The sequence below is a fragment of the Pipistrellus kuhlii genome, unplaced genomic scaffold, assembly GCF_014108245.1.
Source record: "Pipistrellus kuhlii isolate mPipKuh1 unplaced genomic scaffold, mPipKuh1.p scaffold_m20_p_7, whole genome shotgun sequence".
Lineage (NCBI taxonomy): Eukaryota > Metazoa > Chordata > Mammalia > Chiroptera > Vespertilionidae > Pipistrellus > Pipistrellus kuhlii.
The window spans coordinates 30,950,043-31,083,183 of record NW_023425573.1 but is presented as its reverse complement, the minus strand read 5'-3'; the positions used below and the strand labels follow the sequence as shown (position 1 = coordinate 31,083,183).

At 54.6% G+C, this 133,141-nt stretch overlaps 6 protein-coding genes and 1 pseudogene across 14 annotated transcripts; 2 read left to right on the top strand and 5 right to left on the bottom strand.

Annotated features, from left to right (window-relative positions):
* Window positions 1-6,098: 6,098 nt before the first annotated feature.
* LOC118709258 lies at window positions 6,099-7,156 on the top strand (annotated as a pseudogene).
* A 15,953-nt stretch (window positions 7,157-23,109) lies between these two features.
* On the bottom strand, window positions 23,110-26,588 carry RTP5 (receptor transporter protein 5 (putative)). The gene is made up of 2 exons (XM_036422139.2): window positions 26,360-26,588; window positions 23,110-24,734 (listed from the first exon to the last, which is right to left on the bottom strand). The coding sequence occupies exons 1-2, from the start codon at window positions 26,509-26,511 to the stop codon at window positions 23,441-23,443; spliced, it is 1,446 nt and encodes a 481-aa protein (XP_036278032.2). The 5' UTR covers window positions 26,512-26,588; the 3' UTR covers window positions 23,110-23,440.
* A 6,214-nt stretch (window positions 26,589-32,802) lies between these two features.
* Window positions 32,803-46,362, top strand: PDCD1 (programmed cell death 1). 2 transcript variants are annotated; one of them, XM_036420913.2, is made up of 5 exons: window positions 32,803-32,932; window positions 43,504-43,866; window positions 44,201-44,344; window positions 45,775-45,809; window positions 46,108-46,362. In XM_036420913.2, the coding sequence occupies exons 1-5, from the start codon at window positions 32,857-32,859 to the stop codon at window positions 46,333-46,335; spliced, it is 846 nt and encodes a 281-aa protein (XP_036276806.1). In that variant the 5' UTR covers window positions 32,803-32,856; the 3' UTR covers window positions 46,336-46,362. The 2 variants fall into 2 exon arrangements, with proteins under 2 accessions (XP_036276806.1, XP_036276804.1); XM_036420911.2 differs by having other exon boundaries at window positions 46,105-46,362.
* A 9,838-nt stretch (window positions 46,363-56,200) lies between these two features.
* On the bottom strand, window positions 56,201-61,337 carry NEU4 (neuraminidase 4). Of its 2 annotated transcripts, none has more exons than XM_036420907.2 (4): window positions 61,251-61,337; window positions 58,904-59,107; window positions 58,522-58,777; window positions 56,201-57,562 (listed from the first exon to the last, which is right to left on the bottom strand). In XM_036420907.2, the coding sequence occupies exons 2-4, from the start codon at window positions 59,102-59,104 to the stop codon at window positions 56,568-56,570; spliced, it is 1,452 nt and encodes a 483-aa protein (XP_036276800.1). In that variant the 5' UTR covers window positions 59,105-59,107; window positions 61,251-61,337; the 3' UTR covers window positions 56,201-56,567. The 2 variants fall into 2 exon arrangements, with proteins under 2 accessions (XP_036276800.1, XP_045431525.1); XM_045575569.1 differs by lacking the exon at window positions 61,251-61,337 and adding an exon at window positions 59,654-59,988.
* A 3,881-nt stretch (window positions 61,338-65,218) lies between these two features.
* Window positions 65,219-75,127, bottom strand: GAL3ST2 (galactose-3-O-sulfotransferase 2). 3 transcript variants are annotated; one of them, XM_036420910.2, is made up of 4 exons: window positions 74,920-75,127; window positions 68,845-68,934; window positions 67,769-68,033; window positions 65,219-66,167 (listed from the first exon to the last, which is right to left on the bottom strand). In XM_036420910.2, exons 1-4 carry the CDS (start codon window positions 74,949-74,951, stop codon window positions 65,337-65,339), a joined length of 1,218 nt encoding a protein of 405 aa, XP_036276803.1. In that variant the 5' UTR covers window positions 74,952-75,127; the 3' UTR covers window positions 65,219-65,336. The 3 variants fall into 3 exon arrangements, with proteins under 3 accessions (XP_036276803.1, XP_036276801.1, XP_036276802.1); XM_036420908.2 differs by having other exon boundaries at window positions 65,237-66,167; window positions 67,744-68,033; window positions 74,920-75,070; XM_036420909.2 differs by having other exon boundaries at window positions 65,238-66,120; window positions 74,920-75,069.
* Window positions 75,128-83,865: 8,738 nt separating this feature from the next.
* D2HGDH (D-2-hydroxyglutarate dehydrogenase) lies at window positions 83,866-112,450 on the bottom strand. 4 transcript variants are annotated; one of them, XM_036420904.2, is made up of 10 exons: window positions 112,300-112,450; window positions 110,618-110,985; window positions 105,228-105,285; window positions 103,863-104,002; window positions 102,834-103,027; window positions 100,590-100,758; window positions 98,319-98,462; window positions 95,142-95,284; window positions 92,446-92,611; window positions 83,866-84,975 (listed from the first exon to the last, which is right to left on the bottom strand). In XM_036420904.2, exons 1-10 carry the CDS (start codon window positions 112,335-112,337, stop codon window positions 84,716-84,718), a joined length of 1,680 nt encoding a protein of 559 aa, XP_036276797.1. In that variant the 5' UTR covers window positions 112,338-112,450; the 3' UTR covers window positions 83,866-84,715. The 4 variants fall into 4 exon arrangements, with proteins under 4 accessions (XP_036276797.1, XP_036276795.1, XP_045431690.1 ...); XM_036420902.2 differs by lacking the exon at window positions 112,300-112,450 and adding an exon at window positions 111,943-112,183; XM_036420905.2 differs by lacking the exons at window positions 83,866-84,975; window positions 112,300-112,450 and adding exons at window positions 91,454-91,500; window positions 111,943-112,181.
* A 1,491-nt stretch (window positions 112,451-113,941) lies between these two features.
* ING5 (inhibitor of growth family member 5) lies at window positions 113,942-132,767 on the bottom strand. Of its 2 annotated transcripts, none has more exons than XM_036420915.2 (8): window positions 132,637-132,767; window positions 129,326-129,397; window positions 127,441-127,607; window positions 125,414-125,525; window positions 125,155-125,248; window positions 120,267-120,402; window positions 119,960-120,071; window positions 113,942-117,291 (listed from the first exon to the last, which is right to left on the bottom strand). In XM_036420915.2, the coding sequence occupies exons 1-7, from the start codon at window positions 132,671-132,673 to the stop codon at window positions 119,988-119,990; spliced, it is 702 nt and encodes a 233-aa protein (XP_036276808.1). In that variant the 5' UTR covers window positions 132,674-132,767; the 3' UTR covers window positions 113,942-117,291; window positions 119,960-119,987. The 2 variants fall into 2 exon arrangements, with proteins under 2 accessions (XP_036276808.1, XP_036276807.1); XM_036420914.2 differs by having other exon boundaries at window positions 119,960-120,021.
* Between the last annotated feature and the right edge of the window lie 374 nt (window positions 132,768-133,141).

The following is a 133,141-nucleotide window of genomic DNA, read 5'->3' as shown; positions in this document are numbered from 1 at the left end:
TCTCCGCATTCTTCATAACCAGACTGATGCTTTTGAGTGTGAGGTCACGTTACTCCTCTGCTCAGAACCCTCCAGTGGCTCCGTTTCCCTCAGAGTAAAAGCTAAAATTCCCGCCCTGGTCCATAAGCTTCCTGCCTCCTCTCCCCACCTCTTTACCTCATCTATTACTTTCTCCCCTGCTTTGCCACACCATGTCCTGTTTTTCAAATACACTAGATACATTCAGTTCTCAGGGCTTTTGCATTTGCATTTTGCATTTGTCTGGAAAGCTCTAACCTTAATATCTGTATGACTCAAACTCTCTATTTTTATTTCTCAAATGTCACATTCTCAGTGGAGCCTTCCTGGGCTACCATATTTAAAATTGCAATCTCTTTAAAAAAAAAAAAAAAAAGTATAAAAAACCCCCCACAAAATTGCAATCTCCCCTCTAATTTGGCATTCTCTATGCACTACCCTTACCCAGAAGTTTTGACTTCAGGTTAAAGACAATAGTACATTATTAAATGTTGTTTTTTTAATTTTTATTGATTTTCCACAGAGAGGAAGAGAGAGATACATCAACCAGCTGCCTCCTGCACACCCCCAACTGGGGATGTGTCCGCAACCAATGTACATGCTCTTGACCGGAATCCAATCTGGGACCTTTCAGTCCGCAGGCCGACACTCTAGCCACTGAGCCAAACCGGTTTCGGCTAAAATGTTTTTTAAGTGTTTTTCCCTAAGCCTTAGTGCAAGGATAGGGCCTATCCTTTTTCTGGTTTTATTTTTCTCCTTAGCTTTATAGTTTTCTAATATACTGTGCAACTTATTTATTTTATTGTTTAAAATATATTTTGTTGATTTTTTACAGAGAGGAAGGGAGAGGGATAGAGTGGTAGAAACATGGATGAGAGAAAAACATCGATCAACTGCCTCCTGCACAGCTCCTAATGGGGATGTGCCTGCAACCAAGGTACATGCCCTTGATCAGAATCGAACCTGGGACCTTTCAGTCTGCAGGTTGATGTTCTATTCACTGAGCCAAACAGGTTAGGGCTGTTTATTTTATTTTTAATAGAGTTCTTTAGTGTTGTGTAAACTATCACCAAGCCCCCCAACCTCTGCAGGGGTGTCAGGGATCTCAGGCCACCAAAGGACCCCCTTTTGTCCCCTCCTATCCCTATCCCCCCCCCCCAGACTTGGAGGGTCAGAGGAGGGGCATGAGAGCCAATGAGACCTCCCAGTTTGGGGTGAGGGGAGGAAGTGAGGTTCAGGAGGTCCAAGGTGGGCTCTTGATGGGGATAGAAGGACAGGCAGGGGATGACACGGCTCCTGGTCCTCCATTCCTTGCCTCCTCCAGCCTCAACTCTGGGGTGTGGGTGAGGAAGGGGGCTCAAGTGAAGGACCCAGCCAGCTGGTACTTCAGAGTCAGTGAGCCAGGCCTCCTGGGTGCACAGTCTCCCTCAGTTGGCGGGCAAGATATGTACACATATAATACCTTAATAAATAAATAAATAAATAAATAAACTCAAGGTTTTTTGTTTTTGTGGGGTTTTTTTTGTTTTGTTTTGTTTTGTCTAATAAGCAAATAATATGACAGATTAGCAACAGAAATTAACCAAATTTAAGGCATACATGTATGAGAATCTCACATACATGAGAGAATCAGAGATCCCACATGCTGGAGAGGTTCAAAGACAGAAAACATGGGTATACAAGCATTCTGAACTAGGAATGGTATTAGGTGCCCTGGGGCGTTCAAGGAATCCTTGCAAAGTGATATGAGCAGATACACTAGTAGCTTAGTAGATAGGGGCTGTTCCTTAGATGTACACTAGATGGCAATAGAGAAGAGTATTTGGGCAGGAAGGAAAGGGGGAGGAGTCAAAGGTTCTTTCTGAGTTTTTTTTCTTTTTCTTTTTCTTTTTTTAATGTATTTTATTGATTTTTTACAGAGAGGAAAGGAGAGGGAGAGATAGTTAGAAACATCGATCATCCGCCTCCTGCACACCCCCTACTGGGGATGTGCCCACAACCAAGGTGTATGCTCTTGACCGGAATTGCAGGCCAATGCTCTATTCACTGAGCCAAACCGGTCAGGGCCTGTGTCTTTTTTCTTGATAAACAGCTTAAAATCAATATTCAAAAGGGCAGCATCCGGGTGGCAGAATTTTGATCCCTTGATAAGGAATTGTGAATTGTCTGATAGCAGTATTTTTTAGATTGGTAAATTTATGAACCAATTCATTTCTAGAAATATACTTTCTCATAGTACAGGTTTTTTTTTAATGTTCCACAGAACACAATTGCTAATAGTCACAAATGTCTTTAGTTCCTATGAAGCAAAGCATAAGTAAACCTATGTTCAGTAACCGTAATCCTTACCCAAGCTCTCATTATATTAACACATAATAAACTTAAAAACAACAACAACAACACAATTTCCCACACCAAGCAATTCCTCTGCTCGTCCTGGTAGACTAACACTCTTTCTGCCTCATCTTTTCCCCAAGGATTGTGTAGGTGCCTCCTGATCCTGTGGAGTCACCTCCTGAGTGTCTGCTAAAGTGGGAGAATTGCCCACAGGTCTTTCCTTGCAGGTTAACCCATGACCCATCAAAAGTCGTGTGGAGCTAGACCAGTTTGGCTCAGTGGATAGAGCGTCGGTCTGCGAACTGAAGGGTCCCAGGTTTGATTCCAGTCAAGGGTATGTACCTTGGTTGCGGGCACATCCCCGGGGGGAGGTATGCAGGAGGCAGCTGATCAATGATTCTCTCTCATCGATGTTTCTAGCTCTCTGTCCTTCTCTCTTCTTCTCTGTAAAAAATCAATAAAATAAAATATATTTTAGAAAAAGTCATGTGGAGCCCACATAGGTCATGGTTAGACTATCATCCTAAAGGGTCACATGTTCGATTCCTGGACAGGGGCACAGGCCTGGGTTGCAGGTTTGATTCCCTGAACCCGGTCAAGGCATGGGCAGGAGGCAGCCAATCTTTGTGTCTCTCCCACATCGATGTTTCTCTCTCTCACTCTCCACCCCCCTCCCTTCAAGAGAGAAATTGAGAAAGTATCCTCAGGTGAGGATTAATAATGTCAACAAAAATCTGTGAAGAGAGGGAATAAATAATTTGTCTCCAGTTCTCTCCTTGCTCCTTAGCCCAGCACCTGCTTTGCCCCTCACATACCGGCTCAAGTCAGAATGGAAATTTGCCCCTAGATCTATGTCCTCCAGACGCCTCTCTCCTCTGGTTAGAATCAGGGTAGAAAATCCGCCTCCAGCGCTCTCCTCATTGCTTATCCCAGAGCCCCTATGCAGCTCACATAGCAGACAACAGATGTGGATGCTAAGAAAAAAGATATCTACTATGAAGGGCTCCTGGTGGATAATTGGGCTCAGATTTTTTAAAAAACAGACCCTTATGTTCATTTCTACACGGGGACTTCTCATACAAACCTCAGGTCAGGTAGTGACCTGCAAACTTCCACACTGAACTGACTGATAAAGACCTTGAGACTGAGCAAAGAAGAAATGGCAGGGTCAGACTGAAGCATATGGATTAGAGCATATTTTTTCTCTCAACATCCTTCTAAAAGAGAAAAGTTTACCTTCTTCCTTCCTCCTCTCTCTCATTTTCATTTTTTGGATTTGTAGAAATTTTTTGTTCTTCAGTGTATACAAATCGGTTGTAACCAGGTTGTTTTGATATTTAAATTCCTCAGAGTGGGAGCCCCTCAATCAGTCTTTTTGCACCTTGTTTTCTGGTATGTTAACTCTCCTTGTACCTCCTTTTATCAGTTCTTTCTCCAAAGAACTAGTTGTTCCTTTTACTGGGAAATTACATTAGGAACCAAGAATTGTCTGATTCTCTGGGATAGGGAAGAAATTATTCTACTTATATGTATTCTTCATTTGTCATTTACTTGCCAGCCTTCTTTCCTGATGTTTTATAGTATCCAAGGAAAGGCTACATGTCGGGCCCTTCTGAATATCATGTTTTTAATAAGGCTGTTATACTGTTTTAGTATGCAGTTAGCCCAAGAATATTGTGGGACAGGGCTGGACTAGTAAATACAGCTTTAAAAAAATGATACATGTTTGTTATTTATTTCACAAGGCATTTCTGTGGGTCGGGACCTGGGTGTCTCTGGTTCAGGGTTTCTTCAGAGGCTGCAGCCCAGCTGTGTGCCAATCTGAGGTCACTTCTGAAAGCTCACTGTTCCCTTCAGAACTCACTGTGTAGTTGCTGGAAGCTCAGTCCCTCACCACGTGGGCCTTGGACTTGACAGGCTGCTTGAACGTCCTCATGGCAAGACAGCTTGCCCTCCCAGAGGCAGTGCCACAGGGAATCCAAGACAGAAGTCTCGGCTTCTTGTCACCTAACTTCAAAAGTGGCATCCATCCCTTTGGCACATTCCATTCATTAGGCGTGAATCCCCGGGCGGGCAGCCCGCACACAAGGGAGGGTCACAAAGGACATGGGCATCAGGAGGTGGTCACCAGGGTCATCTCAGAGGCTGACTACCACACACGTTTTAAAAGAGGCTTGTTCATGCTGGGACCGGTTTGGCTCAGTGGATAGAGCGTCGGCCTGCGGACTGAAAGGTCCCGGGTTCGATTCCGGTCAAGGGCATGTACCTTGGTTGCAGGCGCATCCCCAGTAGGAGGTGTGCAAGAGGCAGCTGATCGATGATTCTCGCTCATCAATGTCTCTAACTCTCTATTCCTCTCTTCCTCTCTGTGAAAAATCAATAAAATATATTTAAAAAATAAAAATAAATAAAAATAAAAATAAAAAATAAATAAAAGAGGCTTGTTCATTTCCAAGAAAACTCGGGCATAGTAATTCAGATTGCATTGATTTATAGTCGATATTTTTTAAATTTTCAGTTTGTATTTTTTGTTTTGTTTGTTTATAATCCTTACCCGAGGATTTGTTGAGAGAGAGAAAGAGAAACATCCATCAATCGGTTACCTCCTGTACGTGCCCCAACTGGGATGGAACCTACAACCTTTTGGTGTATGGGATGCTCCAACCACCTAGCCAGGGCCACCTCACCAGGGCCAATTGGTTTTCATAATAATGATCTGTATCCTCACTAATTTTAAGAATTTTTAAATGAATTATATTTTATATGTACACAATCACATCAGTGAGAAATGCTATGTTTCTTTTCAAATCCTCATACATTTTTTTCTTATCTATGACACCATTAATAAACATTAACTATTTACCATTAAAATGATGTTTGCTGCAGGAGTTTCCTTTTGTTTCTATAGTTTGCTAAAAGTTTTTACCATAAATGGAGTTTGCCTTTTCCACATCCATTCACCTGATGGGTTTTCTCCTTCATGCTGGTAAACCACCGTTTTATCCTCTGTGTCGTGATGCATTACCTTTGTATATAATTTGGTCGATTTCTGATTTAGAATTTTTTTATTGCTATCAGAGGGGAAGAGGTAATGCTTTCCTTTATTTAAAAGCCTTTGTCATGTTTTGATTTCAATATTATGCCAGACTCAAGTTGGTTGAAATAATATAATCAACTGAATTAGAGAATTGATATGCCAGAGGTTAAAAAGTTCTTTTTTTATTTATTTAATAAATCTTTATTGTTCAGATTATTACAATTGTTTCTCCTCTCCCCCCCCCCCCCCCATAGCTCTCCTCCACTTGGTCCCCACTCCACCCTGACGGCACCCCACAGCAAATGGACAGCCGCTCAGACCGCTGGTCCCAGACATCAGAAAGCAGCGGCTGATGGAAGACACGGAAGACTGGTGGCCACAGTAATAATTCTTGCAGGAAGAGCTCCATATGGATGCTAAACGCCAGAAGAAGCAGGTATTTGCATCTCCAACAGGAAAAAATAGTCATTACAGTGGAGCTGAGAGGTAATCAAGATCGATATCACCGTCAGAGAGATGGATGGACCTTCGGTAGCCCTAATGTGATGACCTGAGAAGGACAAACATTGAGTCCACGTTCTTGGGGAGGGCAAGCATAGCACCCATCTAATCTTGAGAAAACATCACACAAACCCAGTTAACAAACATTCTTCAAGATGCCTGACCTGTACCCCCCAAAGCATCAAAGTCTTAAGGCCGGGGAAGGATGGGGGCGTCTCGGATGGTGCGGGCTGAGGAGACAGTTCTGGGCAGTGTGGGACCCGGTTGGATCCTGGACAGAGAAAGGGTGTCAGTGAGAAGCTGGTGAAGCTGAATGAAGACTGTGGCTGAGTCGAGAGCATTAAGCAGCGTTAACTCTTCAGCTTTGATAACGCTGGTGACACGAGATGTCAGACCTGGGGGTGCTGGTGATGTGAGACGTTGGTGCTGCGGTTCCCGGTGAAAAGCTGTGAGAACCTCTCTTCTCTTTGGCTTATCTGACATAAACCTAAACTCACTTCAGCAGAACACGGTGCTGATCCCAAGGCGGCTCCTCGGAGCCTGCCCTCGAGCAGTGCTCCGTCAGGGCAGAACAGGGCAGGCACCGAGGATTCCTTCAAGGTGGTGCTGGAGGAACCAGCCCCTTGGGGCTTCCAGCTGCAGGGGGGCAAGGACTTCATTGTGCCCCTCTCCATCTCGCAGCTCAGATCCGAGCCTGTGGGGAGCGCCTCAGCCTGGGTCTCAGCAGGGCCCAACGGTTCAGAAAAAACGTTGGAAGGCCTTGGCCCCTGCCTCGGACCCCCCACGTAAACCTTTGCACCCAGCACTTCCCTTCGGGGCGCCCCTGCTGGCTGACGGCACCCCACAGCAAATGGACAGCCGCTCAGACCGCTGGTCCCAGACATCAGAAAGCAGCGGCTGATGGAAGACACGGAAGACTGGTGGCCACGGCCCAGGACGGGCCAATCCCGTTCCTTCTGCATTCTTGCCCACTTCCTGGGCATCGAGTTCATGCAAGACCCAGATGAGGAGCACCTGCAGAGCCCACGCTGCACCCGCCTCCGTGACTGGCATCACCAGTGCTCTGCCCACGTGCTCAATGTGCAGTCATAGCCCGGCACTGGCTGGCCAGCTGTCCTCTCTGCTCTCTCTCCCTCCTGCCCAGGACTTCCCTAGTACCTCCTGCTTTTGCCTCCCTGGCCCACCTCCTTTCTGCTCCTGGACTGAGCCTCCCACTGGCCTAGCCTGGCTGCCCGCCTGGCATAGGGCCCTGCTTCATCGGCCACTGCCTTCCCTCGTTGCCCTCTGGTACTACTGTCCACCAGATCTGGGCTGGGCTGGGCATGGAAATAAACACTCCATCCTCCTTTTAAATAAAAAAAAAACAAACACACAATAAAATCACTTCAAATAGCGAGTTCAAAAAGTATCACAATATAATGGAACACGGATTATAAAATACCAAAATGCTCATAAAAATTTTTTAGTAGCTTAAGTAGTAGGAATTAATACATGTCTCAAATACATGTCACACTTTTTCACACTGAAATTTAGGGACGTTAGGAAAATCTGTGTGGCTATGCAGACTATTTCAGGCACCTCCTGAGCTGGAGCACACTGGTGGTGGGTCCTGCTGCGCCCTCCACACCCCTGAACCTGGAACTGAGACCCAGGGGGGCTTCCCGTTCCAGACCGGGGACTCGGGGCGGAGCCCTGGAGGGGGGCACTGGCCTCTGGGCTTTGGCTCGGTTTGTTGTTCTGATCCGTCAGCGAGGCCTGTGGGTGCCCGGGCCCCACGCGCAGCCTCCTTTGGCCGACAGACAGACTGCTGGGCTCCTCCCAGAATCCCATATTCAGCGTCACATTTGGAGACCGAGACAGTGTGCACATTGGGCTCAGCTGAAGAGGAGAAAACGGGGCTGGTTGCTGAGAAGCCGGGCCTGGAAACTCCGCAGAATTCGGGGGAGGATTTCACAGGGAGCTGTCCATCCTGTTTGCGGAGCCAGGCTCCAGAAATGTCACCTCCCCAAAACAGCTCTCAGTGTCCAAAAAATTAGAGTTTCCACGACAAAAAAACAATCTGCTCAACCGGGCATCTGTACATTTCAGTTCACTGGGTGCTTTAAGAATGAAAGGAATTTAAAAACATAAACAGCAGTTTATTAGTGTTTGTGTCTTACCCTCTCTGCTTGCATATAACATTTGTCAGAATAAACAGTAAAAGGAAAGATTAAATATATTTTTTAACACAGATGTCTGTGTTTTCAACACTTGCTGTGGGGACGTTTTGATGAGTTGTGTTCTCTACAGAATGTTCCCTTGGCGTGCCCGGCTTTCTGAATCAATCAATTTCTGTCTCTCTCTCTCTCTCTCTCTCTCTCTCTCTCTCTCTCTCTCTCTCTCTCTCTCTCTTTCTGAAAGAACTTGACCCCACCCTAACCGGTTTGGCTCAGTGGATAGAGCATAGGCCTGTGTACTCAAGGGCCCCAGGTTCGACTCCAGTCAAAGGCATGTACCTTGGTTGCGGGCACATCCCCAGAGTGGGGTGTACAGGAGGTAGCTGATTGATGTTTCTCAATGTTTCTAACTCTCATCTTTCCTCTCTGTAAAAAAATTAATAAAAAATATATATTTTTTAAAAGCCCTTCAACCCAAACATCCATTTCTGCCATTAAATGTAAACCGTTCTGCTCCTCTGGGCGGAAGCTGCAGTCATTGACTTGACCGAGACCTTAGGTGGGTATTTACAAGTCAGTGTGCAGAGGTCCAAGCCAGCGATGAAAGAGATGAACAACAGGTGGCAGCTGTTTGAACAGTCAGATGTCAAGCCGTAAAGGCCTTGGCGCCCACCCGGTGTGACTCAGTGGCTGAGCATCAACCTATGAACCAGAAGGTCATGGCTCCGGGTCAGGGCACATGCCCGGATCCCCAGGGTGGGGCGTGCGGGAGGCAGCTGATCAATGATTCTTCTCATCATTGATGTGTTTCTCTCTCCCTTTCCCTTCCTCTCTGACATTAATTAAAATACATGGATTTAAAAAGGCCTTGGTGACAAGCAGGTTACAGCAGCTATGAAAACATTAAGATGAAATGAGCAAAGGAACGCAGCTGCTGGAGGCGGGAGGGCGGCTTTTTGAGCCAGTGACCCTGCCTGGGCTAAGAAACCCGTCCAGCCTACAGCACTCGCCTGGGGGCCCTCAGCACAGGAGCCCTACCTGCGATCTGGGGTCAGCTGATGAGGGACATTGCTCCTCAGAGGTCCAAGGTCAGGGGGGCCCATTGACGAGGCGTTCTTCAGTCGCAAGGGTAGTGGCACATGAGGACAGGACACCGCGCTTTAACAATAGTCCTGCATCAAGCAGAGAGGTCCTTCCAGCCAGACACACACGCCAGGTCCAGGACCTCAAGCCAGGGACCCGCTGCCTCCCCGTCACCCTGTCCCTTTAAATCAAGCAAATCTTAATTTTATGTTACTCTATTAAAAAAAAAAAAAAAATCTTCAGGTGGCCCAAATCGGTTTGGCTCAGTGGTAGAGCGTCGGTCTGCAGACTGAAAGGTCCCGGGTTCGATTCCGGTCAAGGGCATGTGCCTTGGTTGTGGGCACATCCCCAGTAGGGAGTGTGCAAGAGGCAGCTGATCAATGATTCTCTCTCATCGATGTTTCTAACTCTCTATCCCTCTCTCTTCCTCTCTGTAAAAAATCAATAAAATATATTAAATTAAAAAAAATCTTCACGTGGACAGAAGATAATAATCTATGTCTCAACAACTTATTCCTCTCGGGTTAAAGCACAGTCACCCCTACCCCCCGGTGGATGATGCTGCTGCAGGCCCCTCCTTCCCGGCTGGCATCCCCACAGGGACTAATAGAGCAGCTGGCACTGTGCACAGAGCCTTAAAAATACCTCCACCCGCTGAGCTGAATTCCACCTGTAGGACTCGCTACCAGAGAAGTCAATAGCCTGGAATACAAGAAGAGGACGAAGTACAAATACATTGCAGAGTTATAAATAGGGGCGAGAAATTGGAATCAGTCTAAATACCCAGTCATGTTAGGTGAATACTAAAGGGTGCACATGTCAAATTCGGGGCAGGTTTGAGAGTGTAGGAAGAGTTGAGAGCAGCAGGGCAGACGAGCTGAGCTTCTGGGAAATCAGATGAAAACGACGGGTCTGTTCTTGGAGGGAGGGTTGGCGAATGGAAGAAGAGAGACTCAGAGCGAAATGAGGAACGCGCACATTTGGGGGTCAAAGTTTGAGATGAGCTTGGATAAATTCTCCTCCTCATGCTTCTTAGCATATTCTAAAATTTGTATAGTACAGCTCCATTCCCAAAGGCATCATTTTATTTAGGTTTTCCCCACTTTTTTTTTTAATATATATATTTTATTGATTTTACACAGAGAGGAATTGAGAGGGACAGAAAGTTAGAAACGTCGATGAGAGAGAAACATCCACCAGCTGCCTCCTGCACACCCCCCACTGGGGATGTGCCCGCAACCAAGGTACATGCCCTTGATCGGAATCGAACCCGGGACCTTTCAGTCTGCAGGCCGAAGCTCTATCCACTGAGCCAAACCAGTCCCGGCACCCCACTTCTTAAGTTATTCTTATCACAAGAAAATAATGTATATACCTGTTTAAGCAAGCCCCCCGCCCACCCAGATTTCTGGCCTCCACTCCCCGGAGTGACTGCCGTCCAAGGTTTCAGAGAGTCGGTCACAGAATTCTCCATGCAAATGTGCCAATAGCCACGTGCTAAACAGTCCATACCTGCTCCTCATCCAGACCCCTCACTGTCACCAGGGAAGGACCCGAGGTCTCGCCTGTAAGCCAGGGCTGGGCTCAGGGTGCGCTGTGGGTGACGGTGGCCAGTGCAGGCCCAGGCCAGGAGGGGCACAGCGAGCACACAGCACGTACACAAACGTCCTGCCGGCTCCGCGGTGGCCGCAGGGCAGGGGCCGTGGGTGCAGACGTCCCCACGCCTCTGCGGTGGCCCTGCAGGCTCTGCAGGCGCTGCCCTCAGCCCCTTCGCTCCCCCTCCCAGAGGGTCCTCAGGGGCTAAGGCCCTGGGGCGTTGCCCTGAGGGCAACAGGGGTTCCGCTCTAAGACGCTGCAGGTCGCCATCCTTTCCCAGAGACGGCCAGAGGAGATGGTGGGACCACACCGTAACCCCCACGGTGGGATGGCCTGGGGGGGAAGGGGGCCGGTCCATAGGGGTGGGTGGAGGGAAGAGGGGACAGGATGCTCCTGGGGCTCCAGCCAAACTCCAGGAGGTCACCCCTAAGCTCTTTAAAACGCACAAAGGGCCCCGCTGGGGTGGCTCAGGGGTTGAGTAGTGGCCTATGAACCAGGAGGTCACGATTTGATTCCTGGTGAGAGCTCATGCCCAGGTTGCCAGCTCAATTCCAGTGTGAGGTGTACAGGAGGCAGCCGATCGATGATTCTCTCTCATTATTGATGTTTCTATTTCTCTCTCCTCTCCCTTCCTCTCTGAAATCAGTAAGAATATATTTATAAAACAACAACAGCGAACGTACAAAGATGCAAAGATACACAGGGAGGCGGTCACCGCGTTGGGGGCCACAGGCTCCTGCTCACCCTGCTCCTGCCCTGGGGGACCCTGCTCTTCCACAGGGTCTGAGAGGACACGTGGGCACTGTCACCACACTCACACCACAGACTCCCCGGCAGACTGGCGCTGAGAGACCTGCACCTGCCCAGCCGACACCCAGTTCCTGTGACAGGTGAGAGCCTTCTCCCCGCAGGACAGTCAGCCAGTCACACTGGGACCGGAGGGGAGGGGCGGGGAGGGGCTACAGGAGGTGAAAGCAGAAGCCCCGCCACACGCTGGCTCCTGCCACTGACATCACCACACGACCACGGAGGGTCGCAGCCCAAGGCCCACAGCGGTGACCCCCGGCCCCGAAGCGGCATTCCATGGGACAAGTCCTGGGGCGGGGGCGGGCTGGGGTGGATGTGAGAGAGGGACAAGCAGGACCTCGCCGAGCATGTCAGAAAGACCTGAGCAGGGCCTGGGTCCCAGGAGGAAACCACAGACTTCCTGCTGTAACAGCTCCTCCAGGACAGACCGTCTGTTCATGACAAGGCCCCCGCCCCCCCCCCCCCCCCCCCACACACACACTGTCCAATGCGCTTTTACTGAGACTCCATTTTGGCTGGTGTCTCTGCATTGTGTCTACAAGAACCAGAGGCCTCACCCCGGGAGGCTGTGATGGTGCCGGGAGGCCAGTGCCCTGTGCCGGGCAGTGTGTGTGCGGGGAAAGGTCATGATGGAGCTGAGAAGCCGCAGCCTCTGGCGCTCGGACGCAGGTCCCCAGGAAACAGCGCAGCGGAGACCCAGGGCCCCGCCTGGGAGCCCCTGAGCACAGCCTGGGGAGGAGGGGGAGCCTGGGCCACAGCCTCTGGGCCCCTCAGGCCTCCCCACCCCTGAAGGCCAGTTAGCGTCCTGGGTCCCCTGTGCGGGTGGCTAATGCCCAGAGGGCGTGGGGGTGCCAGTTCTCTGGTTTAAAGGGGAACCGGCTGCTCTTGAGGGTTCAGAGTGCAGAGCAGCTTCCTGGCCTCCGCCCAGCACCTGCTGGCGGAGGTGATCCCAGCGTGTCCTTGCTCAGAAAGCTGCTGGCCACCCACAGGCCACACGCTCCCCAAGGCTACTCCCCGCCGAGCATTCTCCAACCTCAAGGCGTGGGCAACATGTGTTGGGACCCTTCTCTAACTAGTGACAGTATCACCTCGTTTACAAATGCATCAGCACGGGATTGCTGCCCCTCCCAGGGGCCCAGGTGCGGGGGTCCCATGCCCCAGGGGAGGCTGCGGCCTGGGCTGTGGCCAGCCTGCAGAGTCCAGCGCCAAGGCCTCCTCGGGCCGCAGTGTGCGCCTGCAGGTGCGAGAGAAGCGCCGAGCGGGGCTCTGCGTCAGCCGGTGGGGATCTCCCTACGCCGGATCTCCCTACGCCGGTGCGTCTCTGTTTCCTGAACAAGCCCTGGGCCTCCGGCCCCGGTGCAGACCGCACTGCCCCACCGACGGCGGGATTGGCGGTGCGCACCCGACCCCGCTGGCGGGATTGGCGGTGCGCACCCCGTCCCCGCTGGCGGGATTGGCGGTGCGCACCCGTCCCCGCTGGCGGGATTGGCGGTGCGCACCCCGTCCCCGCTGGCGGGATTGGCGGTGCGCACCCCGTCCCCGCTGGCGGGATTGGCGGTGCGCACCCGTCCCCGATGGCAGGATTGGCGGTGCGCACCCGACCCCGCTGGCGGGATTGATGGTGCGCACCCCGTCCCCGCTGGCGGGATTGGCGGTGCACACCCCGTCCCCGTCCCCGGATTCTGCGCCTGCACGTGTGGCTGCAGCCCCTGTGAGGGCACTGTCTCCACCGAACACCGGACCCGTCCGAGGGGCCAGGGAGACTCCGAGGGAGGGGCCGAGGTGTGCGGTGGGGGGTGGGGGTGGCAGGAGGCGGGCCCAGGAGCCGGTCAGGACCCCGGCTGCGGCCCTGGAGCCCCGGCAGAAGAGGCGGGGGTCCAGTTTTCAGCTCTGAGGACACTCGGCCTTGGCTGCCTTGTTGGACTCGGGGTCGGGGCAGGAGAAGTCTGCCCGGAAGGTGACAGACGAGGTTCCTGTGGGGCCGGTGGAGCTCCTGGTTCGAACGCGGGATTCGGGAAGCTCGGGGGACCTCGGAGTTAAAAGGCGTTCTCCCCAGGTCCCTCTTTCGCCCCGGTTTTCAGGGTCCACAAGTGACACACGCTCAGTGTAAACTCCCACGAGAGGCTTACAAAGGAGGAACAGCTGCCTGCAGTTGTGCTGCCTTCCCAGAAGCTTACCCCGTGTATTCCTCGCAGACCCTCCCTCAGACACCCTCCGCCTGCATGCCGGCATCAGGGGTTGGACACACGCTGCTTTTCAAAAACCTCAGCTACGAGGCTTCTTGGGGTTAGCCAGGGAGAGAAGGCAGTCTTGCCTGGCCCGTGTGGCTCAGTGGTTGGGCGTCTACCCAGGAACCAAGAGTTCGAGGGTCGGTTCCCATCGGCACTTGCCGGGGCTGTGGGCTCGATCCCCAGAAGGAGGCAGCAACTGATGATGTTTCTCTCACCACCGATGTTTCTGTCTCTCTATCCCTCTCTCTCCAAAGCATCCATAAAAAGTATTGAGAGAGAGAGAGGGAAGGAGGGAGAGATAGAGAGAGAGAGAGAGAGAGAGAGAGAGAGAGAGAGAGAGAGAGAGAGAGAGAGAGAGAGAGAGAGAGAGGGAGAGAGGGAGAGAGAGGGCTCTGTCCCATCCAGCGATCTCTCGGAGAGCCGCCGGCTCCGGACGAGGCGAGGGACGCGCCCAGCGGTGCGCGGGAGGGACCCGCGGGAGGGACGCGCCCAGCAGTGCGCGGGAGCAGACGGCTCCGGGGCCGCGCCAGGCTGAAGGCGGGTCGTCTTTCCGGCGCCGAGCTGATGCCAGGGCGGCCACCGGGCTCTATAAGAGGAAGTGACCGGAGCCACCCAGCAGCTGGGACGGAGACGCACCCGAGGGCGCCCGCCGCCAGGAGGCCCCCGGTTTGGGTGGGAAGCGGCTGAAACGTAAGCTCTGCCCGAGGGGAACCCCTTCCCCTGGCAGGTTTGTGAGGGAATGCTGTGGCGGAGAAGCCTGGGCGCTCACCTGTCCGGGCTCCCTGCTGCGGCTGTCTCCTCGCTGACACCCCCACCCCCTCCCCCACCCCCACCCCCACCCCCCGCGCTCGGTCCCCTCGCCTGTGGGCTCCCGCCCAGGGGCTCCGGGCTGCCCGGGGGCTGAGCCAGGAGCAGCGGGTCTCGGCTCCGTTCCACTCGGTTTCAATGAACCCATTTCTCCGGGGCGGGGGTCCTGCCCAGACCCAAGAGTGGGTCCGAGAGTCCCCCCACCTTCCCTCCCAGCCGCGGAGCAAAGCCCGCAGGCAGCACCGTCCCAGCCGCTCTCCCTCCTCCAATCCGCTCAGCACAGATGTGTGTTCAGCGCCTCCCGGGGGCTGGGAGGAGGGATGGCCACACCTGGCCGTCGCACCTGCGTCCAGCGCTGAGGATCGCGGCCACCGCGACGCCGGCTAATCACACAGCTCATTTCCAAATGCTCCCGGCCCGCTCAGCACGGCCCGGCCGGTCCCACCCTTCCCCGTGCCTCCCCAAACGGGCGACTGCCCCCACCGGGAAACTGCCCCTGCGCTTCCCATGCTCAGCAGACAGGCCGGAGGCAGTCCGAGAGCAGCAGGGAAGCGCCCAGCCTGCCCCCGAGCCCTGAAGGTCGGAGGTCACGCCCAGGGCGGGGCTCAGGCGGCTGCAGACAGCAGGCACCTCCTTCACTCGGAGAACCCAGGGCCTCAGGCTCTGGACGGATGGCGGCCCTGGGTGTGTCCCCCCCACCCCCATCACCTCTTCCAAGAGCACAGGGGGTGTCCACAGGGGCCAGGCCAGGCAGGTGCCCACGCGGGGCCCGATGCAGCACCAACAGGGATACGTTCTCTACAGAGCAGCTGCCAGAGCAGGCCCTTCAGTACAGACGGTCTTGTAGGTTCTGCGTTTGTGTTCTCTCAGGTCATCTCGTGCAAAAAGACAGGTGGGAGGTGATGGTCAGTCAGTCAGCCTCGCTTTACCACATTCTATCAAATACACAGCTGGGGGCCAGCGTGCCGGACACAGGGCAGGCCGACGTTGGGGGCTGAGCCTGCATCCTTACTGTTCACCGGCTGGCTCTCCTGGCTCCCCTGTGCTCTCAGAACACAGCACAAACCGCTGAGTCTTGTAAATGTCGCCTCTTCCAGAAAATGAGTAAAAGCTGCCCTTCGAAGTACCGGGGACGGGCGGCCTCTGGCGCAGAGGAGCTGAAGGTGTTCTGGGAGGAGAAGATCCAGCGCCAGGCGAGGCAGCGGCAGAGAGAGGAGGAGCGGGTGCGCGGGAGTGCCCTGGGCAGGTGTGTGTGGGGGAGGGTGCGGGGGGCGGCGCTGGGTCCACAGCAGAGCTGGCCCCGTGGGCTCAGGCTCAGAGCTAGGCACTCAGCCTCCCGCCCCCGCCCAGCAACAGCACTGCACTCCCAGATCTGTCAGACATGACCTCAGCTTCTAACCACAATACTGCGTAAGTGGGAGAGAGGAACACCCAGGGTGCCATCCCCCTTCCCTCCATCCCATACTCCATCCCCCATCCCCCACTCCATCCATCCATCCCACACTCCATCCCTCATCCCTCCATCCCCCATCCCTCCAACCCTTCATCCCTCATTCCTCCATCCCTCCATCCCTCCATCCCCCCATCCCCCATTCCTCCATCCCTCATCCCTCCATCCCTCCATCCCACACTCCATCCCTCATCCCTCCATCCCTCCATCCCCATCCCTCCATCCCTCCATCCCTCCATCCCTCCATCCCACACTCCATCCCCATCCCTCCATCCCCCCATCCTCCATCACTCTGTCCCTCCATCCCACACTCCATCCCCCATCCCTCCATCCCTCCATCCCCCCATCCCTCCCTTCCTCCATCCCCCCATCCCCCCATCCCTCCCTTCCTCCATCCCCCCATCCCCCCATCCCTCCATCCCACACTCCATACCCCATTCCTCCATCCCACACTCTATCCCTCCATCTCACACTCAACACCCCACCCCTCCATCCCACATGCCACACCCCATCCCTTCTTCCTACACTCCATCCCCCATCCCTCCATCCCTCCATCCCTCCATCCCACACTCCACACCCCACCCCTCCATCCCACACGCCACACCCCAACCCTATGCTCTCGCACTCCTGAGTATGTGTGGGATTGTCATGCAGGCGTGTCCTGCTTCACCTGATATTATCACAATCACTCCCACTGAGTGTGTCCATCCCACCCCTCCCCGCACACTCGCGGGCCCACAGATCCAAAGCAATCCCTTTCTCTCTGCAGCCAAGTCCTCGACCTTGCTGCCCAGGGGCCTCCCAAGCAGAGCCAGGGTGTCTGATCTCAGGGACAGCTAAGAGGGCAGATTAGCACATAGTTCACACCTCGACCAGGCCTCCCATGGCCAGGATACCAAAGCGCCACCTCCTCTCCCTCAAATAGCACCAGGGCCTGCCCTGGGAGCAGGCCGGAGGGAGGATCCTGGTGGCCGCGGACAGAGCTGGACTGACCTTTTCGCTGCCACGGGCCCACCCGCCCGGCTGTGGTCCCCTGGCCGTGGGTGGCTCTGCCCTCAGGACATGTGCCCTGGTTAGGCACAGGCAGGGGCCGTGTGCCGTCCCCTCCACTGGGGCGGCCCCCACCCCAGCTCTCAGGGGGCCTCCCCCTGACGCTCCTCCCAGCTGGGGCTCCTCCTGGGTCTCAGGGCCTTGTCCCCGGCCCCTTCGGCCATCGGGCCCTGGAGCCTTTGGGTCTTCTGCCTCGGGGTGCAGGCCCGGGAGTGGGTGGGCTCTGGGTCCAACAGTGAGGGCGCATCAGCACCAGCTGATATGTCACCAGCGTCCTGGGCTAACGGGGGTGGTGCTGTGCCTCTCCGGAAAGATGTGGCTGGTTACCAGGACCACAGACCGCAGCCAGCCCAGGCCTGTCCCCTAGCCGTCCTCACAGCACCAGCGGCTCCCAGGAGCCTGGTGCAGGGGCAGGAGCGTGACAGTGGTGCGGGCCTGTCACACGTGGGCACTGCTGTCCTGGTCTAACCACCTGCTGCTCGGAGGTGCCTTCCTCGCTCAGGCCCTTGGGTGCCGGGACACGTGTCTGGGTGCATGCCTTCACCCTAGAGGTCGGCCTGAGCCGAGCACACATCTCTCCCCCACGAAAGCCAGACCACACACTCCCTCAGGCCGAAGGCACCAGGTGGTCGTTGTCTGTGGGCCACCCTGTGCTTTGTGCTGTGGTGACCGCAGGGTGCTGCCTCCCTAGGCGGCCGGCGGGGCAGGCAGGTGGGTGCAGGGGAGGGAGGCCCAGGCCCGTCCTCATCCGCCATGACCCGGGCCGCACCAAGCAGAGAGTTTAGGATGTGGCTCAGTCTCTCTGGGACTCGGAAGTTTCCAGAAGCTACTTGCTGGGGCAAAGTGCTTTCCCTCTGGGTCTAGGGCCTGAGACAGACCCTCCGTGACAGGCATGGCCCTGAGCCTGGAGTGGCCGCCCGCCCGAGGTGGGGGGGGTGGGGAGACACAGCCCAGGGAGGGGCAGCTGTGCTCACAGGGGCTGGCCGCCGGTCCGGGAGGTGACTCACAGTGAAACTCCGCCTCCCAGGCTCCGGGGAGAATGGGCGCAGAAGCTGGAGCTGCGGCACAGGGCGCTGCAGGCTCCCCAGGAGGCCGCCCCGCCGTCCTCCGGAGACAAGACTGCAGCCTGAGTCCCATGTGCAGGGGAGACACACAGCAGCCACGTGAGTGCCCCCGAGAGGGTCCCCCCACGAGGGGCACCACCCACGGCGCCCACAGCCAAGCTCCCGCGGGCCCACCCGCTGCTCCGCTCCGGCCGCCGGCCGTGGAGCGCCGCTGGTCTTGCTTTTCCAGCACAGAGCAGGTGCCCAATAAAACCTACGGTCACCGGGACGCGTGTCTGTGAAAACTGCCTGCCTGTCTCTAAAATGCACACATCTTGCCGAAACCGGTTTGGCTCAGTGGGTAGAGCGTCGGCCTGCGGACTGAAAGGTCCCGGTTTCGATTCCGGTCAAGGGCACCTACTGGGGATGTGCCGGAGGCAGCTGGTCGATGTCTCCCTCTCTCATCGATGTTTCTAACTATCTCTCTTTCTCTCTATAAAAAAATCAATAAAATATATTTATTAAAACACACACACACACACACATAAAAAACCTATGATCACCGGAACAAGTGTCTGTGAAAACTGCCTGCCTGTCTCTAAAATGCACACATCTTGCCAAAACCAGTTTGGCTCAGTGGATAGAGCGTCGGTCTGCGGACTGGAATGTCCCAGGTTTGATTCCAGTCAAGGGCATGTACATTGGTTGCGGGCACATCCCCGGTAGGGGATGTGCAGGAGGCAGCTGGTCGATGTTTCTCTCTCATCGACATTTCTAGCTCTCTATCCCTCTCCCTTCCTCTCTGTGGAAAATCAATAAATTTTTTAAAAAAATGCACACATCTTAAAAGCTGGCCAACATGTTTTCAACTTGCAGCAGCCATAGGAAGAACCTCAGCTGCCCCACAAGGCTTTCTGACTCCTAGCTGCAAATTTTATCTCCCCTTCGGTCAAAACCGGTCCATAAATCTCCGCCCCGCGGGCATGCATGCCCGACGTGAGGTCACGTGAAGCTCTGTGCTTTTCCAGAATGCCCCATGCGCACCGCTGGAAAAGCTCAGGGTTGCAGAGCACGCCTTCCCTGAGGCCATGAGGCGTTAGGTCAGGACTTCATCCCGGCTGGAGCCCCACCTGCAGTGGTGACTGCCCTGGACAAGCAGGAGGCCAAGTGTCCAGCAGGGGCTGGGCTGCCACAGCACCTGGCTCCCACATGCCCCCGGTGGGGGGGACCCAGGCTCCAGCAGTCACAACCCTCCCGGGTTCTCCCAAACTCCACAGCCCATGTTCTCGCCGGCACAGACCCAGCTGTGGTCACTGGGTCCGCTCTAAAGACGCGGAAGCTGCTGGTTTGGGGCCGGAGCCTGGCTTGTGGCTCCCTCTGGCCTCATGTCGTCTCTCCAGGTTTAGCTGCTGGTTGGTTTGGGTTCTGTTTTGTGTTGACCTTCCATCAAGTTGACAAAGGGCTTTGCCTGCCCTGTGGACTCTCCAGGGAGTTGCTCAGAGAAAAGGCTCGGAGAGCAGCCGCCAGGGACCTTCTGTGCCCGACAGATTCCTCGGAGGACATTTCCAGGGCTGACCTCACAGCGGAAAGTTCGGAAAGAACAAGTGGCTCTGGCCGGTGGCTCACTGGTTAGAGCACCGGCCTGCAGACTGACAGGTGGCAGGTTCAATTCCCGGTCAAGGGCTCATACCTCGGTTGCAGGTTTGATCCCCTATCCTGGACAGGACACATGTGGGAATCAGCTAGTCGATCTCTCTCTCTCTCTCTCTCTCTCTCTCTCTCTCTCTCTCTTTCACTCTTCCCTCCCTTTCACTCTCTCTCTAAAGATCAATGGAAAAAATATCCTCGGGTAAGGATTAAAAAAAGAAAGGCAGTGGAGAACGTTACGAGGCAGATCGACAAGCGCGCTCCGCGGTCATCACCGGGCCATCTGTCCATTCGTGACTCAGGAGATTCCATTGACAAACAGCCGGGGGAGCTGGCGGTCCCCACACACAGTCTGGGAACAGGAGCCACTCACTAAGACGGGTCAAGGCCCGGGCTGCTGGAGGTAATTTTATGAGAGGATATGCTTAGATCATCTGTGCTGTCAACACCAGTAAACGGAGGCGTCAGCCTAGCCCCTCCTGGCTGGGAGGGCACGTTCATGTCCCCGCGAGGCTGTGCAGAACCCTCAGGAGCAGCCGCACCCTCCTGGCCACCTGTGACCACCCGGTGACCCCTCACACCCCAGTAATGGCAGGAGCCAGACTCCCAGCAACGCAGACAACTGACCAGCCTGGTCTTTGCTCTCTGTGTCATTGATCTCGTCCTCGGGCAAAGCTGGGCCAGACTCAGAAGCTGGGAGGCACTAGGTGAGGAGGGAGGGGAGGAAGATATGCTGGGAGGTGAGCAGGCGAGCCTGGGCGTGAGGAGAGCGGGACTCGATCCGAAGGCCCCCATGGGGCTCAGCTGGGAACTCCCTCCTGCTTGGGCCCTTGGTAACTTGCCACAGGCTGGGTTGTGGAGGTGCCCCTGAGATCCAGCTCCAGGGGCTGAGTTCTCAGAACACGTATGCTTTCTGTTAGGGAGGAGGAAACGAGAGAGAGGGAGAGGGGGGGGACCTAAGAATGTGAGGACAGGCTCGGCCACGAAGCCTGGAGAAAGGGGGACATTCGGGGGCAATAGGGTCCGAAGTGCATTTCAGAAGATCCAGTAATGGCATTATTCTTGTGTGCGGAGGGAAGGAGGGCAAAGCCGATAAAATTAGAGGATTTAGTAGACAAACAGCAACATCATTGATGGAACATTCCCCCCAAATTGCAGGACTCGCACTTTTTAAGCATTTAAGGAACATGTCCCAAAGCCACTATAAAGACCTTTCAAAAAGGAAGGTATTCAAGTGGCCGATGAGCCCATGAAAGGGTTTGCCGCCGTGAGTCATTAAGGATTAAGTCAAATGCAGATTAAGGCCCCTGCACATCCGAGAGGCCACAGGTGCAGGGACGGGCACACGCCTGGATTGCGGGTTCGGTCCCCAGTGGGGAGGGGGATGGGGTGCAGGGGGCAGCTGATCAACGATTCTCTCTCATCATTGATGTTTCTATCTCTCCCTTCCTCTCTGAAATAAGTAAAAATATGTGTGTGTGTTTTAAATGGAGTCAGGAACAAGAACCACCCTGTCGTCAGGGCGGTGGCTACATGCAGTGTCGGACAGGGTAGCCTCTGTGAGTTTATTAAGGAGCCGTTTCAAATGCATCCCAAAGCGGATAACACGGCTTCTCTTGACGGTGTCCTGGCTGGACCAGGCTCCTTTCAAACTAAGCAGACATTAGCAGACACGAGGAACCTCAGCCACCGTCCGCGTCCCGGGAAATTCCAGCTCAGAGGAGAGCGGGACGGGGCCTGGGAGCAGGACAACGAACAGGAGGTGAAGCTCAGTCAAGGGCCAGGTGGGCGAAGTCCCAGCCATGGGGACCTGAGGCCCCCAGGCCCTGGGAGAACATAGAGGTGGTCAGGAGCCTCACCCATCCCCCTGGGGCTCCCCAGGCCCGGACTCTCAGGAAGGGGAGCCACGGCCCGACCCCCCATCATCTCAGCTGTCTGCCTGGAGGGTGAGACCGGCGTCCAAGGGTCAAACAGCCCGAAACGACAGAGACCTGGACGTGACACCTGCTTCCAGACCGGGAGGGGGCACGGGCGTCCTCCAGTGCGGTGAATGGGGCACAGGTCTGCCCTCCTCCCAGCCCACCTCGATACCAACGTGCGAAGCCCGAGGCCGGGCCCAGAAGCCGCCAGAGTCGGTGCACTTGGGGGGCCTTTGCCCTCCAGGAATCGCTGAGGCCTGTGCAGGGGCTCACGTACTGGCCCCGGGTGGATTCAGGCCGGATTCAGGTGCAGACGCTGGTGCTGGCTCGGGGGTGGCTCTGTGTGGCTGGCCTGCACCTCAGCCCCCAGCTGCCCTCGGCGCTGTGAGGAGTGTCCCTGTGCCTGAGGAGCTGTGGTTATGAAGGTGCGTACAGATCAGAATAGCTGATGTGCCCAAGAATGGGTCCACCACAGATCAAATGGGCATATTGCATGTGCTCTCATTTTTATTTACTATTTTTAAATATATTTTATTGATTTTTTTTACAGAGAGGAAGAGAGAGGGATAGAGAGTTAGAAACATCAATGAGAGAGAATCATCGATCAGCTCCCTCTTGCACACTCCCTACTGGGGATGTGCCTGCAACCAAGGTACATGCCCTTGACCGGAATCGAACCTGGGACCTTTCAGTCCGCAGGCCGACGCTCTATGCACTGAGCCAAACCGGTTTTGGCTGTGCTCTCATTTTTATTAGTGAATTTTAATTCTAGTAAATTAATTATTAATGATTTAAACAAAATTTAATTATTCTTAAGACGAATGTTAGAGACACTGCTAAGGGGTGGGGTTGGTTGGCTTTTAACTAAACCAGCTGATTAAACAGTTTAACAACGGCGACTGCCTCCCCGCTCCCCCAACGCAGGGCGGCGATGCGGCCGGCGGCCACACGGGGGCGCCGCAGGACAGCACGGGCGGCCAGCCGGTGGGGGAAGGCGGGCTGGAGGAGCGACGAGTCGGGGTCCTGCTTCCCACCCCTCACCCCATCCAGGGGGCCTTCCGGTGGGCAGGGTGGGCTGGGGGCGGATTGGCCTAGGGGAGCCCCCTAATCCGAGGAGACCCCAGGCTGGTGATCCCCCGCCCTAGCAGTCCCGGTGTTAACCCTTTGAAGGCGTCCTGGCAGGGCAGGGTCTCTGCGCAGGGGGTGTGCCATTAGTGTGGGGTGGACGGGACTCCTCCCACCTGCCCACCAGTCCCCCACCGGTCCCACCAGTTCGACGTGGCCCCGGGACCGTGCACAGCAAAGGGGAGTCCCACAGGAGCTGTGCCTGGGCCCCAGCCCCACCCCGCCCGGGGGGAGTGCCAGGGGCCCCTGGCCACCGCGCTCCCATTCACCACCTTCTCTCAGGCGCTGGCTTTAATGTGTACGGTCTTCTCTTTTTGACTTTTATTGTAATGGCGTGTAACACACACACACACACACACACATGTCTGCACACACAGGAACAGCTGGGGATCACACAGGGGCATGATCACACGTGGGCATCACACGTGGGCATCACGGAACCACTGCTTGAGTCACGTCAAGAGAGAGAACACAGAAGCAAGAGGTCCAGGGAGCAGCTGTGCGCACTGGGAGGCCTCAGCTCGGGTCGGGGGTGGGGGTGGGGGTGGGGGGGGAGCAGCGGGGGCTGGTGGGGAGCAGCATTTTGCTTTGGGTCTGGGCAGCCCTGCGGAGGGAGAGACGCTGTGGGGACGATCAAGACGAGCACAGGTACAAGGTCCAGAGGACGAAGAAGATCATGCACATCCAGACCCAGACATCCTCGTAGGGATCCAAACCCTGCCAGCACCAGTTGTCCTCCACCTCCAAGAAGTCCTCCTCCGGGCGGGGCTGGGACCGAGGCCTCCGGGCCCGGCGGCGCCGGTGCCTGTCGCAGTGCCTGCTCCTGCGGCAGCCGCTGCCTGGCGGGCCCCCGAGCTGCATGGTGCTGAAGACGGAGGAGGGGATGATGAGGGACCCCCGGCTGCCCGAGGACGCGGGGCTGAGGGCAGGGTCCGAGCCGCGCTCTGCCCCGCCCTGGCTCTGGTCGGAGACGACGAAGGGGAAGGTCAGGGAGCTGTGGAGGTCGAGGAGGGGGCTGGGGCCCCGGGTGACGTTGGCCAGGGACAAGGGGAAGGTGATGGAGCCCTCGCCCTTCTCCGTGAGGCCCAGGACGTAGGGCACGGGCAGGGTGGCGTCTCCGGCGGGCGCACCGTCGCTGCTGGGATCGGCGTCTGGGCCCGGGGCTTGGCCCAAACGGGAGCCAAAGCCCTTGAAGATGAAGCCTTTGACCTGGAAGGACTTGATGTTCTTGAGCAGGTGGCCTTTGCCATGGAGGATGGGGGTCTTGATGTTGACCAGGATGCTCACGCTGGTGGGCACGGCCCCGAGGCTGGCAGGCTGGTCGGCGGGGCCGCCGCCGCCGATGATCATGAGCCCCTGGGGACCGGCCTCGCCGGGGGGGCCCTCCCCAGGGCCAGCGGTGCCCTGGTCCTTCCCCGCACCGACCAGGGTGAAGGGGACCGTGACGATGTCCGCGTCCTCGCTGAAGAAGCCGCTGCTCTCAGAGAGGGGCTCGGGCGCAGACGGGGGGATGAAGTCCCAGGCACGGCTGGCCACGGCGCCGCCCAGGGCTGGCATGGCCTGGACGGCGCTGGGGCTCCTGGTCGCGGGCTCCCAGGCGGGGTCCGGGGGCTTCTGGAAGAAGCAGACGCCCAGGTCGCAGGCCTCACAGTGGTCCCCGAAGCAGACCTCGGGGCACTGGTCGGAGCTGATGCTCTCCTGGTAGCACTGCTGCAGGACGAACAGGACCAGCTTGTTGAGGAAGAGCCGCACGTTCAGCAGGCTCACCTGGCAGGCGCCCCGGGCGTCCGGCGGGCACAGCTGGCACGCCTGGGCCCAGATCCGCATCTTCACCAGCCCCAGGCGGCGGTCCTTGTCCCATCGCACGTGGAATAGGATGTGCACGTGGGCAGAGGACCAGCCCCACTGGCAGCGGCTGCACTGGAGCCTGGGGGAGAGGGGGAGGGAGAGGCAGGAGTGAGAGGAGGGACAGGGACCTGCCCCTGTGCCCCACAGCCCTCAGCCCTGACGGCCCAGAGAGGGTCCCAGCGTGAGCTCCAGGAACCTGAGCCCATCTGCGCAGGGACAGGAGGCAGGGGCCTGGCCCCTGTCTGCAGCCCACGGTCTGAAAAGCAAGCCCCTTCCATCAGCTTGGCACCGCTGGGTGGCCAAGCCTGGCCTGACGGTGAGAGGCCACCTGCTGCTTTTCTGTCGCTGTGTGACCCGGGGCCTCATCGCCCTGAAGAAATGTTACCAAACGCCAGACAGCCCTGGGGTCCTGGCAAGGGCAGGAAGAGAGGGCGCCTGCGGGGTCTGGGCAGTGCGTCTGTGGAGGGAGGAGCCCACCTGGGAAGGAAGGGGGGGGATAAAGTCAGGGGCTGTGTGGGTGGTGGGGACAGTGCAGGAGGCAGAGAAGGGTGGGCAGAGGTTCTGGATGGTGGGGGGCACCCTGCACCCGTGTGACACTGGCTTTGAGCATGTGAGTAGGGGACCCGAATGGAAGAGGGGAAGCAGCTGCGTGGCTCCCTGGACGGTGAAGGGGCTGGTGAGTCCCTGGGGCTGGGCGGGGCGGGCCCTCGGGTCCCAGACAGGTGACCCGGTGAGGCACATGCGCGCAGGTGTGGGAACCCGCTCTCGTGCGAGGTCTTCTTGCATGTTCCCTCCGGGCATCGGCGGAACTTTCCGTGCCGGCGGCATTGCTCGGCACCTTTTCGAGAGCGGCCGGGGGCGCCCGCACGCGGAGAGTGTGCCAGCTGAGCGTCCTTCGCCTGCATTGGTTAGCGACACCTCCCGGGCTGCAGGCGGCCCGGGCCGGCTCAGAGCGCGGCCTGCGTGACCGCCCACCACCTGCCTGCTGGAAGCCGCTCTGCTCTCCACGCGGGCTGCGGGGGCAGCGCGTGTTTACAGGTGTCTCTCAGGCCCGGGGACGCCAGGTCCCGCCAACAGCTTGGCCTCCTCCGGGTGCCTGGCGAGGGGGATCCCGCAGGTCTGGGTCGGCCGCCGTGCGGACACAGCTGCCGTCATGGCCATGAAGGTGGAGGTTGGCGCAGTGACCCGTGACCACCGGGCTCCCGCCGCCCGCAGCCCAGGCTGGGCACGTGGGCTCCTTGTCTTGGGCTGCGCTGTGTCCGTGTCCTCCTCAGCTTCCTGGTGCCCCCGCCTGGATCACTGCGGAGCTGGGCGGTGGCCATGGCCCTGCCCCTCCCCTGCTCCTGTCAGCGCTGCCATGGAAACCAGGAGAGGCCTCGGGGAGCAGACAAAGCCCTCCTTGTCTGGGCGGCTGCGCCATCCCACCGGCCCCGGCCAGGACAGGGCACCCACCGGGCTCCGGGGTCCCCTCGGGCCAGGCAGGGCCTGAGGCTGCCACTGAAACAGACTGGGCAGGCACGGCCCCCCCTTCCAGGGAGCACAAGCACCCAGCCCACCACCTATGGGGGGACAGGACCAGGCCAGACACGCCCCTGTGCCCACGCCTCAGAAGCCAGGTCACACCCAGGCCGGCTCAGGACTCAGGGCCAGCCGAGGGCCGTGGCCCCTCCGGAAGCCGCAGGAGACCCCTCCCCTCCACCAAACCTGGAGAGCCCCCTCAGCCGGTACTCGTGACTGCCGCTGTCCAGCTGCCCCGAGGCCAGGTTCTCCTCCAGGACCAGCTCCCAGGTGTCCTCGGGCTTCCTCTTGGCCATCAGCTGGGCCAGGGTGCTGACCCACACGTCCATCCCGTCCATGCTGGCGCCGGCCCCGCAGTGCAGACTGCGGGCTGTGCCAGCTCCGGCTCCCAGGAAGCACCGCAGCCCCCCCTGCCCATCCAATAGCTGCCTTGACAACCGTCCAGTCTCCATGGCAACCGGCTCGGCTCAGACACACAGAGACAGGCCGCTTTCTTATCCTCCTGAGTATTTTTCATGACGCAAGCCAGCAATACATTTCTCATTTCTAGAAAGAAAAAAAAAAAGAAAAAAAAGGAAACAAAAAGGAAAAACAACCCAGTGCGAGGAGATTGCCCATCCCCCCTCACCGGAGCTCCCCCCCCCCCCCCCCCCCCGCGCTGACGTCCACGCGAGCTCCCAAGCACGTGTGCGTGCAGATATCCGTGTGTGTGCTTCACAGACGGGAAAAGCATACCCGACAGATCATGCTGTGCCTTGTGTTTCATGCACGCTGGACAGGGGCCCCTGCTCACAGCCCGGCTCTGCCGTAACCCGCCCTGCCCCGCCTCTACTCCTGCCGGTGCGGCTCTTTGTCATTATAGGCAAAGCTGCCAAGAACTTTCTAGAATATGTATCATTGCCAATTTTTCCAAACGTTTTATTGGCTGGAAATGTGCACCATTTACGTAAAAATGCCCAAACGCACCGGTGCCACTTCCGGGACCTGTATGAAGTGATGGTGAGCGCCTGGAAGCCAGCCCCCTGCCGCTGGGCCCGCTGGGGCCACCACTCGGCTGCCGCCCCAGACGCCCTTGTGCTTTCTGTGCGTGGGTGTCTGGCCTTGCCCGCCTTTTCGGTGTGGCTTCAGGAGCTCGGTGGTGTGCCAGGGACAGCGAGGAAAAGTGAGTCGAGGTCAGGCAGAGCGTGGAGGGGCTGGAAAACGCAAAGGAGAGCCAAAGGAAGGCAACTTTGGGGGCCATGGCTGAGGGCAGGGGCCACGTGGAGGCGGGGCTGACACGCTCCTAGCGAAGCCCCCTCGGTGCTGGAGGAGCTGCCAGGGCGGCTTTCTTCTGGGCAGCGGCCGGAGACATGGAACTGGCAGCCGGCCCGCCAGGAGGCAGGTTTCCTCTTGTGACTGCCGAGAGGGACCAGCCCCCAGGCCCACCGTCCTCAGTGCAGGGGGGCGGGGACGATGGAGGCACCCAGCAGCCACCGTAGACCACGGTTCACCTTGCAGCTGGGGGCCATGAGCTGAGGAAGCAGGAAGGTGAGACCCTGATCCTCGATGACAGTCGGAGTCACCATACTCCCTCCAGGCTGCCTTCCTCTGAGTTCATGAACAGGAGAGAGCCCTGGTATAAAAAGAGAGACATAACCAAAACCGGTTTGGCTCAGTGGATAGAGCATTGGCCTGAGGACTGAAGGGTCCCGGGTTCGATTCCGGTCAAAGGATATACCTTGGTTGAGGGCACAACCCCAGTGGGGGATGTGCAAGAGGCAGCTGATTGATGTTTCTCTCTCATCAGTGTTTCTAACTCTCTGTCCCTCTCTCTTCTTCTCTGTGAAAAATCAATAAAATATATTTTAAAATAATAATAAATAAACACATAAAAAGAGAGACATAAACTTCTAGCTCCAGTTTCCTAAGCACTGTTTTGGGAGAGTTTGGGAGGTGTTAGCCAACCAATCATAGCCACGTTAACTGGTATCCTGCAGTCCTGGATTTCTGAATGCTCACACACAGGCTTGCACATTAATATACCACGCAGCACCTACATGCCTGCACACAAACACATATACACGCATACCGCAAACACACGCATTTGGAAATTTAAACTGTTAATTCACATTTAAACTACTAACAGCATTCTAGAAAGTTCAGGAAATAAGGGGGGGAATGAGGATCTCTTGTGACCCCCACCACCTTAACAAACAGGCACGTGGCTGTCTTTATTCTTGTGCATGGTAGAGGGTGAAAAGTATTTAAAAAAAATTTTTTTTAATGTGGTTCTTGCCTTGGCTGGTGTGGCTCAGCTGGTTGGGGAATCATCCCAAGTACTTTACAAGACAAGTGTTCTAACCCCTGAGCTATGGAGCCTTACCCTATCCCAAATACTTTAATGGTTGCCAGTTGGATCCCCAATTGGGACATGAACAGAAGGCAACCAACTGATGTTCTCTCTCACATCAATGTCTCTCTCTCTCTCTCTCTCTCTCTCTCTCTCTCTCTCTCTCTCTCTCTCTCTCTCTCTCAAAAGAAAAAAATCAACAAGCATTTGATTCTTTAAAAATTAAAATTAAAATTAAATTTGGTTCCTGTTCATCTGGGTTGAAACTTAGGGGCCACCAACATGCTGGCTTCTCACTCTTCTCTCAAACCCCAAACTCATTGGAAACACGGCACTGTCGCCATCAGTTCAAAGGACCTGCCCCCAGAGACGAAAGATACAGATATTGTGGGTGAAGCCTTCTATAACTTCAAGACCAATGTCTTCTTCAAAAAGTGTGAAATTACGAATGGAGCTGATATGCCTTGGCTGATTTGGCCCAGTGGATAGAGCGTCAGCCTGTGAACTGAAGGAACCCCGGCTGTGGGCAGCGTTTTACAGCAAACGCCTTTACTTCCCAAAGTTTTATACGGGAGAGAGAAGAGAACTTTATACAGAAGAGAGAAATGAACTTTACTTGGAAAGTTCATTATCAAGCACGTGGGGAGGAAGGAGAAGGGAGCTGTCAGAGGGTGGTTTGAGATGTTCTGCAGTGGTAAGCTGGTGCTTCCTAAGCGGTGATGAAGAATTTCTAACCCTTAAAAACTGGTTCTTGAATTGTACCGACAAGTTAGGCACCTTCTTTTAACTTCTGGGAAATGCTTCAAAAACAGGCTAGAACAGAAAGTTTTTATTTGCAAACACTATTAACCATTTCCTGTTCCGACCTCAGAAGTCGCTGTGCCTCTGCCGGCCAGCTGCGGGCCCCGCCCTGCCAGGTGGGAACCGTGCTCAGGGACAGGGTCCTGACATCACCCCACCCGCGTCCTCACAAGCAGTTTCGGGATGATCCTCCTGCTTCCTGTGTTTCTCTGTGAATGGAAACTGCCTCCGGAGAGCTTGGGGGATCCCCTCTCCCCCACTTTCCATCTGTGCTGGCTCATGTTCCCCTCCGCCTGCTGCCGTGTGTGTGTGCGTGTGCGTGTGCGTGTGCGAGTGTGTGTGTGTGTGTGTGTGTGTGTGTGTGTGTGTGTGTGTGGCGTCACCTTGGGGCTGGCGCCTTGGAAACTCTAAAGCGCCCGCCCGTCCCCAGAGCCGGAGGCTGGGAGTCCCGCGGCCAGAGGAAGGGGTGCCGCCCTGCGGAGAGCCTGGGCCCCCTGCTTCCTGGACTCCGTCGGTGGGTCCCGCAGATGGCAGCCACAGCCGCCGGATAAAGCGGGCAGGAGCATGCAGCAGCAGCGCCCGCGGGGCCACTGCGGTGCTAAAGGCTGGCGTGACTCCGGCACCGCACACGCTGTGCCCGCAGCACCAGCGCGCGGCCCACGGGAAGGGCCGGCGGCCGCTCCGCTCCGCCGCGCCGCCTCTGCCCTCCGGGGAGGAGCGCGGAGGCGCGTGCTGGCGGATACAGTGCTCGAGGCCCCGGGGCCCATCCCGCAGGCCACTCCCAGTCATTCATTCCCGCGCCCCCAGAAACACCGAGCCCCCCGGGCGGAGGGCAGGGGCCCCGTGGGTACAGCAAACACACACACACCGACGACGCCCCTGGGCCGGGCCCTGAACAGACGGGCGGGCGTGCCGGTGCCGGCGTCTGGCTGCGAGATGGACGGGGCTCACGCCGAGGGGCGCTGAGGAGACTCGTACTTAATAAGGTTGGTTAATAAGTGGACCCAATAGGCAGGGTCCGCTCCGTCAGTTCTCACCCCCTCAGCAGCCCCGACGGCCAGGGGACACCACGCAGAGCTGGCCGCCCCGCCCGGACCTGCGTATTGGAGAGGCTGAGAGGCGAGGGAGAGGGGGGCCAGCCTGCTGTGACCCCAGATGCCACCTTCCACCCCTGAGGGTGAAGCCAGGGCGCGGGGCGGGGTGGGGAGGGCCAGCCAGCAGGGGACATGGGACCGGGGCTGATGGAGGCCCTGAGCTCCCCACCTTTCTCCAGCCAGTGCCCCTGTCCTGTTCCTAACGAGGATGGTGAGGGGGCAGAGTGATGGGGACAGCGTGTGTGAGGGCACAGTGGGCTCATGGGGTTTGCTGGGGGCACAGTGTGCTGATAAGCGGTGGGGGCTGATCTTGGCATGCATCACCCCGAGATGCCCTAGGCCTCCTGTCCCTGTCCTGCCTGTGCCATGCTCCCCCCCCCGCCCCGCCCCCAGTCATCCTGCTGGTCCTGCCACCCCAGGCGGGTGGGGTCTCCTTTCACAGTTTCTGGGTCCTCCCCCTGCCCGGACCCCCCCCCCCATCCTCTTGCCAACCCGAACCTCCAGTGCCCAGTGCCCCTTTCAGCCTCCCGTCTATGCCCCCCCAGCCCACTGTCCCATGAGGGGAGGAGTTATAGGGGGGAGGGAGGGATGAGTCAGGAGGAAGGAGGACTGGGCGGGGGAGGGGTCAGCAGGAGGCAGCAGAGTAAAGAGGGGGAGACAGGAGGGCGGGGAGGGGCGGACAAAGCAGAGAGCAGGGAGGTGGGCAGGAGGGACTCCGTCCCCCCCCCCCCCCCGGCTTTTGGCCCCTGTGGACACATGCCCAAGCTCCTGCAGATAAAGTCACAGGAGGGGGCTGCTGGCATGGCGAGGAGACCCTCCCAGGGCCCTCACACCCTCCCTCCCCCACAGCTCCTCAGCCCGGGCTCAGAGGACGGCTGGTCCCCAGCGCAGGGCCCGGCCTCTGGGGACAAACTGCAGAGCCCTGGACAGAGGCTGGCCGAGCTGAAGCAGCTGGCTGCCCGCGGTGGACGCCTGGTGACCCTTAGCCTGACGCGGCCCCACCCCCGGCCTCGCGGAGCCCTCCCACCCCGTGCCAGCCCTCCGAGGGGCCCGGGCAGCCTGGCGGGCAGAGACCTGGGCCCTCCAGCCTCCCACACGGGGAGCGGCCCTTTGTTCTGAACCGAAGCCGCCCGCTGGCGGCTCCCTCGCTCTGCCTGCAGACACCGGGCGTCTTTGATGCTGTTTCCACCGTTTCTGTTCTTTAATGTTTTCCCTTCACAACTGACAGCGCCGAGCGCTCCCTCGGCCCAGCTGCCAGGCGGTTTCTGGGTTTCTGTCTTGGTTATTTTAAGCTGCTGAGACCTACGCATTAATATCAGCAGTTTCGTTTCTCCTTGTTTTCCATTCATTACCATGAAAGGCTCAGAGCAAAGCTATTGTATCTCACAACCATCTGGCTGGGCAGCCGGGCCTCAGCCCCCCCCCCCCCCCCCCGGCCGGAACCCGTCTCCTGACGAATGGGGGGCCGGAGGGGGGGCGGCCTGCAGGGGCTGTGACCCGGGCAGGCCCGGAAGGCAGGTGGGCCTCGCAGGCGGAGCCCTGGACCCCGCACGCTGGGAGGCCGCTGACGGTGGAAAGATCTGGAAAGGGGGCCTCCCCAGCCTGGCTGGGGGCTTCTGAACCCTGGACTGAGGGGGTGGGGGGGTGCTAGGCAGCCGATGGCCCTCAGTAGGGCTGGCAGCAAGGCTGCCGGGGCCGTGGGGAGGATGAGGGGGAGGACATGGTCAGGGCCGCAGGTGGGCCTGGCAGAAACGTCCTGACCTAAGCCGGGTCAGGCAGACCCTCAGCTGCCCCTGCCGTCGGCCTTGCAGCCCGGGGAGGGGTGAAGGTCTCCAGGATCAGGAGGGCCAGACAACCCCTGGCTGCCCACTGTCCACTGCCCAGAGGGGTGGCTGGGGGGCCAGGAGAGGGTAGCAGAGGTCTGGCCAGGCAGAGTTGGTGAGTTCAAACACGAGGCCTCAGAGGAGGCAGAGGGGCTGTGGGCGTGGGGCCGAGCCCACCCTCCACGGCTGCCTCGGGAGCTCGCCCGGAGAGGGTGGCCAACTTCAGAAGGATGGCTGGGGAGGGGAGGAGAGGACATCCCCCATCCTGTGGAGAGGGAAAGAGGCAACCCCAGATAAAGAAACAAAATTTACCCTCGACAGAGAGACCCTGATGGGGAGAGGTACCCAGACACGCACAGATGGAGCCAGGCTCTGTCTCTCTGGGTCTCTGTCTCTGTCTTTCTCCCTCCCACCTCCTTCCCTATCCCCTACTCTCTCACACCTCTCTCTCCCTCCCTCTCTCTCTCTCTCCCCCCCTCCCCTCTCTCTCTGTCTCTCCACCTCTCCACCCCCAGCCCTCCCCCTGCCCGTGTGGAGGAGGAGGAAGAGGGGGCGGGGCGTGTGCTTTCAACCCCAGGGAACAGTTTCCTTTCCTCATCACTCTGCCGGAGCAGAGGGCGGCGGCTGTGCTGGGGCATGGGGGCCCCATGGGTGCCCTGGCCGCTCCTCTGGGCGCTGCTGCAGCTGGGCTGGCGGCCAGGATGGCTCCTGGGTGAGTGGATCGCAGTTGGGTGTCGGGGTCGGGGTGGGAACTGGCCCTCCGTCTGGGGCAGGTGGGGAGGAGGCTGAGTGGCAGAGTGCTGTGTGGCTTTGGGCGAGGGAAGTGCCCTCTCTGGGCTCAGCTGAGCAGGCAGGAGCATCCGGGCCTTCCTCTGTGGCCGGTGGGATGGCGAGCCTGTGCCCCTGGCTGTGGAATGGCCAGGCCGGGCGGGCCGGAGCCCCAAACCCGCGCCCGGCTGCCCCCGCGTGTGTCTCCTGGGATGGGCCAGCCTCCCGGGGGCTGCCTGGCTTGTGAGGCGAAGGGCTGGGTGGCCCAGAGACTTGCTCTCGTTTTATCCAAAGTAGCCGTGCGAGTGAAGATCGGTCCCCCAGCCCGCTCGGGGGCCGGGCGCCGCTGAGGGCTCTGGAGGAGATGCCCAGGTGAGAGCCTGGCACGACCTCAGCGCCCACGGCAGGTTCTGGTGAGGGGACCCCGGCTCTGACCCCGGGGTGAGCCGTCCACCAGACAGGCCCCGCGGGCCCGGGTCCGGGAGGGGCTCCCCGGCCGCCCCTGCCTCAGCCGGCCCAGCACGGGTGCTAACCGGGGGAGGTGGGTGCCCACCCGGGCTGGGCCTTTCCTCTGGACCTCGCTGGGGTGGGGACCGAGGGCCCTGGAAGGACCAAGACGAGGTGGGGGTTTCCGGACACCTGGGCGTCCTAGAGCCAAGGGCTCTCGGTCACTCTGCCCCTCCAGGCTCTGCTTGAGGGGGATGGGCAGGCCTTTTCCTAGGCGGGGCCTCGCCCTCCCAGAAGACCTCGGGGCCAGGGCAGAAGCTCAAAGTGGTCCCAGGGCCCATGGCCGGAAGGTGCCCCGTGAAAGGTGCCCGGTGAAAGGTGCCCCATGAAAGGTGCCCCGTGAAAGGTGCCCGGTGAAAGGTGCCCCGTGAAAGGTGCCCCGTGAAAGGTGCCCGGTGAAAGGTGCCCCGTGAAAGGTGCCCGGTGAAAGGTGCCCCGTGAAAGGTGCCCCGTGAAAGGTGCCCGGTGAAAGGTGCCCGGTGAAAGGTGCCCGGTTAAAGGTGCCCCGTGAAAGGTGCCCGGTGAAGGGCCTCGGGGGAGCCCAGGCACGGGAGCAGAAGGGGCGTGCGCCATCCGGGAGGAAGACCTGGGGCACCAAGGGGGCTGCGACCGCCCCGTGGCCCGGTCCTCAGCAGGACCCCGTCCCAAAGCAGGGAAAGGTGAGGATAAGGTTCCGCAGCCGACCCTCCGGTTTCAGGCAGGATGTTCAGATGCAGAGTGCCTCGGTTTCCCCAGGTGTGCCCAGGCTCCGCACGGAGCACAGCTCTGCGGTGCCACATGCCCTGGGCTCCTGCTCCGGCTCAGACCCGGGCGCCCCGGGCCACGGGGACCCTCTGTTCCACGCCGCCTTCGTCCTTCCTGCCGCGTTCGTTCCCTGCGTGTGTGGTTTCAGTCATTCCCATGGAAGCCCCCTGCTGTGCACACGTTCCCCCTGCGCTGTATCAACTGTCCCAAACCCAGCAGTAGGACCCCGCCCACCCGGGGCGAGTGCAGGAGAGAAAGGAGAGTGAGTGACACCCGTCCGCCAGCGTCCTCACCTCGGGCGTGCCCTCTGGAGCCAAGGTGTGAGCCTGCAATTTGGGGACAATCATGCCTGCCCCCGGAGGGCCCTGAGAGTTCAATCCCATCACCTATAAAAACTGCCTAGCACAGACCGTGACACCGGTCATTAAGCCAGATGATTGTGTTTGTTTTCCCAAATTACAGTTTTGAAAAATATTTAAAACTTACAGAATAGTTACAACACACAGCAGCGAGCGCCCTTCCCCCAGCGCTGCCAGCTGATAACACTGGCACTCCCGCTGTGTGTATCAGCGGCCGCGACCAATGCCACCCACCGGGCGGCTTCTCCACAGAAGCTCATGGTCCCACCACGCGGAGGCTGGACCATCGAGAGGCCAGGCCTCTCCAGCTCCTGGTGGTGGCCGTCATCACCCCATCTCTGCCTCTGCCTCCCCGTGGTCCCTCCGCTCTGGGTCCGTCCAGATGTCCCTCTTCTTACAAGGTCATGGTCGTGTTGAATGAGGGCCACCTCTGGACCTCACTGTGAACAATTACACGGGCAGCCACCCGTTTCCAAGAGAGGCCACACTGAGGGGCTGGGTCGGGCCTCGGCGTGTCAATCTGGGCTCACGTCCCATCTGTGCGTGTTGCCGAGGTTTGGGCTGGGCCACGGAGGTTGGTCGCTCTGATCATGCTGCAGACCTCCCTCCTCCCGGCACCGTAGCTTCGTGAGTCCCCAGTTCCGATGTCCCCACGTCCAGCGCTGGCTACTTGTTTGGCAGTCACGGCCCTCAGCTCCCTCTGTCTCTGCAGGCCCTGGGGTTCTTTTTCTTTTAAAATTCAAATCTCGAATTTTGTTTCACACATGGGAAGCCTTAGAACTGGGAATGTTTTATGGACGCATGAGTTCCAGGTGCCTAATGTAACGATCCCGTATCTGTCCACATTGCGAAGTGATGAGCCTGGTTAGCAGCGCCCACCAAACACAGTTACAGAATTCTTTTTTTCTTTTTTGTTTTTCAATATATTTTATTGATTTTTTACAGAGAGGAAGGGAGAGGGATAGAGAGTTAGGAACATCGATGAAAGAGAAACATCGATCAGCTGCCTCCTGCACACTCCCTACTGGGGATGTGCCCGCAACCAAAGTACATGCCCTTGACCAGAATTGAACCTGGGACAGCTTCAGTCCGCAGGCCAACGCTCTATCCACTGAGCCAAACCGGTTAGGGCAGAATTCTTTTTTCTTGTCATGAAAACCTTTACGCTTCACTTTCTTGGCTGCTTTCACATGTGCAGGGCTGTGCCTCAGTGTCCGTGGGCGTGGCTTCCAGGATGCCCAGGAATGTTGGCCAAGCCCCTTGCCTTGTGCAGATGTACTACAGTCTCGTTAGTAAAGGTGCTTCCTGCCTTTCTGCCGTTCAGCAATTCTGAACGTCCTTGTGTGTACTGAGACTGAACAAGAAAGTAATAGATTGTAAACGCTGAAGTCCAGGTCTCTGTCAGACCATGAACCTGTGGTGTCGGGCAGAAATTGGGTCAAGCCGAAACCGGTTTGGCTCAGTGGTAGAGCATTGGTCTGCGGACTGAAGGGTCCCGGGTTCAATTCCGGTAGGGGGCATGTACTTTGGTTGCGGGCACATCCCCGGTGGGGGGTGTGCAAGAGGCAGCTGGTCGATGTTTCTCTATCATCGACGTTTCTAGCTCTCTATCTCTCTGTAAAAAGTCAATAAAAATATGTTTAAAAAAAAAGAAAAAAAAAGAAATTGGGTCAAAACTTAAACTCACTGCCGCCGTGCCTGCCAGGACATCATGCTCCCCTGGCCCCTTCGCCCAGGGGATTGTCACTAAAGCTTGAACATCCTCTCTTGTGTTCTTTCCTTTCCTCTCGGCCACTCCCTGGAGCACTCTTACTGACTCACACCTAATACACACACCATCATATTTTCCTACCTCGTCTCAAGGTTTCCAAGAGCAGAAAAAGGCGTCAGAGATGGGCCAACCGTTGAGTGGGGACTGGGTGTCCGGGCAAGTGCCTGCTCTCATGGAAGGGGCAGCCCCGACTCGGCTCCAGACACGGGACCTGGCACCAGATTTTCTGACTTTTTTTACTTTTATTTTTTAATTTATTGATTGATTAAGATATCACATATTTGTCCTCAGCCCTCCCCCATTCCAATTCCCCACCCCTCCCCACTCATGCCCCAACCTCCTTATTGTCCTTGACCACTGGTTAGGCTCATCTGTATGCACACAAGTCCTTTGGTTGTCTCTCCCTTTTATCCCCACCCTCTCTTTGAGGTCCAACAGTCTGACTCATGGCTCCTTATCTCTGGGTCTGTTCTTGAGATTTTCTGACATTTAAGGAGAGGTCAGAAATTCAAGTTTTTATATGACATCTCGTATGTCTTATGTGCTCATTCTAGGCGTGTTTTTGTTTGTTTATTTGTTTTATTTTCAATTCTTTGTGAGGGAAAAGATAAACAACAACCACATATCTGTGGTCAAATGTACCTACCACAGCCATTTTGCAAGTTCTGGCCATGAGAAGAGATGACATGTAAATAAACAACCACAGCCAGCCCTCGGTGTCGGGGGCCGTGTACTGAGACCCAAGGATGCTCAGGGCCCTCATAGAAAGCGATGTGGCCTCTGCGTATACCATCGGCGGGTGCGCCTGCACAGCACTTGTTTTGCGTGGATTCAGCAAGTGCTCCAGGCACATTAGCACGTGGCAAATTCAAATTTTGCATGTTGGAATGTTCTGGGGTTTTTGGTTCTTTCGAATATTCTGATCCGAGATTGGTTGAGTCCATGGATGCGGAGCCCACGGGTGGGAAGGGCTGACGGTTGAATATCATGAAGTACAGTTGCCATGCCCCAGGACCTATTCCTCTTATAGCCGGACGTTTCTATCCCTCGATCCCCTTCACCCACCACCCCTCCTTCCCTCCCTCTGGCAACCACCTGTCTGTTCTCCGCATCCAGGAGCTCGATTTTTGTTTTGTTTGTTTTTGTTTTACATTCCACGTATACGTGAGGTTATATGGTATTTGTCTTTCTCTGTCTGTCTTATTTCTCTTAGCATAATGCCCACAAGGTCTATCCAGGTTGTCGAAATGGTAAGATTTTATTCTTTTTATTTATTTATTTATTTTATTGGTTTTGTACAGAGAGGAAGGGAGAGAGATAGAGAGCTAGAAACGTCGATGAGAGAGAGTCATCGATCAGCTGCCTCCTGCACACCCCCCACTAGGGATATGCCCGCAACCAAGGTACATGCCCTTGACCGGAATCGAACCCAGGACCTTTCGGTCCCCAAGCCGACGCTCTATCCATTAAGCCAAACCGGTTTCGGGTAAGATTTTATTCTTCTTTGTCGTTGCTGAGTAACATCCCATTGTATGTAAGCACATCTCCTTTTTTTTTTTTTTTTTAATATATTTTATTGATTTTTTACAGAGGGGAAGAGAGAGGGATAGAGAGCTAGAAACATCGATGAGAGAGAAACATCGACCAGCTGCCTCCTGCACACCCTCTACCGGGGAAGCACATCTCCTTTTTAATCCGCCCGTCTATCCCATCTATCAGTGGGCACTTGGTTGCGTCCGTAGCTTGGTCACCGTAAATAAGGCTCCAGGGAACATGGGGGGCACCTATCTTTTCTGTTAGTGTTTGGGTTTCTTCAGATCCATACCAGACGTGGACTTGCAGGGTCCTATGGTGATTCCATGTTTAAGTTTCTGAGGAGACTCTATCCTGGTTTCCGAAGTGGCTGCACCCGTGCACATCCCCACCAGCAGTGCTCGAGGGCTCGCTTTCTCCGCGGCCTCGCCAGCACCCGCCTGCCGATTTACCGAAAGCAGCCGTCCTCACAAGCGTGAGGCCGTGGCTCGCGGTGGTTCTGACTCCAGTTGCCCTGATGATTAATGAGGAAGAGCGTCCTTTCATAGGTCTGTCGGCCGTCTGTATGTCCTCCTTGAAAAATGCCTGTGGAGGGGCTTTGTCCGTCTTGTAATCAGATTGTTGGTGGGGGTGTTTTTGCTTTTGAGGCATATGGGCTTTTTAGTGTATTTTACATATTAACCCCTTATCCACTGTATGACTTACAGATATTTCAAATCTCTCTTCATTTTGTCTGGCGGCTTCTTTGCTGTGCAGCAGCTGTGTAGCTTGCTGTGGCCCCACTTGTCTATTTTTGCTTCTGTGGGCAGCCCTGGCATTCTCGAAGGCTCCCCCTGGGTGCGTCTGATGATTGGTCCTGGAAGATCACAAAGCTGTTGGTCCTGCTTAGGGCAGCCACCAGCGACCCCACTGGGGTCACAGCCTCTCTGGGCCCCCAGCAAAAGAGGGGAAGACAAGAGCCTCCCCTTTGTGATGAACAAAGACGCTCGGGGGACCCGTCTCATCCAGTCAGATTCCGTGAGAATAGAGAATTCATTCTCTTTCACGCCACAAAGAGCCAACAGAAAAGGGACTCAATTGGTAACAAACTAAGGTCAGGGGTGGGGCAGATGAGATCCAAAACCGCAGGGACACAGGGCTCCCTGCTCCACACAGAGCGGGGACGGTGTCCCGGACGGTCAGCAGTGTCCACGCCGGGCGCCGTGGGAAAGCCTGCTGGATGGAGGGGCCGGGCAGGAGGGGAGCGGCTCCGTGCACCGCGTGGGCCCGCGGGGGAGCTCTCGGTGGCCATGGCTGTGAGAGGGGGTCTGCGCGGAGGCCCTGGCCAGTTGGACCCCGGTGGAGGCATGGATTTGGGAAAGGGTCGGACAGTGACTTAGGATGGTGCCGTCCAGACGGGCCGCCCTGGCGTTTGTGAAGGGAGACGCGGCTGGCTGCAGTGGACAGTGGCAGGGACGCGGTGGTGGGCCCACGGAACCAGAACCAGCCCTGCGCTCTGGTGCTGCAGGGTCACCAGGGACTTCGCCGAGCCCTTATCTGCCTTGAACTGTCACTTCCAGGATGCTTCCTTTAAAGCAATGATTCTTGCCATGGCCGGTTTGGCTCAGTAGACAGTGTCTGCCTGCAGACTGAAGCGTCCAAGGTTTGATTCTGGTCAAGGGCATGTACATTGGTTGCGGGCACATCCCCAGTGGGGGGTGGGGGGGCGTGCAGGAGGCAGCTGGTTGATGTTTCTCTCTCGTTGATGTTTCTAACTCTCTATTCCTCTCCCTTCCTCTCTGTTAAAAAAAAAAAAAATCAATAAAATATATATTTTTTAAAATAAATAAAGCAGTGGTTCTCAATCTTCCTAATGCCGCGACCCTTTATACAGTTCCTCGTGGTGTGGTCTTAGGCTCCACAGCAGCGGTTCTCAACCTGTGGGTCTCGACCCCTTTCACAGGGGTCGCCTAAGACCATCGAAAAACACAGATATTTACGTCACGATTCATAGCAGTAGCAAAATTGCAGTCATGGAGTAGCACGAAAATAATGTTGCGGTTGGGGGGTCACCACAACACGAGGAACTGCATTGAAGGGCCGCGGCATTAGGAAGGTTGAGAACCAACTGCTTTCAGGAGACCTGCTTCCCGACAGCAGAGCTCTGCCTTCTGCCCCACCACAGCAGCTACTCGCTAGAGAATTGTAATGGCTGATGTGCAACATTCAAACTTTGCATTTCTTGCTTATCTGACAGTGCCGAGTGGTTGGTGTTAGCTGGGTGGCTCTGCTCCACACGTCTCTTTAGAAACCCAAGCTGGTGGGGCTTTCTTTCGTCACACGGGCCTTGCCCTCAGAGCCATCTCTCTTGGTCGGCCCAGAGGAGAGGCGCTGGGGAGGCCGGGAGAGCTGCGGCCGGGGCCAAAGTGCCGCTCGTCGCCGGCACGCCCCGTCCGCCCCGTTGTAGGACGCGAGCGGGTGCTGACTTCACGCAGGCAGGAGGCCCGCCTCTCCTGAGCCGCTGGAGACTCTTTGCCCCGCCAGCGGGAGGCGATCGCACTCCTGTTCCTCCTGAACTCTCCGTTCCAGATCCGTGTGCCTTTCCGGCCTCTCCTGAGCCGCTGGAGACTCTTTGCCCCGCCAGCGGGAGGCGATCGCACTCCTGTTCCTCCTGAACTCTCCGTTCCAGATCTGTGTGCCTTTCCGGCCTCTCATGAGCCGCTGCAGACTCTTTGCCCCGCCAGCGGGAGGCAATCGCACTTCTGTTCCTCCTGAACCCTCCGTTCCAGATCCGTGTGCCTTTCCGGCCTCTCCTGGGCCACGTCTGTACTCGGCCACCGCACTGTTTCTGTCACATCGTCTCGTCAGTCTAACGGCTCCAGTCACTTTCTTTCACACCAAAACCCCTCACCACAAGGCACGGTATTACCTCTTTCGCGAAGTCTTTTCTCGTTTTTTTCTCTCCTGAAAAAGAAACCAAAGGTAGACAATAAGTGTATTCTACTTTAAATCGTCTAAGATCAAATCGTAATTAGTGTAGGAGAAGGCCCAGAAATGAGAGAGAGAGAGAGAGAGAGGAGAGAGAGAGAGAGAGAGAGAGAGAGAGAGAGAGAGAGAGAGAGAGAGAGTCTTGCTTCCCAAATCAATGTGGGAAGCAGATGGGCTATAGTGCTGCCCAGGGGAACGGGGCTGGCTAGCATGCAGGCGTAGGACACAATCAAGAATGAGGGAGGCAATTGGCCCCCATCGGGGCAGGCAGGCCAGATCCCACCCATGCACTAATTCATACAACAGGCCTCTAGTATTTTAATAGTTGAGTATAAAGAAAAATAGGGCATGGAAAATGTTGGAAGGTGCCATTAAGGAAGAAAGAGAAATAGATATGGGAGCTAGGAAGACCCCAAACAATCTCCACAGACCTCACTTTTTTGTGTAGGGTATTCCTAGCTCTATCACTGTTAAAGGCTATGCCAAGGTTACTTACCTGTAGTATGTTCAAGGTTGATGATAATAAACTGGTAATTCACAGCCCAACTCCAACAATATCAAAACTACCAGAGGCAGGCACTAGTGGTCCTAAGTCAGAGCATCCCTAAGCTACATTGCAGAAACATCACCTGCTCCTGACACTATATTGGGCCCATGGCAACTAGAAACCCCAATAAGGCCAGGCCTATCACCCAACTGCCGGAACAGATCAGGCTTTTGTCCTCTTAATATCTTTATGTTCATGCTGACATAACTTCTGACCTGTGGTATCAGAATGGCACACTTGGTGACTGAATTCCACCCTTAGAATTTCTAATTACTACTGACCTTGCCCCAAATCAGAATATTGAGAAGCATTTTTCCAAATACATTCATCAGCTGGATCAGTAAATATCTGTATCTATCTTTTGGTTCATCAGTTTATGGTGCTCTTTATTATCCACGGATGAGTGAGGTCATGTGGTGTTTCTAATTATTTTCTTAAAATGTTAAGTATGAGTGAGCTTTAACCATTAAAATAGAACTTAAATTGAAAAAAGAAAAAAAAAAGAAAAAAAAGAATGAGGGAGGGGTTGTGTCTCCATCAGTGTTGGTGTCACCCCCTAGAGGACCCCACCTGCCACAGCCATCCGCAGTCCAGACTGCCCTTCTCCAGCCCCTGGCCTCCCTCACACCCAGGCCCCTCCCAGCCAGTGGGACATGCCCTCCCCCGAGCTGCCCCTCCATGGGGCCCAGGGGACCCCCTCTCCCCGGAACAGGATGTGCAGGTGTCTCGCTTCTGGGCCGCCCACACAGGAGGCGGCTCGAGGCTCTCGGACACGATAATGAGCCCCCGTGCTAGGTTACGCTCTCCCTCCCTCACATGCATTCATGCTCACGGCCACACTCTCCCCTGGCTCACGTCCAGCTGGCACTCGACGGGGTCATAGGGACAGTACCTGCATGCCTGAGACTGGCCATGTGCCCATCTTGACCAGGCACTGATGGCCAGGAGAGGTGCCCGGGAAGGGACATGGCAGGAGGTACAGGCTGGCTGGGCCCTGGGCTCTGCAAGCCAGTGTCCTCAGCGCAAACCGGACGGGAGCTGGAGAAGGTCCCGTGTCCCCGAGCAGGGCCACAGGAAGGCGAGGGCGCTTTCCACCTGGTCTCTGAATAGCTGTGATCTTGACCCTTGTGAGGTGCCCAGTGGGGACAGGCAGAGGGTGTCCTGGTCACACGTGCCCTGTAGCGGCCCAGGTTGAAGGGGAGCCGGTCCCAGCACCATCCCATCCTCCTCCGAGCCACGCAGGCTCATCGCGCAGGGCCGGGGGGGGCCTGAAGCAGCCAGCCCGGGCCAGCGTCCTGGAGTGTGGGGAGCCACACCCAGCAGGTATTCCCGTTCAGGATGGAGCCGAGTAGAAAGCGCGCGTGTGGCCGTGAGCGTGAATGCATGGAGGGCGGGAGGGCACCACCTGGCACGCGCGCTCATTCCCGCGTCGGAGAGCCTCGAGTCCCTCCTGTGTGCGCGCCCCGTCTGCCGGCACACCCTTGTTCGGGGAGTGCGGGCTGGAGCCCAGGGAGCTGGGACTCTATTTCCGTCCACCTCAGGGGCGATGGCCCAGCTGCACTGCAGTCCCCAGAGCCTTGGGAGGGGGCCTGGGGCCCCACACGGCCCAGGTCAGCAGTGCTCATGCGGGGTCCTTGCTCTGAGCTTGTCCTGAAACGGGGGAAAGGCTGGCCCCTGAGCCCCCTGGAGCTGGGCTTCCCATGGCGGTCCTCGTCAGCCCCGCCCAGCACCCAGGCCGCCCCCACCCCCTTACCCCCCTCCCCCGCACAGTGCAGACAGCTCAGAGGCCTGGGGCCTGAGTGCAGGAGGGAGGGGTGAAGGCCCTAAGCTGCTGCTCGGGAAGGAAAAGGGATGGGGGGCCCGGGGTCGGAGCCAGAGGCAGCCCAGCCCAGATCTCTGGATGCCGTCAATGGACACCATCCCACGATGGGGTTCCCTGGCGAGAGGCGAGCACCCCGTCCCCAGAGGCCTGCAAGGGGAAGCTGCAAGGCTCGCGGTGAAGGGGACTTTCCTGTCTGGCGGGAGGTGGGTCTCGGTGGGACGTGCCTTCCTCAAGTCCCGCTGGTCTCCCCCTCCCCCCCCCCCAGAGACGCCCGACAGGCCCTGGAGCCCCATCGCCTTCCAGCCGCGTCAGCTCACGGTGGCCGAGGGGGAGACGGCCACCTTCACCTGCAGCTTCTCCAACACGTCCGAGGGCTACGTGCTCAACATGTACCGCATGAGCCCCAGCAACCAGACGGACAAGCTGGCCGCCTTCCCCGAGGACAGGGGCCAGGAGGTCCGCAGGGACCGGCGCTTCCGCATCGCCCGGCTGCCCAGCGGGCGGGACTTCAGGATGAGCGTCCTCGCCGCCCGGCGCAACGACAGCGGCACCTACCTCTGCGGGGCCATCTACCTGCCCCCCAAGACGCACATCCACGAGAGCCCCCCCGCAGAGCTCACGGTGACAGGTGCAGGGCGGGGCCCGAGGGTGGGCGCGAGGGTGCAGACGGCGGGGAGGGCCCGGTAGGCAGAGGGAGCACGGGTTCCCCTCGCTTCACCCCGGACTCTGTCCCGCACCCAGGACCACCGGGCCCGGTGGCTTCGGGCCTCTGTGCTTGGAAGCACCTCAGACCCCATCTGTCCCGCTCTGGGTGCACCTCAGAATGAGGTTGTGCAGGCCTGGGTGAGGCTGGCCAGTGCAAGCCTAGGATTGAGTCCCCTCGGACTTGAAGGGGGCAGGGTAGGACCCGAAGTCCCTGTCTTGTGTCCCCACGCCTCAGCATCTGTCCTCTGTGTCTGCAGAGAGAGTCCTGGAGCTGCCCACTGCGAGCCCCAGCCCCCCACCCAGGCCGGCCGGTCGGCTACAGGGCCTGGTCATCGGTGTCACAAGCGTCCTGGTGGGCGTCCTGCTGCTTCTGCTGCTGACCTGGGTCCTGGCCACTCGAGGTAACGCCCCAGCCAGCCGCCCCGCCGTCCCAGCCAGGTGGAGCCCGAGGCACTGCCGCGGCCGGTCCTGGGACACCCCACCCCGGCCAGGCCCTCAGGAGGGGTCTGAGGGGCAGGCAGCTGCCCAGGTCACACAGGAGGCAACGAGAGGCCCCTGTGTGGCTGCCCAAGGCTGCCCTCAAGCCTCAGGCCACATCTCAGGCCACAAGCCACTGTGACGGTGCTTCTGACAGCCGCTGGGGCCCTGCGGTGACAGCCGCAGCCTCCTCCCCGCCCCCCAGGATGGGGGTGGTCACAGGCTGCCCAGGATGGGTAGACACTCTGGGGCCGGAAAAAGGGGCCGCTTCCCAGAGGGGGCCTAGCCCAGGGCTAGGTCGGCCCCTCCGCAGGCTCCGGTCACACTCTCCTAGGACGGGCTCCATGGGTGGCAACCGCAGGAGTTCCCACTCGAGGACGGACTCTGCTCTTGGCCCCTCTGACGGCTCCTCGCCGGCCCATGGCCTTCAGACCCTGCGATAACCGGGTGGCCACCCAGGGCTGAGCGTGTAGGAATCACATCCTGCACCATGTCAGCCCTGCCCGGCTCTCCTCTTACCCCTGGCCGGACCCCGGTGCAGGAGAGACCACTGTCCCTGCTGGGCGAGGGGAGACTGGCCCGGGCTCCGGACGCAGTCGCTGACCTGGACTGCGGCTCTGTGCCTCCTGCCCTGGGTGACGAGGGCAGCCCCGGCCTCCATGCCCCCCCACCCCCGGGGGCTTAGGAACGGCGGCCATGCTGCCCTGCCGGGCCAGGCCCTCCAGGGTTCATCTCTCAGGGGTCACATTTTCCGCCTCCAGACTTTTTTTTTTTAAATATGTTCTTATTGATTTTTTGAGAGAGAGAGGAAGGGAGAGGGAGAGAAGATAGCAACATGGATGACAGAGAAACACAGCCGCCTCCTGCACGCCCCCTGCTGGGGATTGAGCACACGACCCAAGCAGATGCTCTGACAGGCCTGGAACCGGGGACCCCTGGGTTCATGGGTCAAGGCTCAGCCACTGAGCCGTGCCCGCCAGGCCCCTTCAGGTAGTTCTGAGATGTGCTGTGTGCCCTGGGTGTGGTCCCTGGTGAAGTCGCATGTGGTGTGTGTGCACATCAGTCAGGGCGATGCTGCCATAGCACCGCCGGCTGTGTCTGCTGTGTGCTTGGTGGCCTGCAGTGGGCACCGGGCTCAGCCAGGTTTGCGACCCACAGGAGCACAGCGCCTGGAAGACAGGCGGGCGGTCCTGTGTGGCCTCACACCCAGCAGCTCACTTCCAGGCGGACCCTCGGAGAGGAGCAGGCAGGGGGGAGCTTAGGCTCTCCCCATGGCCAGAGTCTTCCCGCCCACTGCCTGCTGGGCCCCCGCCTTCCGGGGCCTCCTGGCCTGACTCCCTGTGTTTCTCTGCAGGGGGCTGTGCCTGCCGGAGGGAGGACCAGCCACAGGTGAGTTTCCTTCGCCTTCTGGTGATGCTGGGACATTTCAGGAAGGGGTGGGAGGAGGGATAGACTGGCAACGCCACAGATGAGTAGCCTCAGGGACAGCCACACCCATTCCCAACCATGTCACCTTGTTTGAACATGGGGACCCAAGCCCAAGCGCAGGTGTATACGCACGTGTGGGTCTGCCTTCACACTGTGTGTGTGTGTGTGTGTGTGTGTGTGTGTGTGTTCAGGCGTACTCTGCCTGCTCAGGCACGCACATAAGAGAGTGCTGACTCCTTTCTCCTTCTCCCCTAAGAAGGAGGGCCCCTCCGCAGGGCCTGTGTCAACTGTGGACTATGGAGAGCTGGACTTCCAGTGGCGGGAGAAGACCCCGGAGCCCCCCATCCCCTGTGTGCCTGAGCAGACAGAGTACGCCACCATCGTCTTCCCCGGCAGGCCCGGCTCTCCCCGCAGGGCCTCTGCCGACAGCCCGCAGGCGCCCCCGTCTCTGAGACTCGAGGACGGACACTGCTCTTGGCCGCTCTGACGGCTCTTCGCCGGCCCGAGGCCTTCAGACCCTGCGATAACGGGGTGGCCACTCTCCCCCTAAACCTTAGGGGACCTGGGCACAGGAGAGACCACTGTCCCTTCTGGGCGAGGAGAGGAGACTGGCCCAGGGCTCCAGGCGCAGACCTGCTGTCCGGAACTGCGGCTCGGGGCCTCCTGCACGCCGGCCCTGGTGTCAGAAGGGCTTCTGGTTGGAGACTGTCTTGGGCGGCCAGTGAGGTGCCTCCAGAGCGAGGAAATCCAGCACGCCCCTGAGGGGCACAGAGGGACGTGCAAGAGCCTGGCTCTCCCCAGGCCTGGAGAAGAGTCCCTGGCCCCCCAGGTGGGCACTCCCTGGAGTGGCCTCCTCCATGGCGCCCATTCACGGTGCTATTTAAAGGCGCCCTGGGGGCTCCTGCCTGGGGTGCTGGGTGGGCACCCTCCAGCCAGGCCTACACTCCTCACCCAGCACACACAGGGCGTCAGCTGTCCGGCAGAGTGCTCTGTGGGCACCCGTGTGGGGGCTCAGAAGCGTGTTCTTCGTGGGCTCCACACACTCTGAGAGGCCCTTTCCTTTCTATTTTATTATCTACACTAATAAAAGAGAAATGTCAAATTAACCATCACTCCGCTACGCCCACAAGCCATGCCCCCCAGCCAATCAGGAGCGAGTATGCAAATTAACCCAACCAAGCCGGCAGCCAGCCATGGAGCTGGAGCAAGCAGGAGGCTTGGGTTGTCCCGGCAATGGAGGAAGCCAAGCTGCCCTGGCTGGCCCTACAAAGTTTCAATTATCCAAGATAAATAAATCCCAGATACTTGCTTCCAGCCAGCCCTGGCCTTTGCTCAAGGAGGCACTGAAAAAATAAAGAAAAAAAAGGAGGGGCTGGGACCTTGGGTTGCCGGGGGGTGATCAGGCCAGGGTGAGATAACAGGGGCCATTAGGGGTGAGCAGGCCAGCAGGGGAGGCAGTTGGGGGTGAGCAGGCTGCTGGGGGGCATTTGGGGGCGAGCAGGACAGCAGGCAGAGTGGTTAGGGGCAAACAGGCAGGCAGGCAGGCAGGCAGGTGAACGGCTGGAGCTAGCAGTCCTGGATTGTGAGAGGGATGTCTGACTGCGGTTTAGGCCTAATCCCTGTAAACGAGCAGTGGGACATCCTTTGAGGGATCCCAGATTGGAGAGGGTGTAGGCCAGGCTGAGGAACCCCCCTTCCACTCCTGCAACTATGCATGAATTTTGTGCACCAGGCCACTAGTAATTAAATAATGACGGAAGCTCAAAGAAAGGCCCCAGTCTGTCCTGCTCACACGGTCATGGGGGGAGGGGGAGACCCTGCTGGTGTCAGGCAGATGGAGGGCTCTGGCCTCAATGCCACTGTTCAAGCCCCCTGAGGCCTCATCTCCGCTCCTGTGGCCCCTCCCACACTCACACGGCCTCTGACTTTAGGGGGCTGCCGGGCACCATCCCCCAGAAGCCCTTTCTGGGCTTCACACCCCAAGGTCCCACGGCACCCTGCCCCCAGACCACCTCAATCTGGCACAGGACATCCCTGAGAGATTGTGCCTATATCTGCCCTGCTGTAGCCCTCATGAGTCCCCCACACCTTGGGGTCCCTCCTGGGCAGGGGCAGTGCCCCAGGCCAGGGGGTGGGCTGCACCAGGCTATCAGCAAGCAGGCTCAGGGTGCAGCCTGCAAACAGAATGCCTGGCCCGCCCTCCAGAAAGGACAGGACACCCCCGTGCCAGTTCCCTGACTGCAATGACAGATGCCCCAGCCTGCCCCCTCCTGTGAGCCCCACCCAGGCCCGCCACCCCCCCAGCCCTCTGGGCTCACAGCCTGTGCCTGGCACCCTGGAGTCCTGTCCTGGGTGTGGTGAGGGGTGGAGCCACCCATCAGGAAGAGATAAGGGTGCTAGACAAGGTCACATGTCCGAGGGGACACAGCTGGGAAGTCTGCAGTGAGCATGAGCCTGAAAAACACAGTAGGTTCCAAGGGAAAATACAACAAGAACATCCAGGCAAGGAGCAGATACAAACCAGCATCCCGAAACAGAGCGCTGTCCCACATTCAAACACTGACCAGTTAGCTGCTAACTGTTAGCGGAAAACGTGATAGCGTTCCGTCTTCCACGGAACAAAGAAGACAAAATGCCTGCGGCATAAATTTACCAGGAAATGTGCAGACCTGCGGGAGAGCTGGGTGTGGGCCCGACAGGGACACGCACCCTGGCCAGGATGACGACACGCCACAGAGGTGCCAGCTCTTCCTGCGTGAATGTATAAACCTAACAGGATCCCAACGGAAACCCGCATGTCTGACATGGAAAATTCGGGTGGAAAAACGAACGCGTAACAGCCGAGAAAGCCGTGAAGAGAAATTGGCTTTGTCAAGTCTAAACTCACCCCAAGTAAAGCAGTGGGATTGGCTCATGAAGAGACAGGAATGAATGGGACCAGGGCAGAAGGCAGACTTTTTGATGAGTCGTGGAGGAACCATACGGCCTGGCTGGGAACGCATCCAGGGAGACGCACCTTATGCCGTTCACTTACAGAAATCACCGGGCAGCAGGGACGTGAGTGGGAGAGGAACCCTACAAGACAGGGGCACACGTGATGAACTATTCCTCACACTGGCTCAGAATCAAGGCGCCAGGAAAGAAGACAGAGCACGCTAGGGTGGCAGAACTATGCCAGGCCAACTGGGAAGGAATGTGCAATGTCACACAGAGACCTTTTAGAAATACAGAGAGCAGCCAAAACCAGTTTGGCTCAGCAGTAGAGCGTCGGTCTGCGGACTGAAAAGTCCTAGGTTCTATTCTGGTCAAGGGCATGTACCTTGGTTGCGGGCACATCCCCGGTAGGGGGTGTGCAAGAGGCAGCTGGTCGATGTTTCTCTCTCATCGACGTTTCTAGCTGTCTATCTCTCTCCCTTCCTCTCTGTAAAATATTATTAAAATATATTTTTAAAAAAGAAAGAAAGAAAGAAAGAAAGAAAGAAATACAGAGAGCAGCTCACAGGTGCAATGGGAAGGTGAGCCGGAAGTGTGACCAGATAGTACATACATGCACGCAGCATATGTACACACAGCATACCCAGGCTCATGGAGCATACACTCATACACACACACACACGAACATGCACACATTGTATTGTGAGTACATTGCTTAAACAATGAAAGCATGTTCTACTTTACTCATCATAAGAAAAGTGAGTGCTGGTTACATTGCACTTACCAACTGGCAAATTGAAACTGGGACCGGGCTGCCGGTGAGGACGCAGGAGGCGCCTCGAGAGTGGCCGTGGAAGCACAAACTGGAGGAGCCCCAGGTGACATCCGGCAGCTAACGAAGCATTTGCCCTCGGACCCATGGGGCCCACCTTGGAATACCTCCTGGGGCGACTGTGTGGCGAAAATATGACCCTCACTCAGGGTCAGCGTGCTGGGTCTGGGGTCACAGACTGCTGGGTGGGGGCAGGAGGGCAGCGGAAGCAGCTGGGTCTGGCTGGGACACTGGGAGACCACGGCTGTGGGGGCCAATGACACTGCGGGATTGGGGGATGGGGGGGGATTGTTCGGGAGGGAGCCAGGGGCAAGGAGCCCAGCTGGGGTCCTGGCAAAAGACCAGACACACCATTTAAGCATCAAAACCGCCAGCAGTAAAACTAAACGTCTAATTGATTAACACGTTTTGCATGTGTTTTATTTTTTTAATATATATTTTATTGATTTTTTTTTTTTTTTTTTTACAGAGAGGAAGAGAGAGGGATAGTAGAGAGTTAGAAACATTGATGGGAGAGAATCATCAGTCAGCTGCCTCTTGCCCCCCCCCCCCTTCCCTACCCGGGGATGTACCTGCCACCAAGGTACATGCCCTTGTCCGGAATCGAACCTGGGACCTTTCAGTCCACAGGCCGACGCTCTATCCACTGAGCCAAACCGGTTCCGGCTGCATGTGTTTTAAATAGCCTGAGATCGTATCGATACAAAAAAAAAAAAAAAAAAAAAAAAAAAAGAAAAAAGCGCGCGCAGAGGGGGAGGAAGAGCCCGGCCCGGCGCCCAGATAAGAAGTGGAAGCGGACACTCAGCACTTTGCGCGCCGCCTTCCCGTAAGGCGGCCGCCCGCCCGCCGCCACTCACTTTTTCCGCTCCCCGCTCTGCCGGCCTCCGTGTCGCGGCCGCGCTGGGGCACCTCGCCCACCGCCACCCACGCGCGCCGGCGGGTCTGTCCCCGCAGCGCCCCGGCGGCGCGCGGTGGGGGGCCGGGCGTGGCCGGCCGCGGGCCCGCCCCGCCTGGGCTTCCTGAGCGAGGCGGGCGGGCAGGGGGCCCGGAGCGGGAGGCGGGGGGCAGCCACCGCCCCCGGGCCCCACCAGGCTCCGGTCTGTGCCCCGACCTGCAACCCCTCGCCTGGAGGACACGCCCGCCAGCCCCTGGGCCCTCCCAGTCCCAGGTCCGCAGCGCAGGGAAGGGGCTGGACACCTTGGCTTAGGAGACCGGCGGGCCAGAAAAGGCAGGGTAGGCCTGTAGGACTCTGGCCAAGGCCTCCTGGAAGGGGGAAGGCTCAGATCTCAAAGGGAGCTCCCTCTCGGGGTCATGCAGGCAGGGCGGGCACCAGCCCTAGTGGGTCAGCGGCCCAGCGTGAATGGATCCATCCCCTTTGGTGTGGGTGAGGCTCCCTTCAGCCTTCAGCTCCCACATCTTGGGGTGCCCTGAGTTCACATGTCAGGGGCACCTCCAAGAGCCACTGAAGCAGAAGAATGAGGGGCCGAGCTGTCTGCCCTCAGGCAGGAAGAGACTCTGGGCAGAGGCGGCCACGTGTCCAGGATGTGGCCTTGAAGCCTCATGTCTGCCATGGGGTGGCCGCTCAGTCCACCCCAGGAGTCCATCCCAGCCTCCCCCACCCTTGGGCTCCTCCCAGCCAGAGGTCCTGGCCAGGCACATAGATCCTCAGGACTCGGCTCTTGCTGGTCTTCAGACAAAATGAAGCCAGCCTGGGGGTGCGGCCTGGGTGGCGGGAGCTGCCAGGGGCTCAAGTTCCCTGAGCCCCTTCCTTGGGCACAAATGAATGGTTGTGTTTGGGTTTGTTTTTTGTTATATCTTTATCCCATTTGAATTCCAAAAATAAATTGTTATATGGAATATTATTCAACTGTTAAAATAATTTTTAAAGTTTGTACATCAATGCACAGTAGCCAACAGATGGCAGCAGCCCCAATGTCCGTGGAGGGATGAAGGGACTGTCAAATTGGGTCCCTCCACACAGCCCAGTATGATGGAGCCTGAAAAGGGAGCTCAGTCTGGCACCTGCTCTGACATGGCAGGACCTTGAGGACTGACGCTCAGTGCAATAAGCCAGACACAGAAGGACAAACACTATGTGATTCCACTGATTTGAGGTTCCTGGAGGAGTCAGGTTCAACAGAGACAGAGAGTAAGGGGACGGGAGAGGGGAGAGGGGAGAATGAGTGTTTAATAGGGACAGAGGGCCAGTTTGGGAAGATGACCATGCCTGGGCTAGGAGGCCAGCCCCTGAGCCACAGGGCACCTGGACTGGATGCGGTGGTGGGATACGCATGGATGGCCTGCAGTTCGGAAAGGGATTGGTGTACAGAAGGGAACACAGGCGAGGGAGAGGGGGCAGGTGGAGACGTCCCTGAGTCAGTCAGGGTTCTCCAGAGGAACAGAACCTGTAGGATGTGTGTATAGAGATTTATGTTAAAGGAACTGGCTCATGCGATTGTGGCAAGCCAGCAGCTGGAGACCCAGGAAAGAGCTAATGTTGCAGCTTAAGTCCGAAGGCTGTCAGGAGGCAGAAGTCCCTCTTCCTCAGGGGACCTCAGTCTCTTCTCCTAAATCTCACATGATTGGATGAGGCCCACCACATCACGGAGGGCATTTGCTTTACACAACGTCTGCTGATTTACATGCTAAACTCATCATTTAAAAAAAGGGGAGGAGGGAGGGAAGAAAACCTTCACATCTAGACTGGCATTTGACCAAATATCTGGATACTGTGACTGGCCAAGTTGACTCATAAAATTAACCACACCATCTACAAGCCAAGATAAGCGTGGATAGCCAAGAATGAAACCCAGGCTTCCATATATCCCCAAACCCTCAGGCTCATGGGGCAGCTGGCCTCCCCACAGCCAGAGCAGGGCCGAGAGGTCCAGCTGGGCGGTCAGTTGCAGGACCACAGACTGAAGGATGTGACATCTTGGTTTCTTCCAAGTTTTGGCAATTATGAACACGCTGCTATAAACATCCGTGGGCAGGTTTCCATGTAAACACTAGCCTTCAACTTCTTTAGGTAAATGCCAAGGAGCCCAATGCTGGATCACAGGGTAGAATCTGTTTCGTTTTGTAAGAAACCACCAAACGGTCCCCCAAGTGGTGGCACCGCTGTGCATTTCCGCCAGCGTGAGCGAGAGCCCTGCTGCTCCCGGCATTTGATGCTGTCAGTGTTCCGGCAAAATGTTGGCCATTCTGATAGATGGGCAATGGCATCTCACTGCTGTTTTATTTTGCATTTCCCTGGTGTGGCACCCTTCTATATACTTACTTGCCATAATATGCAAGCAAGATTTAAAACAAAATGCTATGAAAACAAGCAACCCAGCTGAAAAAAAAAAAAGACCTGGATCCCTCACCAAAGAAGATACACAGATGGTCAAGCCACTGTGGAAGACCGTCTGGCAATTTCGTACAAAGTGAAACTATCCGATGCGAGTCTTGCAAGTATTTTCCTCCCGTCTGTGGCTTGTCTTTTCATTCTCTTAACGTGTTGTGTGTGTCAGCTTTTCTCATCGAATTGCCCTTCCATGGGTCGTGCTTTAGGCGTTGTGTCAGTGTACTTTGCGAACTTTACTTCTTCTTTTTTTAAATATATTTTATTGATTTCTTACAGAGAGGAAGGGAGAGGGATAGAGAGCTAGAAATATCGATGAGAGAGAAACACCGACCAGCTGCCTCTTGCACACCCCCTACCGGGGATGTGCCCGCAACCAATCTACATGCCCTTGACTGGAATCGAACCTGGGACCCTTCAGTCCGCAGACCGACGCTCTATCCACTGAGCCAAACCGGTTTTGGCTGAACTTTACTTCTTAAAGTGTACCAATTCCTTGGCTCTTTAATGGTTCTCTTCCCAGGAGCAGCGCCCACAGTGTCAGCCCCACGCTCTCCCCAGGGACACACGACACACGACACATGCTGGCCTATTCTTAGTGTTTGACAGGATTCGCTAGAAAAGCCAGACACCTGGAGTGTGCCTTGTGTGCAGACTTTAAATTACGGATTCCATTTCTTTACCAAGATCCTCCAGATTTTCCCTTTCATCTTGTGTCAGTTCCGATGTAATGTTTTTCCAAAACTTGTCCATTTTATCTAAATTTTCAACTTTAATAGCATAAAGTTGCTCCTCAAGTCCCCTCAAAATCTTTGAATGTCTGTAGGGTCCCGTATGTCCTTTCTCATTCCTGGCATTGGTTATTTGTGGGCATTCTGAGAGAGAGAGAGAGAGAGAGAGAGAGAGAGAGAGAGAGAGAGAGATCAGTTGCCTTCTGTACCATCCCTGATGGGGATCAAACTTGAAACCCAGGTATGTGCCCTAACTGGGGATTGAACCAGCAATCTTTCGGTGCATGGGAAGATGGTCAACCAACTAAGCCACTTTGGCTGGACAATTCTCATCCTTTCTTCATGACCAGCCTCTCAGGAGTTTGTTGATTTTATTAGCTCTTTTCAAAACCCAACCTTTGGCTTTCTTTCCTCTCTTGTGGGATTTTCATTGCTCTTTGTCATTTCTTCCTTCTGTGTTGTCTGGACCAAATACTCTGACCTTTTTCTCGAGAGAGCAGGACTGTCACCTTCCTTCTGCTCTAACATGTGCATTTCCCTCTAATTCTGGTTTCAGCATCATCCCACAAGTTTTATGCAGTGTTTGCATAATTAATTTCAAAAATCTCTTCTAATCTTCACCATGGCTTCCTTGAACTGTGAGTTATTTAGAATACTGTTTCTAAATTCTTGAACATATGAAGATGTTTAATTGCCCTTTGTTTAATTTCTGGCTCAATTTCACTGTGGTTTTCCAAGTCTTTGAAGTCTGTGGGGATTTGATTTTGTATCTTGGTGCGTTTGGAAAGAGGGCACCTCCTGCAGGTGCTTTGTGCCCCGTCTGCAGGTGTCAGTATGGTTTAGCTTGTTAGGCAAGTTGGCCACACCTGCCGTGAACCTACTGCTCTTATTGTCTGCTAGCTCCGTCGGTTACTGAGAGACTCGTGTCTAAAACTTGCTATTGTAATTGTGGGCCTATTTCCCCCCAACAGATCTGTCCATTTTTGTTTCGCTTTTCGAGGCATAATATTGGCTTCATACAAACTTAATACCGCTATAATTTTCTGTTGAGTCAAACGTTTGTAATTCTGAAACGTGTCCCTTTGTATGTTTGCCTGATAGAAACACAGCGCCACCAGTGTTCATCTGCATGTTTCCTGGGCTATTTTTTTCTTTTAGCCTCCAACCTTTCTCTTCACATCTTCTGCCTGCTGTCAGGGGGATATCTCTGGGTTTGGGGTGGGTTTACCGTTGTTTTGCTTTCTGCCACGCACATTTTGTCTGTTAATAGGAATGTTGGTCAGTTTACATTAATGTAATTCTGATATGTTTGCTCCTATGGGGACTGGCTGCCCTGAGTTCCCTAGGCAACTGTGGGCCCTGGGAGGCTCCAAAGCTTCCTAGATGCCCCACCTTTTGGGCAGGTTACCCAGCAGAGGCCTTGCTTGTAAAGAAATATGTCCAGGCTGGTGGGGGTAGCGGGAGGGCACAAAAGGTAGATGCCTGGAGTGTGACAGGAAAGCTATTGTAAAACACAGTCAAATCTTTTTAAAAGAAGAAAAAGTCAGAAACACCAAAAGGAACATCATGGTTATGGCTTGGGGTGGGGGTTGGGAGTGGGAGGTCATATGGGATATTTTTTTAAAAATGTTTTTTTTAATTGATTTGAGAGAGAGACAGAGAGAGAGAAAGAGAGAGAGAGAGAGAGAGAGAGAGAGAGAGAGAGAGAGAGAGATTTGTTATTCCACTTATTTATGCATTCATTGGTTAATTCTTGTACATGCCATAATCAGGGATCAAGCCCACACCTATGGCATATGGAGACAATAGTCTGGCCAACTGAGCTACCCAGCCAGGGCACATTTTTATTTTGTCTTTATAGTTTCCTACATCTCTAAAATTTTGTACAATTAACATATTTTGTTGTTGTTATTATTAATCCTCACCCAAGGATATTTTTCCACTTATTTTTAGAGAGCGTGGAAGGTAGGGGGAGAGATAGAGAGAAACATCGATGTGAGAGAGAGACGTATGGATTGGTTGCCTCCCACATATGCCCCAGGGGTGGGGATCGAGCCTGCAACGGAGGTACGTGCCCTTAACCGGAATTGAATCTGGGACCCTTCAGTCCGCAGGCCGACACTCTATCCACTGAGCAAACAGGCTAGGGCAAGCATATCTTATTTTTTAACCAAAAATGAAGAAGAAATAAAAAGGAGCTTCCATGAAGAAACAGGGGGCAGGTCCTGGGAGGTGACCCTGCTCGCTGCACTCCAATGGGAAATGCAGTCACGCAGGGCAGCCCATGTGCAGACCAGACACCTCTGGGGGCTGCCATACTGAGACCTGCTTTTCCTGCCCTCATCCTGCCCCACGGCTGACGCCCCGGGGCTCGGAGAGTTTGGCCAGTGGGGTGGGGATAGGGAGCCAACGATGCAGCAAGATTGGGCTGGTGGTCAGAGGCGTGAGCTAGAGAACTGGGTGCCCTCCCTAGGGCTTTGGCAGGGAAAGAACTCAAGAGAAACGTCTCTGGACATAAATGCACACCTTTATTTCCAGTCCGGAAACCAGAAAGCAGAGTGAGATTAAAGAGCCAGGCACCAGGACAGTGCAGCACCTTGTTCTAGTCTAAGGGTCCCCAGTCACCCTTACCCACAGCCCTACAAGGCTGAGAGCCCACCTCCTCTGGCTTCCAGCTGTGAGCTCCCTTCTCAAGGCCCAGGCCTGCTTAACATATTAAAACGGAACTTCTGTGTCATTGCACAGGGTCCTTCATGAAGGCCTACCCTCCCGGCGCTCCATAAAGAAGCCGAAGGTCTCCATCCAGAGCTCCATCCAGGCCCTTGCCCTCCCCACTCCTCCTGGGCGCACCGGGCCAGGCGGGGTCAGAGGGCCCTTCAGGAGGGCCAGCACTGCTCCCGGGGCTTGCCCCCCAGGCCAGGGGGCCCGGGCCCCGGAAGCACATTCTCTAGGACCTCACGCAGGGAGAACATGCAGAAGGAGATCTCCTCGTAGGACACCCTGACTCCGCTCTCATAAAGACAGGCGAAGGTCAGAGCGCCCTCAGGCGTGGGCCCGATGGACGCCAGGTCAGAGTAGCCGCTGGGGCCCTGGTAGATCACCCACGGCTCCGACCAGCTGTGGGGGTCCAGGGGGGACCTGCTCAGGTGGACACCCATATGGAGCCGTGCCCTGCGCCCCGCTGGGTGGGAATACAGCAGCCATGTGGGGCTCTGAGGCAGGGCAACAGGGAGCCTAGGGAGCTGCAGGGACCAGGCCCTCCTGTCCCCACCGGTCTCAGGCCCTGGGCTGGGGTCCCCTGATCCCTCTGTTCCGCCCCCACATCTCTCTGTCCCACCCAGCCCCCCACCCCTTAGGGTGTCTCCAGCCCCCTCCTCCGGGGATTCCTGGGCTCGAGGACAGAGATTTGGAGGAAAGGGAGTCTTCCTGGTGCCCACTGATGATCCCTCATCGCCAGGCCTATTAGAGGGTGGGGCTGGGAAGCCCAGGATGCTGCCCTGGCAACCCCGGGCAGTCTCGGCCAGGGTGGGCACCAGCTCTCCCGGCAGGAAGGAGGTGCCCTCGTCTGTGCTGAGGGCCTGCACACGACTGCCCAGGGGGCTCCGGGCATTGCAGTAGAGGACACTGCCCGCCTGCCCTCCGTCCACCACAGCCAGCTGGCACTCGCCCGAGCGCAGGTTGGGCAGGAGGCCGCCGTGGTGCCAGGTCTGGCCATGGTCGTCGCTGTAGAAGGTGAAGGCGTGGGGGCTGGTCCTACAGATCTTGCCGAAGCACTCCCGCCGGTCCACATGGTAGGTGTAGGCTGGCACCAGCAGGCGGCCCGAGCCCAGCTGGATGCCGTGGCCTGGGCCCACGGCAAATGTAGCCCAGTCTGCAGACGGGAGGGGCTGCTGGTTACCTCAGGAGCAGCAGCCACAGTGCCAGGTGGTGGGGAGGATGGGGGGCAGTGCCGGACTAAGGAGCAGTTTGTGAGGGAGCCACCCATTGACCGTGCCTCCGCCCTCCACCCCTTCAAGCCACCCTGATCCTCCGGGCTGGACAAGCCTCCCGAGAACACGAGCACGCGTGGGAGCCCAGGCAGGCCACTGGGCCAGGTTCCCAGCATGTGAGCCGGCGGCCAGTGCGAGCACTGTCCCCGCAGGGGCAGCTGAGGGATGGGGGGGGGCAGGCGTGAAGCTTCAGGACTGGGGAGCCCTCCAGCCTGGGCCAGGCCCCGGGGTGGGGCCCACACCAGCAGGCAGCCCTTTGACTAGTTCCAGCTCTCAGAGCCGCCCCCTGACAGGGTTGGGGTGGCCCCTGAGGCAGTGGTAAGGTCAACCTGCCTGCAACCACCCGCTGCTGAGGAGGAGGAGGAGGAGGAAGTGGTTAAGGAGGGAGGCCTTGGGGTTTGGGGGCTCAGATCAAGACACAGTTTCTGCCGAAACCGGTTTGGCTCAGTGGCTAGAGTGTCAGCCTGTGGACTGGAAGGTCCCAGGTTCAATTGCGGTCAAGGGCATGTACCTTGGGTGCGGGCACATCCCCGGCAGGGGATGAGCAGGAGGCAGCTGGTCAATGTTTCTCTCTCATTGACGTTTCTAGCTCTCTATCCCTCTCCCTTCCTCTCTGGGGAAAAATCTATAAAATATATTAAATAAATAAATAAATAAATAAATAATAAGACACAGCTCTTTCTGGCGTGACCAACACCCATTTGTGGACTCGGGTGGAGGATGGCAGAGCCTCCATGGTCCCTAGGCTGGGGGCGGGGCCGGGCAGCAGCGGGAAGAACAACCCCCCCCCCCCCCCCCCCGCCCAGGTGCAGGCCCCCAGGTGAGCCCCGGCCGCGCCTACCCCGCTCCGCGTCGCCCACCGCCTCCGCCGTGAGGTCCCGCGCGCGGCCCCAGGTGCGGCCGGCGTCCCGGCTGGCCACGCAGCAGAGGCGCGCGGCGTTCCTGCCCGTGGCGATCTGCGCGCCCTCGGGGGTCTGGCCGCGGACGGCCACGAAGAAGAGAAAGACGGTGCCGGTGCGCGCGTCGTGCACGGGGCAGGGGTTCATGGACCGGTGCTCCTCCAGGGCCGCCGTGTCCAGCACTTGGGCGGCGCCCCACTGCCGGGAGGGAGGAGGGGGGAGGGAGGGGCAGCCTCAGTGTCCTGTCCTTCCGCACCGGGCACCCCCTCCCGCCCCCCGTAAGGACACCCCCCCCCCCGCTCCGGCCCCCGCAAGGCCACTCACCTGCACGGAGCCCCCCGCCAGCGCGCCGCGCCTCTGCACCAGGCGGTGGGCGTGCGCGTCGCTGGGGCTGCGCCGCTGCTCCGCGAAGGCCAGCAGGCTGGGCCCGGGCGGCACGGGCAGCAGCGCGGGCACGCGGTAGGTCAGGCCGCTCCTCTCGCTCCGGAAGAGCACGGTCCGCGTGGGGACTCGGGGGGTCCCCATGCCCTGCGAGCCCAGGGCCAGCGGCTCAGCGGCCAAGGTCCAGGCACACCCCCCTCTCTGTCCGATGGCGGCGAGGGGCTTTGTAGGTGCAGACGCCTCCCTGCACCCACCTCCAACCGCTCTGGCCCGGGCTCCCGCCACCTCTTCGCCACCTCGTCTTCACGGCCACTGCACCCCCAAATTGGCCCCTTCCTGCTGTCAACATAGCCCACAGAGGGAAAGCAGGGAGCCTGGCCAGAGCCCCATCACCCTCCACACCCGTGTGCCTGGTCAGCACCACCCGCCCAGGAGGCCAGCCAAGTGCACCATCGGGACCCAACGTTTTGGACAAGGAGGGGTTTAGTGTCCCCAACTAGGGGCCCCCAACCTCGGGAGCATGCCCACAAACACAGAGAGGCCCAGAAAATGACACACCAGTCAGAAAAACAAACAAACAAACAACAACAAAAAACAGGGGGAGACTTAACACAGGAAGCAGAGACACATGCAGATTCACACACATCCGCTCGGACACCCGCACAGATACACGCGTGGGAGACAGACACCCACAGGCACATTCCACACACCGGAGGGAGGAGGGCACCCTAGCTGCTGCCACCGCTCTTCTCAGACCTGCAGGGTCACCAGGGGCAGGAGGTGGTGGGGAGTAGCCAGGAGAGGTGGGCATCACCTGCTGACCAAGGTGGCCCCCACAGGTCTGCAGAGAAGGGGCCTGAACTCCAGGCCTCAGAGGGACATCTGTGGGGTCAGGTGATCCCCCACCCTGCCCCTTGGGCTCCTGAGAGTGGCTGGGGGTCCTGGGAGGTCCAACAGAGCCACCGCTACCCACAGGGGCCCCCGATAACTCCCACACGTGCCTCAGAGACCTAGGAATGGTGTAGGCCAGAGGAGCAGTGAGAGGGACCCCAAGGAGGCCAGAGAGACCACCATCCTACAGTCCTGCCCCTGTCCCTCCCAGCAGAGAGGAGCTCCGGGAGATGGGAGGTTGGCAGGGGCAGGGGCGGGGAGGCGGGGCGGAGTAAGGGGGGGACTCTAGTCTGTGCACTGAGGCCCAGTGTATTGAACGTGAAAGCAGGAAGCAGGTGTGGGTGTCACATGTCCCTCCGGGCTGAATGGATACAGCAGGACATTCTCTCCACTTGGCTCCGTCCCCAGGGCCTGGGACCACCGAGCTGGCATCAGCACAGCAGGCAGCCAGGCCCACGCCTGGCCTGGGGATGGAGCGGCCTAGCGGGAGGCTCCCCAGACCGGCTGGTGTGTCTGCTTGCTGCCCAGAGCGGGACAGGGCTGCCCAGCACCGGGAGCATCCTTGCCCGGACCAGAGCCCCACGTCCTGGGAGGCCCCCATTGAGGAGGGAGTGCCAGGCCTCCTCCCAGGCAGCTGTCCCTTCCCAGCGCGGCCAGTTCAGCAGGTTCTGGGGCTTTGACTTGACTAGATGGCTACATCTGCACATCAGCTGGAGCCAGACCTTAAGTCTGGGTGCCCGTCCACCCGCACGGGGAGGCCTTTCTTGGGGGCAGCACATCTCAGAAGGGAAGCTGAGGCCCAGGGAGGCCATGGGACCCCCCAAGAGAACCTGGTCCTCTGACCTTGGATCCCGGGCAAGTTGCTGGGGCTTATTCTGCCTCGAAGAGGCTCACCCTGGACCTGCCTGCAGCCTGTCCAGCCTGGGCTCCGCCCTGGAGCATGGGCCAGCACAGGTCATCCTACCCACACCGCCCTTCTGAGTCAGCACCTCTATTATCCTTTGCACCTGTCACTGCTGGGCCGCGCACCTGCTGAAGCGCCGCCCAGGAAGAGCCACGGCTCTTGGCATAGAAATCAGGCAGAGGGGCCCTGGCTCTGTCCCCCACCCCCGCGGGGGCTCCAGTCCAACCTGCCTGCCCCGTGCTCTGCCGGACAATGGCTCTGTTCCACACCCTCTGCCTGGTGGAGCGACACCCACAGGCCCACCTGGTCCTGCGGACTGGGCCCCCGGTCTGCATCCATCCCATCCCCGGGATCTATCCAGGCCCTTCGGAGTCCCACCCGCCCCTGGAGCCAGGAGACTGTCCCACTGGGGATCAGCCCAAAGAGAGGCAGCCAGGAGGACAGAAGGAGCAGGGTCCCGGCCCTGGGAGGCTGGGAAGCAGGGAAGGGACTCACCGGGCACCGCAGGAAGCTGCACAGCGGGCTGTGGTGGGGGCACAGGACTGCCTGCCTGCCTGCCTGCCTTCGGACCCAGCGAGCTGAGTGGAGACAAGGGCCCACTGTGTGGGCGGGAGGCGGGAGCTGGCCTGGTCCCAGGGCTGCGTCAAGACCCAGGACTGCCGAAACCGGTTTGGCTCAGTGGATAGAGCGTCAGCCTGCAGACTGAAAGTTCTCAGGTTCGAATCCGGTCAAGGGCATGTACCTTGGTTGCGGGCACATCCCGGGGGGAGGGGGGGTTTGCAAGAGGCAGCTGGTCGATGACTCTCTCTCATCGATATTTCTAACTCTCTATCCCTCTCCCTTCCTCCCTGTAAAAAAAATCAATAAAATATATATTTTTTTAAAAAAGACCCAGGACTCTCGCCAGCAGTATGGCTGTAGTTCAGCAGAGCAATTAAGGGATACACAAGGGCATTCGGGGTGGGTGCCAGGGTCAGGATGGGTCCACACAGGGCTCCTCTCTTCTGGCTGACCCCCTCCACCCTGGGGTGCTGGGGACTTGGGGTTGGGGGGTCACTGTTGCCCTCGGTCTCCTGCAGAGGTGCCTCAAACTGCATAACACTCCATGGCCCTTCCCTTGGCCTCCAGGATGGAACCGCTTGGGCCCTCACTGGGCTCCAGCCCCATGTCTATTGCTTGGGGCCTGGCTTCCACCAGGCGGGCCAGCATCCCACCCCTCCTCCCACCGCCTCCCCAGCACCAACTGCCTCCCAGGGCTCCCTCCTGCCAGCTGGCCCATTCACCCTCACCACTCCCCCACTGCTGTCCCCATGGTGGCTTTGTGGATGGCCATTGCGTGGGCGATCACTGCCCAGGTGACTGCTGCCCAGGTGACACAGCCTGGGCCAGGACCGTGGGGAGAGTGCGGTCAGGGCCCTGAGGGGCTGGCCTCCTCAGGGACATCCTGGGCCCCGCCCCTCCTTTTCCTGCCCCTCCCTCCAATGTGAAGGATCATTCCAGGGAGAAATGGGCTCTGGGAAAATGAAGACATCCTATGATGTCCACATGGAGCTGACAGCCCTGCTGTGTCCCCTCAGGTCCTCAGAGGGGGTTTACAAGGCCACCAGGTGGAGAGGAGCGGTGAGCCAGGAGAGGGCTGCTGACGCTTCCTGACGGCCCCCGGCCCCTCTCCTCCAGCACAGGCCCGGCCCCAGGAAGACTGCCGCCCATTCTGAGGCTTCTGGGATGAGTGCCTGTCACCTCTGCCTGCTTCCAGGGCCATCCCCACTCCCCCTAAGACAAGCACATGCCCCTGCAGCAGGCAGCCCCTGACACCAAAAAAGGTGGAGGCAGCGTTTGCTCGGAGCTCTCACTAGCTGCACAGGATGCCAGCATATTCGGCCTTTTGGGTTGAATATGCAGATGCTATGGAATGTTTATAGTGACTCAGAGGTCAAGGTTCTGTGCCGCTGAGGATGGAACGTGGCAGAGGTGGAGGTTCCTCTCCCCACCCCATCACAACACAACCTACAGCCTGCTCGGGGTTCAGAAGCAGCAGCTTTCCTCCGTATCCTGGGTCCGCACGGCCCAGGCTCGCCCAGGTGTGGGTCTTGCCTTCTTTGGGAGCCTGCCTGATGCTCAGGGCACTGGATTCTTTCTCAGTCCTTCTCATTTGACTATAGTTTCTTATCCGTGGCTCTTACTATCCTTCTGAGCCGCCTATCATCCCCTAGCTGTTCATCCGGCATCTGATTCCCTTTCTCTGCATTCCAGGGGGCCTCTGGGTTAGGGAGAGGGACGCAGCTCTGGCTCTGTAGCGTCCTGTTCTTCACCATCTCTCGTCAGTGTTTGGGAAATCACTTTTTCTGTTTCCAACTATTGTCTTTTCTTTTCAAATTTGATGCAATATGTCTTCTAATCTCACTAAAAACTCATTCTTCTTTTTATTTTTTATTTTGAGAGGACATTCGTTAACGCTGGGACAGTGAAGCAAGGAAGGGCTTGGAGTAGAGGCAGCAGCAGGAGAGATGAGGCGGAGCTGCTTTGGCTCTCCAGGAACTTTAGGGGAAATAAGTGAGCCAATGTCGGCTCACTGGAGTCAGAGACAAGGGGGCCTCGGAGGCTGGTTCAGGGGGTGAGCCCTGGATGAGCTGCCACTGCCCGTTGCTCCCCTGGTTGCAAGTCTCATGGGACCCTCAGAGTTTAGGAAGTGCATGCCTGTGGGGGGGAAAGAGGAGGAAGGATAAGGCTTGGCATGCTCCCAGGAAGGAAAGTTCACACTGGGTCCTTTGTTTTACGGGTTTTAAAGGCTGGGAGTTTAGGGGAAGTCTTAGGGGAGGATCTTTTTTTTTTTTTTTAATTTGTATTAATTTGAGAGAGAGAGAGAGAGACCTAGATTTGTTGTTCCACTTATTTATGCCTTCATTGATTAATTCTTATATGTGCCCTGGCTGGGAATTGAACCCAAAACTTTGGCATATTGAGAAGATGCTGTAACCAAATGAGCAACCTGGCCAAGGCATAGGAGAGGTTTCAAGAGAATCATCATCAGATTTATGGCGATGCACCAAAATGAGATTTATTTCTTTTTATTTTATTTTATTTTTTATCTCAGAGAGGAAGAGGGAGAAAGAGATAGAAACAGCAATGATGAGAGAGAATCATTGATCTGCTGCCTCCTGCACAATCCCCACTGAGCCTGCAACCTGGGCATCTAACCATAATCTCCTGGTTTATAGGACAGCGTTCAACCACTGAGCCACACCAGGCCGGGCAAATTCATTTCTCTAACTTTATCATCCTCGGTATGGTTGGTACAAACTGTACTACTTGGATTTCTGCTATCTCTCTGGAGAGTCATTTAAGCTGTATAGCTCTGGTTAGGAAGAAGTGCAAATCATTTATTCTTAGTTGCCGTTGGTTATAGAATATAGGATTTTGGATTTACTAGCTGGTTGTAAACTGCTAGGTTCCTATTCTACTTTCCCTGGCTTACTGACCTGTCTTAACTGGGCCGGGTTTCCCGAAAGAGCTGAAGTCGCATGGTGGCAGTGCCGTGTGGAGTGTCCCCCTAACAGGAGCCATGGTACCAAGAAAGCTCTTGTTCACCCTGCTCTGTGGGTTAAAATCTCTTTGAAAATGTTTTCTCCTCCTGGGAGAAGGTGTGGGATCCCTTAACGCGACCCGTGTAGTTCAGGGCCCACGCAGGGTCCGGTTTCTGGAGAAGGCCGCACACTAAAATGAAGAGACTGGAAAAGAGTTAATTTGGGAGAATGGGGGCCAGGCGGGAAGCCCACCTCTAGTAGGAAGATTAACCCCTCTCTGGCCTTTTACCATTCCTTTTATTGAGATTCTGAGACAAAGACATCTCTTAGGTGAGAAGTTCCAACAACAGAAAATCAACAAGAATTTACATTTACATATGATTAACAAATTCAAGTTGCCTCAATCACCACTATCTCAACTGGACAATGAGTTAATAGCTCTGACCATTCAGAGCCATCAAACCTGGCTAGCTCGTTTTATATTTTATTACTAGTGACAAGGTTAGGTTTCGGTTCAGGCAAGAAGGCACTGGCCACGTCCTCTGTTCCCAGTGTTCCAGAGCTGCTGCCTCCTATTCTGATCTCTCTCTCTCTCTCTCTCTCTCTCTCTCTCTCTCTCTCTCTCTCTCTCTCTCTCTCTCTCTCTTGGTGGGGGGGAGGGAGGGCTGATTCACCTGAAAAGTGTGGACACACAGGAGTACCCATCATTGCAGGTCCTCTGAGCTGGAGGCCCTGAGGGGAACGGAAGGGGCCGCCAGCACCCGGCAGGCAGGCCAGGCTGAGCCCCCAGGCAGAGCTGTGAGAGGAGCGGGTTTTGATGGGCGCGGGCATATGACCCTGATCTCCCAGCAGCCAGGAACCCTGTCCTTCCAGGCAGGGCGCCCTCAGTCCCTCCCCAAGGACCACAAACAGGCTCTCTTCTGCGCCCCACCGAGCTCCTCCTGCAGAAGTCCTCCTCCCTGGACCCTGGGGGCGGGCGGGGGCTGTCATCCCAGGGGCCCAGCCACGAGCCTGAGGCCGGCCCAGGGCTCCCCACACCACAGCGCAGGGACGGGCATCACCCGGAGGGGCTCTGCTTCAGGAAGGGGATGACCTTGGGCGGCTTTTCGGGGAACTGCAGGGCGTACAAGTGCGCCATGTACTGGAGCTCGGGCATGACCATCCTCTGGCACATGCGCAGCATCTCGTTGTCCAAGCCCGGCCTGAGGTTGTAGCCCATGATGTCGGCCTGCCCGGACTGGAAGGGCTGCAGCCGCAGGTCGGTGATCTCCGTCCTGTTCTTGGGCGCGCTGTCCTGCAGGCACAGGGCCGCCAGCTCCCGCCGCCGCGCCCGCAGCCCCTCCACCTCGGCGCGCAGCCGCCGCGGGCCCAGCTCGGCGCGCAGCGCGGCCCAGAAGGTGCGGTTGAAGTGGCGGTAGAGGCGCCAGTCCAGGGCGCACCAGCGCTTGGCGCGCTCCTGGCCCTCGGGCGTCAGGCGGGTGACGGTGCCCGGGCTGCGCGAGTTGACCTTGAAGGAGACCACGTCGTCCAGCCGCCAGCGCAGCCGGCGCCGCAGCAGCACCATGGACTCGTCGAAGTGCTCGGCGATGAGCACCAGCGGGAAGCGCCGCTCCGCCTCGGCCAGGCGCGCGCGCACGTAGCCCTCCTCGGCCGGCGCGTTGGGGTCGAAGCCCAGGTCGAACCACATGTGGTTGCGGGCGCAGGCGTTGCGCAGGTCCAGGGTCTCGTTGTAGTAGGCGTGCGGGGCCGCCAGGAAGGCGTCCAGGCTCGGGGCGGCCCGGAAGGCGGGCGCGTAGTGCCTGTAGTAGGTGAAGGAGGACTCCAGCTGGAAGACGGGGTTTCTGAGGATGGAAAAGTACAGGGTGTCGTTGGGCATCACCTTCTGCACCTGTGCGGAGACAGAACGAGGGCTGTGGTGACGCTCCGGCTTCTCCCAGAAGCTCTGGGGGCAGGTGCCCTCCCCCCTCCACCTCTACTCCCACTGCCCACCCCCACCCCAACTCCCCACCCTCACCCTCACTGCCCACCCTCACCCCACTGCACACCCCTACCCCCAACTCCCCACCCTCCCCCCTCCACTCTCCACCCCCACCCCCACTGCCCACCCCCACTGCCCACCCTCACCCCCACTGCCCACCCTCACCCCAACTCCCCACCCTCCCCCCTCCACTCTCCACCACCACCCCCACTGCCCACCCCCAACTCCCCACCCTCACCCTCACTGCCCACCCTCACCCCACTGCACACCCCTACCCCCAACTCCCCACCCTCCCCCCTCCACTCTCCACCCCCACCCCCACTGCCCACCCCCACCCCAACTCCCCACCCTCACCCCCACTGCTCACCCCCATCCCCAACGCCCCACCCTCACCCCCACTGCCCACCCCATCCCCAACTCCCCACCCTCACCCCCACTGCCCACCCTCACCTCCACTGCCCACCCCATCCCCAACTCCCCACCCTCACCCCCACTGCCCAACCTCACCCCCACTGCTCACCCCCACCCCACCCCCAACTCCTCACCCTCACCCCCACTGCCCACCCCCACCCCCACTGCCCACCCCCACTGCCCACCCTCACCCCCACTCCCCACCCTCACCCCCACTGCCCACCCTCACCCCCACTCCCCACCCCCACCCCCACTGCCCACCCCCACCCCCAACTCCCCACCCTCCCCCCTCCACTCTCCACCACCACCCCCACTGCCCACCCCCACCCCCACCCCCAACTCCCCACCCTCCCCCCTCCACTCTCCACCACCACCCCCACTGCCCACCCTCACCCTCACTGCCCACCCCATCCCCAACTCCCCACCCCCACCCCCACTGCCCACCCTCACCCCCACTCCCCACCTTCACCCTCACTCCCCACCCTCACCCCCACTGCTCACCCTCACCCCCACCCCCACCCCCACTGCACACCTGATCCTGCCCACCGCCTCTCCCACCGGCTTCCCTGCATCCCGTCCTCGCCACCTTGCTCCCTTGACTGCCACTTTGCACGAGTGTCCAGAATGATCCTAAAACACTGGAGCTTGGCCCTGCCCTTCCCCCAAACTCCCTCCACGCCCTCTCTCTCCTGGGAGGGAAGTCAGGGAAGCTCCCAGGAGGAGATGATCTCTAAGAACCTGAGACCCAAATGGCCCACAAGAGGGGGGCGGCACATGCAAAGGTCCTGGGGGTGGGAAGACTGTGCAGTTTGGGAACAAGAGGAATCTGGAGAAGGAGGAGAGGGCGGCAGGCTGTGAGGGCACCCCTGTCTGATTCCCAGAGCGATCGCAGGCCAAGAGAAGTGGGGGTTGGAGTGGCAGGGTCTCCCAATGGACCGCTGCCAGCCCCCTCCAGCCAGGGCCCTGCACACACCCCGCATCCTCTCCCGTGGCCAGGCCTGACGCCCTCCCGCGTCAGCCTCGAAACCACAAGGTGCCTTCAAGGCCTGCCCCTCCGCCCCGCCCCATCTCCCACCTGCAGCGGGCACCCCCAGCCCCACCTCGGGCAGGTTAAACCTCAGGTGGTTGCACATGATGTTGAAGTGCCGCTGCGGGCCGTCCTGCCTCACGCCCTCCACGTAGCGCGTCAGGAAGAGCCAGGGGTAGCCCAGGTGGAAGCGCGCGCCGGCCGGCAGCGCCACCGACAGGTTGTGCGCCTCGGCGAACCGGTAGAGGATGTTGAGCACCGTGCTGCTGGCCGTCTTGTGCGTCTTGAGAAACATGATGTTGGTGACGGGCGGCCCCTCCGTCTGGCCGCCGAGCAGGCTGGGAGGACAGCGTACTGCCATCAGTGAGGGACGCTGCTCGCCCCACCCCCGTGCACCCCAACCGGAAGTCCCCACTGGGAGAGACCCCAACCCAGCACACTCCCAGCTGCATCACTGTGGTCCCTCCAACCTAGAGGCCCCCCAACCCTGAAGCCCCCAAGGTCCCGCTGGCACAAACATGATTCTCCCTAGGTGGCTGCATCGTCTGACCCTCATGCACTGCAGGCTGGACCCCTAGACGCTGGCTCCTCTCTGGGCCCCCCAACTTCTTGTCTGGCTCCTGGGGCACCTGACATGGTGCTGGCCCTGTGGCCTGGGCCACGTGTCTGGCATTTCTTGGCTGACTCTTCATATCAGGATGGGCCAACCTGACCACAGGGCAAGAGTGGAGGCTGGCCGAAACCGGTTTGGCTCAGTGGTAGACCATCTGTCTGCGGACTGAAGGGTCCCAGGTTCGATTCCGGTCAGGGGCATGTACCTTGGTTGCGGGCACATCCCCGGTAGGGGGTGTGCAGGAGGCAGCTGGTTGATGTTTCTCTCTCATCGATGTTTCTAGTCTCTCTCCCCCTCTCCTTTCCTCTCTGTAAAAAATCAATAAAATATATTTTAAAAGAAAAAGAAAAAAGTCCTTACCCAAGGATAGAAGAAGAAGAAGAAGAAGAAGAAGAAGAAGAAGAAGAAGCTGCTAATGGGTCCCAAAAGCTAATGGGTCAGGCCATCTAGGAGGTGTGACCTGCCCGGTCACTGGCCAGTGCTTGGAGAAAGGCAGGCTGGGGCCCTGTGCTGGTCCGGGAGGGAGCAGCACTCACGGTGTGAGCATTTCCATGTCCGCATGCAGGCGGCAAACCAGCAGGAGCAGGGTCAGAGTCAGGGTCAGGAGGAGGAGGGTCCAGAAGCACCTGTGGGGAGGGGAGCCACAGTCAGGGGTACAGCAGGGACCAGTGCCACCCACCCCACCCACCTCAGCTCAGCATCACCCATGTAACAGCTCCTGTTGAGCCCTCAGTGGCTATACCCTGTGCCCCCCATGTACCACAGGCTGGGCTCCTGTACTGTGTGCCGGCCTGCCAGGCCCTGGGTGGATGGATCATCAGACTCACTCCCCTTTGGCCCCCTGCCACACTCCCCACTGCCCAAAGCCAAGAGGCAGATCCATTCTCCGGGAAGTGGGCAGGAGTCTGACAGGTGGAGGTGAGAGCAGGTCAGGGGTCCCTGGAGACTGGCCTGACTGAGACCCCTGAACTCACCCCCCAGGGGTGCATTCTGGGTGGGGGCCGAGAGGTAGTACATCCTGGCATTCCGGCCCCCACACACATACACACACAGAAAGGGAGAAGCCCCACAAAAGAGGACACTTAGAGGGCCCCCCTAGGAACTCAGCAGGTGAGGTTCAGGCAAGAGTCCCCGAGGGAGACACTGTGACCAGATCAAGGGAGAGACGGGCTAGGACAGGGCGCCCCCTTGTTGTGATGGACACCACCTCTCAGGACCTCTGAGTTAAAGCGCACAGAGCCTTTGTCCAGAGAGGACACGTGCAAGGATTTGTCCTGGAGTCACCGAGTCCCCTGACACCTGACCTGCTCTACCCCACGGAGTCCCAGGGGGTCGCTGGTACCCACGGGCTCAGGAAGATCACATGTCTCGCCTGAGGCCACTCGCTGGGGAAGAGGCTTGTGCCCAGAGACACATTCATCGGCAGCCACACCGTCCCCGCCCACCCGCACAGCACCCCGCCTTCCACACGGGCAGGTGGGAGCTCCCGGAGCCGGAAGAGCCCAGGCACGCCCCGCAGAGCATGCCAGTGGAAAGAGCCAGGTCAGGGCCCAGCGGCACCACGTGGGGAGGACAAGCTCAGGTGGATGCCAGAGACCCTGAGGGTTCGCCCGGGAAGGGAAATGTGCACGCTGCAGACACTTAACACTCTGCGTGCACTGAGCACACTGTGGGCACTGCACAGATAAAGCACACACAGTGCACACACTGAGCACACTGCCCACCCTGCACACAGTATGAGCACTGCACAGACAAAACACACACAGTGCACACACTGAGGACACTACACACACAGTACACACACTGAGCACACTGCCCACCCTGCACACAGTATGAGCACTGCACAGACAAAGCACATACAGTGCACACACTGAGGACACTGCACACACAGTGCACACAGTGTGGACACTATCAACACTGCATGTTCTGCACACACATTGCACACAATGCACACACACGGACGCTAGATAAGCTTTTCCCTCCCTCACTTCTGCCTTGTTCTCCAAGTCATTGTCTCCCTGATGCTCCCCCAATCCTTATGACAGGTGGGAGTAGCTTATCCTTAATAAGTGATAGAATAGCCCGCTGACATGGCTCATTGGTTGAGCGTCGACCTATTAACCAGGAGGTCACAGTTCGATTCCCAGTCAGGACACATGCCTGGATTGGGCCCAATCCTCAATGTGGAGTGGGCAGGAGGCAGCCAATCAATGATTCTCTCCAATCACTGATGTTTCTATCTCTCTGCCCTTCCAGTCTGAAATCAATAAAAATGTTTTTTAAAATAAGTGATATTATATTTAAAATCATATTTCTTGAAATATTAACATTTGTTGTATATAAATGGCTAATTATCTTGTATCTACAACCTGATAATAGACTTAGTTTGCATATTGCATGGTTAAATGCAAAATAAATAACTAAATAAATAAATGTGAGTGGGGAAAGTGATATCCCTAGCTGGTTTGGCTCAATGGATAGAGGGCATTGGCCTGCGGACTGAAGGGCCCTGGGTTCGATTCCGGTCAAGGGCCATGCCCGGGTTGAGGGCTCGATCCCCAGTAGGGGGCGTGTAGGAGGCAGCCAATCAATGATTCTCATTATTGATGTTTCTATCTCTCCCTCTCTGAAATCAATATATATATATTTTTTTATTTTTTTAAATAAGTGATAGAACAGCAGTGAGTGGGGCCCAATAGGGAAGGGCGCCCAAGTCAGCAGTGGCCTGTGGGCAGCAGCACAGGGACCCCTTAGACGCAGAAAGGGGAGTGGCCAGGAGAAGCGGCTGGGGGGCTTAGGAGAAGCAGGGCCCCAGTGAGGTGCACGGATCTGGGGGAACCACAGTCTGCACCAGAGTGAGAAGGGACAAGTTTCCAAACCCCAAAGGGTCGCCCTTCTAGAAGGCTTTACTGTGGTCCCAGAGCCACGGGGTCCCTGTGCTCCAGTCATCCCCACTGAACTCCTGAGGCCCTCCCAGGCAAGCGGCGTGCTGTCCCCAGCCACCTGCCGGGTCTAACCCCTGCTGGGACGCCTGCCAGGCCGGTCTCCCTTATGGTACTCTCCAGTCGACCTTTTGTTCCACCATAAAACTCCCTCCCCCAAATACTGCGGTTTAGCGACTCCTTATAGATGCACAGATGGTTGGTCTCTAACGAGAGCCCAGTGGTGGCACGAGGCTAAATGGATGATTGGCTTGGTATGTGAGTTACATGTCAATAAAGTTGGTTTTTTTGTTTTGTTTGTTTGTTTGTTTGTTTTTAATATATTTTATTGATTTTGTACAGAGAGGAAGGGAGAGAGATAGAGAGTTAGAAACATCGATGAGACAGAGTCATCCATCAGCTGACTCTTGCACACCCCCTACTGGGGATATGTCCACAACCAAGGTACATGCCCTTGACTGGAATCGAACCCGGGATCCTTCAGTCCCCAAGCCGACACTCTATCCATTGAGCCAAACCGGTCTCAGCTCAATAAAGCTGTTTGAAAAAGTAAAATTTTAACACTGTTTAAATGACTCCAGCTGCAAAAAAAAAAAAAAAAAAAGCCAATAATTGTGAGGAAAGTTATGAAAAATAGTTGAAAAGTATAAACCATGCAATCACGCTTCCAAGCACCTGTAGCTGGAAGGAGCCACCTCGATCCCTAAGAACTTCACCTCTCGAATAAACACTTCTCTGTGGCACCCCTTCCCTCTGGGGGTGGCCGCGTTGCTCAGGAGCCTCAAACTCCCTGCATTTGGAACTGAGAACGGGATGTGGCATTGGTCCAGTTCCACTGGTGCCCAGTGGGGAGAGCGTAAGGCGACCAGGCCCAAGCCCACGCCCCTGTGAGCCGAGGGCTGGCCAGTGCGCGCCCCAGGTGAGGCCATTCCCAGGTTACTCAGGCAGAATTCCTGGCATCTGGTAACAACCAATAAAAGATATAAAACTGTGAGCAATAAACAGTCAAGACAGCCAGCATATGAGCAAGATTCACAATGGCCCATTGACCAGCTCATGAGAAATGGACAAACATTTGCCCTCTAGGGGGGTTATAAAAGGAAATGGAACCAAATGTTTGACCGTCATTCAGCGGTCAGCCAATTTTAGCTGGGATCTAGAAAAACAATACCCAGCCTAATCTCTAATTTTTTGGGGGGTGATCTTACAAATCACCCCCAAAATCCAGCACTATAGGTAGAAGAATCACACACCCGGTCACCTGCGCCACCCTCTCTTTCTTGTCAGGGTCCCAGAGCCGGAGGGAAGCAGAATGGACTGGAAAGGGTCGCTGCCATCCCCCCCACTTCATGGCCTAGAAGCTCTCCCTCTGGCCTTGGACTCTGGACTTTCTTAGAACAAGTTCTTCCTCAGCGAATGCAGGGCCCCACCTACACAGAGCTCACGTGTAGGATCCAAAACCATCAGATAAAGCTATCCCCTAGCAGCAGTCACTGCTCATCCACCCAACTATTGTCCCTTCACCTGGTCCTCATGGAACCCAATGGCACTTCAGCTGGAAGGGTGTGAGGGCAGAGAGAGCATTTAATCAGCAAGGGCTAGGAGGAGACTGAACAGTTTCTCAGGGCGTCCCTACACACACACACACACACACACACACACACTCACACTCACACACTCACACATGTATACATGCACACGCTCACACATACATGCACATGCATACATTTGCTCACACATACATGCTCTCACACATACATGCACACACTCACACACACATACACATACTCACATACACATACACAACACACTCACACACAAGCACTTGTCAGCAAAGGCTGATCCTCAGGGAACAGGAGGCCTAGACCCCTTTCCCACTCAGGGGGCAGAGAGAAAGCACTGAGGAGCCAGCCTCCAGCACTGCCACAGAGACCTGCGTGAGGCCGGCACAGGCTCCCGGAGGCCAGGGGCCGGAGACCTGGTCAATGCGGAGTGGAGACCGTGGGCCAGCAAGTTCAGAGCACAGAGCCATCCATATATAGGCCAAATCAAAGAAACAGGGCCCCGGCCAGCATGGCTCAGTGGTTGAGCGTCGACCTATGAACCAGGAGGCCACAGTTAATGCCATCAGGACACACGCCCAGGTTGCAGGGCCATGAAGGAGGCAGCCAATCAATGATTCTTTCTCATCACTGATATTTCTATTTCTCTTCCCCCCTCCCTTCCTCTCTAAAATCAAGTAAAAATTATTTTTAAAAGAAAGTGATGGGGTGCCAGGCATTACAAACTGAACACCCCCCAAATCACAGAGGAGAGGAGTGTGGGTCACCCTGCACCCGGGACTTCGTCCAGAAGAAGAAAAGCAGGCCACGTTGTCACCACCTGCAGGAAGTGGCAGAGGAGAAATGCGGACACAGATGCTGTCCCGCCACACCCACCTACCTGCTCCCTCCCCTCAAGATGCCGCCCATTTCACTGCCACTCAATTGGGAATGAAAGGATGTCACTTCGACCAGTAGAATGTGCTGGAAGTGATGCTGTGCCATTCTGACCTTGAAGTCACTGGGGAGGGTTTGTGCCAAAGTCCATCACAGGCAAGGAGACTGACTCACTGAGACGCCACAGCCCATCCGGCCAGAAAGTCTCGGCTCTGCTCACAGCTCCTCGGACTGCCCCAGGCCACGGGGTCCCTGCCCACGGTTGCCCTCTCTCTGCCCCTCAACAAACAAGCACACCGTTTGCTGGGCCAAGCGAGAGAAGCCTGCAAACGTTCGCACAATTCAAGGGAACTAAGCAGTCCCTGTGGGGACAGGGACTCTGTGGCTGCAGTGACTTGGGAGCCCCTTCCTCCAAGCGCTTTGAGCTGAACCCGTGAGCCTGGGACACTCAGAGCAACCAGACAGCCCAGGCCCTGGGGCTCCCCACGCTGCCTCGCTCGCCCTGAGCACAGGATGCTGGGCAGCCAGAGAAACCCAGCGTCGCCCCAGCCAGAGTGACCCTACCCCCAGCCTTCATATCTCCCTCCTCCTCACAGAACGGTGACAACTGGGACCTTCCCCCATCTCCGCCAGCCCCCAGGGCCCACAGCGAGGGCTGGGCACAGGTGGAGGGGAGGGCATCAGGGGTGCTGGAATCCCCCAAAAAGGCTTGTGGGATGAAGCAGAGAAGTAAAATGCAAAGCATCTGCAGACCAGGCCCGCCTCTCTCCAACTTCAGTGCATCCGAGAGTCTGCCTCCTCTGCTTATAAAGGGGAACAGCCACGTGTCACCCAAAGCTGGCAGGGACTCCCTCTCGCACATGCAGGCCACCAGCAAGCGTCCCCGAATGCAAATGCAGGCAACTGCCAATTCCATGAAGGGGGATGGAAGGTCACCACAGATACAGGGCCCAGCCACTGAGAGGTCTGGGCCCCTCTCAGTCCCCCACTCAGGCCTTCACCCCAAACCCCAAATCCTCATCTCCTCCTCAGTCCTGGGCTCTTGTCCCCCAGAGGCCCAAGCCTGGGGGTGGATTCAGGGGAGTGTTAGAGCCCCCAACCACGCGACTTCCTTTTTAAGTCAAACACAGAATGATTCCTTTCTGCCAGGTTCTCAGAATATCCGAGGATTAAAGAAGTGCTTTGTCTCTCCTGGAGGGCCCAGTTGTCCGCCCCCCACTCCTCGCCTTACCTCTGCATGCTGCCCTGCAGGGTCAGCAGCATGCTGGCGGGTCCTGGGAGCTGGCACGGCAGGGCAGGTGGGTTCAGGCCCTCTGCCGGGGCCTGCCCCAGGCCACAGGCTGCATGTGGCCCCTTGCAGAGTATGAATTTGATTCCCAGAGAAGCTCACCTGCCAGCTCAGGTATGAGGCCACACCCTCCACCCTCACCCCAATGGGAGGGGTTATCTCTGGGCCAAAGGAAGAACCAGCCCTTCCCTGGGCACCGATGTGAGCTGTTATCTTTCTCAGACTCTCCTCCAGGCTCCCCTCGCCGTCCACCTGCTCTCCCTGCCCACCTCAGTCGGCCTGGGGTGGGCTTGGAGGGAGCTGTGGGCAGCCTCCAGGGCCTCTGGATCCAGAACTCAGGAGATGCAAATACTTGAGTTTGAAGCAAAGACAGTCAGTCAACATCGTTGAGGAGGAAAAAGGGTGCTATGTGACTAAGTTCAAGAGCTGTTCTCCCTCTCCTTTTCTTCTGAAAAGTGTGCTTTATGCCAGGAGGACATTTACTATTTCTTATATCTTGGGCTGAAAAAACCTTTCAATGACGATACCATCTTAGGAACACAACAAAAAGTACTCGTAAATTTTACCGTATAAAAGCTCCTTTCTTTCTTCAGGAAATAAATGAATCTCATTCAAAAGACAAACAACAGACAACAGACTGGGGAAATGTTTATAGCACCTGACCGCGTGGAAAAGTCCATTAAAAAAAAAAAAAGCCCCGGTAAACAACATAGACTGATGAACAAGAACCGGTTTGGCTCAGTGGATAGAGCGCTGGCCTGTGGACTGGAAGGTCCCGGGTTCGATTCCAGTCAGGGGCATGTACCTTGGTTGCGGGCACATCCCCAGTGGGGGGGAGGGGTGCAGGAGGCAGCGGCAGCTGATTGATGATTCTCTCTCATCGATGTTTCTAGCTCTCTATCCCTCTCTCTTCCTCTCTGTAAAAAAATCAATTATAAATATATATAAAAAGAAAAAAAAAGGACAGGCCCAGAGATAAGGAGCCATGGGTCAGACTCTTGGACCTCAGAGGGAGGGTGGGAATAAAAGGGAGAGATCAACCAAAGGACTTATGTGCATACAGATGAGCCTAACCAGTGGTCAAGGACAATAGGGGGGTGAGAGCATGGGGGGGGGGGGAATTGGAATGGGGGTTTGAGGACAAATATGTGATACCTTAATCAATAAAGAAATTAAAATAAAAAGAAAAAAAATAAAAAGAAGAAAGCCCATGGCCCATTGAGGGGCTCGGACAGGACAGACAGCCGTGTGGAGGAGGCCAGGCTCGGGGAGGGGGACGCTGCACAGCTGGTGGGACAGGCCACCACGGTGGGGCCTCCTTCCCCACCTGGCATCTGCACACACAGAGCTCCGGGGCTGTGGCTCAGAGGGCACGGGGTCTGCACCCCAGGACAGCCCTCAAGGGCCCCGCCTCCCTCCTCAGAGGAGCTGGAGCTAAGCACCCCGGGCCTCGCTTCTAAAACGGGGGTGGGAGTTGAACAGAGGAACAGGGGCCTCGCTTCTAAAACGGGGGTGGGAGTTGAACAGAGGAACAGCGTTACGCCGCCGAGGAAAGACAGGCGGTGCGCAGACCGCACCCACCTGGCCAGGAATCCGAGCAGCACAAACCAAAGGAGACTGCGCCTGGCCAGCAGGCTAGGATTCCGGTGCCTTAGCCAGCGAGCCCCTCACTCACGCCTTGTGATAAGCCACCCGGAACCTGGGAGGCCCAGCGGCAGGCGTGGCTCCTCAGGCTCACGGTCTGCCCGAGGTTCGGTTTCCGGTGGGGTTTGCCCTGCGCTCGAGCAGCCGCCAGGACACGCTCTTTACATAGAGGATAGCGGGGAGGTCCTCATCCCACAGGCCAGCGAAGCCACACGGCCAAGCCCGAGGTCCCGAGAAAAACGTGAAGCCAGGGTCAGCAATCCCACAGGGCGCCGGGGGGGGGGGGGGGGGGGGGGCACGTCCTCTGTAGGAAGCTGTGGGTCAGGTGAGAGACAGGGCAGGGCCCACTGACGGGCAGGAGGGACCAGGCCCAGGGCAGTCTGAGTGGTGCTGCCTCCTGCAGGCCCCACCACGGTGCCCACCTCTCCCGTCTCCTCCCGAGGCAGAGCCCCAGGGTTCAGGGCACAGGGCTCCCACTGCTTTCTCAGGGCAGCGCTCCCTGGGCCCCACGCAGGCATCAGCCTGGCTCCTCAGGGAGCCACAGTGGGGCAAATGAGCTAGGGAAAACTGTGGGATTATGCTTCGAAATGCCATTCCTCTGATTCATTGGGGCTCACTCGGGGCACTGGCCTGGTGAAAAGGACAGTCATTCGAACAGATAAACAGACCCAGGGCAGCCAACTGTTCACCCGTTTACAGCTGGGAAGGAGTTCTGGGCGTGGGGGGAGTGGGGGCGCCCACAAGTCCACAGGTGGGGACATCTCGGGACCCACGTGCCAAGGCCTCATCTCCACCTGCTGGGACATCAGACTTTATTGCTCTTGTGACACATGTGTTCATATAACCCCAACCCTAACCCAACACCTTGGTGTAGACAGTGACCACACCTCACTGGGTCAAAGTCTCAGGACACTTGGTGAGGGAACCCCAGAGAAAGGGCAGCTGTGTGAACACCTATGAGAAGCGCCCCAGGGCCCCATCCCTAGGGAACAGTGGTACAGGTCCTGAGGTGTTGGCACAGTTGGTGATGGGCTGGCCCAGGGTGTGGAGCCCGTGGAGAAAGACCACAGCTGCATGCCGGGTCAAGGGCAAGGCCTGCATGGAGGCCGCAGCCTCAGCACCTGGTGTCCAAAGCCAAGGGACCCCAGGACGGCCCATGGGAGACGCCAGCAGGGGAGAGCAGGGGTTAGGGGCTCAGCCTCAGCTGTTGGAGGTTTGGAGGCTGGAGAGGAGGAGGCAGCAGCTAAGGACGCTGACAGGGGAGCATTGGGGGTCAGCTGTCAGGTGGATGAGGACCAAGGACTGACCACAGGGTCAGTGGGGGAAGGGGAGCCGGTGAAGAGTGATGGGGATGGCTAGGGCTCCAGGAGAGGAACTGACTTCAAACCTAGAAGGCAGGGAGGGGAGCTGGGTGCCCGGGGTAGGCTGCAGGGACTTGGCCCTCCATTGTCCTGAGCAAAGGGTGCCCCATGGAGACCAGGGCTGGGGAGCAGCCATGTGCAGCCTGGTTTGTACCAATGAGAACACACGTCTCTCCTGGCCAGTCCGACTGAGGGAGACTGTGCACCCAGGAGGTCTGGCTCACTGACTCTGAAGTACCAGTTGGCTGGGTCCTTCACCTTTGCTTGGCTCCTCAGGCGTGGCTCCTCAGGCTCAGGACCTGTACTGGAGGGGAGTGTCCTCAGGCGTGACACTTTGCTTCTTTGTAAGCAAACTTATCTATGATTATAAAACAACGGTGGCTATGTCAATACGTTTCCTCCCCGCTACCTTTCCACACACCCAGAAAATCCTGTTGGAACCAACAGGAAAATCTGACTAAAGAGCCGGATGCGGCTGCAGACTTGCTGAGCCAAGGGCACATGCCCTTGGGGAACTCGCTCCCAGTGGCCCTGAATGTCACCAAAGCTGGTGGAGTGCCCATCAAACAGCGCACTGTCCAGGCCACACCGCACGAAGCATCACGTGGAAAGGCAGCCTCCCTTTCACCCACACCCCAGAGTTGAGGCTGGAGGAGGCAAGGAATGGAGGACCAGGAGCCGTGTCATCCCCTGCCTGTCCTTCTATCCCCATCAAGAGCCCACCTTGGACCTCCTGAACCTCACTTCCTCCCCTCACCCCAAACTGGGAGGTCTCGTTGGCTCTCATGCCCCTCCTCTGACCCTCCAAGTCTGGGGGGGGGGGGAGAGGAAGGGTCAAAAGGGGCCCTTGGGTGGCCTGAGATCCCTGCAGAGGTTGGTGGGCTTGGTGATAGAATGGAGGGAAGAGCTTTCTGCGTAGCCCGCACAGAGGTGCCTGTGAGGCTGATGTCTCCCTGGGCCAAGTCCCATGCCGTGCGGGGAGGGGATCAACCCTGCATGTAGGGCGGAGACAGCCACTCACCTTCGATGCATCCAGGCCTGGGTGTCATACAGAGGACAGCTGTGTCACCCACCACAGGGGGGTCCAGAGGGCCATGTGGACACAGGCTCCAGGAGATGCTCAGGCCTGGCCTTCCTGGCCTCAAAGACCCTTGGTGGGTGCACAGCCCCACCTCCCTCACCCAGAGCATCTGACTGTGGTGGGAGGCCCATCGTCCCTGCTTCCCTCCGTCTATACCCAGAGGTCATGTGCAGCTCTCCACCTGGACACTCCTGTGCCCCCACATTCCTCTCTCCGTGAAGGTCCGGGGGCTGCCTTGCTCTTCCTTTAAAGGGAACGTCCTCTTTCCACCCAGCCACCCACACCTCACGCGTCACCACCACTCTGATCCCTTGCAGGTGCGAGGGCCCAGGGACACTCCCCTCCAGTTGGGTCCCAGCTCCGGGATCCAGGCAGGAAGTGTGAGCTGAAGCCAGAGGCCGGGAGCCCTTGGCTGCCACCCAGCTCAGACAAAGCCCGTGATGCGGATTTTCGAGGTTCGCCACCCAGGTGCCCTGGGGAAGGAGGGAGGCCCCCTGTGACTGGTGGGACCTGGAGCCCCATGAGAGCAGGTCAGAGGTGTAGGAGCAGAGAAACCACCATGAAGTCTGGGGGCAGGTGGCACCCCTGCTGGAAGAGCCCCGTCAGAGGAAGGGTCACCACCAAGCCCACTCTGCCACCTGCTTCCTGTGCAGGGCTGCCTCCAGCCGCCACGCTCACACCTCTGGACCCGGTGTGAATGGATGGCCTTTGGGGCAGACCCAGCGCGTGAGGGGAGGCCGGCCAGGCCACGTGTTTCCTCCTCCCCTGGGTGGGGGTAGCCAGAAGCAAGGGGCTGGCAGGACGATGGGTGGGAGGGGCTCCCATACACAGAATCAGGAGTGCACCCTCTTTGCCAGGGGAGTGAGCACCAGGACTGCCAGCTGGCCGTATGCCACAGAGGACCCCTCAGGCAGCAGCCCCGCCGGGCCCTGGCTGTGACCGGAGCACATGAACTGACCCCAAGGCCTGAGGCAGGACGAGGGCCAGAGCCCAGCCCTCTGCCTCAGACCAGTAAGCTAGAATGTGAGTCACCAAGCCCAATGTCCCATCCTCCCCCAGTCACCCTCAGACCCTCTATGGTAGGGGTGTCAAACTCAATCAGAGAAGGGGCCAAAATCTAAAATCCAGCCTAAATCGCGGGCCGAATGGTTTACTGAACAGTCATAAACTGTCATTGTGATGGAAACGCAGCGGAGTGCAGTGATGACAGCGCGGTGCGGGCCACATTGCAAGGCCTGGCGGGACGGATTTGGCCCGCGGGCCTTGTGTTTGACACATGTGCTCTATGGGACCCACTATGACCCATCCCCCTCAGAGGGCTAATGGCTGCTGCAAACCCCACCCACAAACAAGGGCACGTCATCTGACTTCCCAGCCACGTCCCCAGAATACCTATTTGCACGTCGGGACCAGAGCCAGTGGGGCGGGGAGCCAGGCCTTACAGGGGCTCCGTCCAGGAAGGCCCTTTTCCATGCACCCCTGCTCCAGGAGCTGTTCCAGAAACTTCTGTGACTCACTTGTTCCCACCATCACGTGTCCCTGAGGAGCCTGTTCTGCCCCAGGCCCTTAAGTCCCCTAAGTCTGAGCGACTTCCAGCTGTGGATGGTCGTTTCCTGGATAGGGATGGGGGAGGAGGGTGAAGCTAGTTCTCATGGGGGTCCGAGAGATGGTGAGGTCACCTGGGACTGCGTCCACTGTGAGGTCTGTCACCTGTCAGTGGGGCTGAGGTCAGGGGTCAGGCACATTGCGCTGTGACCTGTCATCTCCCCCATTCCATAGAGCAGCATCCTGGGGCCACAAGACCCAAACTCTCCCCCTGAAGCCTCTAAGCCCACAATCATGGAACACCCCGAGGCCTGAGCAAACAGGAAGACTGCTATTCTCAGAGAATGCTCCCTGCAGACCTGCGTGGGGCTGCCCATCCCCAGCCACATCGCGGGCTTGAGGGGCAGACTCCTTGCCCCCCTCACTCCCCTACCCTGCTCCTGGATCTGAGACCACTGACTCACCCTCTCCTTCGCTTGCCCTCTGGCTGGGGCTTCCTCACCCCTCCCCTGGGCCCCGCTCCAGGCGGATGCCTCCCCGGGGGCCCCTTACATAACCTCTTCTCACATTGCAGTTTACAGGTTTTAAAGCAAAAATCGTAAGCTCTTCCTTATTCAAACACAATGGCCACCACATCCGAGATTGTCATCAGCAGAAGCAGCTTGCAGAGGGAGTTGTCTCTCCACCCCAGGGGTTCGGGGTCCAGGGCTTGCGGACTGGAAGGCAGGTTTTGCTTTACAGACATTCCCGACTGCTCCCCTGGACCAGATGAAAAAAAATTAGGAGAGGCTGCCTTTCCACGTGATGCTTCGTGGGGTGTGGCCTGGACAGTGCGCTGTTTGATGGGCACTCCACCAGCTTTGGTGACATTCAGGGCCACTGGGAGTGAGTTCCCCAAGGGCATGTGCCCTTGGCTCAGCAAGTCTGCAGCCGCATCCGGCTCTTTAGTCAGATTTTCCTGTTGGTTCCAACAGGATTTTCTGGGTGTGTGGAAAGGTAGCGGGGAGGAAACGTATTGACATAGCCACCGTTGTTTTATAATCATTCACCCTACTAAGCATAGATAAGTTTGCTTACAGACCTGGGGAAACTGAAGGATGAAACAAGGCTGCAAACAGCTGAGATTCCTCTGCCCCGCCAGTCAGCTGTCTGGTCAAAATACAGGCCTGGGCCCAGTTTTCAGGCTTCATCCCCAGTGGGGGATGGGGGAAGGCATGTAGGAGGCAAATGGCTCCCCCGACCCAGATATCTGAATCAGCTTGTCACCTGGTTTGTCCTGTTTTGTTTCTAAAGTATACATGCACTTAGTTTAAAAAAAAAAAAAAAAAAAAAAGTGCAAGGCATCCAAAAATTACAAAAAGAATCTTCCTACTCCGACAGCCAGGCGCCTTCCCCAAGGGAGCCCAGCTGATTTCAACACACTGGAAGGTTCTGTGTGCAACCGGCTTCCTCAAGCCAATGTCCTCTCTTGGGAGCAGGTGGCTGTCCCCTTCACCCCTCTTCTTGCTGTCCTTCTGTCTGGGGGTCTCAGAGGCAGGTCTAAAAGGCCAACTCCCACCTGTCCAGCAACGGATGCCAGGTGCAGACAGTGCTCTGCGCATGTCCTGGGGACAAGCCTGTGTGGGTGTGGTATGTGTAAATGTGTGTTGTGGGCCTGTGTGAACCGTGTCTGTGTATAGTGTCTGTGCATGTGTGCATGTATTGCATACATGTACATACCTGTGCTCAGGTGGATTCTGTAGGGCCACCCCAGGAGTGAACTGCAGAGCACTTCACATTTTGACATTTTCGGGTCCAGCATGTGTCCCAGGGAGATGGAGGATCCTCCAACATTTGCTCCCAGAATCCGTGGGTCATCTTTGCAGAGCCCTGCTGCTACTCTAGCAGAAAATACCTCAAAATTCTTAGCCTTTTCGGAGCAGCGGCTGCCAGGCTGGGAGCGGCCAGGCCCGGAGCAGCCAGGTCTGGTGCAGCCAGGCCAGGAGCAGCGGCTGACAGGCTGGGAGCAGCCAGGCCCGGAGCGGCCGGGCCCGGAGCAACCGGGCCCAGAACAGCCGGGTCGGGTGTGGCCAGGTCTGTAGCAGCAACAGCCAAGTCCAGAGCAACTAGGTCGGGAGTGGCAGTGACCAGACCCGGAGCAGCAACTGCCAGGCTGGGAGCGGCCAGGCCTGGAGCAGCGGCTGCCAGGCTGGGAGCGGCCAGGCCCGGAGCAGCGGCTGCCAGGCTGGGTGCGGCCAGGCCCAAAGCAGCGGCTGCCAGGCTAGGAGCGGCCAGGCCCGGAGCAGCTGGGTCTGGTGCGGCCAGGCCCGGAGCAGCGGCTGTCAGGCTGGGAGCAGCCAGGCCCGGAGCGGCCGGGCCCGGAGCAATTGGACCCAGAGCAGCCGAGTCGGGTGTGGCCAGGCCTGTAGCATCAACAGCCAAGTCCAGAGCAACTGGGTCGGGAGCGGCAGTGACCAGACACGGAGCAGCTGGTTGTGGAACGAACCAGAGCAACAGAGGCCAGGCCCGGAGCAGCCTGGCCCAAAACAGCTCGCTCCTCACCTGCCCCTGCCCCACGGCTGCCTCTCAGACATGGCTGGAAACTTGTGCGGGAACTTGAGGGTCTGCTGAATCAAGTGATGAAGGCTTATATCTGGATGTGTTGAGTTAGTATAGTGCTGGGGTGTTGATCTGTGAGTGCCTTGGGTGGGGCCTGGATGAGGCTGGTTGTCCTATTAGGAAATGCCTTTTGTGTAAAGTGTATCATTGGGCATGTGGAGGTATTATTGATATGAGAAAATGCTAAGTAACAGATTTGCTATCTGAAAAGGGATTTACTATCGGGGAAAGGGAGGGAGGAAGAGACTGAACATAAACTGTGCACCAATGGATGAGGATGAGGGGGCAGAGGGTGGGGTGGGAACCTGGTGGAGGGGGGAAGAAACGAGGAACCTGTGTAATAATATGAACAATAAAGATTGATTTAAAAAAAAAAATTCTTAGCCTTTTAATGTTTCATGCATTATTTGAATTCTCCAAAATAAACTTGCTTAGTCACAAAACTATTATTGAAAGTCTCTGCATACATGACGGTGGGAAAACCACCTGAACCTAAGCCACGAGGGCCCCATGAGACAGGACTCTGAGCCTCAGGGGGGGGCCGGGCCGGGGCTCAGACAGGACAGCATCTAGGGAAGGGGAGCCACCCCCAGAGGTGGTCAGGCCTGGCCTCTCTGTATTTGGTGCTTATTTCTCTAGTGACAAAAGCAAGGACAGTGCCCTGAATAATTCTGTTTTCACTGGAAGTTCACAACAGCCAGGAGAAAACGTGCCCCACTTCCTAGACCGTCTCCACTGCCCCAGCAGCTGCCCGGGCCCACAGGTCAGCAGAGACAACAGGGCTGTGTGTAGTGGCATGCACCAGTACGTGTGCCCGAGGGGGCTTCCTAGCAGCATGGCCCATCTGCGCGGACTCATCACAGAAGACCACCAGGTGTGAGAAATGAACGCCTGAGCTCCTGACAACTGTTGAGGGAAAGGATACATTCCAGGGCTCAGCAGTCACCCATTCGACGTCCCGGTAAAGCACCTGCTGAGCCAGGCTCTGGTGGTCAGGGCCCTGGAGGGATGGTGCTCTGGGCTGTTCACACGGAGTTGATCACCACTGCCCCGACCGCGTGGCTTGCATAGCTTGGGCCAGGGGTCGGGGAATAAGGGGGGCAGGACCACAATGCTCCTCCCAGGACTTCAGCTCTCAAGCAAGGCTGGTGCCACCTGGTCTATTTCTGAGTGGGCAGAACCGTTCATACACCGGCCCATCCAGGACGTGCTGGCAGGAGACCCCACTCCCCACCTGTGCAAGGACATGAGGTGTCGACTTATAGGCCAGGCAGAGTGACCAGGGCAGCATGAAGCCGCTCTCTCCTCTCTGCTCACACAACGTAACCTGTGGAGCCACTGGAGGAATCCTGTCCTAGAGTGAGTCCCAGATCCTCAGAGCCAGCTCCAGCCCCTCCGCCCAGGGAGCTCCATGGGATGGAGGCCTGATCCCACGCCAGTCCTGCGCACCCATCCCAATGAGCAAAACTAGGACTGGACCAAGGCCACTCCTGCTGATCCCGATGCCTCGTCAGGCCCGGGTGGGCAACGTCTTGTAGGGGTTCAGGATGCCCTGTGGATCCAGGAGAGCCTTGAGCTGCTGCATGAGCTGCAGGGCCTCAGGCGGCTTGCTGTAGCCAAGGACACTCTGCTTCTTGAAGCCGACACCGTGCTCTGCACTGACGCTGCCCCGCTGTCCCGCTGTCCACTCGTACACGTAGGGCTCCAGGTCACCCAGCAGCGATGGGCTGAAGGCCTCTGCTGTTACATTGAGGTGCAGGTTGCCATCCCCTGGAGGGACAGGAAACCATGGGTCAGGCTGGGCAGGGCCCCCTAGCCCTGACGTCTCCACTTCTTAAGCCCCTGCCAGAGCCCTTTCCCGCCCTGTCTGGTTCCAGCCCTTCAAGTCACCAATCACTGACCTGCAGTGACAGAAGCAGCCTCTTCAGGGGGCCCCAGCTCCCTTGGCTTTTGTTCACTTCTCTCCCCAGTTCTCCCCAACCTGCTCCTTCCTCCATCAGCTCAATATCTTCCATGGGCTCCCAACTGAGACCCCTGGAGTCTGATCACACTGATGGCTGTCACCAGACTTACATCTCCAACGACACCGGTATGATCCCATCCCCACCAGACACCTCCAGGAACACCATGGGTGCCTCCCCCACCTCCGGGATGCCTCCTCTGAGGCTGCCCAGCCAACGCCCACCACAAACAAAGTCCTGGATCCCACCCGCCTCCTCTCAGGTCCACTTGGCCCCTTGTTGCCCTCGATGAGACCCCTTGGCCCTGGCTTTCCAGAACTGTCCAAACACACGCTGACTCCGGCCCTCGGGACAGCTGGGCTCACCGCACACGTGTGCCCCCTCTCGGGGTCCCAAAGCAACGACAAGAGACATGAGATTAACCCAAGTCAATGCAACCCATGTGCTGGCTGGGGCTGTGAGCTGGGTGGAGGGTGCCTCGGGTGTCCCTGCACCCAGTGGGGTCATGAGAGCAGACAGTGGAGTTACCACTGATGGGGGGTGGGGGGCTGCAAGGGGCCTGGGGGGCAGGAATTGTGCTGGCCTTGAGAGACATGAGAGATAACACCCAGGAAGCACTGGATGTGACCAGCATGCCCTGGAGCCAGTGCAAACATACAGAGAAGAGGCCCCATGACCATAGTCAGCAGTCAGGAAAGTAGAAGGACTGAACAGACAGTGAGCCAGGACCAGTGAGGGTTGCTATCCTGAGGGGCAGGGAGCCTTGAAGGCAAGATGAAGGCACTCCCAAAGGCAGGAAAAAGCACAGCAAACACCCGGAGCAATGGAGGGCAGGCATGCAACATCTGACCCAGTGACCTTGAGCTTCTTATACCTCTCTCTCCATGTTTCAAATGTGGGGTGCATAGCAGGAACCCCCTCCAACCAAAAACGGTCCCCACTGACACACGCAGGGCAAAGGCAACTGAAAATGCCACCATGGGCTTTCTTTGCCCCGGGAACCCACCGCCACTAACACCTGGATATTCACAGCCATCAACCAGCGCAGAGTTTACAACCCAAGTTCACACTACCTGGTGGTCCACAGACACTGAGCTCAGAACATTCGGGAGGTTCAGGCTGGGTGGCCTAGGTCTGTACCCACCCCCTGCACAAACGAGCAAATCAAAACTCCAACCCTGGCCTCAACGTTTCCACAGGCAAAGGACTAAGACATATGAGCCCAGGCCACAAATTACATCCACACAGAACAAAGCCACCCAGGGCCAGGGCAGCAGAATCTGACCACAGAGACTCGCCATCCGGCCATTTCCAGAAACAGAATGTAAATGTTTCATATGTTTAAAGAAATAAAGAGGTTAAAAACATATAAAACACTGCCCGGCCTGTGTGGCTCCGCTGGTTGAGCATCATCTCAGGCACCAAGAAGCCAAGGTTTGATTACTGGTCAGGACACATGCCTGGGTGGTGGGCTCAAACCCCGAGTGTGGGTGTGTGGGAGGCGGCCAATTGATATTTCTCTCTCACTGATGTTTCTATCTTTCTATCCCTCTCCATTCCTTTCTGTCTAAAAAAAAAATCAGTAAAAACGCATTAGAAAAAATAGAGTAATGGCTGAAGCGCACGACTCAGTGAACAGGTTTAACAGGACACAGCACACAGCAAAGCGAGACTCGTGACCTGCAAGATGGCAAAATGCTCTGAATGTGGCAAGAACTGAGGCCCACATCACAGGAACCTGCCATCAGTGATGGCGGAGGAGATCTCGAGCACTGGGCTGCAGTTCCAGAAACAGAGCTGGGGAAACAGGATGAGGGAGAACAGCGTCTGAAGACACCAGGGCAGACCCGACAGGACACACGCTGTCACCCAGATGAACCAGAGGACACACAGTCATAAAAGGAACAAGAAAGGAAAAACAGACTCCTTTCCATGAGACACCTGCCCTGGCAGCTAAATTCCCAGTAAATTTCTCTCTTATGTTGCAGAGAGAAAAGAACTTGTCAAACCCAAATTGCTGAAATCCATCTCAAAACAAAATTAATAACTTTTCAGGCAAATAATATGTCCCTAGTAGGAAATTCTAAAAGATGAGACCCAGACAGAAGCTATGAAAGCAGAAGCAGGACTAGAGGTTTACCCAGGTCTGGACCAACACTGACGACACAAATACCAGCAACAGCATGGCCACGTGGGCTGAAACACAAGGCTGGACTGAGATCTACTGCAGAAACATGTACGAACAGGCGGGTGATAATCTGGCCTGCCTTTCACCTAAAGCAGGACATCCATGTAAAGGTGTCCCGTTGTCCCTCCCTCTACCAGAAAGGATGGAGACCATTGTCAGAAAAGCTAGGCCCTGATCAGCCTGAGATGCAGGAGAGGAATTCACGTAACAGCTGCTGGTCCGCTTCCCCAGGTAGTTATTGATCTTCCCATGGTTTGCTGCCTGAGAAGCTCCAAGTCCTCATCCTTCCTCTGTGACTTCTCCGATGAGATGCCCATGTCCTGAGCTCCTCTGAGCCTCTCATCGCTGAGCCCTGTGTGTGTGTGTGTGTGTGTGTGTGTGTGATGCACCAGTTGGTGAATTTGTTTATTTCTTGTACTCTGTGTCTTATGGGTCTTATTTCCAGGGCCCCAAAGTCTCTAGGAGGGTAGGGGGAGAAGTTGAGCCTTCCCTGCCCAACACAAACCAAACGCTTAAGTTTAAGGACAATGACCTGCCAGTGATGAAGAAGAAACCCGAGCTCCATGCTGTCTTCAAGACACCTATGTAAGTCACGGACAGAAAACAGCTGAAAGTCACAGGAGGAAAACCAGTACGTCAGGCAAATAGAGGGTAGCTAATGCTCCTGTAGAACATCAAACAAAGGAGACTCCATGGCAAATGAAACTCTGAAGATAAAAAGATTCATTTAGCAGAATGAAAGAACAGTTCTAATTTCCTATCTTCCAAACTGACAGCTCTAAAGAGAGACAGATTATCCTGTCACCCGGGGATTGATGCTTTTACAGCCAGCAGGATGTGGAGGATTAAATTCCACATGAGCACTTTTCTGTGGGTCTGGGAAAACAGGACTTCAGAGGGCAGCTCTCTCCAAGTAGTCATCACAGCTATGGAATCAGACCGCATGCTGGGCCCACTGGGCCGCTGACTGGTTTCAGTGTGACACAGGCCCAGTTCTCTGGCTCCAGTGCAATTAAAAGCAAGTCAACAATTTTTTAAATAACTAGAAAATTCCCATATGTTTGTGAATTTAAAAACACATTTCTGAAAAAAAGAAGAAGAAAAAAACACACATTTCTGCCTAACCCATGGGTCAAAGAAGAAATGGCAATGGAGATGAAAAAATATTTAGAACTAAAGATAATGAAAGTGAGAGAATTCAAGATGGTTGCACAGGTAAACACCTAGCCGCAGCCACACACAACAATTTCAATAAAATACAACTAAAATATAAAATGGACATTACCCACAACTACAGAAAAGTCGAATGACTGGAAATTCTACAATGAGAAGCAAGGAGAAAACCAGAAGGAAGAGAGGAGGAGCTGTAAAAGCCTAAGGTACGGAGACACGGGGCGCGCGCAGAGAGGAGGGGTGGCTGAGTGCCTGGCTGGCATTCCCTAGCGGGAAGAAGATAAAAGCTCCAACTGTGCTGAACCCTAGACCCGACAGCGCTGAACCCCAGAACTAGGCCAGACCCTGGGAACCCAGGCTCAAACAGAGGGAGCTGGGGCTGTGAGGCGGAATCCCAGGGGAGCGGCGAAGGGCAGAGCCTCCGGAGGCACACACATTGTGTGCAGAGGACGAACTGTTGACTCTGCTGCTAGATTGCCCTGGCGGGAAGGACACAAAAGCCCTGGTCTGCTCCGAACGCCACCTCCAACTGAACTGAACCCCAGTTCCGGACTCATTGGGGGAGAGCCTAGGCTGTTTGGTAGCAGGCGAAAATCGAGGGCACCTTTCTCTCAGAGGTGCTTGCAATGAGTATTGAAGGACCCTGGGGATTACTGAGACTCAGGAGCTGCATAGGGCGGGGCTGACGGAAGCCAAGGCTGTAGGCTCCACCCTGAAACTCCGCCCCATCAGGGAAGCTGCAAAAATGCCGAGACAAGAAAATAGATCACAAACAAAAGAAATGGAGGACAAAAAGCGACTGGATATAGAGTTCAAATCTACGCTTATAAGGTTTTTCAAGAATTTCCTAGAAAAGGTCGATAAGACCTATTAGGATATGAAAAGCGATCAACTAGAATTAATAAGGAATCAACAAGAAATAATAAGGGATCAACAAGAAATAAAGAATACATTGTCTGAAATAAAAAATATTATACAGAGTCCTAAAAACAGAATTTAAGATCGCAAGAATCAAGTCAAAGATTTGGAACATAAAGAGCCAGAAGACACTCCTCCGCAGAAGCAAGAAGGCAAGAGAATCCAGAAAATTGAAGATAGTGTAAGAAACCTCTGGGACAACTTCAAGCGAACCAACATCAGAATTATGGGAGTCCCAGAAGATGAGAGAGAGCAAGATATGGAAAACATACTGAAAGAAATAGTGACAGAAAACTTCCCCCACCTGGTGAAAGAATTAGACTTACAAGTCCAGGAAGCGCACAGAACTCCAAACAAAAGGAATCCAAAGAAGACCACAACAAGGCACATCATAATTAAAATTTCAAGAGCAAAAGACAAAGAGAGAATATTAAAAGCAGCAAGAGCAAAGCAGGTAGTTACCTATAAAGGAGCACCTATACGATTGTCAGCTGATTTCTCAACAGAAACCATGCAGGCCAGATGGGAATGGCAAGAAATATTCAAGGTGATGAATACTAAGAACCTACAGCCAAAAATAATCTACCCAGCAAAGCTATCACTCAGAATCGAAGGCCAGATAAAGAGCTTCACCAATAAAATAAAAAAAGCTAGCCGGGATAGGTTTGGCTCAGTGGATAGAGCGTCGGCCTGCGGACTGAAAGGTCCTGGGTTCGATTCCAGTTGAGGGCATGTGCCTTGGTTGCGGGCACATCCCCAGTAGCGGGCGTGCAAGAGACAGCTGATCGATGACTCTCTCATCGATGTTTCTAACTCTCTATCCCTCTCTCTTCCTCTCTGTGAAAAATCAATAAAATATATTTAAAAAATAAAAAAATAAAAAAATAAAAATAAAAAAAAAAGCTAAAGGAGTTCACACCACCAAACCAGAATTATATGAATTGCTGAAGGGGGTTCTTTTGGAAGAGAAAGTAAATAAAGATAAAAATTATGAACAACAAATACGTAACTATCAACAAGTGAATCTAAAAACCAAGGAAATTTTTTAAAAATCTGATGAACAATATTAACTGTTGAATATAATAGAATCAGAGGTATGGAAGGGGAGTGAACTGACGATTCTCGGGGAAAAGGGGAGATGGGGATGTAGGAAGAGACTGAACATAAACTGTGCACCTATGGATGAGGACAATGGGGAGTGGGGAAAGGGCAGAGGGTAGGGTGGGAACCTGGTGGAGGAGAGCAATGGAGGGGGGGGGGAAGAGGAATATTTGTAATAATATGAACAATAAAAATTTATCTTAAAAAATAAATTAAATTAAATTTTAAGAATAATAAAAAATAATAATAAAGATAATGAAAGTGCCATCAAATCTGTGAGACAGCCCTAACCAGTTGGCTCAGTGGATAGATCATCAGCCTGCAGACTAAAGGGTCCCAGGTTCAATTCTGTTCAAGGACACATGCTCATTTTTGCGGACTTGATTCCCAGTAGAGGATGTGCAGGAGGTAGATGATCAATGATTCTCTCATCATTTATGTTTCTATCTCTTTCCCTCTTCCTTCCTCTGAAATCAATTAAAAAAAAAAAAAAACCTGGCCGAAACCGGTTTGGCTCAGTGGATAGAGCATAGGCCTGCGGATTCAAGGGTCTCAGGTTCGATTCTGGTCAAGGGCATGTACCTTGGTTGCAGGCACATATATATATATATATATATATATATATATATATATATACAACAACAACTGTGGGACCTCCGCACAAATGCTGGGGCACCTAGCTGCTGAGGCGGAGCTGCCCTGGAGCCAGTGACCTGGAGTCACCTCCCGCCAGGCCTTCTGGGAGCCTAGGGTTGAGGGCAGGGCTGCAGAAGGGCAGGGCAGGGGCATTCCAGCAGCAGAGTCCCAGGAAACAGAGTCCTCCAAGCATCACATGCATGGACACTCCACACTGAAGTCCAAAGGAAGCCATGCTTTGCTTATGATGACACATGGACCCGGAGTCACTGTGGCTGAGTGACAGCTACTGCCTGGCTGAGTACTTCCCTGACCATGCTGATACCACACAAGGAAACATGAGAATATCATGAACACTGTTATGCCATATATCTGAAGTTCTAGAATAAATGGACAAATTCTTAGAAAGAAAATTTGTCAGGACCAGTTCAGAGGAAAAGGCAAGCTGGAGTAACCCGCAGACATTTAGGAAACTGGTCTGCAGTTGTTTTTAAAAATAAATAAAATAAAATAAAAAATATCTCATGTAGAATTAAATAAATGGGGTCAAGATACCGGAAGGACCATAGCCAAGCAAACCCATCCTAGTAATATGGCCCCATCAGTCAGGAAGGCTTAATGCCCTTTGATCCCTGACTATCACAGGAGAAGCACCAACAAACCAAACATTTGCTCCTGGTTTCACAGAGGGAAAGCCCTCAGTTCACTGTGACCACAACTCTGGAGAGGACTCACCCACTCTGGAGTCCAAGTTCCCAGGGGAAACAGGCTCCCTCAGGTTACTGCAGTGACCCTGTGCCCACCTCCCGCCCCCTCCCCAAACACTAGTTGCAAGATCCAAGCTTTGTCAGCCATCATTCCCCTGAAGGCTGTTTGAGGAACAGGATTATTCACTTTCCATGTAGCTGAAGTTACCCCTCCTTCCCGATGCTTCACACTGACTCAAGTCCCACAGCTGTCCTGTGCTGTCTCCTAACCAGAGTCACTGCTGCCCTCACTGGGGACCTCCAACCCACATGAGACAGTGGGATGCGGTATGGTCAGGGACCTCAGACCTGCTGACTCCGGGTTTATGGCCCATGTCCTACCGTGCACCAAGGAGTTCCCCATAGCCAGTGTCACTCTTCTCCCAAACACCTAAAAGACTCAGAAAAATGGTTAGGAATCTCTCAACCCCAGGTTTTCTCCATCACTGTTCAGAGCATGGACGTGGCGCTGAGCTAGCCCATAGTTAACACGGTCCACCTGCCCAGCTCTACTCACCCAGGTGGCCATAGCCCACCACGTGCTTGGCCTTTGAGCCAAGGCGAGCACGCATGTCGGTCACAAGGTCGTAGAGCCTGTCCACGGGCAAAGAAACGTCATACTTGTACACATAACCGTCCCGTCCCAGCGCCTCCGTGATCCTCTCCCGAAGGGCCCACAGCATCTGGGGGGACAGGAAGAAACAGGCAAAGTTCACACCTGACTGCAATGGGTGTCCACAGTGATGGGCATGACAACTGCAGCTGCTTTGGGGGGGACACTGCTCTGTGTGGCGGGCATGGGGCTTCCATATGCAACAATGTCCCAGATGCAGCCCCACGACAGCACTGAGTGCCAGCGACTGAGGCACTGAGCCCCCTTCTGAACGGGATGGGCAATGACACTATAGCATGTCCTGTAGGTCTGGGTGATAGGGTGGGCATGACTAGTTGGGGCTGCTTGAAGGCAAGGGGCTGGGAAGGCCCCCAAGGATGGGCCCTGGGCCGCCTGGGGACACATGGGGCAAGGGTGGGATAGGGGTGCTGGTGGCTGGAGCAGGGACAGTGGGGGGTGCAGGGCCTGGGGGTGGCTTCTGGGGGAGCTTGTTACAATAGTGCTGCCCTTCCACACAAACCCAGCTGTGGTTTACTTGTTCAGTTAACTGGTCACTGTGGGCATTAGAAGCCATCACGAGGGAGCAGACAGTGTGCTGTGCCACCACCGGGCCCTATTGTCCCACCTGGGTCCTGCCCCCACACACCCCACCATCTCAGGAAACATCACTGAGAAATTTCTACCAGGTAAGGACACTCCTTTTGTTTCTAACATAAGCACAGTACCATGAGCACCTCTAAAAATAAAGATTTCCCCAATTCTCTCATCGATTGTTATGGCCACACAGGTCATCCGTGCCCTGACTTTCAGCAGGTCCTACTGGCCTGGCCCTCACACACCCAGAACCCAGCACCGTCCCTGCAGAGATGCCACAGCCAGGGGGACCCCAGAGGGTATTTTTTGTTTGCCTCCCAGACACACTCTGACCAGGGCCGGGATCAATCCTCACTTGCTGCACAGCTGTCACACCCACACTTCTGCCTGCAGGCTCCGCTCACCTCCATTCACCTTCATTGCCAGTGCACGGCCACAAGACTGTTCTTCCTGCCCAACCTGTTCTGTCCCACCAGCTCAGGGATGTTCTATATAGGCCTCCTGGGGTGTCCCTTCCATCCCACCTTTGCTTACTGCCCCTACACCTAGCCATCCCCATCTTAATGCCCCCCAACTCCTGCACCATCTGAGATCAGGGCTGGGAGCCAGCAGTCTGCCAGGCTAGGACCAGCGTATTCCTGCCTCCCCACAATGAGATAGCAGCCAACCTCTGAGGCTCATGTGACCTACTCCCCCTGGAGCACCTGGGCCCACAGTGGTGTCTGTCCTGTCTTCTGCAGCAAGACCAATGGAGGCAGCTCTTATGGCCTGGGCCGGGGGACAGGGAGGGAGGGCACTTATAGGCAGAGCGGCAGCTAAGACTGCCCAGCCACTGCACTCAACAGGGCCCTGGGTCAGGTATTGCTATAACTCCTTATATATAATATCTAACGAACATAAAAGTAACTGTAGAGAAAAGGGTTTAATTATAAAGTAAAGAAATAGCCGAGACCGGTTTGGCTCAATGGATAGAGTGTTGGCTTGGGGACTGAAAGGTCCTGGGTTCGATTCCGGTCAAGGGCATGTACCTTGGTTGTGAGCATATCCCCAATGGGGTGTGTGCAAGAGGCAGCTGGTCGATGATAACTCTCTCTCTCATCGATGTTTCTAGCTCTCTCTCTCTCCCTTCCTCTCTGTACAAAATCAATAAAATATATTAAAAAAAAAAAAAAAAAAAAAGGAAAAAAAAGAAATAGAGTCAGTAACCAGCCACTAGGTGACAATGAGCGCTGGCCAGTGTTGGAGCATCAGCCTGAGGACCAGAGGGTCTCAGGTTTGATTCCCGGTCAAGGGCACATACCTGGGCTGCAGGTTTGATCCCCGGCCCTGGTCAGAGTGTGCGCGGGAAGCAACCAATTCACGTGTCTCTCTCACACAGCTCTCTCTCCTCTCTTTCTCCCTCTCCCCCCTCGCCCCTCCTTTCTACTCTCTCTTATAATCAATGGAAAATATATCCTCTGGTGAGGATTAACAGCAAAAAATAAAGAAAGCATTCCACTCTCCACTCACCCCAAATCTGTTCCCATTCCTGCCACTGTCCTGTGGATTTCCTGCCCCCTGCTGGTCACTCTCCACACTGCAGCTCAGGAGAACACAGGGTGGGGGGGACGACAAAGGCCCGGTGCTGTTGGGGATGGCTCCCCTGCCCTAGCCCCGCCCCCGTGGTGATGATGGCTCCCTTGCCCTAGCCCTCTCCCCCATGGTGATAATGGCTCCCCTATGTCAGGCCCCCCCACTTCCTTCCTTTGGCCTCAGAGGCCAAGTCACTCTTGGTGCCTAGTCATCCTTAGGGAAACATCTCACCCCCACAACTAACTGGCTCAGCATTGCACTAACCCTCCCACAGCGGTGCAGTTCTCTACCTGGACACCAAGAGTGCACTTCCAAAGAGGTTCTTCTAGCAGAGCTGGGACAGCCACCAGCCACACTCACAGTGGACACAGAGCCTTCCACACGCCCAGCTGAGCCGGGCTGGTAGAGGACGAGAGCCGCCAGCACACACACACCTTGATTTTCCTCTGATCGGTGGCCAGGGTCCCGTCAGTCACCAGGCCGGAGCCCAACGCATATTCCAGGAAGCTGCTCAGCTTCTCGTCATCGTGCTCCATTCTGGAGCCTGAGGTCTCGACCAAGACATAGAACGGACTTTCTGGAGAGGGCAGAAGGAAGATGGGCAGAGGCAGGGTGGTCAGGCTGCGTCAGGAAGCTCTGGGCCCAGGACCTGCAGAGCAGGGACCAGCAGGGCAGGAGCTCTGCTGAGGCTAAAATCCAGGCCGTTTAAAAGCAGGTCTTTCACTGTAACAAACCACACTCACTGGAAACACAGGAACAGCCCAGTGACACTGTGAAGCCCTCCTTGCAGGAGGCATTCTTACCAACTGAGGGAGATGCGCCCTGCCGAGAACCAATTCCAGCATGTAATAATTACAAGAGTTTTACCAAAAGGCTGGTGAAGCTTGGGAGGCTCAACAAGGGTGAGCCACATATGTAGTTTACCTGTTGGAAACAGCTCAACAGCACTTTCCCCAAACCTAAGGTGACCAGACGTCCGAGTTTTAACAATTTGTCCCACATCCCGAGTCGTTTTAAAAAAGTACTTTTTTAAAACGCTGAGGGATGCGGGACAAATTGTTAAAAATTGGGGCTGTCCTGCCAAAAGCGGGACGTCTGGTCACCTTACAACCTGAATAGGATAATAGTTGCTGCCAGACAGCTGAGGGCATTTTATTGCCTCCTGTTGGCCAAACAACTGAACAGCTGTAGGCTATTCCCAATCTAAAATATCCTTTGGGCCAAACCGGTTTGGCTCAGTGGATAGAGCGTCGACCTGTGCGCTGAAAGGTCCCGGGTTCGATTCCGGTCAAGGGCATGTACCTTGGTTGCAGGCACATCCCCAGTGGGTGGTGTGCAAGAGGCAGCTGATCGATGATTCTCTCTCATCAATGTTTCTAACTCTCTATCCCTCTCTCTTCCTCTCTGTAAAATATTAATAAAATATATTAAATAAATAAATTAATTAATAAATAAATAAATAAAATAAAATATCCTTTAGCCGAAACAGGTTTGGCTCAGTGGATAGAGTGTCGGCCTGCAGACTGAAAGGTCCCGGGTTCGATTCCGGTCAAGGGCATGTACCTTGGTTGCAGACGCATCCCCAATAGGGGGTGTGCAAGAGGCAGCTGGTCGATGATTCTCTCTCATCAATGTTTCTAACACTCTATCCCTCTCCCTTCCTCTCTGTACAAAATCAATAAAATATATTTTTAAAAAATCAATTATATATATATATATATATATATATATATATATATATATATATATCCTTTGATACCTTACCCTTTGAATTGTATATGTCCACCTTGCCTTAGGACAAATTGTGTTGAATAAAAACACGGGTCCTTGATCAAGGTAGGAGTCTTTAGCTCCTGCAGCTGAAGATCCTCTGACCCCCGATGCCTTTCAAAATTACCTTTCGTTGTCCGCGTTGGTGGTATAGTGGTGAGCATAGCTGCCTTTCAAAATTACCTTTCGTCTTTGGACTCCTCCTTAATCATCTACGGGCAGCCCTTTCTCCAGAATGCTGAACTCTGAAAGTCTGGGACAAGAACCCCAGCAGCACCTTTCACGCAGAGGCCCCCACCTTCCCAAAAGATGTTCATGTCTTATTTCTTTACCACTGGCCATTTCATTTGTTTCCTATTATACTTTATAATAAAAGAGCATCTTGTTCAAAATTGGAGTCTTCCCATATTAATAATTGCATGCACTGAATTGTGTTGTCGTCCCGCTACCCCCAAATTCCCATGGTGAAGCCTAACCCAAGCCCAATGTGACCATTTGGAGATTAGGCCTTTAAGAAAGTTAAATGAGCCGAGACCGGTTTGGCTCAATGGATAGAGCGTCGGCTTGGGGACTGAAGGATCTCGGGTTCGATTCCGGTCAAGGGCATGTACCTTGGTTGCAGGCATATCCCCAGTAGGGGGTGTGCAAGAGGCAGCTGATCGATGACTCTCTCTCATCGATGTTTCTAACTCTCTATCTCTCTCCCTGCCTCTCTGTACAAAATCATTAAAATATATATTAAAAAAAAAAAAAAAGTTAGCCGGGACCGGTTTGGCTCAGTGGATAGAGCGTCGGCCTGCGGACTGAAAGGTCCCGGGTTAGATTCCGGTCAAGGGCATGTGCCTTGGTTGCGGGCACGTCCCCAGTGCGGGGGGTGCAGGAGGCAGCTGGTTGATGTTTCTCTCTCATCGACGTTTCTAACTCTCTGTCCCTCTCAATTCCTCTCTGTGTAAAATCAATAAAAATATATTAAAAAAAAAAAAAAAGTTAAATGCGATCAGAGGGCAGGGCTCTGATCCTGCACAGCAGGTGCCCTCCCAAAAGGAGGCGGCGTCACCAGAGCTCTCTCTCTGGCCACCATGTGAAGACTCAGTGAGAAGGTGGCCACCTGCACACCAGGAAGTGGGCTCACCCAGAATCAACCCTAATGGAATTCAGCCTCCAGAACTATGGGTTTCTACTAGGGCAGCTAAGAAAATAACAATTTCTTTAGGATGGATCTCAGAAGTAAAATTACCAAGACCTCCAACTGAATTTTTTTTTTTAATTGATTTTGTACAGAGGGGAAGGGAGAGAGATAGAGAGTTAGAAACATCGATGAGAGAGAGTCATCGACCAGCTGCCTCTTGCACACCCCCTACTGGGGATATGCCTGCAACCAAGGTACATGCCCTTGACCGGAATCGAACCCGGGACCCTTCAGTCCCCAAGCCGGCGCTCTATCCATTGAGCCCAACCTGTCTCGGCTGAATATTTTTAGATTCATAATGCAAATTGCCTTCCAAAGCCCTGAGTCACATCCAGCACCTGTGACTTGCTCGCTGAGGTCGGAGGGTGAGCATGTCATGGAACAGTACATCTCTTGGTTCTGGAGAAGTGCACTTGGTTGTTTTGAAGATCCCAAAGCTATGCCCCAATGGACTGCATTCAGTGAATTAACCGAGGGCACATTTAAACAAAAGTAAATGAGAATGCTATGCTCATCAAATAGTGGTGACATCACAACTGCAGAGGGGCCAGTATCCTCCTTCCCGCCCCCTCTCTCGCACAGAATGGCCTGACAGCCTGAGCCACCCTGTGCAGACAGCCTAAAAGGAGCGGCAGGTGGGTGGGGTCAGTACCTTGCACTGGGCTGGTGAGGTGGAGGTGCTGCCTGACCAGCTGCATGCATTCAGCATCCATGAACTCGTACGCCGACAGGATCTCCCCCAGCATCCTCTTGCAAGTGCTGAAAGTCTGCAAAACCTCAGCAAAGCCTGGGCAACCTGCACAGGGCACAGCACCTCAGGAACACGCCAGCCCAGAGCCTCACCCAAGCCCACCCAGATCCCCTGTAAAGCAGCCTGACAACCCAACTACAAGCTGGTGTGCGAGGCAGCATCTCGGAGCTGCTGAAGCACTGCTGAGGGAAATGCCACCAGTCAGCCAACAAGTACATCACAGGTGGCGGAGATGATGAAGACAGGGAAGGCTCGCCAAGGTTGCCCGTAGTTTCCTCCCCACTCGCTCAAGACATATTCACAGAACACTGAGAGGTCACTGTGGTGCCAGGACAGGGGGCACTGACCCTCTAGCTCACATGTGTCAAACACAAGGCCCGCGGGCCAAATCCGTCCCGCCAGGCCTTGCAATGTGGCCCGCACCGCACTGTCATCACTGCACTCCGCTGCGTTTCCATCACAATGACAGTTTATGACTGTTCAGTAAACCATTCGGCCCGCGATTTAGGCTGGATTTTAGATTTTGGCCCCTTCTCTGATTGAGTTCGACACCCCTACTCTAGCTGGAAGGCAGAAGGGACCGGGTGGACTGCTGCAGGTGGGAAGGGCTGCGATGGCAGTGGGGAGGGGTCAGGGATCAGAGGTCTCAGAGATGTCGAGAAGAGTGTCCCAGAGAGAAGAGCCTGGGACTGCAGCGGCCCGCAGAAGCTGCACTGAGGGTGCGGCTGCATGGGGACACCAGCAAAAGGACACATCAGCGAACTGAACAAATCGGAAGAAACAGTTAGAATGCAACACAGGCAGTGAACGGGATGGAAAGGATGGAAGAGGGTGCCACATGTGTAATCACAGCTTGAGGAAAGGAAATGGGCAATACTGCAACTGACCGGACACTGGGCCAGGGAGACCTAGAGAAACATACTGAGAACCACAAAAGACCCAGGGTCCAGAGAGAGAGGGAGACAGACCTCTTCAGAGCAGCCGTGGAGGATGCCCAGAGTGGAGTATTTTCAGTGGAAGAAGGAAACAAGTGCCCACCTGAACCTGCATGCCTAGTGATTGCGTCTCTCCAGAATGAGTGTAAATTAAGACATTTTCAGACAAGCTGACAGGGAGAACTCATCGCCAGCGGGTGTTCCCCAAAGGATGCTCAAGGATGTGTTTACAAGATGAGCCCAGCAGGACGTCTGATAAAGGAATGAGGAGGAAGGAAAATGGCACATTTATAAAATAATGGTAATTATGATCTGAGAGATTAAGACAAATGGGATCAAGAATCCAGATAAGAGGGGACATTTAAAGTCAGGAGGGGAGCCGGGACTGGTTTGGCTCAATGGATAGAGCATCAGCTTGGGGACTGAAGGGTCCCGGGTTCGATTCCGGTCAAGGGCATGTACCTTGGTTGCGGGCATATCCCCGGTAGGGGGTGTGCAAGAGGCAGCTGATCGATGACTCTCTCTCATCGACGTTTCTAACTCTCTCTCTCTCCCTTCCTCTCTGTATAAAATCAATAAAAAATATATTTTTTAAAAAAAATAAAAAAAATAAAAGTCAGGAGGGGAAGAAACAGCTCATGTCCCCACAATCCTGACTGTGGCAGCGGGAAGACACTGATGCATGAACTGACCGCACTGGATGTTAGGAGCCTGCAAAAGCTTCTAGAAGACTGGTCCTCCTGACCGAGGACAGAAGGAGAGGGACCACACACCTACCCAATGGAATGAAGGCAAGAAAGGAGGTAGGAGCAGATGAAAACAGGGACTGAGGGAAGCAGGCGTAAGGCTGTGGCTCCAGTCCGCTGGAAAGGGAGGCAGGTGGAAACGTCCCGTGTGCGTTTCCTGAGGTGCTGGGAAGGGCATCTATCTGATCACCCCTCAGAATGAAGATCGGTGTCCTTGTCCTTATGCCCAATGACAGTGTTTCCCACACAGAATCTTGGGTGCATGCTCCATAAACGACAAGTGGGTGAGAGAGCTGAGGAGGCTCGACTTCGTTACAGAGTGAGGTTACTCTGCCCAGAACCTGCAAGCATGACTCCAGACCTGACTGAACACCAAGGCCAGGTCCTGGATCCCTTTGGAAAGAGCGAGAAGGCAGGAGAAATGGGGAGTCGTGTGAGGACCCTGTCCATCCGCTCTCTCAAACCATGCGGGCAGCAGGCACTCCACCTACCAAGGAAAGCCACGTTCACAGCCCTGGGCTTGGGTGGACACAAGATGGACACGGCAGTAATGACCCCCAGGGTGCCCTCTGACCCGATGAAGAGCTGCTTCAGGTCATAGCCTGTGTTGTCCTTCCGCAGGGAGGTGAGGCAGTTCAGGATGGTGCCATCAGCAAGCACCTGGCGAGGGAGAAGAGAAACAGGTGTCTAGGAAAGCAGGGGCCCCAGGGTGGGGACAATCATCTAAAGCACATGTGTCAAACACAAGGCCCGCGGGCCAAATCCGTCCCGCCAGGCCTTGCAATGTGGCCTGCACCGCGCTGTCATCACTGCACTCCGCTGCGTTTCCATCACAATGACAGTTTATGACTGTTCAGTAAACCATTCGCCCCGCGATTTAGGCTGGATTTTAGATTTTGGCCCCTTCTCTGATTGAGTTCGACACCCCTAATCTAAAGGAAGGACTTTTCTTCCCTGGCTGGAGTGAAATTCCCCCACCCACAACCAGAGGCTCAGGGCCTAGTTCTCAAAGGAAGCTGGCCTGAAGCAGAGACACCCCTGGAGATGGAACAGGGGCACACCTGTTGCTACAACAGGATTCACAGCTGGGGGGGTACAACAGGGTGGAGCAGGACACACCTCATAAATATGACAAAGTGAGTTACAATAAAAATAATGTGCAGCCTATGAACCAGAAGGTCACGATTCGATTCCCAGTCAGGGCACATGACCAGGTTGCAGGTTTGATCCCCAGTGTGGGGGGTGCAGGAAGCAGCTGATCAATGATTCTCTCTCATCGTTGATGTTTCTCTCTCCTTCTCCCTTCCTCTCTAAAATCAATAAAAATATATTTTTTAAAAAAAATAATAATAATGTGCAGCTGGCCAGAAAACAAAGCTACTGAAACTTTCTAAGTTAGCAGATGGAAGTCCAGCGGGTATTTATGTTCAGTCCACCCTTGGGTAACCGGACAGAAGGTTCCAAGCTTTAAAAAGCTATCCATTGGCTCAGTGGATAGAGTGTCGGCCTGCAGAATGAAAGTTCCCAGGTTCAATTCTGGTCAAGGGCATATACCCGGGTTGCTGGCTCGATCCCCAGAAGGTGGCGGGCTGGAGGTAGCCAGTCAATAATTCTCTCTCATCATTGATGTTTCTATCTCTCTCCCTTTCTCTCTGAAATCAATAAAAATATATATATTTTTTTAAATATATTTTATTGATTTTGTACAGAGAGGAAGAGAGAGAAAGAGAGCCAGAAACATCGATGAGAGAGAGTCATCGATCAGCTGCCTCCTGCACACCCCCCACTGGGGATATGCCCACAACCAAGGAACATGCCCTTGACTGGACTTGAACCCGGGTCCCTTCAGTCCCCAAGCCGAGGCTCTATCCACTGAGTCAAACCGGTTTCGGCAATAAAAATATATTAAAAAAAAAAAGAAAAAAAAAAGCTGAAACCGGTTTGGCTCAGTGGATAGAGCGTCAGAGTGCAGACTGAAAGGTCCCAGGTTCGATTCCGGTCAAGGGCATGTACATTGCTTGTGGGTCCATCCCGGTAGGGGGTGTGCAAAAGGCAGCTGGTCAACATTTCTCTCTCATCGATGTTTCTAGCTCTCTATCCCTCTCTCTTCCTCTCTGTAAAAAATCAATAAAATATTTAAAAACAAAACAAACAAACAAACAAAACCCATGAGGTGTCTAAGCAGGAGCCAGTGAGGGTTCAGGAAAAGGGACACCAATGCCCCTGGAGGGGCAGCCAGCGATGGCGTGAGTAAAGGCCAACAGAACCTTGCTCCTTCTCTGCACACAGCCCACCTAGAAGCTGACTGGTGGAACGTCACGGGTCGTGGGAACCTGCTGGAGGGAAGGGTGCCTAGAGCGCCTCACGCGGACCCAGAAGCCACGAACCCCGCAGCAGTACCTTGGGAAGCCAGGGCAGCGTCTCCCTGAGCAGGTGCTGGGGGAACCCACGGGCCCCGGCCTGGGCGGGATGATGGCAGCCCGATCACCTGCACCACCTGGGGCCTGAGGGCAGCCTGGGCACCACCCCAGGGTCCACACAGTTGTGGGCCTTCGCAAGAGGAATGAACGCTAACGCGAAAGCACAGGGAGTGGAGCTGCCAGGCCTTGTGAGCACACTGACAGCTGGGGAAAGGCTGGGAGAGCCCTGAAACTGGCACCTGGACACAGGGTGCCAGGCCGGGTGTCCCTGGGAGCTGGACTGCACTTGCACACACAGCAATGGCTCCGGCTCACCACTTCCAGGCCCAGGACAGTCCCACGCAGAGAACCATATCTCAGAAACCGCAGACCACCTGCGTTGGTTGCCAGGTTACCCCCGATGTGGCAGCTGCCCTTCGCTCCCAGATCCAGGGGCATGATGAAGTCCCGCTCCTCCACGTACCGGTTCAGCTCCTCCAAAATGCACCCAGCCTGGCAAACCAGGATCCCTGCAAAGCAAGCAGAGCTGCCGCGGTGCTCTCAGCACAGGGTCTCTCAGGCGGAGCCCGTGATGCAAAATCTCCCCACCCACAAGGAGCAGCCACCTCACGTTCCAACCCGGAACCCAGAAAAGGAGCTTGTGCCCATCCCTCCCCAGGAAGTTATCTCTGTGAGTACTGTGAAAAAGGGAAAAACTCATAAGGCAAAGATGAGAAGAAACACGCATGCTCACATATACACCTGCGCACATTCATATGCAAATATGTGCCCATTGTGCACATGCACTCTTGTGCCCGTGTACACATGCGTGCACATGTATTCACACACACATGCGTACATGTATGTATGCAGCCCTATGGAAGGGAGCAGAAAAGAGAGGGTTGTTATAAGGCAGTGGTTCTCAACTAGGGGTGATCTGCTCCCCAGGGCACATGTGACAGCACATTTTTGGTTGGAGGTACTGTAGGTGTCAAGTGGTGAAAGTCAGGGATATCCAGGTGCCCCCACCATAACCACAGAGAATGATCCAGCCCGCACATCCCACTCAAGAAGCCTACACCATGATGCTGCTGCATCCTGAGCAGGAAGCCCCTTCGTGCTATGTGGCCTCACAGTCCCAAAAGGTGGTCCTGGCCAGAAAATGTCTGAGTCCAAAGGGGCCACAGTGACAGTCTATCCCCTTCACCTCAAGCCCATGATATGTCACTAAGTGACCAACTAAATAACACCCCCGGTGAGGACATGTCCAGAAGATCCTTTCCTTCCAGGGCCCACGGCCCCTACCGCCCAAACCCAGCGGATGACAGGCAGCTGAGGACGGCACCAACAGGCAGCCAGGCTCACCAGATATGTCCTGAAAGCTGATGACCTGGTTCATGAGGGCAGTAGACAGGATGATCTCATCAAAGACAGGGACACTGCCCCCCACCAGGCCTGTGTTGCCCCCTTGGGTGTTCACGGCCAGGTTCTTCTCATGACAGTACCTGGGACAAGCACAGGAGGTGTATCAGGTCCCTCTTCCCCACACCCACACCACCATCCGGTGAGACATGCTCTGGACCAACATCTGCGAGCAGCAATGGCAATCCAATGGAAAAGGATTTGGAGCAACAGGAGTGCCCACGTGCATCAAGTAAACCCACTCTGTGAGGTGCCAGTCTCTAGCGATGAATTCTGAGAGCAGGTACACATGGACAATAATATATAATAATGTGAAACTCAAGACCACCTTGACGTGATCTGGCAACTTTGGGGAACTGTGAGGTAGGTCGAAAATGGAAGGATAATTTGCACCGAGAAATGGCCATGGATTTGCCAAATGGGATGGGAAAAAAAGATGACAATGTCTTAGATACAATGTGACAACATTTAAAACCACATGAAGTAAAAAAGATCTACATAAATCAAATGTCATCAAGTGTTAATTCTGGAAGTGAAATTAATGGTTACTTTTGCTTTTTTTTTTTTTTTGTTAATCCTCTTCCAAGGATATTTTTGCCATTGATTTTTAGAGAGCGTAGAAGGGAGGGAAGGAAGGGAAGAGAGGAAGAGAAAGAGAGGGGGGGAGCAAAAAACACTGATGTGAGAAACACATTGATTGGTTTTCTCCCACACGTGACCCAACCACCAAACACGGGGATTGAACCTGCAACCCAGGTACATGCCCTTGACCAGCAATCAGACCCTCAGAGCACAGGCCAACATTCTTAACCACTGAGCCACACTAACCATAGCTGCATTTTTTTGTCTTTTATTTTAAATCCTCACCTGAGGATATTGTTTCCACTGATTTCTAGAGAGAGTGGAGGGAAATAAGGGGAGAGAGACACATCAATTAGTTGCCTCCTGTACACACCTCTACTAACGCTGGGGAAACTGCAACCAAGATGCATGCTCTTGACCAGGAATTGAAGAAGCAATGATCTCACCACAGAAAAACTGGCCACGGATGCATTTTTTTTCTTTATGATTTCCTATGTTTTCCAATTTTCTTATAATTAACATAATAGTTTATTGATATAAAAAAATTTTAAAAAGCTATATTTTTTAAAAAAGGTCCATTTCCTTGGAGTCTGCAGCCACTCCCACTCCACACCCAAGGTTCTGAGGTTTGAGGCCTGGCTCTGCACAGGCTGCCAGCCTCCTGGGGTCTGTGTTTGTGTGTCCTCAGGAGGAATCTACTCGCGTACCACAGGGAGGGCTTCTTACCTGAGGATGTGAGACACCTCCTCCGATGTCCGGGGCTTCAGCAGCACCTTGCTGCAGCCTGAGACAGAAAAGGGCGTTAGACATGGGAAGGGGACCTCCCTGGAAAAGGAAGGTTCTTCAGAAGCACTTTCTCCTTCCTCCGTGAGATGACCCGCACAACCACGGTCACCCATAAACCTCAAGGACAAGAGCAGTCAGTCTGCTCACTGAGAGGAGGTGGAGAGGCCAGTAGAGGGTGCCCGAGTGCCGTAATGGTGAAGGTGGTCGGATAAGAGGGGAGGGACACCTGCCTGGCTTCTCCACTGCAAGTTACTAAGGATCTTGTGCGCAGATGCATGACACTATGTATCGATAGATACCCTATTGTTTCTCCAAGTTCACCCCAGGACTTTAGCATCAACTGATTTTCCTGCCTGAAGCAGTTGCCAAATGGGGATTTTCCAAATGGAAATGGGGATTTTCACCCATCCTGCATTGAAGAGCTGACCTTGTACGGTAAGGAGGGGCCTTCCTTCTCTCTCATGTATTTATTTAGTATTTAGCTATTCAATTATATCAGTGTGGACTCATGGGTTCATTTTTCTCTTACAAGTCAACCGAAAATCGGGGGCAAAAGACCAAAATTGCACAAAAATTACCTGCAGATCTTGACGGCAAAGTAAGTCTTTTCTTTGAAGTGGGGGATAGTCTTATACAGCGAATATATGCCTAAACCTATGTTTTAACTGTAAAATTAGGGGGTCGTCTTATACGCCGGAAAATACGGTATCCCCAGGTTACAACTCTTTGCTGCTATATTTGAGGTCCAGATGTGGCTGGTGGGAGACTCCTGAACTAGTCTGTCGGCATCCCTGACCACTGCCCCCTTCTGTACCTCTGTTTTGTCGAAAGAACTCTGACTAGCTGAGTGGAGGCCCCAGAGGCGGGAGGAGCACCAAGCAAGTCCCTCTTACATCATTAACTCTTCACGAAGCGCGAGATCAGGCCAGTGGGTGTGGCTCAGAGCTCGATCTTCGACCTATGAACCAGGAGGTCATAGTTTGAGTCTTTGTCAGCACAAGCCGAGGTTGTGGGCTCGATCCCCAGTGTGGGACATGCAGGGGGCAACCAATCAATGATCTTCTCTTTTCTCTTTCTTTCTCCCTCTCTCTCTCCCTCCCTCTCTCTCTCTCTCTCTCTCTCTCTCTCCTTTCCTCTCTTTACTAATGGAAATCAATAAAAATGTTTAAAAGAGAATTCCTAACTGGGAAGTCACACCCCATGCGATAACTTTAGTAAAAGGTTTACCTTCCTGTCAGAATGGCCAACATCAACAAATCAACAAACGACAAGTGTTGGCGAGGTTGCGGAGAAAAAGGAACCCTCGTGCACTGCTGGTGGGAATGCAGACTGGTGCAACCACTGTGGAGAACAGTGTGGAGTTTCCTCAAAAAACTGAAAATGGAACTCCCATTTGACCCAGTAATCCCACTTCTAGGAATATATCCCAAGAAACTAGAAATACCAATCAGAAAGGATATATGCACCCCTATGTTCATAGCAGCACAATCTACAATAGCCAGAATTTGGAAACAGCCTAGGTGCCCGTCAGCAGATGATTGGATCCAAAAACTATGGTACATCTGGAACACTATGCTGCCATAAAAAAGAAGGAATTCTCAGCATTTGTAGAAACTTGGATGGAATTGGAGAACAGCATGCTGAGTGAAATAAGCCAATCAATGAAAGAGAAATACCACATGGCCTCACTCATTTGTGGATGATAAAGAACATTATAAACTGATGAACCAAGAGATAGATATAGAGACAGTATATCAACAAGTAGACTGTCAAATTACAGCGGGGAGGGGAGGAAGATCTGGGGGAGATAATAGATCAACCGAAGGACTTTTATACATGCATATACCGTATTTTTCGGACCATAAGACGCACTTTTTTCCCCCCAGAAGTGGGGGGGAAAAGTCCCTGCGTCTTATGGTCCAAATATAGCCTACACATATACTTTTAAAAAAAGTTTTTTTACTTGCCCGGCTCTGTGTGGTCTCTGTGTGCTTGCCCAGCTCTAAAATGGTTCTAAATGCTGCTGTTTACTTTACAGGGTTGATTACATGTGTTTATGACTGTGATGTTGGGTTTTAATGCACATAAAATATTTTAGGACACTATTTGTTTCAGAATCTTTTTTTCTTCATTTCCCTTCTCTAAAAACTGGTGCGTCTTATGGTCCGGAGCGTCTTATGGTCCGAAAAATACGGTAAGTACAACCAATGGACACAAAACTCTGGGGAGGGAGGGGATGTGTGGGAGGGAGAAAGGGGGGCAAAAAAAAATCAATAAAATATATTATAAAAAAAAAAAAGTTTACCTTTGCCTTAAGCAAGCCCTGTCAATTGTTCTTGTGAGTCTACATCAACACATTTTTGAAGTAAACATAACCACCCTCAAGCGAGCACTAATCTTAACTATCCTGTAATTCAATCCCTCCTTTGCTTTCTCCCACCCTCATGTAATCTTCATTATGGTCCCTCCTTAATTTCAAATGCACAAAGGCTGAAAAACTGTTATTTTCTGGAGCATTTGAGATCTTGCTCCCAAGTTTATGTCATCATTTTGGCTTAAATAAGCTCTTATAAAAATTCTCTACAGGCCCTAGCTGGTTTGGCTCAGGGGATAGAGTGTTGACCTATGGACTGAAGGGTTCCAGGTTTGATTCCAGTGAAGGACACATTCCCAGGTTTCAGGTTTGATCCCCAATAGGGGGCATGCAGGAGGCAGCCAATCAATGATTCTCTCTCATCATTGATGTTTCTCTCTTTCTCTCCCCCCTCCCTTTCTCTCTGAAACCAATTTTTAAAAATAAAAATAAATTTCAGCCGAAACGGGTTTGGCTCAGTGTATGGAGCGTCGGCTTGGGGACTGAAGGGACCCGGGTTCGATTCCGGTCAAGAGCATGTACCTTGGTTGCGGGCATGTCCCCAGTGGGGGTTGTGCAAGAGGCAGCTGATCGATGACTCTCTCTCATTGATGTTTCTAACTCTCTATCTCTCTCCCTTCCTCTCTGTACAAAATCAATAAAATATATTAAAATAGCCGAAACCGGTTTGGCTCAGTGGATAGAGCATTGGCCTGCGGACCGAAAGGTCCCGGGTTCGATTCCGGTCAAGGGCATGTACCTTGGCTGCGAGCACATCCCCAGTAGGGGGTGTGCAAGAGGCAGCTGATCAATGATTCTCTCTCATCGATGTTTCTAACTCTCTATCCCTCTCTCTTCCTCTCTGAGAAAATTCAATAAAATATATTAAATATATATATATATATATATATATATTAAAGTAAATAAATTTTTAAAAGTTCTCTACAAGTTTGGCTGTTTCTTAGGCCCCATGTAATGAAAGAGGCAGAGACGGACTGATGTTGTCACAAGCCAAGGATGTCCCCTTGAAGTTGGGGGAGGAAGGAAGGCGCCTCCCTGGAGTCTCTGGAGGGAGTGCAGACCTGCAGACACCTGATCTCAGCCTTGTTGCCTCCAGAATTGGCAGGACCCATCTCATCTCTGTTCTCTTCAGCCCTGTCTGTGTTTCTTTGTCACAATGACTCCAGGAGCCAACACAGGAGCTGAGAGGGAGAAAGCAGTAAACACACAGACAGCCTCAGAGCAGCCAGGGGACTGTCTGGTCCTTTAATGAGAAGGTGTCATGCACTACTGTGGAGAGCAGAGTTAATAACTAATCCCAACTTGTGTCTGAACCTTATCATCTCAACACATATGAGCCTAGGCCAGTGGTCGGCAAACTCATTAGTCAACAGAGCTAAATATCAACAGTACAATGATTGAAGTTTCCTTTGAGAGCCAAATTTTTTAAACTTCAACCTCTTCTAACGCCACTTCTTCAAAATAGACTCGCCCAGGCCGTGGTATTTTGTGGAAGAGTCACACTCAAGGGGCCAAAAAGCCGCATGTGGCTCTCGAGCCACAGTTTGCCAACCACAGGTCTGGGACAACAGCCAAATCTGGACTGCCAAGGAAAGGGAGGCAACATACATGTTTAAGTTATAACGATGACCCAGTGCCGGGAACTGATCATTGTCTCACTAATAGAAAGACGTAAAAGGCTGGTCAACCCTGAAGCTCTGAAAGGACAGAACCAACCACTCCCTATCTAATTGAGACAATGGTAACTGAGGCAACTTCCCCATCTTATAATCATGTAAATCCTTACTGATATGATAATCTGATTATTTCTTGTCTAAGGGCTATGAGTGTGTCCCAAAACCTGCTTAAATGTAATGGGTGTATCCCATAGCCTCAATAAAAGGAATAGCAAGGCCAGAGCCTAGAGGCAATCCTCCCACTAGAGGTGGGTTCCTTGTGCCCCTCCTCCCATATCACCAAATTAAATTTCTTCTAGTCTCTCTTTAATTTGCATGCAGCCCTTCTCCAGAACCCGGACCCTAAACCGGAACCCTGAACCACGAGGGCATCTTCGTGGACTGTGCCAAATATTTTGATTTGGAATTCGAGGGCTAATCTCAGAGACTACAAGCTAATTCAACAAGTACAGATGAAGGGAGACCCCTCGACAAGAAGGATAAAAGTGAAACGAAGAGCCGAAACCGGTTTGGCTCAATGGATGGAGCGTTGGCTTGGGGACTGAAGGGACCCGGGTTCGATTCCGGTCAAGGGCATGTACATTGGTTGGGGGCACATCCCCGGTGGGGGGTGTGCAAGAGGCAGCTGGTCGGTGTTTCTCTCTCATCGACGTTTCTAGCTCTCTATCTCTCTCTCTTCCTCTCTGTTAAAAATCAATAAAATATATATTTAAAAAAAAAAAGTGAAACGAAGAACAGGTGACACTGGCTATTTGTCCTCTTGTGAATGAACCGTGCTGACAGCTAGTGTGTCTGGCCTGGTGACTGATTATTTCCAGGCCCTGCTGTCTCAGGTAGTTCAGCAGTCTTCCTTGCAAGATATACACTCCCCCACCCCCACCCCACTCCCAGACACTGAGGCCTCTGTGACTCCGAATGACCAGTAAACACTGCTCTGTGAATAGCCTGGACTGAGGAACAATTTGTTAACCCCTAATACTTGTGTGTATGTGTTCTGATGTGTTTGTCTTTTGGATTAAAACTGCAAGTAATAAAAGCTAAATGGACAGCATAGTCACCTGTGTTTGTTTTGGGAACCTAGAGGGCCAAGTGGCCTCGATCAAGCACCACCCCTGATATTATCTGGGGGTCAGGACATCGAGTGACTTATAGGAGAGACTATACTCACAGCCAGAGTGCTCATGACAACCACCAATAAACTGCTGTAAATTCTGTCCTCAGAGCATCTCACAGTCACCTCTTTCGGCAGCCTAAGAAAGGCGTGTGGGGTCCTTGCTCACCGCGCATGGTTCTCAGCCAGTCCACATTCGAAGCCGCCAGCTCCTCTGGGTCTGTGATGACCCTCCTGGGGACGATGCGCTCAAAGGCGGCCAGGTCTTCCTCAGACACCGTGGAGAAGGGCAGCCGCCGCACAGGGTAGCGCTCGCAGGTCAGCACCACCTCGGGGGCTTGGGAGGACGTGGAGGAGCTGCCTCTGCGGACCAGGGGGCTAATGCTTGCCACCCCACGAAGTCTGCCCCACGAGGGGGTTCTGGATGCCCCTGCCCATGTCCTCTGCTGCACGAAGGCTCCAGGAGTGCAGGCTGCCCGCCACTGGAAGAGCCACACAGGCCACCTGGAGGCCAGACGGGGCACCATAGCTCTTGCCCTACAAAGCAAGTGATGGGACCTGTAACCCTGGACTACTATGAGCCATGAAAAGGAAATAATTGCCCTAACTAGTTTGGCTCAGTGAATAGAGGATTGGCCTGCGGACCAAAGGGTCCCAGGTTGACTGTGGTCAAGGGCACATGCCCAGGGGAGGGCTCGATCGATCCCCAGTAAAGGGTGTGCAGGAGGCAGCCCATCAATGATTCTCTCTTATCATTGATGCTCCTCTCTCTCCCTTCCTCTCTAAACTCAATAACATATATATGGAAGTAATTGCCCAAGGAAGGGTGGAAGTTGGGAAAGTGAGGACAAGATGCAGGGAGAGGCAGCTGGAGGAGTGGAAGGGACAGGAGACAGGAGGCCAGCGGTGGCAGCTCTGGCCTTGTTCTTGCCCCGGCGTGGTCCCCCTTCACCTCCTGAGGACTCACAGCTCTCCATCCCCAGGTGGCTGATCTCTGCCTCCTTTCAGCCCTCTTCCTTCAGAACAAGACCAGGAATCGAGGCATTCAAAGAAAGGGGCAGATGGCACGAAACTGTACACTTAAAAATGGCTAAATGGTGAACTTTATGTTCTATGTATCAATATATGTTACCACAAGTTTAAAAAGTGAAGAATCAGCCGAGGCCGGTTAAACTCAGTGGATAGAGCGTCAGCCTGCGGACTGAAAGGTCCCAGGTTCGATTCCGGTCAAGGGCATGTACCTTGGTTGCGGGTACATGCCCAGTAGGGGGTGTGCAAGAGGCAGCTGATCGATGATTCTCTCTCAGCGATGTTTCTAACTCTCTATCCCTCTCCTCTGTAAAAAATCAGTAAAAAAAAAATTATATATATATATAATATATATATATATAATTTTTTTTTAAGTGAAGAATAATAAATAAATAAATAAATAAAGGATGGATTAGGTAGCTTCTCTGGCTGCCACGTGGTGGAGCCGATTCGCACACTGACCCCCTGGCGCTCAGACCACCTGGACGGCACCTGGGGCTGCGCTGGCGCCCGCGGCGTGACATGGGGAAATGAGCCGGCCTCTCGGTGCCCTGCGACGGCACCCGCGTGCCGCCCGCGCGGGGAGGACCAGCCCCGCCCCCTCGAGCCCTCGCGCTCGGAAGGACGCGGAGCGAGCTCAGGCTCTTCCCGCGAGAACCGCCAGGCGCGCGCAGCCTGCGTGGTCACGTGGTGGACGCAGCCGGCTCGGGGTCGAGCCCGCTCCCTGTCCTCGCTGTCCGCGACACGGTCGCCGCTCCGCCCCGCAGCCCGCGGCCCCACCACGCAGACCCCTGGCTCGGCCGCGCGCGCGCGCGCACTCACGTCCGCGTCCCCGTCCCGGCCGCAGCTGCCGTCGCCATCCTCCAGCAACCAGAGCAGTTGACAGAGCGGCAGGACTGAGCCTGCGCACTGCCGCCCTCCCGGCCCGCCCCGCCCCCTAAAGCCCCGCCTCCCCGCAGGTCCCGCCCCCAGGCCGAGGGCGGCCTCCGGCGACCGGGCGCCTGGTGCTGTCTACACCCCTCGCAGCCGGGACCGCCAGCCTCGCCCCGCGTTCCGCACCGCCCAGCAAAGGTCTCGGCACACTCCCGCCCCCTCCGGAGGCCGGCCCCACCGCAGTCCGCCCGACGGGCCCCACAGGGAAACTGCCCGCTCCCTCCTCCTACTGCGGGCCCTCAGGGGACTCTCCAGGAGCCCGAGGGCGTCAGCCTTCTCCAGCCCCTCCAGTCCCACCTGCCCCTGCCGGGCCGCCCGCAGCTCTGTGTGGCCGGCTGCATAGACTCTGCCCGCCCGCCGGCAGCTCGGAGACAGGGCAGGAGCCCCATGGACTCTGTCATCCCAGTAATGGCCTCACCCCTGCGGCACCTGTGCCAGTTCCCAGCCTCACTCCATTGCCTCAGACATCTCGCCCCAGACGTCTGAGTCCCAGTTCCATGGGCACCCCCTCCCTAAGCTGCTTCTCCACCAGCAGAAGCTAGGTAGCACCCACTCCCCAGGTGGCTGAATCTGGCCTAAAAGCACTTGCCCATCAGTTGTGAGGCCAGCCCCCCTCAGAGCAGAGTCCTAATCAGTCCCCTCCCTGACACTGTCAGATCCAGAAACTCCAGCTTCCTCCCTTGGCGCCCCCAGGATTAGGGGTGGTAGCTGTTTCCTGCAATTACTGTTCCCTAGGCCCTCCAGCACCCTGAATTAAACTTGCCTGCTTTTCTGACAATGCAGTCCTGGTGCCGAGTAGGGGTCTCTCCCACCCTCTGGCTCCCAGGGGTCCTACTGAGGCATCTCCAGTTCCGTGTGGTCAGTGATGCCCACAGGAGAGATACTCTTCTATGTCCCAACGATGAGGGTCTGTGGCCAGGCTGCAGATGGCAAGTGTTCATGTAATCCTAATTCCAGAGTTGCACTGATGGCTTTGCCAAGAATAGCCAGGTCCTTGCCAGACCACTGGCCACATGCCAAGAGTACAGACATGCTCTGGCAACAATGCTGCAGCTGGAGTCACCACCTGTCTCTGTAAACTGTACTCCCACAGGTAAGCTGGGGGTGTTGAGTGCATCCCACTGCACCTTCCTGCCAGGAATGTGCTTGCCTTTGCATCACTGTCTTGGCAGGGAGGGGACAGGACAACCCAGATACTTCTACCTGGCCCTTCAAAATTCAACATAAGCCGGGACCGGTTTGGCTCAGTGGATAGAGCGTCGGCCTGCGGACTGAAAGGTCCCGGGTTCGATTCCGGGCAAGGGCATGTACCTTGGTTGCGGGCACATCCCCGGTGGAGGGTGTGCAAGAGGCAGCTGGTCGATGATTCTCTCTCATCGATGTTTCTAACTCTCTATCCCTCTCTCTTCCTCTCTGTGAAAAATCAATAAAATATATTAACAAAAAAAAAAATTCAACATAAGATATAGTCACCACCTCTGGACACAATGCTGAAGTTTTATCATTTCCCAAAATGATGCATTCTCTACTGTTTGTTCAAAAAAATACTTTATTTATTAAACAATATATCCATAATCTATAACATGATCAAAAAATACAGATATACATCTTTACATTATTTAATAAAAAGATTTACAATATTATCTTTCCTTTACAAAGGGAACATAGGTAATAATTCCTTGAAAATAAAATGTAACATTCATGTTAAAGCTGCATCATCTTTTTGGATGAAATGTGGCTAAAAGTGAATACCACAAAACACATACGAAGGAAGAAACTTCATAGGACTGTCTCCTGAATGAGAACATTTTTTAGACTTCTCACTTGAAATGCCTCTCAGCACAGGTAATGACAACTAATCACTGTTCACTAAAAATGGAGGAAAACCTTAACTCAAGAATGCCCATGAGAAGTGTCCGAATCCTGTGACGGGGCAGGCCCTGGCTGTGGCATGTGGACAGTTATTGCTTGAAGCAGCCCCTTCCAAGGGCTGCCAGGGACAGGACAGGAGGCAAGTGCAGTGTGGCTCCCTGGAACAGCACTGACACAATGCTGGCCGGCATCCCCATGCACCTCACCACACACGGCTGTACATCCATACGGCTTCCAGGGCCCTGGCTAGTCCAGTCTCACATCCACCTGCCTAGGGCCCAGCCTGCACAGTGGGGACAGTCACTCAGGCCTCAGCCCAGCCAACAGCTCCGCTAGCACAGCCAGAGATGCAGAGCTCAGCTTAAAAAACTGTTAGTGTAGATGTGTCCTGTTGGAAAACAAGGTTTCTCAACTGCTAGCTGAAAATAGCACTGAGAATAAGAAAAATGGTTTTGCCTAACTCTGAACAAGATACCTCTTCCCTTACCAGTAAACCCCAGCCATGGAGGCCGCACCCTCACCTGCTGGGCCCAGCCCAGACCCTGCAACCTGAGGGGTGGGGTTGGCTCCACAGCTGTCCTCAGGATCAGAGATGGGACCTGGCAGGCACAGACTGGGTTCCAGCCTGAACCACCCCCAGGACGAGGGCAGCCAAGCTGTGGGGAGCACATCACTGTGGTGCTCCAACCATCAGGGCCAGAGCCAGCCAGGTGGCCTGACATTCTTTCTCAACCAGAAAGCCACCCTTTTGTCTTCCTGATTCCAAAGGTATTAATGGTCAGGAAGGGCGTTCAGGCATACTCCAAACATCCCAGAGGACCTTCCTATCATGCTCATGATTTCCATTTTTTCAAAGCTGTCTGCATATTATTTTGGTAGTATTATTGTCACTGGCAAAAGTAAACACTAGAAACAGGTAAGCACAGAAATTTACAAAAAGTCAACACATGGGATGCTGCACAGTGACAAACAGAATGACAACATTGAACTTTAAACAAAAGCTTAAGACAGAAGTTGGTCTCATTCTCAGGAAATGAGCATGGCCTCGGGAAAACAGGCCATCCACATTTCATCCAATTGAAACTAGCCAGCCATTAACCTGCATCCACAAACACACTGTGTTCCAGTGGCAAGTGAGTGTGTTTAAAGATGAAGTGCAAATATTAAATTCGCTTCCAAAGAATCATCACAAACTTAATGTACTTACCTATCCTCTCCACAAAAATTGATAAAAGAGGGGGGGAAAAAATGTCCACAACTGATCCCTCACAATCTTTAGACACCTGTAATGTAAAAGCTAAGTTGCTAAATACAAGCGGGCCTCGTGTTCCAGTGCAGCTGAGTTACAGGTGCGCCCCCAACTTCTTCCTGAGCAGCAAGAAGACATCGGCTCTGAGACAGTGCATCAGGCCTGGAAGCCAGCAGGGACAGGCTGTGGCAGCTGCTGACCCCTACCCTAACCACAGCACACAAGCTGAAGTGACCCCCGCCAGCCAGCAGTCATTTGGAAGCAAGTCCTGCTCCCTCGAGTGGCTCCAGAAAGGACAGCAGTCGGACACGTTCTGTGCAGGGTAAGACCCACTAAGGGCCACAGATCCCAGCTGGACTCCAGCTGTCCTCTGATATCTGCTCCCAGTTGCCAAATATTAACTCATTTGCATGGAGAGGCTGGTGTAGGATGCAGCTTCACCAGTTCCTCTGCCCTATGTCCTCTCCGTGGTGAAGCACGAGGCTTGGAGAGGATGTGGCACAGGAGGCCACTGGAAGGAAGCAGGTGGGCTGCTCCAGAGGACGCTCCGCACAGAGATTCTTCTGAAGCTGGGCATTTCACACCTCGATTCTCTCTCTTGGATCTTTTTTTCTGGCAAAAGAAACCCCAACTTGTCTGAATCCCGCGGGGTGGGTCTTGGAGAGTCCGGGGACACTCCCGGAGGCCCCACTCTGGGTACCATCACAAGTGGATCTCAACATACCGGACATATGCGATGTCCCCAGCTAGTACCAAAGAGACAGTTGAAAACCAGTTTGGTGAATGCTGCTTAAACAGAAAGTACACTCTAGTTTCCTAGCTTCATTCCAGAACTGCTATTGTGGCACAAATTCACAGATCACATCACATAATTGTAGTCCTCTGGGAGACAAAGTGCTGACCCAGTGTGTAACAGAAGCAGGTTCAAAATCAGCTCTTGGTAGACTAAATTCACTTCACAGACAGACTTCATGCAATTACAATAATTTCATCTTCACAGTAAAAACATCCGGAATTCCCAGAGAAATGGAACATCTGCCAGTCTGTTACGCTGTTTCTCATTGGTGCTGGTCATGGTCACCTACAGCCCATCTGCCAATACAGAACGGTTTACTGCGGACAGTGAAACCTCAGGGGAAAACCGGCAGTCCAGGTAAAAAGGCAGTGCACAGCCACGGAGAGCTCCTGGGAGGCGCAGCCCTTCCTGTGCAGCCGCGAGCTCCAAGCGCACCCGAGTCGGGAGGGCGCCTTCCGGCAACGCCCACCAGACCACGCACCCGTGCACTGAGCGTGGCCAGTGTGCACAGAGTGGTGTGAGCTCTCAGGGGAAGCCCAGGAAACTGCAGACCACACAAGGCTCACACCTCTAGCTGCAAAGTGATGGCAGTATCTGCTCCCAGATGGCACGTCCCACCGTACTCAGCACACCGCATGCACACGCCCACGGAGTCCTCGGGCTTGTGGGACTGCTGTGCTCAGTGCTGGGTCTGTACAAAAAGTCATGAGAACAAAGTCACTGTGGCAAGATCCCTCCTCTGTGCAAACAGGGTATCAGGTGGGTTCTTGTTGGTTTTAGGAAATATCCAGAATTACAACTGGCCACTGAGTTATTAAATATCATTCAAAATAAGGTAGCTTTAAGATGAAGGTAAAATATTGCAACGTGAATAAAAGGAGTGTATCAACTTGCTCTTCGGGCTCGGTGTCATCCTCTTCCTTACTTCTTCTTCCTCCTCTCCTGGACGCACCGAGGACAGAACCTATGATGAGAGAGACAGAGTTAGTTAGCCCTCTGCAGATTTCTGCCAGCACTCGGGAGCCCAGACCCTGCCTCCCGGTGAAACAGCACCAGAACCAGAAGGGAGACCCACAAACACAGAGCACAGCTCTCCCCCCAGGAAAAATCTCCTAAGCAAGTCGCTCGACCTAGCATGGCTGTTTTCACATAGATACACATCAATCAGCAAAACTGCTTTTCAGATGTGAGCATTCCTCTTGACCAAAACAGAGACAACACCTGCTGTTGAGCTGGTGGCCTAGTGTGGGTGTAGGATGACGTGCACGCCAACCAGGCAGGCCACAGGCTCCGGCCCAACCTGCAGACTGTGGTCAGGTGACCCTGCGCAAGCAAGTTCCAGAGTCAGACAGAGCGCTTTCTCAGTCACTCCTGGCCCGTGGCAGCACACAGGGACACAAGGCCAGTCCAAACTGCTGTCCACCTCAGCCCTCCTGAGCTCTCTATCAGAAGGCAGCTGATTACCAAGTAATCACCCAGACCAGGTCTACACTAGTGAATAGGCCCTGAGGAAGCCTCGGTCCCTGCTCTTGCCCCTGTCCCTGCCCTCTGGCCCCTGCCCTAGTCCTCCCCGACCCCTGGCCCTACCCTTGCCCCTGGCCCCTGCCTGTCGACTGCCCATGCCCTGGCTGAGCCCTGAAGAAGCAGCACCAGCACACACAGTACAAGCACGGCAATCAGCTCACATCTCACCAACCAAGAAGCCTGTACACTCGGTGATCCCTAAAAAGACCACGAAGAAGTACAGTACAGTGGCTCAGTAGTTGAGAATTGACTTATGAACCAGGAAGTCCTGGTTCAATTCCTGGTCAGGGCACAAATCCGGGTTGTGGGCTCAATCCCCAGTGGGGGGCATGCAGGAGGCAGCCAATCAATGATTCTCTCTCATCACTGACGTTTCTGTCTCTCCCTCTCCCTCCCTCTCTGAAATCAATACAAATATATAGAAATAAAAATAAAAAGACCCCAAATAAATCAGGAGGAGGACAGCGGGGTTGGGTCCCCACCATGCCTCCGGGCTCTGCCTGTTCTCCCAGAGGCAAAACTGTTTTCCAAGGCCTGCTAGGAAACTTCCACCAGGAGCTCCACAAACACAACATGTCCAGAATCAAACCCGAATCAAACCCCTCCTGCCTCATCCCCTTCCATCTGCTCAGGAGCTCCCGCCATCACAGGCCAAGCCTGCCCCGTGGGTCAGCCTCCTCCAGCCCAAAGGGCCGCCCTGATCCGCCAGGGCCCTGACCCCATCACATTCCCATCACCCACGCCACAGGGCACTGTCAGGGCTGCTGCCTCACTTCTCAGACTTGCTGGTGCGTCCGGGTGGCCAGGGAGCCCCTGCCAGGACAACTGCACAGGCTGAGACACTGCGTACCGCACCCGGCCCTGCTGTCATCCACTGAGGACCAGAATAAAGCAGACTGTCCTCAGGGCATCTATCCCCGTCTACTTACAGCAACTGGGAGGGTGACATCTCCACAGCTATAGCCTAGAGCAGTGTTTCCCAAACTTTTGACATATGTGTACCCCTTCTATAATTTTTGTAACACTGAGTACCCCTCGTACTCATGAGAACGTAGAACTAGGAGCAGCCAAGCACGGTGCAGTGCATATCCCCACCAAACTCCGGTGCAATGTGTACCCCCCACCAAACTCTTCCCGTATCCCTGGGGGTACGCGTACCACACTTTGGGAAACACTGGCCTAGAACATGCCTTCTTTTAGCACAACTAAACAAAACCAGGTGTTTACTGAAATGGCATCACAGGGACAACTGAATACCGGGATGAAGAACAGGATGGGCTCAGTCCAGACGCAGGGGTCCTCAAACTTTTTAAAGTGGGGGCCAGATCACGGTCCCTCAGAGAGCTGGAGGGCCGGACTATATGAACTACTAATTCCTACTGTAACACCTCGGCTGCGCTCACTGCCCAAAAAACCTGGCGGGCCGGATCAGACTCCTCTGCGGGCCGCATGTGGCCCGCGGGCCGTAGTTTGAAGACGCCTGGTCCAGAGCATGTAAGTCCCTGACCAGGCACCTGGTCAGGCGCCCACCCACCTGGTCCCATTCGTTTAATAATGCGTTCCTCATCTTCTCTGAAAGCTTCCCCAGCAGAAAAGAATCCCTCATTTCGCATTCTTATTTGGGATTATCTCTACCTCACTCAAAAGAGTCAGAATGGCCATTATATAGAACAACAGAAATGGAGATGTTTTGCAAATATAATAGAAGATGCCCCAGGTGAAGTGGGCGGCAAATGATCCTCATTGGCCCTAACTGGTTTGGCTCAGTGGATAGAGCGTCAGCCTGCAGACTGAAAGGTCCCAGGTTCAATTCCGGTCAAGGGCATGTACATTGGTTGTGGGCACATCCCCAGTGGGAGGTGTGCAGGAGGCAGCTGAATCCGTCTTTCTCTCTCATCAATGTTTCTAGCTCTCTTCCTCTCTGTAAAAAACCAATAAAATATATATATATTTTTAAATTACCCTCATTGACTTGGCCAGGCTCACAGAACCAGTGTGTGACACAGCCAGATCCCCAAACCCCCCGGGGCCAGAGCAGGGAAGGTTACTAGGCCCAGCCACCCCCACCTCATTCTCGGGAAGGAGATAGAGCAGTGCCCCATACTGACCATTTTCCTTTGGGCTTCGTGGTCAGGTCTACACAGGCAAAGTGAAACCACTCGATCGGACACTGCAAAGAGGCAGGGGAGAGGGGGAGAGCTGCAGTGAGCACTTGGCTTGCTGTGTGCCAGACACAGAGAGTCTGCCCCCTCCCCATCCCACCATCCCCTCACCCCTTCCCAGCCCAGCCCACCTGGTACAGGACTCTACCCAGGGTTCCATGGGGGGGAAAGGGGGATGCCACAGTGTCCAGCTTCCCATCTCAAGGCCCCGCATCTTTCGGCAGAACCCCACCACAGCGTGCCCAACACTCACATCTGGATTGTCACAGCCAATCATTTCCCCATAGGACACCTGGTGGCAGAGGCAGTAGGTGGGCTCGTTGGGGTCCACAGGCATGTCCAGCACATCAGAGGGATGCACAGACAGGATAGTGTCAGTGAACTCCGACCTGCAGGGACACAACAGTGTTGAGCAGCAGTTAGATGGGACCACACTGCCCTGTGATACCCGACTGGTAGTGGGGGCAAAGGCACATTCCCCTTCCGGCCTCGGGGTCCAGCCCACTTAGGCACATGAAGCCATCCTGCCTCAGTCCCTCCACCTACATAGGATCTGCTCCCAGGACTCACCCTCACCCAGGTCAACCCTCTTGCGCCCCAAGGGGCCTCTCCTCCCCACCCAGAGCAGGCACCCTGCGGGATCCCACCCACACAGGTCCGGCAGTCTGAGCAGGCCTGCAGATTATGTTTCAGCTGCCCTCTGACCCTCGCCTGTCACTTTGTGTTCAAGGGCACGGGCACCTGGCAAGGTCACCAACTCGCCAGCAATCAGGGCTGGGAATTAGTCCTGAACCATCTCCTCTCCAATCTCACCAGAGGGAGCTCCAGAGTGGAGGGGCTTCAGGGTGGTGGGCGCTCATGCTACCCCTGGAGGGAAGCACATAGGAAGTTGCCAAGCCTGTCCTTCAAACAAGCCTGGCTGACTGGACACCAGAGCTGTCCTCCAAGCTAATTCCCGTGGACGTAGGGGAGATCCCTCCCCAGGCAGTGACAGGAGCCCCTCCCAAACACTGCAAGTAGCCCTCCAGCAGGGGCGGCTGCTCATCCAAGCTCTGGGGTGTGGGAGTTACAGGAGGAACTGTCTCCAAGCCACACACAGCTCCTGCTTTGCCAGAAGACAGCATGGCCAGGCAAGGAAACAGCCCACCTAGTATGGCTCAGTGGTTGAGCATCAACCCAGAGTTCATGGTTCAATTGCCGGTCAGGGCACATGCCCAGGTTGCGGGCTTGATACCCAGTGTGGGTGTGCAGGAAGCAGCCAATCGATGGTTCCCTCTCATCATTGATGATTCTATCTCTCTCTCCCTCTCTCCTCCTATATGAAATCAATAAAGATATATATTTTTAAAAATAACTAAATAAAAGCCGAAACCGGTTTGGCTCAGCCTGGGTACTGAAAGATCCCAGGTTCGATTCCGGTCAAGGGCATATACCTTGGTTGTGGGAACATCCCCAGTGGGGGGTGTGCAAGAGGCAGGTGATCGATGTTTCTCTCTCATTGATGTTTCTAGCTCTCTGTCTCTCTCCCTTCCTCTCTATAAAAAATCAACAAAATATATATATATTTTTAAAATAACTATATAAAAATAATAAAAAATAAACAAATAGAACTTGAGAAGAAAATATAGTAAACGAATGATTCACTAAAGGAGGCTAAAATTCAATTAGACACCAAGGGAAAAGAACTTGAAGACAAAGAAATAGAAATTATCTAAACTGAGCACAGATAAGAAATTAAGCAGAGCCTCTGTGATCTGTGGGAAAACGTCAAGCTAAATAACATACATGTAATTGGAGTCCCCCAAAAAGAACGTTATGGCGTACAATGGGTTAAAATCTATTTAAGATAATCAATGGTTTGACCTGAAATAATAACACTAATATATTGTGAAGCTTGTCACATGTAGAAGTAAAAATAATACCAAAAACAGGAGCAGGAAGGAAGAATATGTGTGTAGATTCTTATAGTAAACATCTGAACAATCTAAATATTGCACAAAAAGGTGGAGATTATCAGATTAGATGAAAAGCAAGACGCAACTACTTGCTGCCTTCAAGAAACCCACTCTACATACAAAAACATACACATGTTGGAAGTAAAAGAATGAAAAAGGAAATATACACCATCAAAAACTCACCATCAGACAGTAGGAAGGGCTGTAGTAATAGCAGACAGAGCAGATTTCAAAACAAAGAACATTACAAGTAATAAAGAAACAAATTTCATAATGATAAAGAAGTCAATTACTTTTTTTTTAAAACTAAATGCTCATGTAGAACCAAATAACAGAGCTTCAAAATACATGAAGCAAAAATGACAGACCAGAAAGGAGAAACAGATAAATCTATAATTAGAGTTGGAGATTTCAACAATCCTCTTTCAATAGTTCATAAACTAAACAGAACACCAGTAATAATTCAGAAGACTTGAACAACACTATTAATCTAGCCATTGGATACACATTTATAGAACACTCCACCTAACACAGTAAAATACATATTCTTTTCAGTGGATATGGAATGTTTAGCAAGACAAACCATAACCCATAACACAAGTCTTAATCAATTGTAGAAGATAGAATATTTCAATTACAGAAATGTTCTCTGATCGTAACAAAAATATAAATTGAAATCAGAAAGTTACATGGAAAATCCCAAATTACTTGGAAACTGAGAAACCTATTCACACATAAGCTTGGGTCAAAGAAAAACCACCAAGAAACATTTTAAATATTTTGAATGGAATTTAAAAATATATATATCAAAATTTGTGAGATGTAGCTAAAACCGAAATTAGAAGAAAACGTACAGCTGTAAATACTTGTTAGAAAAGGAAGATCTGAAAATCAAAGATCTAAGCTACTTCTATCTTAAAAAGCTAGAGAAAGAAAAGCAAAGCCCTGGCTGGTTTAGCTCAGTGTTGGCTGCGAACCAAAGGATCCCAGGTTCGATTCTGGTCAGGGGCAAGTGCCTGGGTTGCAGGCTCAGTCCAATGTGCAGGAGGCACATAAGAGAATCAATGGTTCCCTCTCATCATTGATGTTTCTATCTCTCTCTCTCCCTCTCTGAAATCAATTAAAGCAAAGTAAATCTAAGTAGCTTAGTAGGAAGGAAATAATAAGAGCAGAAATAAATGCAATAGAAAACAGAGGGGTGACATGACCAGTGTTGCTCAGTGGTTCGAGTATCGGCTGGCACACTGAAGGGTCTCGGGTTCCATCCCTTGTCAAGAGCATGTACGTGGGTTGCAGGTTTAATCCCCAGCCCCACATAGTCAGGGAGCATGCAGAGGCAACCAATAGATGTGCCATTCTCACCTCAATGTTTCTCTCTCCCTCTTTCTCTGTCCCCCTCCCTCCCTTCTACTCTCTCTAAATACAAAAGAAGACAGGAGGGGGTGGGGATCAATGAAACCAAAAGCTAGTTCTCAATCAAGACAAAATGAGAGAAGACATAAAATACCAATGTCAGGTCTAAAAGAGCAGACGTCTGTACAAATCCTTCAACATTAGAAGAATCATATAATATTATAAACAACCTGATGTCAATACATCAGACAACTTACAAGAAACTACAAATCTTTGTAGACACATTACCAAAACTGACTCAAAAAGATACAAAAAGCCCAAATAGTTCCATAATTTAGAAAAAATATCAAACCATATACTTAAAATGAGAGCATCTTACTATATGTAAATTATCTTCTATAATAATAAAAGCATAATATGCAAATCAACTGAACAGCCAAACAGCAGAACAACTGTCCGTTCCAGACAAAGCTGGGGCTGTAGCTGTGGGATCGAGGCAAATGCTGAGGCTGCAAAGGCCTTCTCTCATGTATCCAGCCTCTGGTTCCTTAATAAAGTCCATCTCAAAGTTTAATGTCCAAGGGTATACTCATGGGGTAAAAAAAAAAAACTATGAAGAACAAGTAGGGCAAATACCATATATACTGTATATGTGGGTCATGTTGGTTTGGGCAGAGTGAGGAGGTTATGGTTCTGACAGGCATGTCAAAGGACATGCCTCTCACAGCAACTCATCACACTATGTTTGTTCTGTGTCATGTTCTACATTCCTATAGTGCTTTACAATACAAAGGCTGGCATCTGGGTGTTTTTAAAAGATGAAAGGTTGAACACCAGGTTTAATAACCAAAAATTTTCCTTTTTTGTCAAGATCTAACTCTTCAGTGGAAACCTGTTTGGCTCAGTGGATAGAGGGTCCCAGGTTGGATACTGAAGGGTACCTTGGTCGCGGGCACATCCCTAGTAGAGGGTGTGCAGGAGGCAGCTGATCGATGTTTCTCTCTCATCGATGTTTCTGGCTCTCTATCTCTCTCCTTTCCTCTCTGTTAAAAATCAATAAAATATATATTTTTAAAAAAGATCTAACTCGCTGAAACCAGTCTGGCTCAGTGGATAGAGCGTCGGCCTGCAGACTGAAGGGTCCCAGGTTCGATTCCGGTCAAGGGCAAGTGCATCCCCAGTGGGAGGGCAGGGGGGTCGTGCAAGAAGCAGCTAATCGATGATTCTCTCTCATTGATATTTCTGACTCTCTATCCCTCTCTCTTCCTCTCTGTGAAAAATCAATAAAATAACTGTCAGAATCATATCCACAAAGCCAGCTGGCATTTCACCATATTGTCTTTAGTCTAAATATTTCTGAAAAGCAACACTACAATACAGGGGAGGGCGTCAGATGGCCAGCTTTACATGAAACACCTTCAAGGTCGAGTTAAATGATGTGTTTAATAAATGCAAGCATATAATAAGGAATATATACAAAATATATTTATATATAAAATAACAACATACATAGGCAGCTACTAAACAGAGGCTTAGCCCGATTACACTGTTACATCACTCAAGACACAGGCATATGCTCCGAGAAGGGGCTGTGGAACCAGCCTGATGCTCCTGCACATGGGCCCAGGCAGGCGCAGGTGCACTGCCCACCACGCTGCTCACCTCGGCGGCTTAAGGGACTGACAAACTGACACACGAAAAGTCCACAGAACTAACTATAGCCATGCTGAGCATGGTAAGCACTTCCTCAAGGGTGGCTGTCACTGATGTTTAGATCTAGCAACTACTAATGGTGTTCTTTGGGGAAAAACAGAACAGAAAAAGGCCTCTCACCCTCCTTTGTGCTTCTTTTTCTTTGGAGTGTCTTCTTCTGAGGTCCTTCTGCCTCGCCCCCGGGAACTTCTCTTTTCTTTCTGGCTTCGACCTTCTGAAAGACAATGAAGACTCAATTACTGTCACTGAATTCTCTAAAGCAGGACAAGGTTTACCCAAATATGGTATTTACCGACAGGCTCCTAACATATTTTATCAGACAATTCTTTAAAACTCCATAGTTAAAAGTAACAAAATAAAGAAAAATGGACAGACTTGCTTTTTAACCCTCGTCCTCCAGAGCTCTCAAAGTCGCTACCCTCCAGCTTGTCTTTCAGGTCTGCTTCAAAGCGCGCCAGGTCTGCATCGAGCCTCCGAATGTGTTTATCCACCTGCACACACGATCGAGTCACATTTAACATGAAAGTAAACAGCCCAGCACCAGCCAACCACTCCGCGCTATCTAAGCCTCTACCTGAGCCTTCCATTAACAAGTTCTGCTAAAGTGAGACCACCGTGTCAGTGTGTACAAGACGGTCCTTTTTGACACCTCAACCAAATAGGTCCTGCTCAGGAAATACCATGAGTCGGCAATATGAGACAGAGAGCTGTGAAACACAATGGACTAGGGTTGAGGATGTTTGAGGGAAAAAGTAAAAAATAAATAAAAATAAAAATCCTCTGGTGCTTTGGCTATGGATGAGCTGGAAGGGAGAGAAGGCTCTGCAATCAGGGCAGCAAAAGGGGCCGAGCCTGTTCCCATCCTGAAGTCACAGCCCACCAGGAAGAGTGACAGCACCTACCACATGTGGAAATGAATCACAATCTTCGTTTTGCCTCATAGTAAAAATCTGACTCAATGACAATTGACCAAAGCCAATATTTCAGAAAGCAGACTGCACACTCCAAAGATATAGCACTTGGGGCATCAAAATCCCAAATGCAAGCATTAAGGTCTCCTTCTAGAGTATTCTTTCTCAAAAAAGTTACTTCAGATTTTTATGAAGTCGCTGTTGCTTGATTGGGGACTTGGAGAAGGGCGTTCGTCAGGGACGGCCTGCAGGGATGACAGAGATCTGCCATACGACATGTGCCTCATGGAAAAAGGACTCCAGGCCACCGCAAGAGCTCTGAGTGAAGAAGCTTACTTGACTCTCTTCCGCCATGCTGCCTGCGTGAGTGGGACAGAGCCCATGCTAGCATGGAAAAAGCTCTTTTGTTTATTGCATCGGACTCGGCTCCCTGGTGGTCCTTGGGGATCATGAAGTCTGGGTGTAACAAGTACACAAATGAGTGAGGTTGTGCGATATCTATCTTTCTCCAACTGGCTTATTTCACTTAACATAATAATCTCCAGCTCCATCCATGCTGTTGTGAATGTGGCTGCACCAGTCTGCATTCCTACTAGCAGTGCACGAGGGTTCCTTTTTCTCCACATCCTTGCCAATGCCTATCCTTTGTTGATTTGTTGATGATAGCCATTCTGACAGGTATGAAATGGTACCACATTGTCATTTTGATTTGCATCTCTCAGATGATTAGTGACTTAGAGCATGTTTTCATGTGTCTCTTGGTGTTCTGTATATCCACTTTTGAAAAGTGTCTACTTAGGTCTTTTACCCATTTTATATTGTATTATTTATCTTCCTTTTGTTAAGTTTATCAATTCCCTGTAAATTTTGGAGATTAAACTCTTATCAGAGAGAGAAAAAAAAAAAAGAAGAAGAAGAAGCTTACTTGAGAGGAAACAGGACACAAATTCTAGGAGTTTTTCTAAAGATGACCAAAAAATTGATTAAGCCCTAACCGGTTTGGCTCAGTGGATAGAGCGTCGGCCTGCAGACTGAAGGGTCCCAGGTTCGATTCCAGTCAAGGGCATGTACCTTGGTTGTGGGCACATCCCCAGTAGGGGGTGTGCAGGAGGCAGCTGATCGATGTTTCTCTCTCATCAATGTTTCTAATTCTCTATCTCTCTCCCTTCCTCTCTGTAAAAAAAAAATCAGTAAAATATATTTTTTTAAAAATAAAAAAGCAAACATGACTTCCTTTTGAAAAAAATTTATTAAAAAATCTATTTATAACAACGGACTGTTTCCCCAGCTAAATAAATAAGCAAAAGAGCAGAGAAAACAAGAAGCATTCACAGTCTGGGGTGAATGACACCCCCCATTTGCACCTCCTCTGGAAGCATCACTCCGCCAGAGTCTAAACTGTCCTCAGCCCCCAGCTGACCCTGGCCTTGGGATCCCTGAGCAGCTCTTCCCCACCCCCAACCCGCAGCCCCCACCCCACCACCCAGTCTCTCACCATCTCGTAGGTTTGCATGGCCAGCTGCACCTTGTCATCGCTATACTCCTTGCACTTGCTGTAGGCGCTCTGGATCTTCTGCAGATGCTCTACCCGCTGCTCTGGGGACAGAGTCTTCACTGTGGAGATGTACTCCGCAGCCAGGATGTCAATCTCCGCTTTCTTATCTAATAGAGAAATGGCTGAAAGCTAGTCCCTGCAGGAGATGCCAGAACAGGCTCACGTTGACAGACTGGCAACAAATGAAGCCTGACAACATCAAGTGTCGGCAAGTGACTGACAAGCACCCCGGAGTACTGTAGGTGGGGACACAAGGGCACAGCACTCCACAGGCAACATGTCCACAGGCAGTGTAGTGTGTCTACAGACAGTGTGGCACCTCGGAGGCTCCGGCCAGGGCAAGGTGCCCAGGACAGTTCTGCATATGACTGCTGTCCCAGGAGCATGCATCATGCCTGCTCTGACTCGTAAAAGTCCCCATCGGAACAATGAAGTGTGTGCTCAGCTTACCTAAGACCAGCATACTACTCTTAGGTACCCACCCTAAAGATTTAGATGCCAGGATACACATGGGAAAACATCCATAACTTCAGAACAAGAAACAACCCAAATGTCCAGTCCTCATACGAATAAATAGCTCTGCTCCAGCAACCTAAAGAACTAGCTGCTGGTTCACAGAACACTACCTATTAATCCACAAAAGGTGACCATAAGCAAGAAAAGGGACAAAGGACATGCTGTGTGGCTCATAAGCATCCAGGTGGGACAGACACAACTCTTAACTCTGGTTTAGAGGTGGGAAACACCTGTTGCAGGTGGGATTCAGGGTGGTGGCCCCAGAGGGTGGTAACACAGATTCCAAGAAAAACTACAATTCAAAAAATGTAGCCCAGCCAGTGTGGTTCAGTGGTTGAGCGTTGACTTATGAACCAGGAAGTCATGGTTCATTTCCTGGTCAGAGCACATGTGTGTTTTTCACGCTCAGTCCCCAGTGGGGAGCATGCAGAAGGCAGCCAATCAATGATTCTCTCTCGTCATTGATGTTTTTATCTCTCTCTCCTCTCTTCCTCTCTGAAATCAATAAAAATACTTTTTTTTTAAAAAAGAAGTTCTAGCTAACTTTTTAAACTATGCATAAACAGTTTGAAATTAGAAAGTCTTTTAAAAGAAAGAAAAGGTAACATATTTTGACGGTATGGAAAGGATGATCCTTACAGATCTGTTTTGAAAAAGTGTAAGAATCCAAGGAACTGCCGAAACCGGTTTGGCTCAGTGGACAGACCATTGGCCTGTGTACTGAGGGGTCCCAGGTTCGATTCCGGTCGAGGGCATGTACATTGGTTGCGGGCACATCCCCAGTGTGGGGTGTGCAGGAGGCGGCTGAAAGATGTTTCTCTCTCATCGATGTTTCTGGCTCTCTATCCCTCTCCCTTTCTCTCTGTAAAAATCAATAATATATATATATATTTTAAATATATTTTATTGATATTTTTACAGAGAGGAGGAAGGGAGAGAGAGAGAGAGCTAGAAACATCGATGTGAGAGAAACATCGACCAGCCGCCTCCTGCACACCCTCTACCGGGGATGTGCCCGCAATCAAGGTACATGCCCTTGACCGGAATCGAACCTGGGACCCTTCAGTCCGCAGAATGACGCTCTACCACTGAGCCACACTGGTTTTGGCTAAAATATATTTTTTAAAAAAGAAGAAAAGAATACAAGGAACTAAGTCTGGTTTAAAGTATCAGAAACTCTCTCTAGACACTATCAGAAGCCATAGCCTAGATCTAGGCCACACAGCCCCACTGCAAAGGCTAGTCACCCAGTGCCATCCCAGGATCCTGGTGCCTCCTCTCCCCAGATGTACTGAAGGCCTGAGCCCACCTTCTGTCCTCTGGTCCAGCTCACGCATCAGCTGGAAGTTCCTCTGAAGTTCACAAGGAAGGTTCTCGATACCTGAAACACAAGGACATGTACTTCTCAGGAGAGGCACACAAATCTACCTGCTAGGCTTTTACCCTGAAGTCGACAGATAGTAAGCCCACTTTGTCTTCTCTTTCTGCTAGAGTTTGAAGAGGACAAGGATTAAGATACCCTCTTTTAGTGGCTTGTGAGTACCAAACACTGATACAAGGCCGACACTTCCGCAGTTGCCAAACGCTGGAGAAGCCACAGGTGAATTCAGAAACCAGTTGCGAGCCGGGACCGGTTTGGCTCAGTGGATAGAGCGTTGGCCTGCGGACTGAAAGGTCCCGGGTTCGATTCCGGGCAAGGGCATGTACCTTGGTTGTGGGCACATCCCCAGTGGGGCCTGTGAAAGAGGCAGCTGATCGATGTTTCTCTCTCATCAATGTTTCTAACTCTCTGTCCCTCTCTCTTCTTCTCTGTGAAAAATCAATAAAATATTTCAATATATTAAAAAAAAAAAAAAAGTAGAACCCAGTTGTGAGCAGAGGCAAGAAAGATGGTCTCTTGACTCCCACCCCAAACCCTCCAGTCTAGATTACCCCACCACAGCCACCCAGTCCAACCCCAGGGTCTTCTTTGATCTTTCCCCACCTTACTCTGAAATCTGCACTGGGTAGTACAAACCAGTACTGCTGGTAGAATTTTATCCAAGGATGAGCCAAAACTGGTTTGGCTCAGTGGACAGAGCGTCAGCCTGTGGACTGAAAGGTCCTGGGTTCAATTCCGGTCAAGGGCATGTACCTTGATTGCGGGCACATCCCCAGTAGGGGGTGTGCAAGAGGCAGCTGATTGATGATTTTCTCTCATCGATATTTCTAACTCTCTATTCCTCTCTCCTCTTCTCTAAAAAAATCAATAAAAATATATTTAAAAAAAAGAAAAAAGAAAAAGAACTTTATCCAAGGATGAAAGCGTTCTCTACGCTGTCCAAAAATGTGGGCATTGGACACACTGGGCTACTGAGCATGTGAAATGGGCGAGTACCCACTGAGGTACTGAACTTCTAATTTCACTCAAGTTTATTTACTTAAGGTTAAACAGGACATGCTTAACCTCACAGGTGGAGGATCCCATGCAAAGCTGCTAACCTGTTTGTGCTGCCATCCTCATAGTTCAGGCCAATGGTCCACACACCTACACAGCCACAACAGGTCCTGACTGGACTCCTGTGTCCAGTCCTGGCCACCCTCTACTCTCCCCATGTGCCAGTGATCATTTCAAGAGCTCAATCTAATCTTTAGAAGCTGCTGCTTAAAGCCCCAGTGCTCCTGGCTCCCCAGAGAGCCATGAGAACTCCCCACAGCCTCAGGGCTCACCATGCCCTCCCCAGACCTCCCTGCTCTGCAGGATTCTGCAGAACAGGCCACTCCCTGCTCTTGAGACTTATGGGGCCTCTTTGTGGCCTTTAATTTTCTAAAAACTTTAAAAATAATCTGTCTGCCTATGTGACAGAAAGTTCCAGGAAAATGGAAATCATGTCTGCTTTCCTGGAACACAGGACATGCTCAAGAAGCAAGCAAGTGCCCTAGCCAGTTTGGATCAGTGGATAGAGTGTCTGCCTGCGGACTGAAGAGTCCCATGTTCAATTCCAGTCAAGAGCATATACCAAAGGATTTGTGTGCATACATATGAGCCTAACCAGTGGTCAAGGACAATAGGGGGGTGGGAGCATGAGTGGGGAGGTGTGACGGATTGGAAGGGGGAGTTGAGGACAAATATGTGATACCTTAATCAATAAAGAAATTAAAGAAAAAAGGAGGAGGAGGAGGAGGAGGAGGAGGAGGGAGAAGGGAGAAGGGAGAAGGGAGAAGGGAGAAGGGAGAAGGGAGAAGGGAGAAGGGAGAAGGGAGAAGGGAGAAGGGAGAAGGGAGAAGGAAGAAGGAAGAAGGAAGAAGAAGAAGAAGAAGAAGAAGAAGAAGAAGAAGAAAGAGCATATACCTTGGTTGCAGGCTAAATCCCCAGCCCTGGTTGGGGCACGTGTGGGAGGCAACCAATCAATGTGTCTCTCACATCGCTGTTTCTCTCCCTATGTCCCTCCCTCACCCTTCCACTCTCTCTAAAAATCAATGGAAAAAAATACCCTCAGGTGAGAATTAACAAAACAAAAAAAGTAGCAGATGCCTCCTTTTCCAGACTTCCTGTTCAGGTTCCTCAGACCCTACCCTAGGGGGCACTGGGCAGATGGTGAGGCAGAAAGGGCAATCCCCAGTGCTCCCAAGCAGGCACCCGAGTGCAGATCTCTCTAGTGACAATGAAGAGAGGGCTCCCCTCCAGTGCTCTCCCACCTGACCTGCGCTTAGGATGGGCCAGGAGAGCAGAACTAATGACCAAAATTGGGTAACCCCTTCTTGGGGAGAGCTGATCCCCACTGTCTCCTTCCAGCAACTCCTGGGGCGCCCAGGCCTGAGTGACCATATCACCAGTGCAGCAAGATGTCCCATGCCCCAGCCAGAGGCAGACAATCCCAAAATGTATGTGACCTTGATCTACTCAGCCTCCGTGAAAAGCGGGAATAACCAATCTGGTCGGGAGGTCCACCCTGAGCTACAGATAGACAGAAGGATGACTGCTGGAGGAGCCTCATGGATATCAGTTCTGAACACATAATCAGTCCCTCGAAAAGGCAGGCATCTTGGGAGACCCTCCAGGCCAGCATCGCCTACCCATTTTCCAGATACACAACCTGAGGCTCAGTGCCCTGAAACGACTCCATGAACCCCCAGGCCCGGAGCCCGCCAGGCCCGGTTCAGCATTCAAGGGGGTTGGGGCTCACCACCATCTTGGGGCCTGAGTTGGGGGGAGGCAGGCCCAAATCAAGTAAGGGCGAGGCCAGAGACCAAGACCAGACTGCGGAGGGCGGGGCCTACTCGGGGAGGCTAGAACTCGACGGGGCGTGGTTTTATGTGGGGCGTGGCCGGTTGGTGAGGGCGTGGCCTATCAGGAGAGCCGGGCCTAGCTGAGGGGGTGGGACCGCACACTAGCCCCGCCCCGCCGTGACGCACCTAGAATTGGCGCGGTGGTGTCGGTGGACCCGGCGCCGCACCCCCCGCGCGCTTCCCACCCTTGTACCCGCCCGATCCGCGTCCGCCTCCGCCGCCCCTGGGCCGTCCCACAGGCCCCACAAACCCGGGATCCGCACGCGGCTCTTAGCGTGCGGGAGGGAAATGGCGGAGAGGCCCCCGCATGGGCGACGGCCCGGGGGAAACGCGGGTGGGGGGAGCGCTTACTGTCCAGGTAGTGCTCCAAGTACATGGCAGTCGCCATCTTCGTCCGCGGCCGCGCTCTGGGTCTGCGCAGGCGGGCGGAGCCGCGAGAAGGAGAGGGCGGGGCCGGCACGCTCACTATTAATGAGCTGCGCTTCAGGATTGGTCAGCAGGTGGGGCGGCCACCGGCGGGATCCGCCCCCTGGCTTCCGGCCGGAGTGGTGCGGGCAGCACCTAGGGGGAAGCGAGGTTGGGGACCGTTCGCTGTAGGAGCGTTGAGGGAGAGGAGGTTCCTAATCCCCTGTAGGCCTGGTCGTCCTTTCGGCCGGGTCCGGTCTGGCGGGGGCCTGGGAGGAGTGAAGAACGCGGTCCAGCGGACTGGCGGGTCTCCTAGAGTGCACCGGATGCGCTTAGAAAAACGGGGGGTCACGGGGTCAGCACGTGTCGCTGGGGGTCAGAGAAACGCTGGGCCGCGCGCTAGCCGCCCCGAGGCCCCTCACGGGGGTGCAGAGGAGGGGCTCTGCGCGAC

Excerpts from the sequence above, each read along its gene's own strand:
- D2HGDH (XM_036420902.2), bottom strand. The coding sequence starts at position 112,001 with ATGTCACGCCGCGGGCGCCAGCGCAGCCCCAGGTGCCGTCCAGGTGGT. Across the intron at positions 105,286-110,617 it reads CTGGCTGAGAACCATGCGCG|GCTGCAGCAAGGTGCTGCTG; the intron begins GTGAGCAAGGAC and ends TTTCTGTCTCAG. Across the intron at positions 103,028-103,862 it reads CAGCTTTCAGGACATATCTG|GGATCCTGGTTTGCCAGGCT; the intron begins GTGAGCCTGGCT and ends CTTGCTTTGCAG.
- GAL3ST2 (XM_036420908.2), bottom strand. The coding sequence starts at position 74,951 with ATGCTGCTGACCCTGCAGGGCAGCATGCAGAG. Across the intron at positions 68,935-74,919 it reads CTGCAGGGCAGCATGCAGAG|GTGCTTCTGGACCCTCCTCC; the intron begins GTAAGGCGAGGA and ends CCCTCCCCACAG. Across the intron at positions 68,034-68,844 it reads GACATGGAAATGCTCACACC|CCTGCTCGGCGGCCAGACGG; the intron begins GTGAGTGCTGCT and ends CTGTCCTCCCAG.
- PDCD1 (XM_036420911.2), top strand. The coding sequence starts at position 32,857 with ATGGGGGCCCCATGGGTGCCCTGGCCGCTCCTCTGGGCGCTGCTGCAG. Across the intron at positions 43,867-44,200 it reads CGCAGAGCTCACGGTGACAG|AGAGAGTCCTGGAGCTGCCC; the intron begins GTGCAGGGCGGG and ends CTGTGTCTGCAG. Across the intron at positions 45,810-46,104 it reads GGAGGGAGGACCAGCCACAG|AAGGAGGGCCCCTCCGCAGG; the intron begins GTGAGTTTCCTT and ends TTCTCCCCTAAG.
- NEU4 (XM_036420907.2), bottom strand. The coding sequence starts at position 59,104 with ATGGGGACCCCCCGAGTCCCCACGCGGACCGTGCTCTTCCGGAGCGAG. Across the intron at positions 58,778-58,903 it reads TGGCGGGGGGCTCCGTGCAG|TGGGGCGCCGCCCAAGTGCT; the intron begins GTGAGTGGCCTT and ends CCCTCCCGGCAG. Across the intron at positions 57,563-58,521 it reads GGTGGGCGACGCGGAGCGGG|ACTGGGCTACATTTGCCGTG; the intron begins GTAGGCGCGGCC and ends TCCCGTCTGCAG.
- RTP5 (XM_036422139.2), bottom strand. The coding sequence starts at position 26,511 with ATGGACGGGATGGACGTGTGGGTCAGCACCCTGGCCCAGCTGATGGCC. Across the intron at positions 24,735-26,359 it reads CGGCTGAGGGGGCTCTCCAG|GCTCCAGTGCAGCCGCTGCC; the intron begins GTTTGGTGGAGG and ends CCTCTCCCCCAG.
- ING5 (XM_036420914.2), bottom strand. The coding sequence starts at position 132,673 with ATGGCGACTGCCATGTACTTGGAGCACTACCTGGACA. Across the intron at positions 125,526-127,440 it reads CCATGCAAACCTACGAGATG|GTGGATAAACACATTCGGAG; the intron begins GTGAGAGACTGG and ends TCGTGTGTGCAG. Across the intron at positions 117,292-119,959 it reads ACGAAGCCCAAAGGAAAATG|GTTCTGTCCTCGGTGCGTCC; the intron begins GTCAGTATGGGG and ends CTCTCATCATAG.